Here is a 127,500-nt window from a genome sequence, read left to right on the forward strand (position 1 = left end):
TCGCTGAGCCCGAGCTCATCTAAGATGGACTGATGCAAAGTGGAAAAGTGTTCTGTGGTCTGACGAGTCCACACATTTAAATTGTTTTTGAAACTGTGGACGTCGTGTCCTCCGGACCAAAGAGGAAAAGAACCATCCGGATTGTTATAGGCGCAGAGTTGAAAAGCCAGCATGTGTGATGGTATGGGGGTGTATTAGTGCCCAAGACATGGGTAACTTACACATCTGTGAAGGCGCCATTAATGCTGAAAGGTACATACAGGTTTTGGAGCAATATATGTTGCCATCCAAGCAACGTTACCATGGACGCCCCTGCTTATTTCAGCAAGACAATGCCAAGCCACATTCTGAACGTGTTACAACAGTGTGGCTTCATAGTAAAAGAGTGCGGGTACTACACTGGCCTGCCTGTAGTCCAGACCTGTCTCCCATAGAAAATGTGTGGCGAAATATGAAGCCTAAAATACCACAACGGAGACCTGCACATCAAACAAGAAATTCTAAGTTAATGATTATTTGCAACAAAAAAAAATTACTTTTCTCAGTTCGAACATTAAATATCTTGTATTTGCAGTCTGTTCAATTGAATATAAATTGATAAGGATTTGCAAATCATTGTTTTCCGTGACTGCATGGGTTCCCTCCGGGTACTCCGGCTTCCTCCCACCTCCAAAGACATGCACCTGGGGATAGGTTGATTGGCAACACTAAATGGTCCCTAGTGTGTGAATGTGAGTGTGAATGTTGTCTGTCTATCTGTGATGAGGTGGCGACTTGTCCAGGGTGTACCCCGCCTACCGCCCGAATGCAGCTGAGATAGGCTCCAGCACCCCCCGCGACCCCAAAAGGGACAAGTGGTAGAAAATGGATGGATGGATGTATCCTTTTTTTATTTACGAATTACACAATGTGCCAACTTCACTGGTTTTGGGTTTTGTATATACTGCACTGTGTCAATTTAAATCAGAGAGGAACAAGTGATTGATGCTGTGTTGACGTCATGTGATCTACCGCTATTATTATTGTTTTCTACCAACAAAACTTTCACATATTATTTTTAGTGTCAAACTACGGCTGTTTAGAGGATTTTCTCCACCAGTCTACTAGCGTCATGCCACATATTTAAAGGCCTACTGAAAGCCACTACTACCGACCACGCAGTCTGATAGTTTATATATCAATGATGAAATCCTAACATTGCAACACATGCCAATACGGCCGGGTTAACTTATAAAGTGCAATTTTAAATTTCCCGCCAGACTTCCGGCTGAAAACGTCTATGTATGATGGCGTATGCGCGTGATGTCAATCGTTGAAACAGAAGTATTCGGACACTTTGTATCCAATACAAAAAGCTCGGTTTTCATCTCATAATTCCACAGTATTCTGGACATCTGTGTTGGTGAATCTTTTGCAATTTGTTTAATGAACAATGGAGACTGCAAAGAAGAAAGTTGTAGGTGGGTTCGGTGTATTAGCGGCTGGCTGTAGCAACACAACCAGGAGGACTTTGAGTTGGATAGCAGACGCGCTAGCCGACGCTAGCCGACGCTAGCCGCCGACCACACGGATGATCGGGTGAAGTCCTTCGTCCTTCCGTCGATCGCTGGAACGCAGGTGAGCACGGGTGTTGATGAGCAGATGAGGGCTGGCTGGCATAGGTGGAGCGCTAATGTTTGTATCATATCTCTGTGAGGTCCCGTTGCTAAGTTAGCTTCAATGGCGTCGTTAGCAACGGCATTGTTAAGCTTCGCCAAGCCGGGAAATATTAACCGTGTAGTTACATGTCCATGGTTTAATAGTATTGTTGATCTTCTGTCTATCCTTCCAGTCAGGGATTTATTTATTTTGTTTCTATCTGCATTTGAGCCAGATGCTATCACGTTAGCTCAGTAGCTAAAGAGCTTCACCAATGTATTGTCGTGGAGATAAAAGTCACTGTGAATGTCCATTTCGCATGCTCGACTCTCATTTTCAAGAGGATATAGTATCCGAGGTGGTTTAAAATACAAATCCGTGATCCACAATAGAAAAAAGGAGAAAGTGTGGAATCCAATGAACCCTTGTACCAAAGTTACGGTAAAAAGATACGTCCTGCACTGCATTGTAGTCCTTCACTCTCACTTTCCTCATCCACAAATCTTTCATCCTCGCTCAAATTAATGGGGTAATCGTCGCTTTCTCGGTCCGAATCTCTCTCGCTGCATTGTAAACAATGGGAAAATTTGAGGAGTCCTTCCTCCGGTGACGTCACGCTACTTCCGGTAGGGGCAAGGCTTTTTTTTTATCAGTGACCAAATGTTGCGAACTTTATCGTCAATGTTCTTTACTAAATCCTTTCAGCAAAAATATGGCGATATCGCGAAATGATCAAGTATGACACATAGAATGGATCTGCTATCCCCGTTTAAATTTTAAAAAAATCATTTCAGTAGGCCTTTAAAGAGTCTAGGGTAGGTTTTTATATCATATATTTAAAAATATTGACTTATTTTAGCTCCTATATCTTTACTTTTTGTGCTTCTTTGTGTGAATTGTGTGGTGGACTCCAATTAGCCTGTAGGAACATCTCAAGGAGAATTAGTTGAAACAGTAAAAAAAAGCTCCCTTTTGAGCTTCATGGAAAAAGCTGTGAATACTTACACTACCGTTCAAAAGTTTGGGGTCACATTGAAATGTCCTTATTTTTGAAGAAAAAGCACTGTACTTTTCAAAGAAGATAACTTTAAACTAGTCTTAACTTTAAAGAAATACACTCTATACATTGCTAATGTGGTAAATGACTATTCTAGCTACAAATGTCTGGTTTTTGGTGCAATATCTACATAGGTGTATAGAGGCCCATTTCCAGCAACTATCACTCCAGTGTTCTAATGGTACAATGTGTTTGCTCATTGGCTCAGAAGGCTAATTGATGATTAGAAAACCCTTGTGCAATCATGTTCACACATCTGAAAACAGTTTAGCTCGTTACAGAAGCTACAAAACTGACCTTCCTTTGAGCAGATTGAGTTTCTGGAGCATCACATTTGTGGGGTCAATTAAACGCTGAAAATGGCCAGAAAAAGAGAACTTTCATCTGAAACTCGACAGTCTATTCTTGTTCTTAGAAATGAAGGCTATTCCACAAAATTGTTTGGGTGACCCCAAACTTTTGAACGGTAGTGTATATAAATGCGATTTCTTAGTTTTTTTTATTTTCAATAAATTAGCAAACTAATCTAAAAAATATATATATACTTTTTTACATTGTCTTTATGGAGTATTGTCTGTAGAAATGAATGTCTTCCATTTTGGAATAAGGCTGTATGTAGCATAACAAAATGTGGAATAAGTGAAGCGCTGTGAATACTTTCCCAATACATTGCACATAATGTCTATTTTCATCCTCCTAATGAAGCATTTTGCTATTTTTACTCTCTGTCCATTTCAGAGCGTAATTGTCAAAAAACGGAAAAAAACCACATTAATGTTGTCTCCGGTTGCTTCAGAGCGGAACAAGTCAGTGCAACAATGTAGATTTGTTGACGTGTGGCCACCGCATATCATTTTCTCAGACACCACTTCCTTGTCCACCGGCTTAACCTAGTTGCTCAAGTGGAAACCATAGCAACAGACTTGGCGGGCAGCCCCCTTCCCCACCTATCACTTCCTGTTTGAGGAAGCGCTCACATTATTTGGTTCTTTCCTGAATGATGCTTTTCCCATAATACAGGGGTCGGCAACCCAAAATGTTGAAAGAGCCATATTGGACCAAAAATACAAAAAACAAATCTGTCTGGAGCCGCAAAAAATTAAAAGCCATATTATATACAGATAGTATGTCATGAGATATACATTGAATTAAGAGGACTTAAAGGAAACTAAATGACCTCAAATATACCTACAAATGAGGCATAATGATGCAATATGTACATATAGCTAGCCTAAATAGCATGTTAGCATCGATTGGCTTGCAGTCATGCATTGACCAAATATGCCTGATTAGCACTCCACACAAGTCAATAACATCAACAAAACTCACCTTTGTGTATTCACGCACAACGTTAAAAGTTTGGTGGACAAAATGAGACAGAAAAAGAAGTGGCATAAAACATGTCCTAGAAAGTCGGAGAAAGTTATATATGTAAACAAACTAGGGTGAGTTCAAGGACCGCCAAAATTAGTAGGACAAAACGGCGCTCGCCAAATACTTGAATCAGTGAAGCATGTTTAATACAAACAGTGTGCTTTATAACAATTAGGGAGGTTTGTGTCATGTTTGTCCTCCTACAGAAACCATATTAAAACCAAAAATATTTTTTTCCCCCTCATCTTTTTCCATTTTTCATACATTTTTGAAAAAGCTCCAGAGAGCCACTAGGGCGGCGCTAAAGAGCCGCATGCGGCTCTAGAGCCGCGGGTTGCCGACCCCCGCCATAATACAACTGCACACGTCTTTCACCTGACGCTTCAGATTACGATCTGACATATACTTTGTTATACACCCATGGCTTTTTTCTCTTGTGAGCACAGACTTTTTATAACATGATTGCACATGCAAGAACTTTTTCTGTTCAACTTTCTCCGCCTAACTGAATTCTTTTCCACCAGTCGGATATATTTCATATAGGAAAATATTTAGGTTTTCCCTCCGGACTCTTTGGTGTGTGCCTGTCAAGTGAGGAGGTGGGGTGAAGTGACGAGGGGCAGATGTTTCTCCCTCATGCTTTGAAGTTGCTCGTAAAGATGGAAGAGCGGAAAGGCTAAGGCTTCTTTCTCTGAGGAGACGTTTGGGTTTGTTTTTTTTTACGAGAAGGGGCCACATATTGGGAGCACTCTGGCTCGAGTACTGGAAATGTCGGCTTTTTTTTCCCATTTTACCGCAGAAGCCACAAACCCTAAATGGCAAGCTAACACTTCATTAAAGAAGGCCTGATTTCAATCTTTCGTAACAGCATGGCACTCCAGGGTGGAGTTTTGCAACAAATCTGCTTTAAGCCAAATGTGGATTTTACTAACACACTCAGCGAAAATGCCCCGTTTTTATTTTGATGTTAGAATAGTTGGCGATCCCTTATAAGCAGGGTTGTCGTAGTATGAAGTTGACGAAGGCATGTAAAAATGAGTTTATACAAAACAACGACATGAATGTTAACACGAAATTAATATAACCGTAAAAGTTCAATATTAAGGTTGCTTGAATCAAAATAAGAAGGTCTAAGACAGGGGTGTCCAAACTTTTTCCACTTTTTCTAAAAATCAAAGCAAACGGGGGCCATTTTGATATTTTTTATTTTAAAAACCAATACAACATACACTACCGTTCAAAAGTTTGGGGTCACCCAAACAATTTTGTGGAATAGCCTTCATTTCTAAGAACAAGAATAGACTGTCGAGTTTCAGATGAAAGTTCTCTTTTTCTGGCTATTTTGAGCGTTTAATTGACCCCACAAATGTGATGCTCCAGAAACTCAATCTGCTCAAAGGAAGGTCAGTTTTGTAGCTTCTGTAGCGAGCTAAACTGTTTTCAGATGTGTGAACATGATTGCACAAGGGTTTTCTAATCATCAATTAGCCTTCTATGCCAATGAGCAAACACATTGTACCATTAGAACACTGGAGTGATAGTTGCTGGAAATGGGCCTCTATACACCTATGTAGATATTGCACCAAAAACCAGACATTTGCAGCTAGAATAGTCATTTACCACATTAGCAATGTATAGAGTGTATTTCTTTAAAGTTAAGACTAGTTTAAAGTTATCTTCATTGAAAAGTACAGTGCTTTTCCTTTAAAAATAAGGACATTTCAATGTGACCCCAAACTTTTGAACGGTAGTGTATGTATAACAAATATACATGCAGGCCTCCACTCAGGCTTGATCCCGGGGACCCCAAAGGGTTTTGGTCAAAAAAAATATTTAAAATGTGTCATTATTCAGTATTATTATTTTTATTATTCAAGTTTTAAATCTCTAGATCAACATTAGGTCTATCTGTCGATATAATGTTTTTAACGATTTAAGTTGTATGCTCTTTTTGTCAAAGAGCATACAAAAGTTTTTTTATGGAAAAAACACAAAATATGCAATATTTTCACCCAATACATTTTTTAAGTGGAATATTTGAGATTATATAATAATTTGAGCCTTAAAAAGGTCAATAACTCCTAACACCATTGATTTTAATTCATTATTATTTTTTGAGCAATGACACTTAAAAACTAATCACACTAAAATTATTGGGGATCCAAAAGGGTCCTACTCATTAAAGTGTTAAAAAAAAATTTAACATTTTTTTTACTGTTTACTTTTAACACAATAATCTCGAGATCAACTTCAGATCTATCCGTCAATTATAAGTTTTATTGCTGTTTAAGTTTTTTGTTTGTTCGTTTTAGGCCTTTCTTTTAAAAAAAAAAAAAAACAGCTCAGTTTTTTATAATGCAGACACAAAATATGCTACATTTTCCCCAAAAAATATCTCAAAGTGGAATATTTATTGTGACGTAATTGGAGCCTTTTGAATAGGTCAATAATTCATAATGACATTGAATTTGATTCATTATTATTTTTTAAATAAATAAACAGCCTGCATGGCAACTTTGTGTTATTAAGAGTAAACATTGCAACATTTTCTTGTTACATTTCACCTGTTTGCTCTTTTATACCACTTTTTACTTTTTAAAATTTTTTAAATTGTGTTTTTAAAATGTGCCGTGGGGCCGTTAAAACATGACCTGCGGGCCGCAAATGGCCCCCGGGCCGCACTTTGGACACCCCTGGTCTACGAGTACTATACACCCCTACACCCCAATCAAAATGGACCCAGACGCCATCAAAGCTCACCTTTAAGCATTCACACACAGCACCGACATTTTACTTGTGACAGCAGAAGAGAATGTTATGTACAAGTTTCACTTTTGCATCTCATTGCACATAAATGTAGTTATGAGTTAAAAGTTAGAAACAGAGGTGTTACTGGCTTTTAAAGACAGAGAGAGACTCAACTCCCAGGAGATGCATTAATAATAGGAATGTCCGATAATGGCGTTTTGCCGATATCCGATATTGTCCAACTCTTAATTACCGATATCAACCGATACCGATACATACAGTCGTGGAATTAACACATTAATATGCCTAATTTCGACAACCAGGTATGGTGAAGATAAGGTCCTTTTTAAAAAAGTTAATAAAATAAAATAAAATAAATTAAAAACATTTTCTTGAATAAAAAATAAAGTAAAACAATATAAAAACAGTTACATAGAAACTAGTAATTAATGAAAATGAGTAAGATTAACTGTTAAAGGTTAGTACTATTAGTAGACCAGCAGCACGCACAATCATGTGTGCTTACGGACTGTATCCCTTGCAGACTGTATTGATATATAATGATATATAATGTAGGAACCAGAATATTAATAATAGAAAGAAACAACCCTTTTGTGTGAATGAGTGTAAATGGGGGAGGGATGTTTTTTGGCTTGGTGTAGTAATTGTATCTTGTTTTTTATATGTTGATTTAATTTTAAAAAAACAAAAAAAAACAACGATACCGAGAATAAAAAAACGATAGATATTTTCCGATATTACATTTTAAAGCATTTATCGGACATCTCTAATTAATAATATCATAATCATAATGATTTGTGTTATCCAATGATGATAATCCTCTACGTGTATTAAATAATCTCTACTTGACTCTCTGAAGTAAAGGAAGATTTAAAGGCCTACTGAAATGATTTTTTTTTATTTAAACGGGGATAGCAGATCTATTCTATGTGTCATACTTGATCATTTCGCGATATTGCCATATTTTTGCTGAAAGGATTTAGTATAGAACAACGACGATAAATATTGCAACTTTTGGTATCTGATAAAAAAAAAAGGCTTGCCCCTACCGGAAGTAGCGTGACGTAGTCAGTTGAACATATACGCAAAGTTCCCTATTGTTTACAATGATGGCCGCATGAAGTGAGAGAGATTCGGACCGAGAAAGCGACAATTTCCCCATTAATTTGAGCGAGGATGAAAGATTTGTGGATGAGTAAAGTGCAAGTGAAGGACTAGTGGGGAGTTGAAGCTATTCAGATAGGGAAGATGCTGTGAGAGCCGGGGGTGACCTGATATTCAGCTGGGAATGACTACAACAGTAAATAAACACAAGACATATATATACTCTATTAGCCACAACACAACCAGGCTTATATTTAATATGCCACAAATTAATCCTGCATAAAAACACCTGCGTGTTTGTTACGCTAGCTCCTAGCTCCTCTGCTAGCTCCTAGCTCCATAGAACACGCCAATACAATTCAAACACCTGATCAACACACACAATCACTCAGCCCAAAAGACCGTTCACCTAACCCAAGGTTCATAAAGCTTATATATTTTAAAAAAGTTACGTACACACGCAAAAAAAAGTTGCGCACATACGGTCAAGCGATCAAATGTTTAGAAGCCAAAGCTGCATACTCACAGTAGCACGTCTGCGTCTTTGTCATCCAAATCAAAGTAATCCTGGTAAGAGTCTGTGTTGTCCCAGTTCTCTACAGGCGTCTGTGTATCGAAGTCAAAAGTCCTCCTGGTTGGAGTCTCTGTTATCCGAGTTCTTCCATCTTGACTGCATCTTTCGGGAATGTAAACAAAGAAGCGCCGGCTGTGTACTGTTGTGGCTGACTACGTTCGAAAAATACGTCCATTTCGCACCGACAACTTTCTTCTTTGCTTGCTCAGCTTCCTTCTCCATAATGCAATGAACATGATTGCAACAGATTCACGAACACAGATGTCCAGAATACTGTGGAATTATGAAATGAAAACAGAGCTTTTTCGTATTGGCTTCAATGTGGAAGGCATACCCGTGTTCGCCGGGCTACGTCACGCGCATACGTCATCCTCAGAGGCGTTTCGAACCGGAAGTTTAGCGGCAAATTTAAAATGTCACTTTATAAGTTAACCCGGCCGTATTGGCATGTGTTATAATGTTAAGATTTCATCATTGATATATAAACTATCAGACTGCGTGGTCGGCAGTAGTGGGTTTCAGTAGGCCTTTAACATATTTATAATTATATTTAAATCCATAATGACAGGTTATTGAAACTCATATTCTGGCCACTTAATATTTAATTTGTTGTCAGTTTCTGTAAAAAAAAAAAAAAACCTAACAAAACCAAATTATTTGTAAAAGTTCATATAAATATATTCCAGGTATTTTTAATCCCAACTTTAAAAAGTCAAAAACTTAATTAAGATTTTTACATGTGTTTTAAAAAGCTGTTTTTAACCAAATTCATGCAATCATTTTTCTTTACCATGTGTGGCGATGTTGGGTTTTGGGTGAGATGGGGGGCCTTTCCTTTAGTAGTCTTAGGATGGGGGCCCCGAAATTTGATGCTACGCCCCCTGCCTATGAGGAAAAGGGTTCATTGTGTGCAATAGATGCAGTGTTGCCAAATACAAAATTATAGTATTGAGGGAAATATCATACATACCCGATTTGATACAACTTATAATGCAGTTTCACATTTAAGTAGACTGACAGCACTGTTGGAAAAACTAGCAAAACAGCTAATAACACGTATTGAAGGGTTCACATTATGGGATTTTCTGAATTATTGATGTTTGGTGCAGGGGCGTCACTAGCTTTTAAGGACAGGGGGGGCTTAGCCCCCAGGAGATGCACAGGATGCGAGCGAACGTAGCGCACAAGCACAAAACTTCACAAACGGCTAACAAAGACTTACAAATTATTCATTGTTATTATTATTATTTCAGTGGGTTTATTTTCAATCTGTGTTCAGTACAACAACAAACATGTGTTTGCACAGTGACATTTTGTTTACAGCATCAACAAGAAACAATTACTTGCATGATCCTTCAAGATACACTGAAACACAATGAAAGTCATGGTATTAGCCTCTATGTTATTCATTCACAACATAGAGGCTAATGCCACCACTTTCGCTCACAATACAATAATTGTTTGTTCCCAAATATTTTGAAGTTGCACAGATTACATTTTGGGCACATATGTGACTAAAATGGTTGCAAATTATAGCCCTGGAAATATTACTTAATTACTTGAATTAAAGTAATATCTGGATCGGGATAATTTGGCTTATATATAATATATATATATATATTATGGCAAGCCGTTAAGGAAATTAAATATATATGTAAGTCTGAATAGAAATGAGAAACGTTTATATATAATGTAAATAAGAAAGACTTAAGAGTCCGTCTGCTGATCTGAAAAAGAGCCAAAGCTGTCAAAGAGCTGAGGGACCATCTTCAAATTGCAATGCTGAAACAAATAATGCAAACAATAAAATGTAACTTCCAGGGCTTGAGATTAACGTAGTCCCGTCATCCCGGGGACGGTAAAAAAAATGCACGGGACGAAATGAAATGCTCCCCGGGACGATGGCTTTTAACCATTTTTTTTTCTCTCTCTTTTTATGTATTTATTCATTTTACATTTTATATTAAATGTATTGGTTTTTCCTCCCTCTGAAAATCCTATGAAATGTTTAACAAGCCATCCTATAACAATACAACAGCTATTAATGTAACAATACAATAAAACAAATATATTTAATGTTTTTTCCATTATTTTAACAATAGGCTAATGTATATTACTTTATATAGATTCTACAAGAAACACAAAATTTAAAAACGAAATGATTTACAATTGCAGACAAGGTTTCGAGCAGCTTCACTCATTGTAAAGGAAGACGGAAGTCCACGCAGGAGAAAAATGACTACAAAGATGGTGTATTTAGAGCGGTAATGTAACTTTTTGTCAAACACAGACCAGGTGTAAAGTGGAGCGAATACATTTTACTACAAGCAGTGATGAATACTTACTTTCTTGAAAACGTTTGTCTATTTTGCATTCGTTCACGTTCTTGTTCTGCAATGCTAATGTGCTTCGTACACCTGCAGGACCGCAACTCCGCAAGCAAGGTTGCAGAGAAAATGCGGACTGGATTTTGAGTGATGTGGGCATTTTCTATATGAACAAGTGGAATGGATTGGATACCGACGCACTAAAGGGGATCTCTACCTTACACTATGAAGTGAGGGGAAACGGAGTGAATAATGACAGGTTATATGATTATTTATTTAAACTCATATTCAGGCCACTTTATAATGAATATGTCGGCATGCATTTGTAAATTAAAAAAATAAAAAATAAAAATATATAACACCAAATTATTTAGGGGGGCTTTATTGACAGCTCAGTATGTGAGTGCAGTGTGTGATTAGCCTAAAGAGATGTAGTGTGACTATGTGTAAGTATTATCTGAGCGTGGTCACCAGAGGGCGTTGAGAACGAGGCGGAAGTCCAAAAGGGGAAAACACAGGCTCGGACGTCAGAGGGCAGGTGGATGGTCGAGGGAGGCGTCGTGGTCAGTGGGCAGGCGTGAGGTCAAAGTCCAGGAAGAAAAGAGGGAATCCAAAGGGGGTCCAGGTAGACGAGACATGAGCTCGAGGACGAGGAAGGACGACGGGAAGCTGGAGGACGACACGAGAGACGGTGAACACAACAGGAAGGGAACACAGGGAGAGAGAAGGCTGAAGACGTGTTGGCTTACTGTTGTGGGTACGAGAAGCTACGTTCTGGCACCGGATCTTAAGACACGCTGGCTTATGAAGGCTGGTCGCTCATCACGGGCAGGTGTGTTGATTGCAGATCTCTTGCGGAGGCACGCCCGCAGCGGAGAGGGAACGCCCGCAGGAGACCAAGATGACCAACTGTCAGTGGAGTTAGAAAATCCCCAAGACCCCAATGGTCCTAATCTTCTGAAGACTTGTTTTGAGGATACACACTAAATACCTATTCTTGAGGATGAAGAACCACCTACTGAAATCAGCTATAGCTTTGTGAAGGACATACTGGACGCACACGAAGAGTCAAAACACACAACCCAGCAACCAAAACTATAAATCAGAGCAACTTGTTGAAGGTTTGGAGGCCAAGGTAGAAGATGAGATGTCTGAGGAAGATGCACAAGCTCATCCAGCTGATGGAGGACCATCAGGTTTTCTGGGATGAGACCAAAAGAGAACCTACAATTGAGTTATGTGAAAGGAGCTTGTAGTGGACCAAGACCATGAGGACACAAATCAAATACATGTCGACCCTGTAGTTGACCAACCCCCACATACATGTTGACCTTGTAGTTGACCAAAACTGACACAAAAGACATATACATACATACATACATGTTGACCAAAACCATGAGGACACAAAATACATACATACTGACCTTTTAGTTGATCAAAACCATGAGGACACAAAATACATATACATGTTGACCAAAACCATGAGGACACAAAATACATACATGTTGACCTTGTAGTTGACCAAAACCATGACACAAAATACATACATGTTGACCAAAACCATGATACAAAATAAATACATACTGACCTTGTAGTTGACCAAAACCATGACAATATAAATACATGTTGACCTTGAAGTTGACCTGACCCCAATTAAAACCGTGAGGACACAAATTAAATACATATTGACCTTGTAGTTGACCTGACCCCAAATAAAACCACGAGGACACAAAATACATAATGTTGACCAAAACCATGAGGACACAAAATACATAATGTTGACCTTGTAGTTGACCAAAACCATGAGGACACAAAATGCATAATGTTGACCTTGTAGTTGACCAAAACCACGAGGACACAAAATACATACATGTTGACCAAAACCATGACACAAAATAAATACATACTGACCTTGTAGTTGACCAAAACCATGACAATATAAATACATATTGACCTTGAAGTTACCTGACCCCAAATAAAACCAAGAGGACACAAATTAAATACATATTGACCTTGTAGTTGACCTGACCCCAAATAAAACCATGAGGACACAAAATACATAATGTTGACCAAAACCATGAGGACACAAAATACATAATGTTGACCTTGTAGTTGACCAAAACCATGAGGACACAAAATGCATAATGTTGACCAAAACCACGAGGACACAAAATACATAATGTTGACCAAAACCACGAGGACACAAAATACATACATGTTGACCTTGCAGTTGACCAAAACCACGAGGACACAAAATACATAATGTTGACCAAAACCACGAGGACACAAAATACATACATGTTGACCTTGTAGGTGACCAAAACCACGAGGACACAAAATACATACATGTTGACCAAAACCATGACACAAAATAAATACATACTGACCTTGTAGTTGACCAAAACCATGACAATATAAATACATATTGACCTTGAAGTTGACCTGACCCCAAATAAAACCATGAGGACACAAATTAAATACATATTGACCTGACCTGACCCCAAATAAAACCATGAGGACACAAAATACATAATGTTGACCAAAACCATGAGGACACAAAATACATAATGTTGACCTTGTAGTTGACCAAAACCATGAGGACACAAAATGCATAATGTTGACCAAAACCACGAGGACACAAAATACATACATGTTGACCTTGTAGTTGACCAAAACCACGAGGACACAAAATACATACATGTTGACCTTGTAGGTGACCAAAACCACGAGGACACAAAATACATACATGTTGACCAAAACCACATACATGTTGACCTTGTAGGTGACCAAAACCACGAGGACACAAAATACATACATGTTGACCTTGTAGGTGACCAAAACCACGAGGACACAAAATACATACATGTTGACCAAAACCAAGAGGACACAAAATACATACATATTGACCTTGTAGGTGACCAAAACCACGAGGACACAAAATACATACATGTTGACCTTGTAGGTGACCAAAACCACGAGGACACAAAATACATACATGTTGACCAAAACCACGAGGACACAAAATACATACATATTGACCTTGTAGGTGACCAAAACCACGAGGACACAAAATACATACATGTTGACCAAAACCACGAGGACACAAAATACATACATGTTGACCTTGTAGGTGACCAAAACCATGAGGACACAAAATACATACACATTGACCAAAAAAAACCATGACACAAAATACATACATACTGACCTTGTAGTTGACCAAAACCATGAGGACAAATTAAATACATGTTGACCTGACCCCAAATAAAACCATGAGGACACAAATTAAATACATGTTGACCTTGTAGTTGACCTGACCTCAAATAAAACCATGAGGACACAAATTAAATACATATTGACCTTGTAGTTGACCTGACCCCAAATAAAACCATGAGGACACAAATTAAATACATATTGACCTTGTAGTTGATCTGACCCCAAATAAAACCACGAGGACACAAATTAAATACATATTGACCTTGTAGTTGACCTGGCCCCAAATAAAACCATGAGGACACAAATTAAATACATGTTGACCTTGTAGTTGACCTGACTCCAAATAAAACCATGAGGACACAAATTAAATACATATTGACCTTGTAGTTGACCTGACCCTAAATAAAACCATGAGGACACAAATTAAATACATATTGACCTTGTAGTTGACCTGACCCCAAATAAAACCATGAGGACACAAATTAAATACATATTGACCTTGTAGTTGACCTGACCCCAAATAAAACCATGAGGACACAAATTAAATACATATTGACCTTGTAGTTGACCTGACCCCAAATAAAACCATGAGGACACAAATTAAATACATATTGACCTTGTAGTTTACATGACCCCAAATAAAACCATGAGGACACAAATTAAATACATGTTGACCTTGTAGTTGACCTGACCAAATAAAACCATGACACAAATTAAATACATGTTTACCTGACCAGACCCCAAATAAAACCCATCCATCCATTTTATACTGCTTGTCCCTTTTGGGGTCGCAGGGGTGCTGGAACTATCTCAGCTGCATTGGGCGGAAGGCGGGGTACACCCTGGACAAGTCGCCTCCTCATCACAGGGCCAACACAGAGACAACATTCACACTCGCATTCAAATTTAAATAGGGTTGTATTAAAAATGCTTTGAGTAGTTTCTTGTAATAATTAATATTGAGTTAAGTAAAACTGCAGTTGCATTAAATATTTTCTGTCAAAATTAAAATACCTCGATTAAGTGCTTTGACACACATCGTTTCCCAGACGATGTTGAGGGCCATTCGACATGTTGTAAATGACATGTCACTATCTTACACCTGTGCTAAAGTGGGTTTATCCCAAATGTATTCATGATTATTGAATGCTATTTTGTAAAAATCCTTATGATTTTTTTTTTCACTATAGCAAAACTCAACAGCCAGAAGCAGGACAGACTAACTTCCAATTAGGGCTGCAACAACTAATCGATTAAAATAGATTATAAAAATAGTTGGCGATTAATTTAGTCATCGATTCGTTGGATCTATGCTATGCGCAGAGGCAATTATTATTATTATTATTTTTATAAAACTTTATTGATAAACTGCAACATGTACAAACAGCTGAGAAACAATAATTAAAATAAGTATGTGCCAGTATGCGTTTTTTTCCAATAAAATACTGGAAAGGATAGAAATGTAGTTTGTCTCTTTTATCCGATTATTAATCGATTAATCGAAGTAATAAGACAGATTAATCGATTATCAAATTAATAGTTAGTTTCAGCCCTACTTCCAATGGAGACAAAGTTGCTGAATGCAGTAGAAGACGACGTTCAGATAAAGAAGAGACACCAGAGAAGCGATCGCCTGACAATTTAGACAAACTAATATCAAGCAATGAGGTGGAGACAGGCCTAGTTACACTGTTCCTTACACCCACCCACCCACTTCCCCGTCCTGCCACCTGTCCCGGGAAACGCTCCCTCCCCCTATAGAGACAACACCTTAGCTAATAAACTTTCTGGGGGAACCACAGCATATTGATTTTGTAAATGACCAGACCCCAAACACATATTGACTTTGACCAAAGCCACACAACATTGACCTTGTAGATAAATGGGTTATACTTTTATAGTGCTTTAATAATAATAATAATAATAATAATAATAATAATAATAATAATACATTTGATTTAGTATAGCGCTTTTCAAAGCACTCAAAGACGCTTTACAGGAGAAAAAATGAATATGAAACAGTTTAAAGTAATAATATAAAATACAGGAAATATAAAATCAGTACATTGTAAAATACATAATACAGGACAATTACAAGACAGGACATTACAAGACACAGAACACTAATCACTGGTTAAAAGCAGATCTGAAAAGGTGTGCTTTGAGAAGGCTTTTGAAGGTGGGAAGGTCTGGGCAGTCACGGATGGGTTTGGGAAGAGTGTTCCAGGGGGTGGGAGCAGCGATGGAGAAGGCTCTGTCAGCCCAGGTCCGGAGCTTGGTTCTGAGTGGTGGGGAGAGGAGCATAGGCTGCGTGAAGGGGTATGGCGGTGAAGCAGGTTGGTGAGGTTGCAGGGGATCTGGTTGTGGAGGGCTTTATGGGTGAGGAGGAGGATTTTAAAGTGGATCCGGTGAGGAACGGGGAGCCAGTACTTTTCTACCTTCAAGGAACTCAAAGCGCTTTGACACCATTTCCACATTCACACTGATGGCGGGAGCTGCCATGCAAGGCCCTAACCGCGACCCATCAGGAGCAAGAGCAAGGGTGAAGTGTCTTGCTCAAGGACACAACAACGGGATTCGGTTGGTAGAAGGTGGGGATCGAACCAGGAATCCTCAGGTTGCTGGCACGGCCACTCACCCAACGGCGCCACGCCATCCCCAAAATGACAAAAACCAAACACTGACTTTGTAGAGGACAAAGACAAAAATATTGAAATCTATAAAAGCAGCAACACACACCCCCACAATATAAAATTAGCAACTGTCACACCCCGCCTCAGGTGAAGGTAATGTAACCATTGTAAACCGGACTTCCAAACCAAGGATGGCAAAGCACGCAGTTGTAAACACTTTGCATTTATTTAAACCCCAAAGTGTCAAAAGGTGAACAACAACAACAACAACAACAACAACAAGAAACCAAGCACCAACATCTCTGCAGATGTTTGGTGATGCATGGAGACCTGAGCTCCTGGTCAGGACAGAGATCTTTTTGTAAATACACCTTAAATAAACCATCACAAGTCTAGAAGTATTCACATAGTACTTCTAACACCCAGCTTTTGACAACCACAGTTGGGCCCAACTTGGGCCTAATCAGTGAGGGCAGGTGTGTTCACCTGCATCAAACACTCAGCCCCACCTTGACTCTCTTAGCCAGCAGTAGAGAGCCATGGTGAGTGACAGCTTGTCATTTGTTTGTTAACTGCATGTTTGAAACTGACTCAAGTGATTGAATGTGTGTTTGTTCATGTTGTGTTCATGTGCAGTGCGGGGTCAAACTGTCACAGCAAAGCAACACAAACACAATAGAAAGCAGCAAAAGCACACAATAAAACAGCAAAAGCACACAATTGAAAACAGCCAAGCACACAACAGAAAGCAGCAGAGTGGAAAAGACAAAAGTATTACTCACTGTGAACAAAAACGGTCCAGTCCGCCTCAGTGTCAAAAGAATAATGATGAAGCACTGAAGGAGGGACTCAGGTGGAACTAAATAGAACTAATTAAACCGGGAACAGGTGTGCTGATGGGACATGGAGCAGAAAGTAAAGGTGCCGCAAATGACAGAGACCAAACAGGAAACAGTGACAAAATAAGAGCACCAGGACAGGAAGTGATTTCAAACACAGGAAAACCCAAACATAACCAAACTGTCCGTAGCACTTCTGACACATGTCTACATATACATATATTAGGCCGTAAGGTGAACCCGTTTTTCATTTCATCTCATTCCCTTGTCTGGGCACTAAATAATTTTTGGTTCTTAAAAAATATATTTTGGTTTTCAATGAGAAAAAAAAAGTTATCCACTGGACATCCAGGCAATTTTTTTTAAAGTCGCTTGGTGTAACAATATTTACGTCTCAAGAGGTGACGTTTTTGTCACGTGCTTCACATTCGACCAATCAGGTAGCCGCGCAGATCCAAGATGGCGATGTCAACAACGTCTAGCGCTGAAGAGGAAAATACTCTAAAACACCTTAAAAAAGTTTGAAAAAAGAACATCAAAATATGCTACATGCATGTTACGTCTGTTAGGAATGAAGAGGTGAATGATTTCACTATCAGAAGGTGGGATACTTACAGGAATTGTTTAAAACGGTGGCTTTGCTGTGATGGTGAGTCTCATAAAGTAGTCAAGATATTCACATCCTGTATCGATGTTGAATTTAAAGATATTCCTGATGACGCTGGGCTTCACCCGACTTGTTACCGGCGGTTCATTGATAAGAAGCGTTTGGATTCTGCCCAAAAACTGGCCAATCGGCTGCATGTGGGTCAAGATGAGTTTGTGGCATCGGACATTCCAAAGAAAAAACTAAGATGGAAGACGGGCCTGCCTATCGGTTCTGCTGGCCCTGTGCTCCCTGACATTTGGATCATTTGCAAGAGAACGGACAAGAGAGTTACTGCGGGAGGTAAACGGCAGAGGGACCATCTTTTACAGGCAGAAACGCTTCCAGCAGGTAAACACACACACACACACTACACGTAGCACTTACATACATACAAACCATTTAATCATCTTTTATTCTTAGGCCAGTTGATGAACGCTGCCAGGATAAAGCATTCTCTTGCATATTGAAGACAGAGACTGTGTGGCCATGGAAGTGCGGTACCACAAGTCCTGTCAGCTTCATGACAAAGTCTGATGTAACACTTACTGGAACCGCAGATGAAGAAGTGTGAGTTATTAAATTGAATTATCAATTATATACACACTATAAATTACAATTCATATGGGCAGCACAGTGGCAGAGAGGTTAGTGCATCTGTCTCACAATACAAAGGTCCTGAGTTCAATCCCGGGCTCTGGATCTTTCTGTGTGGAGTTTGCATGTTCTCCCCGTGACTCTGTGGGTTCCCTCCGTGTACTCCGGCTTCCTCCCACCTCCAAAGACATGCACCTGGGGATAGGTTGATTGGCAACTCTAAATAGGTCCTAGTGTGTGAATGTGAGTGTGAATGTTGTTTGTCTATCTGTGTTGGCCCTGTGATGAGGTGGCGACTTGTCCAGGGTGTACCCCGCCTTCCGCCCGAATGCAGCTGAGATAGGCTCCAGCGACCCCCCGCGACCCAAAAGGGACAATTGGTAGAAAATGGATGGATGGATTATAGATGGATGATAGATAGTGTCAATAATTATGAAATGAATATAGAATAAATCACTTTTTTAATTGACTTTTCCTGTTTGTATGTAGCTACAATCTTGACTGCATACCTTTTGGCACATATTAAATGTGTGTGTGTGTGTGTGTTTCTTTTCAGAAGTGAACCAACCAGCTACAACATATTCTGCGAGAGGATCATCCGCCAAAGGATAATTGTTAATCAGGAGGTGCTGAGAATGAACCAGCTATGATGAATGTTTTTAAATACCGTGCAAAAACATGAAGATTGTGATTCTTCAAACTACAGGTAACAACAGAAGCTTTTTTTGGCAGCGATGTAAAACACTTTTATGCTGGAAAATATCAAAAGAATAATAAATAATTTAAAAAAAAGTCTTAGATAGTATATTTAAACTAACTAATACTTATGAATATATCTTTATTTACACCCTTGTGCTCCTCTTTCCCTGTGTTCTTATGTTCCAGGCAGGATAAATTAAAGATAAGTCTGACTCTGGACTTTCCCCAACTGATGTTTCAAGCGCAACATCTGCGAACTGGTTTTTGTTGCAACATTGTCTGCAGATAAGCTGATAGACAGGCTACCTCATCCGTCAGGTACAGACACAATTGAGTCAACTGGAGTAAGCCAAGGTGAAAGTGACACTAAACACATGGCAAGAACAACTGCTCGTCCGCAAACTACTGAGAACACGAGGACACTTTATAGTGCAGCGCTGATATTGAAGCAGCTACTATGTGACTCTCCCGGTATGACGTGCCCCCTGCCACCCACATCAGATGATTTAAATGTGTCCCATGCAAAATCTGTTGTGCCACTTGAACTGTACAATGTTATTGCTTGGATTGTAGGTGCAACAGAGGAACCAACATCTTCCCTGCTTGGCACTCAGCATCAAGGGTTGGAATTGGGGGTTAAATCACCAAAAATTATTCCCAGGCACGGCGCCGCTGCTGCCCACTGCTGCCCTCACCTCCCAGGGGGTGAGCAAGGGATGGGTCAAATGCAGAGGACACATTTCACCACACCTAGTGTGTGTGTGACAATCATTGGTACTTTAACTTAACTTTACACTTACAAACTGTAGCATGCACACAAAAAAGCACATTTAATAAAAAAAAAACCTTATTATGGTCTTACCTTTACTTATAAGTGCGGGAGCAGTGGTGTTCATGTTGGAAGAGTTGTGAATGAATGAAATATGAAATCCGCGCTGCCGTCTGCAGGTGTACCTAATGTTGTGTCCCTGTTCATGGCTCCTCCGGCGCGCCGCGCGAGCATTGTTGTTTTTGCACTTTTTGGCTTCTTGTTAAGTGACTTTTTTTGGGTGGATTCGGTCTTGCACGTGGAGGGTTTGGGTGTGGGCTTTGGTTGGTGTGGCCGTGGCGCTCCCGTCGGGGGTGCATTCTGCGGCGGAGGTGCTTGGCACCAGGAGGCGGGGTTATGAGACGAGCCTCCAGTTTTATGATCGCTCAGCACAATAAATACGTTACACACATACAGTTGTTGACAAAATACACTGTACATTATATACCTCAGCTAACTAAACTATGGAAATGTATAATATAATTCATATAGCAATACAGTCTCACTGCACAGCAGGCCAGCAGTTAGCCGAGTCATTGCACACAATCCATGTTGAGGCACAAATCAGTGACGTGCCTCAACTGGCTGCTGATCACCGCACCGTCTCTTCTCAGTATTTGAACGGCAAATGTGAAAATAAAAATAAAAATAATCTAAAACTGGTGAAGTTAAATGGAAAATAACTTTAGTATAATCACTGGATACATATAACAATTTAATTATTATTTTTTCTTTTTACTTGTTTTTTTCTTTCCATGATGGCAGGTGAAGCCGTGCCTCCCCTGCCTCTAGTGACGGCACGCCACTGGTATATATATATATATAATATATGTACAGGTGCGTCTGGCAACGGTGAATGGACACGTTCTCCACAGCGTTGTACCTACCGCCCCCCTGTGGTGAGTTAGCTAACTGTCAGAAGTCCAGCTGCATCACAAACCAATGGCATATTTTAGGTGTTAAGGGGGTTTCTTGACATAGCAATATATATAACTGATAAAGGTTTTTAATGCACACACTCCAATTAAAATGACAATCAAAGCATCTCCAATGTAAAAATATAGTTTATGGACTTGTTCTAATGCATTATAATTAGAATCATAAGTCTACTGCCTCATAATGAGGGATGCTTTTGAAATTAAACAAATGTGATTCCTTTCCTAATACAGGTCTACCAGTACCATAAAATAGAAACAAACATTAAGGATCTATATATTCTTTATGTTTTTTGTTGTGTTGGTTGGAAATGTCCAGGAGGATGGAGTCCAGTTAACACAGAAGTTTTCTATGACTGTTTTAGAATCAGTATTCAAGTAAAAGCTTGCCATTCTCATCCTTCCCTTACGGATTTTAGCTCATACACTTTTATAAACGTATGAGATACTTTCTGTGTGATGTCACAATCCAGCTTGCAGGGTGTGATAGGATGCCACCATGTTGGCCTAAGCTGTAAAAAGCCAAACAGAGAGGAAGTAGAGAGGTAAACTTGAAATTGATGACTAATCAATAACCATCCATGTGGCTCACCTTTCACAATGACTTTGGCCAGCGCCTCACTGGAGCCAATGTGGTTGGTGGCCACACACTTGTATGTCCCGCTGTCGGCCATTTTCACCCGCGCTATGAGGAGCTGTCCATCTTTCGTGCTCTGACTCCCAGCGGGCAGGTTGGCTCTGCCCACGCGGCTCCATTCAAAGCTGATGGGATGCGAGCCGTGAGCCAGACAGCGCAGGGAAAGAGCATCACCAGGCTGCAGCTTCACCTGCTCGGGCAGAGAGGTGGCGTACGGAGGGCCTGGGGGAGAAGGAAATAGTGCCGTCATGAAAGGAGATAACCCATGGGATGTATTATATCATAGCATTGTTTCACTCACTCTCCACCTCCATCTGTGTGTATGCCTCGCTGTAGCCATGCATGTTGGTGGCATTACAGATGTATTGGCCTGAGTCCTGGCGCCCCACACTGGTTAGTGTCAGGACACCACCAGCCACTGTGTGTTTCCATGGCAACGGTGCTCTCAGCTTTGACCAACTAATGACAGGAGCCGGAGAACCTGAAATAAAGTAAGAACTTTGAAAATGAAGGCTTATGGATCATATAATAGAGCAGGGGATTAATTTTAGCTCGGAAGGAAAATCTATTCCCACGTGGGCCGGACGGGTAAAATCATGGCATAAAAACCTAAAAATACAACTATGACTAGTTTCTTTAATTTAAAAGTGCAGCTCAATTTTACACTTAGAAAACTCATCTCGCGGGCCGGATTGAGGTCCGTCCCACTATTTGAGAAGCACTGTACTGTGTTATACTATGCTAGTTCAGTGCCATCTTGAAGTCAATGTTTTTGTTGTTTTATCTTTATGTGTCAAGATAGTTCTTTACCAACAAAAGATGCTATTGCACCATTGCCTCTCACGCCACGTTTCTTCCAACACTTATTGGTGCCCCAACCCACTATTTAAGGAGCACTGAATTAAACAGGCTGTTTGGAATTTGCTCAAAATAATATTTTTTCTGGGGACATCATTTCTTCACGCCCCCCTGAAGTGAATGATTATTTACTTATCTGTCTGTATGTTTCAAGATATACGCTACTCGATATACAATATTTCCCAAGTGGACAGAAAAACTGTGGGCAGGATTTTTTTTTTTTCTACGAAAGTTTAAAAACATAAAACATATAAGAACAGAAGGGTGCCTAGAAAGAAGGGCAACATTTTGAATAGCTTATTTTATCTCATGTTATACATCACCTTTAGCTTTGTTGATTTGACGATTTTTCTTCACATTTTAACATAGAAAAAAATTAATTGTAAGAAAGATTGTTACCATAATTACATAAAAATCCTCACTATATTGTGGTGAGAATCTGTATAAAGGCTTTACAAACCATGACATTGCATGCATAGAGAGACAAACACAAATATGACACTGCGCTCCACTCAGTGTTTTTTGTAGCGTTCCTTAAACAACAAAGCTAAGGGCCTTTAGTGCAATATTGTACAGTACTGTAAAATCAATGTTTTAAGATCTTACCAGTGGCCTGACACTCCATAGTGACAGTGTGTCCCTCCACCACTGTCATTTCTTTATGACTCACTGAGGCAGTGGGCACACCAGGTCCCCCTTCCACCATAACCTCCACTTTGATTTCGGTCACGCCCACTGTGTTCTCAGCTTGGCAAATATACACACCTGAGTCCTCTGGACGCATGAAATGCCACTATGTGAGGACATGCTGGGTGTTAGAATATCACATACAAGCACTGTTCCAGTTAACTTGTAACCTGTATGGTGTTGACGCCATCTATCTCCGCAGTCACCAGTTGCAGAGAGGAACCTTGGCGTCTCCAGTTCAGCTTGGGGCGTGGCCTGCCTGTGGCACGGCACTGCACTGACACACTGTCACCAATTTTGACCCTCACGGGCCCCGTTGGTGTCAAGCGCACTTTGGGAGGATCTGTTAGGAGAAGACTTAAATATGAGTTAAACAAGAGTGCAAAACGAAGACCATCGGACTGAAAATGGATGTAAAACGTGGGAACATTGTCCTGGCAGATAAATACGATACAGTAAACCCTTGTTTACTGCTATTAATTGGTTCCGAACACGCCAGCGATGTCTGCAAAGTAGGAATAATTTTTTTTAAATCTAATATTTTCATAGCTAGAGCACAAAAAAACTATCGGTGGCCACAATACAGCGTAATCTGATTGGTTTGGCCTCATCTAGTGGCCAAACTACTGTGGTATTGATATGTTTTTAGTTCATTTAGCCACTGTTATGCTTGAAAATGCTTAATTTTGGAGCAAAAATCGTGTGTAAAAATATGCTTAAAAAAATAAACTGCTCAAAAAAATAAAGGGAACACTTTACACAATGTCAATCACACTTCTGTGAAATCAAACTGTCCACTTAGTAACCAACATTGATTGACAATCAATTTCACATGCAAATGGAATAGAAAGCCTGTAGTGTGTTTTTCCACTGTAATTTTGAGTGTGACTCCAAATCCAAACCTCCATGGGTTAATACATTTGGTTTCCATTGATAATTTTTGTGTGATTTTGTCATCAGCACATTCAACTATGTAAAGAAGAAATTATTAATTAAGAAAATGTAATTCATTCAAATCTAGGATGTGTTATTTTAATGTTCTCTATTTTTTGGCGCAGTAAATAAAATAAAAAAATCTGCGATGAGATGTAACTGCCTTATTTTTGCACGGCAGGTTTGGTAGACATCCAGTATGTTCAGGCTACTCAGTACAATATGGCTAACTCTACCATTGGCCATCCATAATAATACAATAATAAGTACAAGTACATCCACAGCTGCCAATGTGTTGTGTAGGTTGTAAATCATCATACTGTATATGGTATGGGAGAATATAAAAACATATTGTATTAATTAATTTTTTTTTTACCATTTATCCAGTTTAGGGTCACGGGTGAGCTGGAGCCTATCCCAGCTGACTTACATTCTGGACTGGTCGACAGTCACAGCGAAGACATAAACAATCATTCATACTCACTCCACTCACACATACTGTACCCCTATGTCACATGCAGGGCACTCAAACCAAAGAGCTTTCAGCCTCAGGCCACAATCCGACACCACTTATCCATGGCCGACACTTTTTTTATGATGGTTCTAACTAGGGATCAACATTTTTGGCCTTCAATGCGATTTCAAGTCCTGATACAATACTTTGGCAATGGATTATAGCAAGGGTTCTTAACCTTTTTGACCTTGGGCTCAACTTTTACACTACAGAGGGGCCCGGGTCCCACTAAATTATTAATTCTGAATTAGTCATCTTATTCTGGATTTTAATCATATTCAATAATCATATCTAACCTACTTACAGTTTACAAGCTTGTCAAAAGATATGAAAGCATGTGTTAATCACAAACATTATAATTAATAACATAACATAAACCTTGGACTTAGGCTGATTAGAAAAATAAGTACTAACCAAATGCAAAGGAAGTGACTTATAAATAACTGACGAAAAATTATGTTGTGCAAAAATAAAAAAACAACATTAACAATATATATTTTTCTTAACTAAACTGTCAATTAAATTCAAGTACAAATGAAAACGCAGCTTACCCACATTAGTCATTATTTTTGCGCTTAAGAACCTTCCTGATGGCTGCTGGTTAGCGCCTTGCATGGCAGCTCCCGCCATCAGTGTGTGAATGTGTGTGTGAATGGGTGAATGTGGAAATACTGTCAAAGTGCTTTGAGTACCTTGAAGGTAGAAAAGCACTATACAAGTACAACCCATTTATCATTATTATTTACTTTAGCTCCAGACTTCTTCTGTTTGATATTGTCATTACTGCCACAAGTGGTGGAAAAATGTATTACAACCGAGTACCACAGCGGCCAATACGCACCACAGCTAAGAAACACATTTTTAGCCGCCCTCTAGGGGCGCTTGCGTCCGAAAAATAGGCCCTAGCCCTATGGTTAAAAACACTAGGACTGAAAATGTTTCATAGCGAGTATCAAAGGTAAACACAATAAAGTTTTTCCTATTACGTTGATAATTTGCTACTATAGTTGAAAATTGGATGATGCATTAAGTGTGTGGTATTGAATGCTCCAAATTATTTTTTAACAAAATAAAGTGGCTAGTGCACAACAAGAAAATAATAGAATGGAAAATGACACAATATGTTACTGCATATGTCAGCAGACTAAATTAGGAGCCTTTGTTTTCTTACTTACTAATAAAAGACAAGTTGTCTTGTATGTTCACTATTTTATTGAATGACAAACTTGCAATAAGAAGCATATGTTTAATGTACCTTAAGATTTTTTTTTTTTAAATAAAGCCAATAATTACATTTTTTGTGGTCCCCTTTCTTTAGAAAAGTATCGAAAAGTACAGAAAAGTATCGAAATAATTGGTATCGAGACAACACTACTTTGTTATTACTATCTACTTCATTGATTTGTTCTTATTTATAATCTGTGGTATCATACTTGTATATATCGTATTTGCTGATGTAAGTTCTGTTGTTATTGTTTTTGTTTTTTGTTGTTGTTGTCTCTCTCTGTCTTGTCCCCCTCTTGAGGGCATCTACATCAACAATGTGATCTGCCTGAGTGGCTGGACAGGACATATTAATGAAAAAAAAACAAATACAAGAGGCTTACATTTAACATTCAGCTGGGCGGAAGCATGCTTGGAACCTGTAGAGCTGGACGCCACACATTGGTACTGGCCATGGTTACTAGGTCGAGCATTAGCAACCGTTAGTACTGCACCACTGGGGCCAATCTTAACATTGTCTATCAAGGAGGGGAAAGGACATGGATGACAAACTTGGCACCCTGTAAGATAAATTAAAGAAACTATAAGCTTACAGGCAGACACTCCAAACCTGCTAAGGGTTGATCGTTGCTTCTTCTCCACTGCAGCTGACTGTGGTGTGCACCGCTTCCTACTTGGCACCTGAAGCTCACCGACTCGCCTTCTCGCACAGTAGTAGTGTGGGGCTCCACAGTGACCACTAGACCTTGACCTGTGGCTGCAGAGACACATTTGCATACACACACACACACACACACACACACCCACACACACGCACACAAACAGCAACTCTGTGAACCTTTCAATGGGCCAAAGAAACATACAGTGTGAACCAACATCAACTCTAAGCAAACAGTCTGCGTAAATACTTTTTGGGCCTCTGATGACTCAGCAAAAAAGAGAAAACATTTGAACTAAAACTGAAAGATGTTCTAAATTGTATTTTATAACCGTTTTCAGGTGCGGAAAGTATGAACAAATGTTAATTATCCAAATATTATTATTCCAAGAGGAATTGTCCTAAAGACAAGATATTGACATTTCAATACGGGTCTGTCTGAGTGATCTGTAATCCATAATTTAAATAGATCAAATGTCTGAATCAGTGTTGCCATGAAACGAAAAGCTCCTAATTACCTGAACAGAGCAGAGAGAAGAGGATCAGAACACAGCAGAGCGAGTCCATGATGAGTCGAGAAGAAAGTTCAATCACTTTGTGTGCTGCCAGACTGTCTCTTTCTGCTACAATCATGTTCGACCTTTCACCCTCACCTGCCCATTCACCTCGCTCTCCCCCGCTCAGATCTCATTCCAAGAGAATTTATAAAGTACACTTCTTATTAATACTGTCCTGCCTAGACAACAACTAAGTCATTCCTTAAAAGTATTCTGGTTTTTGTGCAATCTCTAAATACATGTATAATGGACTACTCAAAATGTGTATTGCCCTATCTCTGGCAGTAAGTAACAGGACTGAATATTTTTGCAATATTAGCAAATTGCATTTATGTTAATAGCATGTTGACACTAAGAATATATTTTAGAAATAAACAAAATAAACAAAAGATAATAAAATAATTTAATTAACAAGACAGTGCTGAAAATGTGTCCCCGGCCCCCCTTATAGTTGAAAAATCATAAAATATACAGAAAAATAAATGAGTGAACATACTTTTGACCAAACCCAAACCATGTGACCAATATGTAATATTTGAAAATCTGTGGTAACAGGACATCTGCGGTCCCCTCCGAGGTTTCTCATTGTGCCCATTGTGTTGAGTTTTTTCTTGCCCTGATGTGGGATTTGAGCAGAGGATGTTGTTGTGGCTTGTGCAGCTACACTTGTGATTAAGGGTTATATAAATAAACTTTGATTGATTGATTGAAATACAACTTTTCTTACCTATTGGTACCTGTTTATATGTATTTAGGATCTGCATAAGTGTCTAAAATTGTATGGAGGCAATGAGAATATATTTATAAAAACAATCCTGCCTTCCTTCATACTTTCTCAAAACAGTCTGTTCGGAATTAGCTCTGGCTTGTGACGTTTTCTAACCTGGGATGTCAGTGGATTATCCATATATGGTAGAAATTTACCCAAACACATCCTTGCGCGAATCAACCATTTTTAATTTATGTAGGACCCCTTGTACCACAAGATTTTCACAATAAAACCTGATGAAGAAAAATGCTCTGTTGATGGTTTGCTTTAACCTGCTCAAGTCACTACACAAACTTTCAGCCTCATCTGAAGTAAAAAGTACCTTACTTTTAACTTTTATGATTTGTGTCAATGTGCCTTCAACTGTGAAGAAGTTGCTTTGAGTGTGTGCAAAGAAGAGTTGCAAAACGATGGATTTTCCAAAAAACTACTTTTAATGGCGGGCTCTGTGAATATTTATGGCAATAAATTAGACAATGACAGTAGGTAATAACAGTATGTTAAAGGCCTACTGAAATGAAATGTTCTTATTTAAACGGGGATAGCAGATCCATTCTGTGTCATACTTGATCATTTTGCGATAATGCCATATTTTTGCAGAAAGGATTTAGTAGAGAACATCGACGATAAAGTTTTGTTCGCTGATAAAAAAGCCTTGCCTGTACCGGAAGTAGCGTGACGTCACAGGTTGAACATTTGCACATTGTTTACACCAGCAGCGAGAGCGATTCGGACCGAGAAAGTGACGATTACCCCATTAATTTGAGCCAGGATGAAAGATTCGTGGATGAGGAACGTGAGAGTGAAGGATTAGAGTGCAGTGCAGGACGTATCTTTTTTCGCTCTGACCGTAACTTAGATACAAGAGCTCATTGGATTCCACACTCTCTCCTTTTTCTATTGTGGATCACGGATTTGTATTTTAAACCACCTCGGATACTATATCCTCTTGAAAATGAGAGTCGAGAACGCGAAATGGACATTCACAGTGACTTTTATCTCCACGACAATACATCGGCGAAACACTTTAGCTACGGAGCTAACGTGATAGCATCGTGCTTAACTGCATATAGAAACAAAACAAATAAGCCCCTGACTGGAAGGATAGACAGAAGATCAACAATACTACCAAACCCTGGACCTGTAACCACACGGTTAATGCTGTGCCGCCTGGCGAAGCCTAGCAATGCTGTTGCTAACGACGCCATTGAAGCTAACTTAGCTACGGGACCTCGACAGAGCTATGCTAAAAACATTAGCTCTCCACCTACGCCAGCCCTCATCTGCTCATCACCACCCGTGCTCACCTGCGTTCCAGCGATCGACGGCGCGATGAAGGACTTCACCCGATCATCGATGCGGTCGGCGGCCCGCAGACGGAGGAAGTCAAGGTGAGGACAGTGGCGCCGCGGCGGGCGTTGTAGCTTTCGACGACACCCCGGCCGCCATCAGAGTCGGCAAGAAACATATATTTCCCCAAAGTTACGTACGTGACATACACAAAGCGCCACGCACATACGGGCAAGCGATCAAATGTTTGGAAGCCAAAGCTGTACTCACGGTAGCGCGTCTGCTATCCAACTCAAAGTCCTCCTGGTTGTGTTGCTGTAGCCAGCCGCTAATACACCGATCCCACCTACTGCTTTCTTCTTTGCAGTCTCCATTGTTAATTGAACAAATTGCAAAAGATTCACCAACTCAGATGTCCAGAATACTGTGAAATTTTGCGATTAAAACAGACGACTTAAGCTGGCTACCGTGCTATTCCAAAATGTCTGGTTCAACCAGTGACGTCACGCGCAAACGTCATCATACAGAGACGTTTTCAGCCGGAAGTTTCCCGGGAAATTTAAAATTGCACTTTATAAGTTAACCCGGCCGTATTGGCATGTGTTGCAATGTTAAGATTTCATCATTGATGTATAAACTATCAGACTGCGTGGTCGGTAGTAGTGGGTTTCAGTAGGCCTTTAAAAATGTGTGAATAGTTTGTTTGCAACGTTAGCTGGATGTGTTGTGTAGCTATTTTAGCCTTCTACTGTAAGACAATAGTGTCACTGTCCTGCGGCACAATAAAGAATCATTTTCAAATGTTGTGTTGTGGTGAAAGTTAAGTAAACAATTAGATGGCTGGTGGCGATCAACGGTGTCCATATTCCATACAGTCTTAGCAAAAAAACAACAACCAAAAAAAACCTACCAAACAAAGCTGTTTGCGCGGGGACGAATGTTTAGTCAGTGTAAGAGGACATGGTGAGGAGGGGTTCATTTGCATTTAACAACTTTTAAAAAAGTCGCCTAAAGCCAAATCTATGCAAAATTTTTACAAGAGAACCATCATTACATGTTATATAGACAAAAATTAGGTGTTTTAAAAATTGGGGGGGAAAAAATCATAGTATGACTCTTTTTTTCATATTTTATTTTCAATGTTTTTATTAAATATGCAAACAGATGAATGTAGAGGAAACTTTGCTCAAAATATTTAACAGTTAATTTAATCATGTATTTATTCCTGGGGATGCGAGCTTGCTTATTGATGAGAGCCAGCTAAGTTGGACTCTGGTTGATTGCATCAAGCTGTGCTGAGCAACAAACTTAGACCTTCGCACACATTTGAATGTTTTTTTCTACAGATTGGGTTTAAGAGAGAGAGGCTGGTTCAACTCCCTATCAGGGCTAGTGTGCCCTTGAGCAAGGTGCTTTATTCCCTACTTTTAGGGATTGTTTTTTCTCGTCTTTCAGCTTTTTAAGGGGTCGCCACAGCGAGTTTAATAGCATGTTTGATTTGACTTAGCCTTTCCGGGCTTGAGAGCAACACTAAACATCTCCAATGGTTGAGTACAATTCGAAATGTTGCCATCTGCACAAAAGGCAGCATTTACCATGATACCACCAGCCCCAACTCTCAGGAGTAAAATTAAGGAAAAAACAGCACTACTGCCATGGTAACCAATTTTCTGACTGAGTTGCTATAGCAACAGTGTGACACATGTAAACTTACATGAGACAATGAAAACTACATCAGAGCGTGTTCCTATAACCCCATATCCCCACTGTAGGTATACCGTATGCTGTATGTCACATGTGCACAGATTCAGTCAAACTCAGTACACCTGCGTTTTAAGAAACATTTACTTTCTTGCTAATCATTAGCACAAAAGATCAATACTAGATTATACAAGACTCTCCTCAACTAAGGAAACAGTACATAGTATGATTTATCATGTACCCTCACTCTGAACAGCAAGAGGCTGAGTGTTTAAAGAAGACATTGTATCATTCCAAAGTAAGGTAGTGTGTACCGTGCATGAATCTGTTAACAAAATGACACATTAAATAAAATATGACCATTAAAAAGATGATTCAACCTAAGTGACCAACACATAGAAGTGCTTGCCGATGCTGACCTTCAATTGTTCAGTTCAGTTCAGTTTCAGTTTATTTCGAACATGCATACGATGCAATGTAATGCATCACACAATTCCAGTTGTTTCATTACATCACGTCCGAAAAGGAGTAGGGAGAAGCAGAGCTTATTTAATCCTACCCCTTTTCATATCATAGCAATTTTATCCATGAATTGATTAACGTGGATCCCGACTTAAACAAGTTTAAAAACCTATTCGGGTGTTACCATTTAGTGGTCAATTGTACGGAATATGTATTGTACTGTGCAATGTACTAATAAAAGTTTCAATCAATCCAATTTCCTTGTTCTCTGTAGCAGAACAGTGAACAATTAAATAATAAATAAATAATTTACCATAGCAAGCAAACAAATATCAAATACAAAAATAATCTTTGTCTCAATAAAAAAAAGGGGTTCAAGATGTTCATCATAATTCTTGTTCTGTGTACTTTGTGAACACTTGTAGTTTGAACAGTCTCTTAAACTGAATCATATTGGTGCTTTGTTTGATTTATTTGGCTAATCCGTTCCATAATTTAATTCCACATACTGATCTACTGAAGGTTTTAAGTGTTGTACGAGCATGCAAATGTTTTAAATTAGATTGTCCTCTAAGGTTGTATTTCTCCTCTTTTGTTGAGAAGAATTGTTGTACATTCTTGGTAGCAGGTTATAGTTTTCTTTATACATAATTTTAGCTGTTTGCAAATGCACCAAATTGTTTAATTTCAATACTTGTGATTTATACAAGACTCTCCTTGCAATTGACTTAGTAATGTTGTGTAATTATTCATAATTTACCAGCCTATACCTTTTTTGCTGTTTTTATCAATCGAAAACACGACAATAATCATCTTTATATTAATAACTAATTCGTGAGAAAACGCTTCTCAAAGACTGGATTTTCACAACTAAAAGGGTTGCTGTGCTGCCATCTAGCGGCAAGATTTGACAGCTAATTTGCGACGACTATTGCGAGGGCTGCTGGGAGTTGTAGTCCCAAAGGAGGTTGTAGTCCCAGTAGAGTTACAGGACTTCCTGCTTTTACAAGGAAAAAGCACCTCCACACACAAGAGACGGCTGACTCCTGAGCTGCCACTTCGCTAGAAAACACAACTTCCAAGTCAGGGGAGGAACAACTTCCATGCAGGGTAAGTGTAGTTATTTCTTTTCTTTTATTCATATAGTGGCGACTAAACATATTTTGAGTGTATCGACGTTTTGATTTTGAACGACCGCTGCTGCTGTGAGAGGAAACCGGCTGGTCGTGTTTGTATTGAAAAGCACACAGTGTTACATATTAGTTGTGTCTTAAGTGTACAGTCAGGTAGTTCACAAACACAAGTTCAGTCAATAACGACCACGGTTAGTTTAAATAACTGACTAAAGTCTTTAAACTAGATATGTGCAAATAGTGAAGTGAATTAATTATGTTTATATAGCGCTTTTCTCTAGTGAATCAAAGCGCTTTACATAGTGAAACCCATTATCTAAGTTACATTTAAACCAGAGTGAAGTGTCTTGCCCAAGGACACAACGGCAGTGAATCGGATGGCGGAAGCGGGATCGAACCTGGAACCCTCAAGTTGCTGGCACGGCCATTCTACCAACCGCCCCAAATAGACACCAAAGTAAATAAATACATGTCGAACAAAGACCTTGTCTCAACACAGTTAAACATGTTTTTTTAATTCTAGAACATCCAGTTTTTTTTGTTTGAACCAACATTTTATAAAAGTGGAACTTGCCTTTACTTGTTAATGTGTGTGTTAAACCACAAACATTGTGGCGTGAAAGGAAATGTGTCGAATATGGCACTTAATTATGACTCAATTCCTCCAGAATGGACATAGCATCTCCTTGTCTGAGTTCATCACAGTCATAACACAACAATTCAGAGTGAATAGCAGCACTGTGTCTTGCACAAGTTACTGTGTGGCTCCTGAATAGCAGGCTTTTTTTTGCTTAAATAGAACCCTGTTTAGCTGCAGGTTTGCCCTTGGGCAGGACACTTCACACACCTTACTCCCAGTGGCACCCGCACTGGTGTATGTATGGAGGGACTCCCTTGCAAAACAGATTTTTTATCTCAATCTGACCCTTTAGTTTTTTGTTTTTTTAATGCTGAAATAATAGACACACCCTTTAAAAATCCTTAAAAATGTCCATTTCCCATATTTTAAAGTACCAGGGGTCCTCAATTAAAATTGTGTAAAGTCCGTTTATGAAGTTAAAGTACCAATGATTGTCACACACACACACTAGGTGTGGTGAAATTTGTCCTCTGCATTTGACCCATCACCTTGCTCACCCCCTGGGAGGTGAGGGGAGCAGTGGTGTTTTGTTGTTTTATCTTTATGTGTCAAGATAGTTCTTTACCAACAAAAGATGCTACTGCACCATTGCCTCTCACGCCACGTTTCTTCCAACACTTATTGGTGCCTCACCCCACTATTTAAGGAGCACTGAATTAAACAGGCTGTTTGGAATTTGCTCAAAATAATATTTTTTCTGGGGACATCATTTCTTCACACCCCCCTGAAGTGAATGATTATTTACTTATCTGTCTGTATGTTTTAAGATATACGCTATTGTCCCTAACCCCCGCCCCCCTCCATGTCCCACTTTTTGAGAAGAACTGTGTTATATTATGTTATTTTATGCTCACACCTGTCAACATTTACATTACATTTTTTTCTTTCTTTCCGGGAAACAAGGTACAAAACCCATAACCAGTGAAGTTGGCACGTTGTGTAAATCGTGAAAAAAATACAATGATTTGCAAATCCTTTTTCACCTATATTCAATTGAATAATGCTGAAAGGTATGTACAGGTTTTGGAGCAACATATGTTGCCATCCAAGCAATGTTATCATGGACGCCCCTGCTTATTTCAGCAAGACAATGCCAAGCCACGTATTACAACAGTGTGGCTTCGTGGTAAAAAAGTGCGAGCACTAGACTGGCCTGCCTGTAGTCTAGACCTGTGTCCCATTGAAAATGTATGGCGCAATATGAAGCGTAAAATACTACAGCGGAGTGTTGAACAACTTAAGCTGTACATCAAGCAAGAATGGGAAAGAATTCCACCTGAAAAGCTTCAAAAATTGGTCTCCTCATTTCCCACACGTCTACTGAGTGTTGTTAAAAGGAAAGGCCATGTAACACAGTGGTAAAAATGCCCCTGTGCCAACTTTTTTGCAATGTGTTGTTGCCATCAAATTCTAAGTTAATGATATTTGCAAAAAAAAAAAAATGAGTTTCTCAGTTTGAACAGGTGTTAGTGCATGTGCCTCACAATACGAAGGTCCTGAGTTCAATCCCAGGCTCGGGATCTTTCTGTGTGGAGGTTGCATGTTCTCCCTGTGACTGCGTGAGTTCCGTTCGGGTACTCCGGCTTCCTCCCACCTCCAAAGACATGCACCTGGGGATAGTTTGATTGGCAACACTAAATTCGCCCTAGTGTGTGAATGTGGTTTGTTTATCTGTGTTGGCCTTGCGATGAGGTGGCGACTTGTCCAGGGTGTACCCCGCCTTCCGCCCGAATGCAGCTGAGATATGCTACAGCACCCCCCGCGACCCCGAAAGGGACAAGCGGTAGAAAATGGATGGATGGATGTATTTATTCTGTTATAATTTAAAAATTACACAATGTGACAACTTCACTGGTTTTGATAACTCGATATACAATATTTCCCAAGTGGACAGAAAAACTGTGGGCAGGATTTAATGTTAAATTAAACCATGGAGGCAGATATATTTATAAAGAAATATTGCCTTCCTTCATATGAAGGGTTGATTCTTGTTGTTGTTGTGGGGCAGACTGGCTCGTACATGCACTTTCTACTACAAAGTACTGTATAGTTCTAACTTATATCTGTCAGTAAACTCAAAGCGCTAAAAAACGACAACATGGCTGATGGGGAGAAGATGCAGTCAAAGTTAAGGCCCGTAAATAAGACCGCACACAAAACTGCACATCCTGAAGAAACAGTCAGAAAGCAGCTTGAAGATGGTCTGTAAAACATAATCTATGCACAATTTTGACCAAAGAACCAGAATTACATGTTATGTAAACCACAATGAAGTGTTTTAAATGTAAAAAAAAAAGTCATAATTTGACCCCTTTTAAATTACATCAAAATAGCCCATGGGTGTGTAAACCAAAGAATGTGAGGGTCATTTGACATTTTTCATTTTCAAAACTGATACGAAATGTCGATTTAAAAAAAACAGTGTTAGTACCGTCAACATTTCAACTTTTTCACCATCACATTACAGATGTTTGCTCTTTTATTTGTTTTTTTTTATAATAGTATTTTTAGAATGTGCCACAATGTGTGTTAAAAATTATCAATGGGCCACAAATGGCCCCCAGACCACACTTTGGACACCACTGGACTAGCCCATAAGCATAAGATAATCAAAATGTAATAACTGCACTGCTTTCCATTGTTTCAATAATATTTATTTTGAGTTAATATCCGGATCCTAAATGAACACTCATTCGCACGTTGCGGTGCTGTAAATGAATGTTATGAGTACATGTGGGGTAAATAATCGATTTTTGGATGCATCGCAATTCGGAGATGGAGGATTATAAAATCGATTAGTAAACGTCAATAATCGATTTATTTATTTTAAATAAAGTAATGCAGACAGTTGTAAAATTTGGCTGACTGCAGCAAGCCACCTCCCTGGGAGATCAGACCAGCTCCTTTTATTCTAGAGCACTTACGATCCAGTTTCCACACATTTCCACTAATTTAATCAATGTGGATACTTCTCGAAAGATTTGTGTTTGATCAGCGCTACAGTTTAAGACACAACGGTTTAGAACTAGATTCAGGAAGAATGAACATACTGTTGTTCTGTCCATTCACTTTTACATTTGCTGTTTTCTACATCATATTTTGTTAGTTTTGAGCGATGGCCCTCTTATTCACTTCCTATTCACTTCTCCGCGGGTAAACAAACAATTTTATTGGTTTATTTTGAGTATCATCACTGCACTTTGCCCAACGTAACCTGTCTCTGCGATGACCATTTATTACAGTCTGCGAGCTTCATGATATTTTAGTATTCCATCCATCCATTTTCTACCGCTTGTCCCTTTCGGGGCTGCGGGGGGTGCTGGAGCCTATCTCAGCTGCATTTATTATGTCATATTTTCCATTGACATTAATTGGTCATGGGTCTGGAAAGGGCAGTTAAATGGTCCGGATGTAGACCAAGGTCGCTATTTGTTGATGGCCTTTCCCAAACCTTATAATATGCCTCTCACAGTTATTAAGTGCAGTTTTACACATTAAGAAGTTACACAATACCACATCTTGTCAAAGCCTCTTCCTGTTGGAAAATATCAAGTGAGTTGACTTGTGAGACAGTGCCTTCAGCTGGATTTACATATTTGTAGCAACCTTTTTTCCCTGCAGAAAGCGCCATCAAACCAATTTGTATTGAATTTACCATAAGATAAAAATATTTTAAATCTAAAATACAAAAAAATAATCTGTACCTGTGTGCAAATGGTGAACTGCAAATAGGTTGGAATTTACTCTATTGTAGTGAGTAGCAAAGCAGTTTCTACTCAAGGTTTAAAGTGAGCATTGGTTTGCTGTCTGTTCCATGAGGGCAGGCCTAACTAGTCAGGTGAGGTTGTGTTTCATAATTGATATGATGAGCCCTCAACTGCGAAATTGTGAGTAAACATGCAAAGCATACAATTGAAATAATTCTTGCAAAAAAATGCTGCCTCATTATTTGTTTTTAGCGTGTCTCTCTGTGGCTGATGCAACAAGTCTTATGTCACCACTAGTTTTATGGTTTTAATGACATTTCCTGATATCAATCATAACAGCCAAACAAATCTAATGGCGGCCTAAGACTTTTGCACATTATAGCAGTACCTTGGTTTTCTATGGTAATCCTTTCCAAGAGGTCAAATAATAATCAAATTGTACGAAAACTTAATACCGGTAATTTTTTTTATATAAGAGATTATGTAAATCCAAATAAACCGTTCCAGACCATGAAAAATATGAACATAAGCACATTTAATAAATAATTATAGTTTTACATGCAGAAAAAAGTGCAAAACATATACGACTACGCACATATATAAATGAGGAATGAATGTTCTAACTATTACCACTATTAATGATAAACCGCGATTCAACTACCAAGAGTGTCAGTGTTACAGATTTAAATTAAAATCAACCCTAAACCGTGATTGATAACCGCATTAAAATAAACTTACTGAACATTGATATTTATTAACACGCTAGTACGCTTCCTGCTAACTTAAATACCAACATGAATACAAGACACAATTTCCCTATTAAAAAAGCCATACCCCAATTTAAACTTGTATAAACACATTGCTGTCTGAGTAACTCAATGAATTAGTAATTGAGTAATTCAATTGTGTACATTGGACCTACAGACTGTGCTGAGTACTCTAACCCCAGGTTTCCACTCGATGAAAATGGTGGCAGACTCTTTTCTTTTCTATTCTAGTCAATGTGTCATTTCCACTGTCGGCCTGTGCCCTACCGCATCCCTGCGCTAAATATACGCAGAGCTTCTATTTTTGATGGTTCCTGCAACACAGCGGATCATCCATCCATCCATTTTCTACCGCTTATTCCCTTTGGGGTCGCGGGGGCGCTGGAGCCTATCTCAGCTACAATCGAGTGGAAGGCGGGGTACACCCTGGACAAGTCACCACCTCATTGCAGGGCCAACACAGATAGACAGACAACATTCACACTCACATTCAAACACTAGGGCCAATTTAGTGTCAATTTAGCTCAAATCTGCTCATGTGGGACAGGAAGTCATACACAAACACAAAATAAGTTATCCGGTTTACTTTAAAAAAAATAAATGTTTCAATGTATTCAGGGCGGATCATATTTTATTTCAATCAGGTTTTACAAATAGACATATCACCTTAACTGCTGCTATCAAAGTTGTAAATGACATTATTGAAGCATTGGATTGCAAAAAATATTGTGCAGCTCTAATTATCGACCTGACAAAAGCATTTGATAGGGTCGACCGAATCATTTTGGTGGACAGACTGCACAGGATTGGTCTACCTCAGCAGGCTGTAAAGTGGTTTTCTAATTACCTGTCCGATAGAATCCAATGCGTCCAGTTTGCTGGATCCTCTTCGTCTTTATTCACTGTGTTAGATAGTGTACCACAGGGTTCCATATTAGGTCCGCTGTTGTTCTCCATTTATGTAAAAAAAATTCTGTGATAATGATGCTGCTTTCCATTTTTATGCAGATCATGTGGTCATATATTGTTCATCCCCTGCTGTTTTGTAAATCTTTGAGCTCCTGCTGTCAGCTTTTGATGTTGTTCAATCCCAGCTGACTCAGCTGAGACTAGTGGTAAATGTACAAAAATCTAAGGTGGTGTTATTTTCAAATGGCAAGCGATTGCCATTGAACACTCCAAAAATATTAACTGCTCATAAGGTTGAACTTGAAAAAAGTACTTGGGGATTGTTATTGATGAGAACTTGACTTTTAAATTTTACATTGAAAAACATGTGGCTAAACTTTAAAGGTATGTACCTTTTTCTTTAGAAACAAGTCCGGTTTTTCCCTACAAGTTAGGAAACGCTTGATTGTGACCACTTTAGATTATGGAGACTTGCTTTTTATGAATGCACCCGACACCTACTTGGAAAAACTGGATACAGTATATCACAGTGCCCTATGTTTTATGACTTGTTGTGGCAACCTTGTCCACCATTGCACTTTATATGCAAAGGCAAACTGTTCATCTTTATCAGTATGCAGATTTTCTCGATAGTTGTGTTTTATATATAAATCACTTCTTGGTCTGGTTTCCCCTTACTAATGTTCTTTTATGTGAAGAGATTCTAGTTGCTACAGCTTAAGGTTGCAAGACATACTTAGAATGTTTGTTCTTAGAGCCAACACAAATCTTGGAAAAACAGCTTTCAGATATGCTGTTCCAAGGTCATGTAATAACTCACAGATCTGAGGTTACCTGAGCTGATCACTCTGGGGGAATTTCAGGCCGTTTTAAAGGATAGAGAAAATGTTTCTATTGGGCATTGTACTTGTTTTAAGTTGTTTTTAATGAAACATTGTATACATTGTTTTGACCTACCACATTTTTATTGTCATTAATTTGTTTTTTTAAATTAATTTTTAATTAATTCTTAATACTGTCAAAGCGCTTTGAGTACCTTGAAGGTAGAAAAGCGCTATACAAGTATAACCCATTTATCATTTATTTATTATTTAATTGTGGTGTGTGACTGCTACTGTTTTTGTTGTTCTTATATTTATTTCTGTAACTTTGTGTTGCTGCCCTCTTGGCCAGGTCACTCCTGAATTAGTTTTTACCTGAATAAATAAAGGATTGATTGATTTTACACTTTGAAACGTGCTAATGGGTGGGGATGAACATAAAGTCAACTTGTCAAAGGTTTTTAGATGTAATTTCTAGGCCTGGGGCGATATTGGATTATTCAATTAACCGGACAGTGAATGACAACAAAGTCGACAAATTGGCTAGGGCTGCAACTAACGATTAATTTGATAATCGATTAATCTGTCGATTATTACTTCGATTAATCGATAGACAAACTACATTTCTATCCTATCCAGTATTCTATTGAAAAAAAACAGCATACTGGCACCATACTTATTTTTGATTGTTTATCAGCTGTTTGTAAATGTTGCAGTTCATAAATAAAGGTTTATTAAAAAACAAAACAAAACAAACAACAACAAAAACTCTGCGCATGCGCATAGCATAGATCCAACGAATCGATGACTAAATTAATCGGCAACTATTTTAATAATCGATTTTAATCGATTTAATCGATTAGTTGTTGCAGCCCTAAAATTGGCCAGCATCGATAATCGGCATGTCTACGCGTTGTTACGGATTACAAGAGCTGTCACTCTTTTGCATTGGTTTCAGCGGCTGTGGACGTTTTCACTACAAATAAACTGTAATAATGATAACCGATATAAAACTCCAAATGGTTAGTATTACCGTATTAAATTAAAATGTTTGAAAAACCGTGATTGATAACCACACGTTGATAAAATACTGGAAACCAACTAGCGTTAGCTTGCTAGCTAACATGTAAACAAGAGACATTAACGTATTTCCCCATTAAGAACCGTCATTCCCCAATCTAAACTTGTAAAATAAACACATTACTGTATAAACAACTGTGCTACAGTATTCACATTGAACAGAAAGGCTGTACTGTCTCCGCACAAAGTGATCGATATTAACTTCACAGTGTCAAGTTGAAACAGGCGGACACTTGGAATATAAGAAAATCCAGAAGATGCTGGATGGTATTTGTTATTGTGGTTTATATAAAAATGTGTTCGTAGTTTTGATAGCAAAGGCAGATTTTTGTGGATATACATTTTGTATTAGATGTCATTGCCTATTTAAATAGCCAGTCTGTGTACCGGCATCCAAAATTAAAAGTATATTCAAATTGTTTTACCTTTCTGTTCTTCTTTCTCTTCTCCTCAGATGTCCGCCATGGATCATGTGCAAGTCCGGCCAGTGACAGCAGTGGCGTGGACTTCCAACTCCACCACATGCCCCAAAGACTTCACCTTGGTACGGACAGAAATTACACATCAAAAATTCTGAATATTAAAAAATGATTTCTTTATTCATTATTTACAGCAAATAGCTCCTTTATGGTATCTTTTCATTTAGCTTTGTAGGCATTCTTAATCAACACAATACATTAAAAATATTGCAAGTAGTATTCCAACATTGTAAAAAATAACTCTTAAATAAATGCATGGAAAATCAATAAAAATTAGACATAAGGGTGCAATTTGCGATACAAATTATTGTAATCTTTGTTTTTCTGTGGTCCATGTTCAACTAATAAATAACTTAAAAAGTAGGAACACCTACAAAAACATCAAATGCCCTTTATGTACGATTTAAATTATATCAATTTGGCAAATTTGACAGCGACAAGCCAACAAACTTGTCTTCAACACAATGTTGCGTCCTCACTAGCAGCTAGTGTCTCTCCATAGCGCAAAGTCACTCAAAGTCAGTAATCCTTGCCTCTGTGGCGGCAAATAAACTAATACTGTTATAACAGGAAGATGGGGAATAGCTAAAAATGTTACACTACACACCGTCGAAGGATATGCTTACCGCTAAGAGAGAGCTAAACAAAGGTGGGCGGATCAATACAAAAAGGCAGTAATGATACCAAGTATAGTATCAGTAGAGGGCCGATATTGAAGGGATTAGGTCAATATTTTTAGTATCAAAAATCTGAAATCCCTAGGCGCAGAGGGCAAAAAACAAAGGATTTAAATCCAAGCCAGTAGTAGCATTAGTATGACCAATTCTGCCTTTGTATCAACTTGCTAAAAAGATTGATACCCAAATTTGTAGTATCCCCCAAAACTAAATCATCCAAACAGAAGAATAAGTGTTTATTAAATTTTAAAAGAAGTGTAACAAGTAAATAATGAATAGTTTAGACAGAATAATAGAACTGGAAATTATGCAATATGTTACCACATATATCAGCAGCCAAACTAGGCGCCTTTGTAACCAGTTTCAAAATAGTTCTGTTATAATTAATATCATATAATGTGATATATCATTATCGCAGTAGGCCGCAATTTACATCCAATATGGATTTTAGGCAGTATAACTATTCCGTAGCTCACTATGACCCCTGACCTTAGCATATGGCATTTTTAACAGACCTTATTGTAGTGCCACTCTTTAAATCAGTCCAAAGATAACCTTGGCCTATTGAGTCACAAGCACTATGGTATGTGGATGTGATAACGAGGCAGCAGAGTGACTTCGGTGATTCGCCCTATGGCCACACATCAAGAAAGTCTCAGTCTTCATCCGTTTTGGTTGGAGTGTCCTCTGTGTGTTTTCTTGAGGTACTCCAGTTTCACCCCACAGTTCAAAAACATACATGTTAATTTCACTAAGACTCTAAATTTACCATCAGTTTAAATGTGTCTGTTTGTCATTAAATGTATGAACGTGCTCTCTTTCTGTCTGCCTCTCCTGCAGATTAATGTCACTGAAGATGGAGCAAATGCAAACTTCACGCGCAGCTTTGGAATGAAATCTGGATATTACATCTGTTACAGTAAGGTAACCTGGAGGGATTTTATTAATCATATTCACTTCTTGTCTTTGTATCACCATGTTTTCTCCATTATTGTCAGCCATATTTTGTGTGTGTGGAGTGTAACAGTACTGTATCTCTATAGGCCACGTCAGGAGGTATGGTCGTGTCAGACATTCAGCTCATCTCAGACAAGGATGCCATTCCTCATGGCTACACTTTCATAGCAGAGCACCTGGAACCAAGTGAGAGCACACACACACGTTCACACTATTGTTGTGTGTGTTTTAGGATTTTACTATCGTCAGACCTCAGAAAGGTAATTGTGTCCCCAGGAATGTATAAATCAATGATACATTTTTTTTTATTTTTTTTTCAAGCAATGCGTCCTGCTCATTTGATTCTATATTTGACTAATACAATTTAAACACGGGAAATAATTACATTTGTTGCCTATACCCCGCTTCCTAAACTTAGACTTCCCCTGTCCCTGGGTTTTCATTCAGTCGTGTTACCCCAACACATGGCCCCCTCTGAAAAATGTGGAATATTCCACAAGTGGGCACATATGTGGGCTCTGTACCGAGGATGTCGTTGTGGCTTGTACAGCCCTTTGAGACACTTGTGATTTAGGGCTATATAAATAAACATTGATTGATTGATTGATTGAAGTCACTGGTACACAGGAAGTTACATCATTCAGATCCTCTACAGGTCATGTGAAGGCCAAATACAATTTATTTTTCTATATATTTAATTATATATCAAATGGGACTTTTAATTGATTTTGACCCCTTAAAATCTCTGCAAAATGATAATGAAAGTGGGGAAAACATTGTGGTGTGTCATAGCGGTCTGTGTGTGTGTCCATCCTCATGTTTGCAGATCAGTTACAAGTTGATGAAGGATGGCAAAATGATGGGGCCACATTATTTCTTTTATTCTGGTTATGTACAAGTTTCACTTTTGCATCTCATTGCCTATAACTGTGGTACATTCAAAGACCCTTGTTTAAAGTTAGAAACAGAGGTTCCCAGTTTTTAAAGACAGGGGACTTGACTCCCAGGATATGCACTAACAATAATTTCATCATGATTAAGGACGTACACAGACTACCGGTATTTTTTGGTGCTTGTTCCTAATTAGGTCAGTCCATAAGGACCGTAAAGACTTTGGAATAACGATACTGTTATCAGTATTTTTTTGTTTACACACTGTCACATTCAGTTCAGCTGCCACTGCTACACATTAAAATCAGCCTTGAATAATGACAAATAAAGAAGCAACACCACACAAAAGTTTGTCACACAATATTTCCTCCTCAAAAGTTCCTCAAAATCACGCATGCCCTGTCAGTTTGAAGTGAACGCACTGAACTCACGAGTCACGTTTTATCAACCGTCCTCCGAGCAAACCATTAATCCACAGGCCAGAAAACTGAAAAATTGAGGTAATATAATAATCCATAAAGTTGCTTTGAAGCAAGATAGTATCCGCTGTGATTGACAGGTTTCTAGTAGCCGTCTGACGTCACTCCAATGTGCTGTGTTTGCGTGGCATTGACACCCATCTGGCTTAAATGTGTGTCTCTTGACCACAAACTGGACGATCGAGCATTACATTTGCTGACTGAGTCTTTTTATTTGTATAATACACACACACACACCTACATCGGTAGCGCAACACTCAATATGGCTTCCGGTCCGTCACTCAGATACGTCTGTGTGCAAAAATGCAAATAATTCCTCCTGTTACAAAATGCACACCCGCATAACATACTAATTGATTGTATTGATTTATATTTGATATAATATATCATGTAAAAGGTATGTGCTCTGCATGTGCATGCCATATATAAATATTATTTCCAGCTGAGTGTAATTGTAATGAAAAGAATCAGAGTGATGGATCTGTGTGGTCTTTACAAGAAGATGACATAGCATTTCACCTTACACTGCACACATAATTGACTTCTTTAAGACTTAAAGAAACAGCTGAGATGTTGCAGTACATCATGTTGTAGGTGTTATAGGTACGGTTTAATATGTGCTAATATAATTGCTAATTAAAATGCATTTTTTGCACATAAATGATAAATGATAAATGGGTTATACTTGTATAGCGCTTTTCTACCTTCAAGGTACTCAAAGCGCTTTGACAGTATTTCCACATTCACCCATTCACACACACATTCACACACTGATGGCGGGAGCTGCCATGCAAGGCGCTAACCAGCAGCCATCAGGAGCAAGGGTGAAGTGTCTTGCCCAAGGACACAACGGACGTGACTAGGATGGTAGAAGGTGGGGATTGAACCCCAGTAACCAGCAACCCTCCGATTGCTGGCACGGCCACTCTACCAACTTCGCCACGCCGTCCCCCACATCTTTATTTCCATACATTACATATGGTACCCAGGGGTACGCGTACCCCTTGGGGTACTTGAAGGTATGCCAAGGGGTACGTGAGATTTTTTTTAAATGTCTGTCAAAAAGAACTGTGAAAAGAAATGCAACAATGCAATATTCAGTGTTGACAGCCAGATTTGTTGTGGACATCTTCCATAAATATTGATGTTAAAGATTTCTTTTTTTGTGAAGAAATGTTTAGAATTAAGTTCATGAATCCAGATGGATCTCTATTACAATCCCCAAAGAGGGCACTTTAAGTTGATGATCACTTCTATGTGTAGAAATCTTTATTTATAATTGAATCACTTGTTTATTTTTCAACAAGTTTTTAGTTATTTTTATATCTTTTTTTCCAAATAGTTCAAGAAAGACCACAACAAATGAGCAATATTTTGCCCTGTTATACAATTTAATAAATCAGAAACTGATAACATAGTGCTGTATTTTACTTTTTTATCTCTTTTTTTTCAACCAAAAATGCTTTGCTCTGATTAGGGGGTACTTGAATTAAAAAAATGTTCACAGGGGGTACATCACTGAAAAAAGGTTGAGAACCACTGTATTAGAGTACCGATGAATACCTGTATCGTACCGATAAAATCTTAACGAAATACATCCTTAATAATAATAATGATGTATTATTAATATCATTTGTATTACCCACTGATGATAATCTTACGTGTATCAGGAAAATCTATCTCTACTTTACACTCTGAAGTAAACGGAAATTTGACAGATTTATAATTTTATATGGGTCAGTCATGACAGGTTATATGATTATTTAGATTCCTATTTTGGCCACTTTGTATTGAATTTGTTTTTGTAAAAAAAATGTCTTTTTTTTTTTAACAAAACTAAATTATTTTTTGGGGTTTCTCCAGATGTTACTCCCATTTCTGAAAAGTCAAACACCTAATTAAGGTTTTTACATGTGTTTTAAAAAGCTTGGATGGGAATTTTGTTACACTTCTGGCCCTTACTAAAACATATTAGATACTAAAGAAATTAGCTAAATGTTAAATTTGGTGCACTTATTGAGTATATGAAAAATGTAAAATACACACTGCCCATTAATCCAATTTTAACAAATAAAATAAAAACTTGGTTGGACTTGGTCTTAGATATCCCAGTTTTAGATTAGATTACGGTAAGTAATGTTTTGTGTGTTTGGATGTCCAGGGGCCACCGTTTCAAAGAAGAAACGTGTATGTGTGCGAGTTGTCCCAGAGGGTAGTGTGGACACAGCCGTGTTGGACATCAAACTGACGGCCAAAAGCAAGATGATGTTACAGCACTACACATATGTTGGGTAAGAAGCGTTCCTACACTCATTTCATCTGCACTCAATGTGTTCTGTGACCTCCAGCTCCTTGTCACACCACTGCAATATCAAACATGCAATTCACAGAGACGTCCATGGCTACGTATTGTGGTGTAGAAAGGGTCATTTTACCAGCGCCACACCCAAAGCCAAGCCCCGCCGCAAAAGTCTGGATATGCGCAGACTCTCAATCGAAGGTCCGTCTGCTCCTCAGCCTCTAAAACCAAGGTACAGTTCTGGTTTAAAATAATTTAGCTTGCACACGGAAAGGAAATCACCATTTCTTTTGTTACTTGACAGACTGTCACTTGGGTACATTCTTGTTAAGGCCAAGTCTACATGAACACGGATACTTAATAAACACATACTGTACTTATCTCTGTGTTTGTCCACACGCAAGCGCATACTTTTGTCCTTGAAAACGCAGACTTTTGCAAATGCTAGCTAAGGTGAAGAGTTCCACAACTCTCCGCTCAGCGTATGCGTGTACACTGCTCAAACGGAGGCTTGAAGTCCTGATGACGTCACGGTTGTGCATTGTCATTTCCAATGCTCAACTACACTGCCTTGCTGACTATATGCTGCTATTTTCACTCTACATTGACGAAAAGACACATAAAAATGGGCTTTTAAAGACACTGTGACAGTCCCGCCAGCACCAATGACAGTCAGCTGTTCTGAATACGATCGCTGTCAGACCTCCAGCTGGCAAGCAAGATTTTTTACTTTGTGTCATAAAAAAGGTGCAACAATATCTCATGTTTTAATCCTTATTTAACAACAGATCATGAAGTTAACTTACGTGTGTTGGTTTTATTTATGTAGATGAGCCGGGCGTGATCGTGTGCGCGCATAAAACACGTCCGAGCGACTAAAAAAACATGATGTAGCTTCCTCCTTGTTAGTGAGTACTGATGTTAAAGACAATATACACTTCATTGCACATGTATCACTATATTGATAATTAAATGCACATCCGTGGGTTTTAGGCACTTTAACATTCAAGAGGTTGCCATGGCTCTTTGTTAGGGAGCGCTAATTTTTAGGATAGTGTACACTTTATTGCACATGTAAAATACCACCATGCTGCTGATTAAACATGTTAGAACTCTACGAGTGTTGGGTTTTAGCAGCACAGGTGCATATGTGCGCTTTAAACACTAAAAAAAAGATTAATAATGTTCCCTGGGCTCTGTGTAAGTGCAGGCTGGTTTCAAAGATGATGTACATGTCATTGTATGTTTAGTATTTAAAAATAATCATAATAACAGAGTTGTAATGCCACTAACTCAGCTTTTGCTCCTCTTCGATTGTGTATGTGTTTGCTTGTTGACAGAGACAGTTTTAAAGCTACACTTGTGTAGTAAATGGAGATTGTTTAAACCACAGGTATGCATTTTTGAAACGATCCGTGTTTGTGTGCACATGGCCTATGTACGAAGTGTGTACTCATAGGTGCTACAGACTTTAACTTGCTTACTTATTAGTCTAAACCGAGCTGGAGCACATCTGTACTAGTCATTAGGGCTGCGAATCTTTGGGTGTCCAACGATTCGATTCAATATTGATTCTCGGGGTCACGATTCGATACAAAATCGATTTTTTTTTTCCATTCAACGCGATTCTCGATTCAGAAACAATATTTTTCCGATTCAAAATGATTCTCTATTTATTCAATACATAGGATTTCAGCAGGATCTACCCCAGTCTGCTGACATGCAAGCAGAGTAGTAGATTTTTGTAGAAAGATTTTATAATTGTAAAGGACAATGTTTTATCAACTGATTGCAATAATGTAAATTTGTTTTAACTATTAAATGAACCAAAAATATGACTTATTTTATCTTTTTGAAAATATTGGACACCGTTGTCAAGCTTATGAGATGCGATGCAAGTGTAAGCCACTGTGACACTATTGTTCTTTTTTTTTTATTTTAATAAATGTCTAATGATAAGGTCAATGAGGGATTTTTAATCACTGCTATGTTGAAATTGTAACTAATATTGATACTGTTGTTGATAATATTCATTTTTGTTTCACTACTTTTGGTTTGTTCTGTGTCGTGTTTGTTTGTGTCTCCTCTCAATTGCTCAGTTTATTGCAGTTCTGAGTGTTGCTGGGTCGGGTTTGGTTTTGGAATTGGATTGCATTGTTATGGTATTGCTGTGTATTGTTTTGTTGGATTGATTAATTTAAAAAAAGACACACAAAAAAAAGAAAATAAATAAATCGATTTTTAAAAAATGAGAATCGATTCTGAATCGCACAACGTGAGAATCGCGATTCGAATTTGAATCGATATTTTCCCACACCCCTACTAGTTACATTGTTGGTTCTCCACTAACATTCCATTGTCACTCTTGCAGTATGTCCTACTGTCTGAATGAAACGTTACATGACACATGACTTCATTTTTAATAGGGATCCGACCTATTATCGGCGCCATTTATTTGTAATTTTGACGTATATCAGTATCTGCCTTTTCTTTATCGGTACAATATAACAGAACTACATCAGTAGATACAATATGTACACATATGATACCAGTACATAAAAATATTAGAAGTAGATAGTATTAACTACCACTCAAGCACCAGCCCTTTTGCACTGCTTGAATCATGTTTGCAATGTTTCAGGGTTCTTTACGAGGAGACCTCAAACTCATAAACTGCTATTAAAATTGTATAAAACTACTGAGTTAATGGAAAGTTATTTTGATGTAGAGAAGTTCCATATTTTTATAAACTTTCCCATGTAATTTTCTATATTTTTAAATGTTAATATTGATGCTTCTCTGACCCACACCATTAGACACATGTAATGAAGGTGTTTGTGAAATTCCCTGATGTAGTTGCTCTAGCTCCAAACGACAACATTATGTCGCTACTGATCTGGGGCCGTACTTATCAAGCTTCTTAGAATTACTCCTAAGAAGTCTGCTAAGAGTTGACTTAAGAGTAAATAAATTATTCGCTGAAAGCTGCACTTAAAAGTTAGTTATCAAGCGTCTTACTCACACTTTCAGCGAAGTGTAGGACTGAATCTTAAGTGTCACACTCAGAGCTGAATTACGACATTACTATGTGCCGTAAACGGAATTTTAGGTGACGTCATTTCTGTGTCCATAGAAATGACCAATCACGGAAGGGAATCCATTGTATAAGAATAAAGAAATATCTTGGAAATATTTAAGTGGACAATGGGAGTGTATATTTTGACAATAAACTACAAAATAATACAAAACAAACTAGTCCCCGCCGGCACTCACGCTACCGCTCCCTCTCTTCTATCGCCCACACACTCACTGACGTCACTCACCTCACGGCCACACACATACGCTACTGTCATAACATTTTCTTTCCAATTCATTAATTAGGCAACTCATTTGAAACTGGTGTGGGTGGCTCTATATATACTATCCCACTGCAGACACATGCAGAAATCAACAAGGAATCGAAAAGTATTAAATCTGTGACAAAAATAATATCCGCTCTGTCTAAACGATACCGTTTGATCAGCTGCTCGTCATCAAAAAAAACAAAAACATTGTTCCGTTCCCTGAACGTTCGCGCACGTCTCTCTCGCCTCAGTGCCATCCCCTGCTGGCAACTCCTAACCACTTAAGACACCTCTGAAGGTCTCTTAAATATCGTGGAGAGTAGGAGTGATTCTTAGACTTAAGAACGTTGATAAAAAGCTTTTATTCTTAAGTTTGAGAGTAGGACTAAATTTCGCAAATTCTCAGGACTTAAGTGTAAAATGGCACTCTAAGAAGCTTGATAAGTACGGCCCCTGATGTTTTCTAAAAAAAAAGAATACAAAAAAACTTTAAAAGAACTTAAAGCCTTGCCCAGTTGTTTACTGACATATACTATTCATGTTTAAATAACTTTTACTGCAAATGAATATCGGCTCCAAATATCAGTTATCGGCCCGCCTTGACTACCAATAATCGGTATCCATATCGGTCGATCTCTAAGTTTTAATCTATATTAATGGTATTTCTTTTTGCATCAGCAAAAAGTGTCAGTGCACTAAACATGTTTATTAAACATATTTATTTATGTTAACAAAAAGCTGTCTGTTTTTCAAAGAAGACATTTATCTACTTTAATGTGGACTTGTTACTCCTTTTGTAAAATGAATGTGCTTTTTTTAAGAAGTAAAAGAAAAATCTTTCTCGCATAGTGTGTATAATACTGTTGCGCCATGTTTTTTTTGTACCATGGAGGGAACCAACTGTCTTCCATGTTGACTTGTTAGCTACTGCAGCCTGTCACTTGCGCATCAACTGCACATTTGTGCATGCGTGACAGTAACACTACTTGGACAAACTGCCTGAAATGCGTTGCCAGAGACGTTTCAGGGATTTTGAGTTATTCTGCGCTATAATGATAATGACGGTACTTGTGACAGCCCCAATTTTCAAATCTAAGTAAAATATATTTTGCCTCTGCCAAACAAGAAAGCGCAATTAAGAAAAAACAATAAAGCGTGTAATTTTTCTTTGTGTGTATCATAGCACAATAACCAATTTCAATGAAAGTGTTCGTAGGGATGTTAAGTAAGAACCTACAAAATGTCCACTCATTAAAATGAATAAAATTAATATTACATCCATGCCCATGATGAGTGCATGTGAACAACAAATGAGTATTAGCTTCACAGTAATTTTAATATGGCCAGCTTAGCCGATGCTGATGGAAATACTCTTTTTCTTGTTAATGTTTCTGCAGCAACCATCTTCTAGGGCCACAAGGTAAAATCAGCACCAGGCGCCACTCCCTCCATGTAACAGACACTGTGGACAAACCAGCTGACAGCAGCATCCAAGGCATCACAGGTAACTACACTATATTGCCAAAAGTATTTGGCCACCTACCCAAATGATCAGAATCAGGTGTCCTAATCACTTGGCCACAGGTGTATAAAATCAAGCACTTGTGAAAGAATGGGCCGCTCTCAGGAGTTTAGTGATTTCCAGCGTGGAACTGTCATAGGATGCCACCTGTGCAACAAATCCAGTCGTGAAATTTCCTCGCTCCTAAATATTCCAAAGTCAACTGTCGGCTTTAGTATAAGAAAATGGAAGGGTTTGGGAACAACAGCAACTCAGCCACGAAAACTGACAGAGAGGCGTTAGTGGATGCTGAAGCGCATAGTGCAAAGACTTACTGCACAGTCAGTTGCTACAGATCTCCAAACTTCACGTGACCTTCCAATTAGCCCACGTACAGTACGCAGAGAGCTTTATGGAATGGGTTTCCATGGCCGAGCAGATGCATCTAAGCCATACATCACCAAGTCCAATGTAAAGCGTGGGATGCAGTGGTGTAAAGCACGTCGCCACTGGACTCTAGAGCAGTGGAGACGTCTTCTCTGGAGTGATGAATCACGCTTTTCCATCTGGCAATCTGATGGACGAGTCTGGGTTTGGAGGTTGCCAGAAGAACGCTACATTCCAGACTGCATTGTGCACAGTGTGAAATTTGGTGGAGGAGGAATTATGTTGTGGGGTTGTTTTTCAGGAGTTGGGCAAGCTTGGCCCCTTAGTTCCAGTGAAAGGAACTTTGAATGCTCCGGGATACCAAAACATTTTGGACAATTCCATGTTCCCAACCTTGTGAGAACAGTTTGGAGCGGGCCCTTTCCTCTTCCAACATGACTGTGCACCAGTACACAAAGCAATGTCCATAAAGACGTGGATGAACTTGACTGACCTGAACCCAATAGAACACCTTTGGGATGAATTAGAACGGAGACTGAGAGCCAGGCCTTCTCGACCAACATCAGTGTGTGACCTCACCAATGCGCTTTTGGAAGAATGGTTGAAAATTCCTATAAACACACTCTGCAACCTTGTGGACAGCCTTCCCAGAAGAGTTGAAGCTGTAATAGCTGCAAAAGGTGGACCGACATCCTATTGAACGCTACGAGTTAGGAATGGGATGGCACTTCAAGTTCATAAGTGAGTCAAGGCTGTTGGCCAAATACTTTTGGCAATATAGTGTACATTATAATGGAATAGTTGCTCCTTTTAGTGCCATGGATCCAGGGCTGGGCAAACCCGCGATATATCGATATACTCGATATATCGCGGGTTTGTCTCTGTGCGATATAGAAAATGACTATGTCGTGATATTTGAGTATACGTTCTCACACAGTTGCTTTTAGCTGCAGGCATTACACTACAGGTGTTTCTCACTCTTTCTTGTCTCTCATTCTCACAGAGACTTAAAGAAGCGCACCTTCTTACATACGTCACATACGTATACGCCCTCGCTGAGCAGAGAGGTAGCAGCATGGCTAAAGTTAGCTGTGGTGCGAGTGGTAATACGAGAGAAAGAAGGTGCGAATCTGGTAACAAATGAAGGAAGAATTAATTCCTAAGAAAAACAGCAGGGGGTCCATCGTCTGGGGGTGGTTTGGCTTCAAGTGGGAATATGTCGAACAGACAACCGTCATTTGTCAAGTGTGGGGCGAAAGCGTTGCTACAAAAAGTAGCATTACTGCTAATATGTAACATCATTTGAAAAGTCACCCGCTAGAGAATGAAGAGTGTTTGAAACTCTGCATGTCAACATCTCCGTTCGGTGCCACACCAACAAAATGCAGAGCAACCATTTCCAGATCAACACCGTATGAAAAAAATAGTCCACGACATAAGGAGATAACGTCCGCCGGAACTTACCACATAGCGAAGGACATACACTATTTGATTTCCTATTATGCAGCTCATTTTTATTTGACAGTTTTTGAAATATCTTGTGTGACATCATGCACAAAAGTGCACTTTATTTGTTTTAAACTATTGTAGTGGCGTTCTGTACAAAAAGTGCACTTCAATTTAGTGTTGTTTTGATTTGTCATATTAGTGACATCATTCACAAAAGTGCACTAATAGCTTGTTGTAAAATGTCTCTGACAATCTTGCACTTTCTGTTTGGAAATGACATGAATGTCTGTGCCACTGCTTAATAACTGTTTAATTAATACACTTTTGGTAAGTTGACTTAGTTGTGATTTCCCTCTTTGCATGAAAGTTTAAAATGAGCATATATTAATGAAGTATGAAGAAGAATGTTTTAATGTAGACACATAGAATCATCATACTGCTGTGATTATATGCATCAAGTGTTAATTCAAGGCTAAGGCAAATTATTGAGATATATATTGTGTATTGCGATATGGCGTAAAAATATTGAGATATTAAAAAAAGGCCATATCGCCCAGCCCTACATGGATCTGTGGATCCTTACAACTTGTTTCATGTGATGTTCGCTGTAATATTGGCACAGATGATAAATATTACATCTCTAATAGCTATGCTGATGTTAAAAAGCGGACAGTATGCAGGTCCCAAGCAAAGAAAGATCGATGGAAGAGTTTTTTGAAAAACCTTTCAGACGGAGATCATGGAAACAAAACTTTTGAATGTCATGGAGTTCATTCAAAAGGCAGGAAAGGCTCTGTGGAATGATAAAAGGAGTTTTAAATGCGAAGGAAAAGCCCGTTCCTCCCCCGACTGATACTCTTCCAGATGAAGCTTGCTATTACCAGTTGTGTGGAATACAGAGGTTTTGTAATCAGTTTGGAGTGCACAAATGCAGCATGAGGAAGTTGGTGTACGCTTTATTATTCGCCTTTAATATACCTGCTTCATGATCTTTCATCTCATTCGTATTTTGTTCCGGAGTCCAAACTAAGCCGGCATTTAACATCTCCTTAGCTACCTTCTTAAATAAACCTGTTTCTTTTTTTCTACTATCAATGCACTTTAAAATGTTGTGTTTTTTTAATTTGTGAAGCAAATAAACAGTCTCCTCTTTATTCCAAATGTTTCTGTTTTTATTGAATGGTATCTGCTTCCGGGTTGTATCCCGCGTGTTGAGACTGGCTCATGCGCGATACGAAGGGTCCCCTTAGGTCGCACACACCCCCTCAAGAGATCTGCTTTTCAATTGCATAATCCAGGTGCGTTAGTCCGACTTTTCAAAAACTGAACACAATCGGATTAAGGTGTTTCCGTGGGTTGTAGGAGGCTTATTTAAAGCCGAACTATTTGAGAAATCGGTCTAATTTAGTGCATAGACACATACTGATTGTCATACAATATGTTCTTTACCTTTTCATTTTTTGCAGCTCTCGATGGAGTTCCCTTCAGCCTTCACCCAAAGTTTGATACCCAGCCAAAAAATACGGTACGTCTGACATTCCCCTTCATTCTAAATGTCTTTCCAGGCAAACATTTTTACGTCCAGAAGTCTATGAAATTTTGTTTTTTATAGTTTTTCTTTTGCGTCACTCTTAGAATCCTCAGCTGACCTCGCAACTCAACAACATTCGCATAAAGTCTCTCCAGGACATAGAAAACGAGGTAAGACCCCAAGACTGCACCACTTTTATTACCGAGTACATTAACTTTGTGCGCTTGCAAAAAAGGAATTGTTTTTTGTTTTGTTTTTCCAGTATAGCTACACATTTGCAGTGGAAGAATATGCTGCTAAGACCAAACCTGTAGTGTCCACACCCTCAGCAGGTCAGTGATCTGCGCACAACCTCAGCTGGTACAAATGAAGGACCATTGCATCTGTGTGAAGCTCCTAAAGGAAATATGTTATTTTATAGACCACCTTTTTAAAAGGTTTTATTAATGATAGCATCTTGAAACATTCCAGTTTGCTATTCCAGTTGAAGGCATATGAGGATTAATGACTCAATGAATATCTGCTGTTTAGGACAAATCATGTGCTGCCAATACGTTTGCTCTCAGTGCTTCATTTACATTGGAAACTAAAAAGAAACGATGCCATGTAATCTATGAAGATGCACTTTTCACTGTCTGTCTGGAGTGCTAATATGTCAGAACGCAGCAACAATCTTAAAACTGCATATGCATCCCTGAATGTATTGTTTCTTATAACACAGTTTATTCAGCTTTAGTCTCTGTGACTGTAGGAAAGACTTGTACAGTAGTGTGGGCCAGTGCTAAAATGATACATATATATATATATATATACATATCATAAATAAGGATTTTTTTTATAAGGTTGTGTTTGTTATTTCTTTCTGGTGGCATTGGGCTCAAATATTTATGTATAAATGCCCTATAAATCAGACATATACTGAATTGGAAAATAAAATTAACAAGATTATTTTGTGTTGTGTGTTGATTTTACAAAGGCAGCGTGATGGAGTAGTGTTAGCTCACCTGCATCACTGAGTCACTGCTGGAACATCTCTGTGTGATGTTTGCATGTTCCTTGTGCCTGTGTATTCACAATTACATTATGACACTTAGGGATTATGTAGAATCTCCATTTAACCTAACTTGCATGTATTTGGGATGTGCTAGGAAGTGTGACAACACACAAAGCACAGGGAGACCATGCAAACTTTACACAGAGATGTTCCAGTGGAAATTCTAACCCTCGGTCTCTTGTCTGTGAGGCTGACATGCTAACCACAAGTCCACTGTGTGGTACGCAGACTTACAATATTTTAAGGGAGCCGAACCCACTCAAAGATCTTGGGGGACTTTTCGACATGATCAACATTCATTATTTTAATGCAAAATATGTAAAAATCTACTACGCATGTGCCCAATCACCAAATGATTCCCGAGTGCGGCGCACGCTGCTGCTCACTGCTCCCCTCACCTCTCAGGGGGTAAACATGGGAATGGGTCAAATGCAGAGGACATATTTCACCACACCTAGTGTGTGTGTGACAATCGTTGGGACTTTAACTTGAACTTAACTTAAAGACCCTGTAAGGCAGTGGTTCTCAACCTTTTTTCAGTGTAGTAACCTCATTGTTTTTTTTTCTTCAGGCAAATATACTGCCTTACCAGAGAAAAGCATAGTTGTTTAAAAAAGAAAGTAAACACAAAGCTATATGATGCTATAACCATCTACCATGAATTGATTTACTTAGACCCTGACTTAAACAAGTTGAAAAACATATTCGGGTGTTACCATTTAGTGGTCAATTGTACGAAATATGTACTATACTGTGCAATCTACTAATAAAAGTTTAAATCAATCAATAACATCAGGATTGTTTACTTGTATTACCCACTATAATGTATACATCTATTTTCTATCGCTTGTCCCTCTCAGGGTCGCTGGAGCTTTTCCTAGTTGCACTCGGAACAACACATCACAGGGCCAGAACAGATAGGCAGACAAACATTCACACACTTAGGCCAATTTAGTGTTGCCAATCAGCCTATCCACAGGTGCATGTTTTTGGAGGTGGGAGGAAGCCAGAGACCCCTCGCAGTGAACATGCAGACTCCACACAGAAAGACCCCAAGCCCTGGAATCAAACCCAGAACATTCCTGCTCTGAGGCACACGTCCTAATCACTGCACTGTGCTGCTCTATACTGTATACATCTTTTTTTTTAACTCAAATACACACTGGAGGTCCTTTATTTACACACACGGTGACAGGTGTATCCCATTTTAGAACAGACGCTTTAGAGCTCAGGTTGTAAATGGCACCTGTACGGTTAATAAAGTTTTTATGATGGTGACAATTTGGAACAAAATAAACATCCATCCATCCATCCATTTTCTACCGCTTATTCCCTTTGGGGTCGCAGGGGGCGCTAGAGCCTATCTCAGCTACAAACATACATAAATGCAATACTCATCTTTTCAGAGCAACTCTAAAATGCATTATAACCTTACAATTGGACTTAATCTGATCTAAATTATTTTCTTATAGCACAACTTCATGTTCCCTAACAAGGATCTCAATAGCAAAATTATTGTGTGTTCCATAAATGGATCAAAAAAATGTTGTGGATTTAATTAAAATTAAACGCTCTTCTTTATTGCGCCGTTCACATGTTGACATAATGAAACGCGAGGCTTCAAACTGGACATTTTAAGAGGGAAGTGACCATTGACCGTGTATTACTGCATAGCACATACTGTAAGCAGGTTGCAACAGAGAGAATAGAGCAATTTACATATTGATATTGATGCAAGCTACATAAATACAACACCAGAGATGGGACAACACAAATTGTAGAGTTACATACAACATACCAATAAATAACATAGCTAAATAACAACAATGTATTAATCAGGGCTAGTTTGAATTAAATTATATTATTAGTCAAATAAATATTAGGAATCTCATTCTATACTTTCCATCTATCATCCCATTCACCAGGTGTCATATTTCACTCTCCCACAATAAAATTATTTGTCACGTGTGCAATTTGATTTATATTAACTAGTGCTGTCAAAATGAATGTGTTAATGCATATTATCATTATTATTCAGATGAAATATTTTAACCCATCCGCAGCACAGAAGGACTCATAATCCTGTATATATATTCCCATCATTCTTGACTCTCTTTGCTCATGCAAAATAACTCTCCATTACGATAGATTAAAAATGAATGACATTTAATTGTGATTATTCGAAATCAATTCATGTAATTTTGTAAATGACTGTATTTATTTTTATGTTGATGCAGTTCATAGATCAGGGCTATTCAACTGGCGGGCCGGGGAACGAATCCGGCTCGGGAATGACACCAGACCCCGCTGAGTTCAGTTCAAAGACGGAGACTTAAATATTTTTGCAGCAAATTAAATATAATACAATCTAGGTCTGTCAAAATAACAAGTTAACTTATGTGATTAATCACAATAAATGATCACATTAATCATGTATATAAGCATATTAATTTCACAGTGTATTGCCTGAAAGGCGGCGCAGGTTGCTATACTGTCTGAGATCAGGTCAATGCATACGTCAGTGTAAAGATGAGTGGCTGATGTACTTGCTGGTAAATGTTACTTCAAATTTAGATAAAACTGTTTACAAGTTTTGCACAAATGAATGACATGCATTAAAGTAACACATTTTAAAAATGTTGCTATGTGACATTCTGAGAACAAAATTGCATTTGTGTCAAAATATTGGGGTCTTTTTTAAGTTAATTTAAATTATGAAAGTGACTAATAACCTTCTATTAAATTAAAAGTGTGATTAATCTGATTTTTTTTTTAAACATTATAGCGCTCCTGTTATAAAGAGGAACTTGAGCCATAATGAACAAGAGGTACAACGATTAGTTGACATTACTGATAAAAATCGATATTTATTGCCGACAAATGTAATTGTTGATAATTGTCTGTGATCAGTGTTAATTGTCTTAATAGATAATAGACAAAAAATCCACTGATTTTTTAAAAACCCTAAACTGCCAAACGTAGCATAAGGGATAATTAGGTTTTTGAGACCTCTACATCATCAGTGTCGTCATTTTTTTCCGAAAACGCCTGACGTCTTAGATTAGATGCATGTATTAAATGTATAATCCACATGAGGACAATGATTAGAGGGCTGTCCAGTGATCCTGCAATATTGTCACAAAGGAAAAACGAGAAACACCTGACTTTTTAAGAGAAAGCGGTAGAAAACGGATTAGAAAGGACAGATTTTTAAAAAATTATTAAAAACAAAAAACTTTTTTTTTTTTTAACTTGGGACTTTCCACAGGCCGGACTTAGGACGCTGGCGGGCCGGATCCGGCCCACGGGCCGGAGTTTGGGGTCCCCTGACTTAGTGGTTCGGGCTTTAAAGTGTTAACTAAAAAAGACGTCCTCTTATATTTGGCCTATCACAATTGCTCAAGTATCATATGAAAGCTTTTTCCAAGGTCTTTAAAATTGAGTCAATTGCTTTGAGGTATTTTGCAGTCACGTACCTAAACACTTCCATTTGGTAAAACCGGGCTATTTTTCCCGAAATGTGTAACTGTCAAAAGGCCCAAAACAAATATCCACAACAAAGAATGCGAAGCCTCAAAATACGATAGATATGTTTGTGTGTTGCATTATGTGTTGGTATGTTATAAATGATAAATAGGTTATACTTGTATAGCGCTTTTCTACCTTCAAGGTACTCAAAGCGCTTTGACAGTATTTCCACATTCACCCATTCACACACACATTCACACACTGATGGCGGGAGCTGCCATGCAAGGCGTTAACCAGCAGCCATCAGGAGCAAGGGTGAACTGTCTTGCCCAAGGACACAACGGACGTGACTAGGATGGTAGAAGATGGGGATTGAACCCCAGTAACCAGCAACCCTCCGATTGCTGGCACGGCCACTCTACCAACTTTGCCACGCTGTCCCTGTTAAAAATAATTTTGTATCAAATATGATACAAATTGAAAATCATACATAAATTGATTTTTGTAGGGAAAAAAATCGCTTTGCTCAGAAGGACCAATAAAACTCTAGTTTCAAATCATTTTAATTGTATGTCAATTATTTAGTGCAGGGGTCCCCAATTTTTTTGTCAACTTGGGACTTCCCACGCGCCACACTTTAGATGCTGGTGGGCCGGATCCGGCCCGCGGGCCGTAGTTTGTGGACCCCTGATTTTCCTGAGCGGCTAGGAGACGAGAGTAAAGCGGTATAAGGTTGATTAGAATGGACAGGATTTTTAAGAAAAATAATAAAAAAAATATATACATATTTTACTTGGGACTTCCCATGCGCCGGACTTTGGACGGTGGTGGGCCGGATGAAAATCATACATAAATTGATTTTCGTAGGGGAAAAAATTGCTTTGTTCAGAAGGACCAATAAAACTCCAGTTTCAAATCATTTGAATTTTCTGTCAATTATGTAGTGCAGGGGTCCCCAAACTTTGTGACTCGGGAGCCGCTGAAAGAGTCCGCACTTGATAGAGACTTAGACAAACTTTAATGATCCACAAGGGAAATTGTTTGTGTTGATGTCACGTTATTGATGTAAAAATGCATTTTTAGACAATATGAGGTGGCGACTTGTCCAGGGTGTACTCCGCCTTCTGCCCGATTGCAGCTGAGATAGACTCCTGCGCCCCCCGTGACCCCAAAAGGGACAAGCGGTAGAAAATGGATGGATGGATGATTTTCCTGAGCGGCGAGAAGACACAGAGTAACAAGCGGTAGAAAATGGATTAGAAAGGACAGTTTTTTTTTTAAATAAGCAGACTTTGGACGCTGGTGGGCCGCAGTTTGGGGACCCCTGACTTAGTGGTTCGGGCTTTAAAGTGTTAACTTAAAAAAGACGTCCCCTTATATTTGGCATATCACAGTTGCTCAAGTATCATATGAAAGCTTTTTACAAGGTCTTTAAAATTGAGTCAATTGCTTTGAGACATTTTGCAGTCACGTACCTAAACACTTCTATTTGCTAAAACCGGGCTATTTTTCCCGAAATGTTTAACTGTCAAAAGGCCCGAAACAAATATCCACAACAGAGAATGCGAAGCCTCAAAATACGAATAATAATAGCGAACGTCGAACAATTCGGTGTTAAACGCCGTCAGTGAACTTACACAACGACTCCCTCTCTGCTCGCCTCACTTTGTTTGTTCGCCATACCGGAAATACATTCATGCAATCTGGAGCAGATTGGGGAAGACGATGATGGCAAATGTCCTTTTTATGTTTGGAAATAACATTCTAGATACGTCTGTGTGTTGCATTATGTGTTGGTATGTTATAAAAATAATTTTGTATCAAAGATACAAATTGAAAATTATACATAAACTGATTTTTGTAGGGAAAAAAATTGCTTTGCTCAGAAGGACCAATAAAACTCTAGTTTCAAATCATTTTAATTTTATGTCAACTATTTAGTGCAGGGGTCCCCAATTTTTTTTTCAACTTGGGACTTCCTACGCGCCGCCCTTTGGACGCTGGTGGGCCGGATCCGGCCCGCGGGCCATAGTTTGTGGACCCCTGATTTTCCTGAGCGGCTAGGAGACAACGAGAGTAAAGCGGTAGAAGGTTGATTAGAATGGACAGATTTTTTAAAAATAATAATAAAAAATATATATATATATTTTACTTGGAACTTCCCATGCGCCGGACTTTGGACGGTGGTGGGCCGGATGAAAATCATACATAAATTGATTTTTGTAGGGGAAAAAATTGCTTTGTTCAGAAGGACCAATAAAACTCCAGTTTCAAATCATTTGAATTTTCTGTCATTTATTTAGTGCAGGGGTCCCCAAACTTTTTGACTCGGGAGCCGCATTGTGTTAAAACAATTTGGCCGGGCGCCGGGCTGTGATTATATATATATATATATATATATATATATATATATATATATATATATATATATATATATATATATATATATATATATATATATATATATTTCTTGCGCACTAATTGACTGAAAGAGTCCGCACTTGATAGAGACTTAGACAAACTTTAATGATCCACAAGGGAAATTGTTTGTGTTGTCACGTTATCGATGTAAAAATGCATTTTTAGACAATATGAGGTGGCGACTTGTCCAGGGTATACTCCGCCTTCTGCCCGATTGCAGCTGAGATAGACTCCTGCGCCCCCCGTGACCCCGAAAGGGACAAGCGGTAGAAAATGGATGGATGGTTGATTTTCCTGAGCGGCGAGGAGACACAGAGTAACAAGCGGTAGAAAATGGATTAGAAAGGACAGATTTTTTTTTAAATAAGCGGACTTTGGACGCTGGTGGGCCGCAGTTTGGGGACACCTGACTTAGTGGTTCGGGCTTTAAAGTGTTAACTTAAAAAAGACGTCCCCTTATATTTGGCATATCACAGTTGCTCAAGTATCATATGAAAGCTTTTTACAAGGTCTTTAAAATTGAGTCAATTGCTTTGAGACATTTTGCAGTCACGTACCTAAACACTTCTATTTGCTAAAGCCAGGCTATTTTTCCCCGAAATGTTTAACTGTCAAAAGGCCCGAAACAAATATCCACAACAGAGAATGCGAAGCCTCAAAATACGAATAATAATAGCGAACGTCGAACAATTCGGTGTTAAACGCCGTCAGTGAACTTACACAACGACTCCCTCTCTGCTCGCCTCACTTTGTTTGTTCGCCATACCGGAAGTAGGGCTGATTCCAACCAGCTGTTTCCCGCCTCGCACAGATCAGCTGCGCGCACGCACACACGCGCACGCACGCACACATCCACGGAGTAGGCGGAGGCAACAGACATACACACAAACACGTAGTAGGCGGAGGCGAGAAGACACACACACACACACACACACACACACAACAGCAAACACGCATTGGAGGGAACCCCATCAGCTGTGGACAACTTTTGTTTTCCCCAACTCCTTTCTTCACGTCCCCGCATGTGAAGTTGCTTTTTGGAGGAGGTCGCCGCCACTCTGCGTTTGAGCGGAACATATTCGGGGGATACGACGCGCACGTTTTCCAGGAGGTTGGCTTTGAAAGCATGGAATATTTCATGATGCCGACAGAGAAGATCCCCAACCTGCAGCAGTTCAAGAAGACGGAGAAGGACGTGATCGGCGGGCTGTGCAGGTATGTTGCCGCGCAAATGCATCAACAAAGTCGGGATGCGGCTGCGCTTCCCCTCGGCGACGCTATGCTAGCTGTTAGCATGCGATACTTTGGCAGGTTGTGCAAAGTGGCGGATTATTGCCTGAGCCGCCGCGCCTCCTCGCAGGCGTGCGCCGAGTCCCGTCGGCGGTGCCACCAAGACGGTCCGCGATGTGTCCCGCGATGCGGCGTTTACGCCTCTCTAAAATGTGTCAACATGAAATCGAAACATCGAGCACGTGGTAGTTAACGTGTTCACCGCCATGTCGCCATTTGGGGGCAAACCGCCATGATGAATGTTTGTTTTTAGCAGGCTATTGCGGTTTCCGACACGTCGTGTTCGTGCGTGGCTTTTGCGGGACGTTACAGCTCAGGATTGCGGTAAGGTGGTGAAAGGGGCGCTCCGGGGTTGTGTTGCTAACTCGTGTTGCTAACTGGTTAGCGTCCACCACAACGTGCCCGTTTTTGTAACCGCGCTCACGCCTCCGCTCGGCGTCCGCGGGAACTGGTTTCGAGCCGCCGACACGGACGCTACGTCGGACTGCGTGTGCGTCCGTTTCACGGGGGGGGGTTTCCAGCCAACGTGGGCGGTTAGCTCGGCGCTAAAGCTCAAAAGCATTGTTCTCCGCGGTGCCAGGGGGCCTGCTGCTGCTGCTACGCGGGGAGTCACATTTCACTGCTGCTACCAGCTGGTCGACGCGCCCTCCGGCGGCCATGTTGGAGGTCTGCAGCTCCTGACAGCCACAACAACACCATGTGAACAATGACTTTCCACTTCGTATGATAATGAGATTTGATTTAAAAAGCTGCAATAAAAACTTTAAAGTAAATTAAAAAAAAAAACAAGCGGAAATGTTGATACTAATAATAGAACACTTCGTCATCTATTAACACAAAGCTGCCTCAAAGTTGCGCTGTGTCTTTGAATATATATGTCGGTTTTTAGCATTGTTTTTTCAAAATACATGTAAAAAACATAGCAACATGGCCCAGCATGCTGAGTTTTTTTCCCAATGTGGGAACAGTTTGGACATCACTAAAGATTTATATATATATATATATATATATATATATATATATATATATATATATATATATATATATATATATATATATATATATATATATATTAGGGGTGTTGGGAAAAATCGATTCAAATCGCGATTCAGAATCGATTCTCATTTTTTTTAAATTGATATTTTTTTTGTTGTGATTTTTTATTTTTTTTTAATGGATTTTTTATTTATCAATCCAACAAAACAATACACAGCAATACCATAACAATGCAATCCAATTCCAAAACCAAACTCGACCCAGCAACACTCAGAACTGCAATAAACAGAGCAATTGAGAGGAGACACAAACGTGACACAGAACAAACCAAAAGTAGTGAAACAAAAATGAATATTATCAACAACAGTATCAATATTAGTTACAATTTCAACATAGCAGTCATTGACATTACCATTACATTTATTTAAAAAAAAAAAAGAACAATAGTGTCATAGTGGCTTACACTTGCATCGCATCTCATAAGCTTGACAACACACTGTGTCCAATATTTTCACAAAGATGAAATAAGTCATATTTTTGGTTCATTTAATAGTTAAAATGTACATTATTGCAATCAGTTCATAAAACATTGTCCTTTACAATTATAAAAGCTTTTTACAAAAATCTACTACTCTGCTTGCATGTCAGCAGACTGGGGTAGATCCTGCTGAAATCCTATGTATTGAATGAATGGAGAATCCTTTTGAATCGGGGGAAAAAAATCGTTTTTGAATCGAGAATCGCGTTGAATCGAAAAGAATCGAATCTTGACCCCAAGAATCGATATTGAATCGAATCGTGGGACACCCAAAGATTCACAGCCCTAGTGGGAACAGTTTGGACATCACGTAAAGCTTTTTATATATATATATACGTGTATGTCTGTGTGTGTGTATATATATATATATATATATGTATATGTGTGTATATATATATATATATATATGTATATATGTATATATGTCGGTTTTTAGCATTATTTTAATCCAAAAAAAATTAAGAAAATACCAACATGGCCCCCACATGTTGAGTTTTCAGTATGTGGCCCTTAATGGGAAAAGTTTGGACATCACTGTAAAGCTTTTTTTAATATACATGTCTGTTTTTAGCGTCATTTTTTCAAAACACATTTAAGAAAATACCAACATGGCCCCCGCATGTTGAGTTTTCAGTATGCTGCCCTTAGTGGGAAAAGTTTGGCCATCACTGTAAAGCTTTTTTGCACAAAATTGTTTTGTTTGAATTTTGTAAAATTATATATAATTATGCTGACAAATTAATTCAATAAAAAAAATATGAACACAATTTGTTTAAAAATGCAGTTTGTTTAAATTTATTGTATAACAATTCAGTGTAAAAAAAAATCTGTGCAGAAATATCCGTTGCTTTAAAACTCAAGAACCCACTTTCAGTAAATTAAGACTGATGGTGCGTTCCATTTGTACTTATAAGTCGTAATATCAGAGTTCTTAGTCGGAATTTCAACAATAACGACACTCTGGGTCAGATTTACGACTCGGAAAATCAGCGCCTTCTCACCAACCCAGAGTAGGCTTTAAAGATGGCTGCTTTGGATGTAAACAGTGATATACGCTTGTAAAATATCCGTTATTAGCACGTCTGTTTTTTTTCTTCACTAAATCAGCCATATTCAATGTATTGTTGGATGTTTATGTATTGCATTGTTAGTCACTATAGTGTAAACAAACAAAAATTAATGCGGTGTGTATACGTTCTACGTCGCTAGCAATAGCATCCGTGTTTCTTCATCCACCATGTTTGAAATTTGCAGATAGAGTGCATATTATCCTCTAATTGTGTAAAATAGCTTACGTGTACGTGGCCATCTTGATTTCCGACTTCGTAAGTGAACGCTCACAATTTGGCATCACTCCCAGCTCCGACTTCCAAGGTCAATGGAACGCACCATGAAGCAATCGATCCTGTCTCAGAACCAACCAATAAGGTGTCAAGTTTGCAGTCATGTGACACAAATATCACAATTTTTTATTCAATGAAATTGTCAGCATAATTTGATGTAAAAAAATCTGTTCATATAATTAAAACGCAAAAGAAATTAGTCATATAAATTGTGTCTAAAAAGCTTTTCTAAGAAAAACACAAAATGATCTCCATACTGCTGGTTTACATACAATATTCCTACAAAATTGTATTAAACAACAAAACATGGTTACACGTTTACACAATTCAACAAGGAGGAAGAAGTGGCGCTCATTTAAGCCTTCCCCGTGTTACAGCTGATACAGATGGTTTGTTCACTCTCTATGTTCAATGTGTACCAGTTTAACTTGCTTGATAGTAAAACAAAGATATATTATAGTAAATGTAATCATTTGTAGATATCTTACTAAGTAGCAGGGGCATAGCATCAAATTCAGGGACCCCATACACAAGACTCTATCCCGCCCCAAACCCAAAGTCACCGCCACATACACACACACTTGATATGTTTACTAAAAAACTAAATATTGCATGAATTTGGTTGAAAAACAGCTTCTCAAAACACATGTAAAAACTTTTTTTTTTTTTTTTAAAGATGGGATTATCATATTTAAACTGCAGCATATCTAGATAACAGCCCCAAAATTGTTTATTTTATTTTTTTTAAGCTTGTTTGTTTTTTTAAATAATCAGAACCTGACATTTTCATTTAAATATGATCATAAATATGTCAAGTTTTTCATTACTTTAGTGTAAAGTACAGATTAACTGGATCGTGTATAATTATCATGAACGGGTAATACAGATCATATTAAAACATTATAATTATGATTATATTATTATTAGTGCTTCTCCTGGGGGTTAAGCCTTCCTGTTTTGAAAACCTTACCTCTGTTTCTAACTTCAAACCAGGGTCCTTGAACGCATCACAGTAATAGGCCATGAGATGCAAAAGTGGAACTTGTACATAACTTTTCCCGATGCTGCCACATATAGATTTATAATGTATTTTTACTTTCTTTTATTACCATATCTTTGTACCAAAATGTTGGTACTTTGTGTGAATGCTTAACGGTGAGCTTTGATGATGTCTGTGTTGTGTGAAGTGTTCCAAGCTAGGTCTGTAGCCATCAAAGTGGATTAAACCATTTTGCATTTTGATAAGAGTGTGTGGGTAGTTAGATGTTATACATTTCCCCATTGGACCCCATGGGCTTGGGACCCCGGTTCATATATTGTTTTGAGTTGTTTTATGAGTCTTTTTATAATTCGATTCCACATACACAAATGTCAAACTTAAGGCCAGGGCCCACCTCATTTTATGTGAACTGCGAAATCTTGAAAATAAGACACTTCATATTGCTTGTATTTCAATTCTGACAGGAAAAAAATGGTAATACATGCAGTTAAGGTTCTTTTTAACTGAGTATTGTTTCATTATTTGATGTAATAAGCAATTTTTCTTTTGTTGGTCATCGTAATCCTTTTTGAAATCAATTCTAACATAGCTTAGGTTTATACCTATGTGATGCCAAAGCAGGCTTTCCATCAGTTTGTTGATAAAAAAAAAAGATAATAATCCAACAAAGGGGCAATTGTTTAATATCATGAGACAGTTATACTCTACTTTTATATGGTAACTTACATATGATTTGCAGTTATAAACGGCCGTCTGACTGTGATGAGGCCCACGATTAAAATGTGTTTGACACCCATGTGCTGAAGGTTTTTAGTGTTGTGCATACGGTTATATTTCTCCTGATTGTTGTATTTTTTTATTTTGCACTACCATGATATTTTAATATTGTGACCAAACAGCTCAATTTTTGTTTCATCTTTCCTCCAGAAGGTCTTATCTTTGTCCATGTGATGTCAGAGGAAACAAAAATTAAGCTGTTTGGCCACAATGGTCTAGTGGTTAGGATGTCCGCCCTGAGATCGGTAGGTTGTGAGTTAAAACCCCGGCCGAGTCATACCAAAGACTACAAAAATGGGACCCATTACCTCCCTGCTTGGCACTCAGCATCAAGGGTTGGAATTGGGGGGTTAAATCACCAAAAAATTCTTCCCGGGCGTGGACACTGCTGCTGCTCACTGCTCCCCTCACATCCCAGAGGGTGATCAAGGGTGATGGGTCAAATGCAGAGAATAATTTCACCACACCTAGTGTGTGTGTGACAATCATTGGTACTTTAACTTGAACAACAGGACAATGACCCCAAACACACGTCAAAAGTGGAAAAGGAATGGCTAAATCAGGCTAGAATTAAGGTTTTAAAATGGCCTTCCCAAAGTCCTGACTTAAACGTGTGGACAATGCTGAAGAAACAAGTCCATGTCAGAAAACTGAACTGCATCAATTTTGTCAAGAGGAGTGGTCAAAAATTCAACCAGAAGCTTGCCAGAAGCTTGTGGATGGCTACCAAAAGTGCCTTATTGCAGTGAAACTTGCCAAGGGACATGTAACCAAATATTAACATGGCTGTATGTATACTTTTGACCCAGCAGATTTGCTCACATTTTCAGTAGACCCATAATAAATTCATAAAAGAACCAAACTTCATGAATGTTTTTTGTGACAAACAAGTATGTGCTCCAATCACTCTGTCACAAAAAAATAAGAGTTGTAGAAATGATTGGAAACTCAAGACAGCCATGACAGTATGTCCTTCACAAGTGTATATAAACTTTTGACCACGACTGTATCAATATATATAAATGTGGTCAAATCTTGTAAAATGAAAGTGATTTTTACGCTTTAGTTTTTCCAGACAACGCAGTCGTAACCACAAAGTCACACATTCTCTTTAGCAATCTATGAATGAGTGTAGTTTCACACCCACAATGAACGTGTCCTAATTTAACTCACTCAAGCTGGTTTCTGTCTAATGTTGTACATTTTATAAACAGTCGGATCAAGTTCTACTGGTTTGTTCATTAGGCTTGCAGTCCTCTTTAGCGCCACTTTATTTGGGTTAAATGGTGTACGACAGCAGGCTTGCTTTAGGTGGTTTACGGCGTACAAAGTTCATTTATACTTAGTGACCTCTTGGCAGTAAAGGCTGAAGAATGTGAGGTCAAGACTTAACCGTGGTAAAGTTAGGCTGGAATGCTTTTGCTATTTTTAGTGCCTGACTCGGCCAGTATATTGTTTTATTGTTGCTGTTTTGTCAACCAGGATGGATGCTTTGTCTGTGGTGATACATCTGTCACTTGTAATACAAATAAACTCCTCACCCCTGTCATCATGTGATGTTCTTTCAGCCTGGCTAACATCCCCTTCAGTCCAGAGACCGCACAAGACCAGGAGAGACGAATCCGCCGTGAAATCGCCAACAGCAACGAGCGGCGACGCATGCAGAGCATCAATGCTGGCTTCCAGTCCCTCAAAACCCTCCTGCCTCACACAGATGGGGAGAAACTCAGCAAGGTGACAATTTTGGGCTTTTCATGAATATCGTGATTTGGTTCCCTGTTCATTCATCTTTTGGGTTCATCTGGGGACGGCGTGGCGAAGTTGGTAGAGTGGCTGTGCCAGCAATCGGAGGGTTGCTGGTTACTGGGGTTCAATCCCCACCTTCTACCATCCTAGCCACATCCGTTGTGTCCTTGGGCAAGACACTTCACCCTTGCTCCTGATGGGTGCTGGTAGCGCCTTGCATGGCAGCTCCCTCCATCAGTGTGTGAATGTGTGGGTGGATGTGGAAATACTGTCAAAGCGCTTTGAGTACCTTGAAGGTAGAAAAGCGCTATACAAGTATAACCCATTTATCATTTATCTCTGCAGGCTGCCATCTTGCAACAGACGGCAGACTACATCTTTGCTTTGGAGCAGGAAAAGACACAGCTCTTGTCACAGAACAACCAACTCAAACGCTTCATCCAGGTATTGATAACTTTAAGTATGTGGACCGTGCCCGTCAAGTTTGGAGACACCTTATTTAATAACATAAGAATCTCTAAACTTTTGATTGGCACGGTATTGATCTTACTAAGTTTGAACAGTCTATGACTGTTGTTACCACGGTCCCAACTCCAGGAGTTCAACGGTTCCTCACCAAAGAGGCGGCGAGCAGAGGAGAAAGATGAAGGCATCGGTTCCCCCGACATCTTGGATGAGGAGAAGGTGGAGGAGCTGAGGAGAGAAATGCTGGAGTTGCGTCAGCAGCTGGACCGAGAACGTTCTGCTCGCATGCAGCTGGAGGAGCAGGTAAACGGATCCACCACTCAGCGGTTTTGGTGTCAAATTCACCAGCACATCAGCTAATCTTCCAGAAAAGCAGGTTAGACTTAAATCAGGAAGTGAGAAAAGAAAACTAGAGGCTGCCATTGTTCGTTTGCTAACTGAACAAGTCTGGTATTGAATTGAAAATATTTAGTGTGGCATTGCAGGATTGCATTGTCTGCATTTAATAAGCAGTATCTTTTACACGTCAAACTAAAAAAGTAATATTTATTATTTGCACGGGCACAAGTAATAGTTGCTTACATGGTGTGGTTGCAGGTGCGCTCATTGGACACACAGCTGCACCCGGAGCGTCTCAAGGTGATCACCCAGCAGGTGGAGGAAGAGCAGGCACACCTTCAGAGTCAGACGCTGTTAAGGCTGCAGCAGATCCAGGCCGCAGACAGACAACCTCAAAGTCCAAAGGTTGGTCTTGCGCACTCGCACCCATACCTGAACAAACCATCTGTAGTACAGCAACTCAAGCAATGCAAAATACAAATGAGTTTATTGTAAATGCAATGTAAATGTAAATTGACCTGACATAGAGAACACTCAGCCTTTACATTAACTTCTGCATGTCCAGGTGTTGACTCCTCCCACTGCCCTCGCCTCAACTCACCACCCAACTGTCATCGTCCCGGCACCAGCACTAACCCAGCAACCCCATCACCATGTCAACGTGGTAACCATGAGCTCAGCTGTCCACACCGGCACCGTGTCCACGTCCAGACAAAACCTGGACACCATCGTGCAGGTGAGCATTTTTTATTAATTTTTTTTTAGCTCAGGCAGAAATTTATGTATACCTGCACAATCTAACTATTTAACGTAAACACTGTATGAAAAAAAAAATCCCTTTACAAAAACAGTTTTGATTCACGCTGTTGAGAGGCATTCATTTAGTGTGTTGCTGTAAAACTATTGCCATGTACCTTAATAATACAACTAAAATATTGGAAACAGCTTTTATAAAACAATCATATTAACATTCACAACCCAACCTTTTACCTTTTTACTCAATAGATGTACCTAATATTTTGGTCAGTGCGTTTAAGTTGCAAGGTTTTTTGAATATTTGCCATGACGCGCCATGTCGTCCTCTCAGGCCATCCATCACATCGAGCGCACTCAGGAGAGACGAGCGAGCGCAGAGGAGGAGCAGAGACGAGCCGTCATTGTTAGCCCCGCCCACGTCGCCATGGACACCGCCTGCTCGGACACAGACACAGATACAGAGGGAGAGGACTGTTCAATGAACTGATCGTGGCGTGAACTTACAAACACTTAAAACACCATCTCACTGTAAGATTCCATCCAGAAGCTTGACTACTTAAAAAAAAAGGCTCTCCAAACTCTTGACTTCCAGTAGTGAAGCTCTTCTCTGTCATCTAGTGTAAATTGTCTGATTGAAAACTAGGAGTGGTCAGCGTGCAGAGGAGGCCGTGCGGGGCTTCTTAAGGCTGCTGCTTATCGTCCGTCCTCCATATTGTTTATATTGTGTCAGTCGGCCGTCGCGCTGACTTTATTTTTTCTGTGCCGCAAATTCATGCTTTCTTTTATAACAGAACTGAATGTAACAACACAACAAGCAGCAGCTTGTGACTTGTTTGATTTGAAATAAGGGAGCTGCAATTATTCCTATCTTAAGTCTTGGTCATGTTTCTGCTGATTTTTTTTTTTAGTTCCAAATTCAAAACACAGCTAAAAGTAAAAGTGAAGGCATGTCAGGCAGGCTTGATTACAGGAGTGATACTAAATGAAATGATGTCAAAGTCTGTTTAAGCCCTTAGAAATAAGCTATTGGAACACTGACGGTCTCTTAAGTGTTTTTGGATACGTACTTCCTGTCAGGGTTACTGAACGTTTCTCATGAGATTAACTTAAAATTGGATGTTTGTTAGGTAAACAAGGAGCAGGACACCTTGATGGGTTTTTGTGGTCTGTCAGCTGGAGTCCACAGCTGCTGGCTTGAAGCAAGTGTTCACCAGTGTTCTGGTAATGACTGGTGGGCTTTTTTCAATCTCAGACAACCTGACTGATTCAATTATAGTCCTTTTTTATAAGCTATGAAATGAGGATTCAATCTTAAAAAAGAAATTTGCATGACTATTTCCTGTTGTCCACCAAAGACTTCCAGTTGCAACTTCTAATCTTGATTTGTTGTTTTTAGTGACTATGCACTTGAGTGTTTGCTATTTATGCAATTGCATCTTCAGTCCATGTATACACGAGGTGAAGGATTCTATGCACCGCTAATAGGTGTGTGTGTGTGTTACACCTACAGTATATATGTGACGCGCTTATATCAAAGAATGTAATTATTCTTATAAGGTGCTGTTTGCCAGTGTGCTGCTCGGCCGACTAGCGGTGAGCTGATTACTTTTTTAACATGGCAGAAATCATTTCCACTTAATGCAATTTGTTTGGTTGTGCTGGAACAGAATAATCACTGATGTACAACACGTCTTGATCGGTTACATATCAAGATTGGAATTAAACGCAACAATAACCCCATGTGAGCACTGCCCATCTCCAAAACAAGTCACCTCACGTTGTGACACTCATCCTGTTCTTTTTTCATTTGAACTGGAAATGCTTGCTTCTATTCACAAACACAAGTTGATGCTGTAAACATTCCATTCCATATTTGGATTTGTGTCTTTTCATCTCTTGTTTTGTTTCAGACTGAGTGCATGTTACTAATGTGTAGTCTGTGATGTACTGCAGGCATTTTCTTTGTTTTAACAAACATGTGGAGTGTGAAAAAGTGAGTGTGGACACTGATCACTACCTGACATCAGTGTTCCATCCGGTTAGACTAGTTTTTTTCCATACAATGCGAGGTAAAGAGGGTTGTTAATCGTGTCAAAGGATGGAGAGATTTTTGTCAAATGTGAAGCTGCAGCCTAAAGTCAAATCACATCACTTTGAACTTAAGGTGGATGGCTTTTTATTTCAGAAAAACACTTTCCAACCATTAAGTTTGTACTTGTATCGCAGCACTGAAGACCTTCAGTGAGCTTTTTGGTTTAAAGCACTTCCTTTCCTCTACTGCCTGGAACCACGACGAGGAAGTTCCATTATTTTTAAGTACGCTCTTTGCTTTGACACAATTTAACATTGTTTCTTGTGATCTGCTTTTCAATCTTTCCATTTCTTTTTTTGTACTTTCTTTGGTGACAAGCATTTTTTTTTTACATTGTTGTGTCATTTTTCAAGTCTACGTCAATGAGAAGCTGTTATATTTTTGTTTAAAAAAAACTTGGGTAAACAGTCCTTTGTAAAGAATAAAAAATAAAATTTGTACTTTTCTATGACAACTTGCTTGATTATTCATCTGTTCACGAATGTCATTTTCTGTTCGACAGATGATGAAAATAATAGTGACTGTGGTGTCCAACATGTGTCCTGCAAGCTATTTACAGAATGCAGTCTTATTTTTTACTACACTGCATATTGTAGAAATACAATGGAGCAAAAAGGTGCAATGTAAAGTTAAAAAGCTAAAATGATTATACTAATAACACAAATCCATGTTTTTTTGCCTTTTTTAAAATAATGTCAAAGTGGCCCGACTTCACCCTTTTAGTTTTTTGGTGGAATAAGTTTGCACATCTCTAATTGAAAAAAATGCACCTAGCTTTGGCACATTGAACTAAACAGTGTATTGTTATGCCAAAAGCATGCATTCAAACTAGAATTTGACATTAGTGCTGTGAAGTGATTATTCTTTAAATCAGATTAATCACACTTTTCAATTTGGATTAATCACAGGTTATTATTGGCTTGCATAATTCAAATTCACAAAGATCCCAATATTTGGACACAAATGCAATTGTATTGTCATAACATCAAGGAACCTTTTTTTTTTTTAAATATTTTTCTTGAATGCACATCATTTTTTGCTCAAAACTTGGTAACAGGTTTTTATTTAGTCCAGTCTGAGTGTATTTTGAAGTGAAATTTCTTTGCTCATCTTTGCACTGATGTATGCATTGACCTGGGGCCTCATGTACAGAGAATTGTGTGGCTTTCATACTAAATATGGACGTACGATGAAATCCAGAAAATGGCGTACATAAGTAAAAATTCTGATGTTTTAAAAGTGTTTGCACGCACAAATCTAAGCACATTTCTTGTTACATCTCAATCTACTTGGAATCCTCCGCAGACGTGTGCATGGCTTGGCAGCCGAAGAACGTCTCGATGCACGGAGAACGTAATTTCCGTTCTTTCCTTTTCACTTTTCAGCAGCACGACGGCGAATAATAGCTCGGTAGCAGTCTCCTTTGTTTTTTAACTCGATGTTGATGTCTTTCATGGTGACATGAACCCCATGGCATTTGCAGATGGTACAAAGTACTGGGATAGACTGCTCCCGGGGTGTTACCCGCCGCGCTGAAATGACACCGTGCTGTTGTTGCTGTAAACCTAGCAATAAAAGATCAATCAAATACAAATATATGTGGTGTTTATCGAGTGAGGCAACGCAAATACGATGCAAATACAAAATAATGACCCGTAAATAACAGTGTAACCCTGTAATTAATCCGGGTTGTCGGGGACTGTTATTGCCGACAGACACGAATCGCCTTCCTGCCCGTCCCTTCAGCCCGCCTGTTTGCCTGCTCATCGTGTTTTGTGATTTTGTGCCTGAGCCTTTTGTTGCAGTGCCTTTTTTTCTATTTGCACCGTAGTTTTTGTTTTTTGCATCATTGACAGTGTGGATAATAAAGGACTTCACACACTCGCCACTCTATGGAACTTGGATTTAAGCAATTTCGACATAAATGGATTGCTTACCCAAAATTACCGTATTTTTCGGACTATAAGTCGCTCCGGAGTATAAGTCGCACCGGTCGAAAATGCATAATAAAAAGGGAAAAAAACATATATAAGTCGCATTTTTTGGGGAAATTTATTTGATAAAACCCAACACCAAGAATAGACATTTGAAAGGCAATTTAAAATAAACAAAGAATAGTGAACAACAGGCTGAATAAGTGTACGTTATATGACGCATAAATAACCAACTGAGAACGTGCCTGGTATGTTAATGTAACATATTATGGTAAGAGTCATTCAAATAACTATAACATATAGAACATGCTATACGTTTACCAAACAATCTGTCACTCCTAATTGCTAAATCCGATAAAATCTTATACGTCTAGTCTCTTACGTGAATGAGCTAAATAATAGTATTTGATATTTTACGGTAATGTGTTAATAATTTCACACATAAGTCGCTTCTGAGCATAAGTCGCACCCCCGGCCAAACTATGAAAAAAACTGCGACTTATAGTCCGAAAAACAACTGTCCATTGAGTGAGTCACTTTAATATCGATCATGATACACGCAGCACGCCATGCGTGTTAGTACAACTACAGTACATACGCTGTCTGGCTAGCGCAGCTGTGTACAAACAAATCATGAAATGTGGGCTAATACTTTACAGATACTGTAATATGATTGTTCATGTTTTTCAATCAGTAAAAATTGGTGTCGTATCGTGATTGATTGATTGTTGTGCATTACAAACTAAAACGCATTTTGTGCTGACGTAGAAGCTAACTTATCTCTTAACTTAGCTTTTACGGCTAATACCGTACCATGGCGATGTGTTACTACGCTAGAAAAATAGTTCCTCAGTGTTCGCTCTTACAATAACAACGTCGCTACAGTTTGGTTTTTATACATGTTACGGAACGTCCATTCAAGCGGAAGAAGATGGATGGATGGATGGAACGTCCATTCATTTTCTACCAATTGACCCTTATGGGGTAGTGGCGGGTGCTGGATCCTATCCCAGCTGCACACAGGCGGAACATAAATGAAGTATTGCTGACGGTTTTTGAATGCATTTTTAAAGGGATTTAGAGGTACAATTGATTGCTCCCATTAGCTGCATTGCTAGCCACCTAGAACAAGACGATTTTTACATGGTAGACTGCCAAAAAAAAACCACCTTTTGTCTTTTAGTCTCTCGTGATGATTGTGAACAATTCCCCCTAAAAAGTGCAGTTCCCCTTTAAATACATATGTTTTTTAACCTTTTACCAGTGGTGTGCCGTCAGGGCCAGCAAGGCCTTCTCTGCTGGCCTAACATAACCAGAAATCATCATCATAATTAAAGATAAAATACTTTTTTTATTTACTTTCCCAAAAAATCTAAAAGTATTCATATTCTCTTCATGTCATATTATGCTCCTTCCAGTGCTTTTGTTTTTAGTTTTAGTTTGTTTCCAATCAGAATTCAGCTAGCTTATGTTGCCATGCTGTACCAAATCTGCCAGATGCCTTCAGAATCAACAATGCGGGCGTCCGTGCACTGTAAGTGAACCGGCACATACAGTTGATAGACAGTTGCGACAGCCAATCAGATCACGAGTTGTTGTCAGTAAGGCCTTCTAGCTGGCCTCACATTGAACGTGACATTTACGCGTCCTGTGATTGGATACTCATCAGGACCGTTAGCGGATGAATTTGAGAACACATACAGTTGAGAGACAGTTGCGATAGCCAGTCAGATCACAAGTTGTTGACAGTAGCTGTTCTGTTACAACTAGAAGTTGTAAACTCTTGTTAAAGTGTGTCATGCTTGTCATTTAATTAACATTGTTACATGTGTATTTGTCGCCATCATGTGGTCAGGGCAGTTAATATATCTTTGAGAAGTGTGTACTCTGAATCAAACTTGATTGACCGGAAGTTGCATAAGCCAAGCAGAGAAATTTACGGTATATGTTTTGATTACTCATTCGTTTTAATTGATTTTTAAATGCGCCAGAAAATTACCCGTTTTGTATACTGTTGATGTGAGTCAATGCCCAGTAGGGTTTAAATGTGTTCCTGTATAGTATTTCTCCAGCAATGGTCATGTGGTGACATCAATTATGGTATTTTGAGAGGTAATCATTGAAGTCGGATATCACTGGAGGCCTGGGTGGGAAACACACGGCCCGCCACTGCCTTTTACAAATTAAAAATATCAGAGGCCCAACTACACCCTTTGAATCTTTAGTAGAAAAAGATTGCACATCTCTGTCCTAATTGGAAAAAAAAATGCACCTAGCTTTAGCACACAGAACAGTGTATTCTTATACCACAAGCCTGCTGGACACTAAACACTGCAGGAATTTAGCAGCAGAGTGCGTCAAATACGGCCGCAAAATTCTACTTTCACAAAATAAAAGCACATATTATTGTAAGTTTATGAGCTGTAGTATGTTTATCTCGTCAGAAAAACTAACATCACATCCTTGGTAACAGTCATCGCGCCTGTTTTTTATTTGGCCATACTCTCTTTATATGCGACTCTGCAGCAAAAAAATTAAAGGCGTCCTCCAGTGGTAGGAATTTTATTGGAATGTTATTGACAGACTCTCAATTCCATGCAAACTCTGCTGGATGACAAGAACAAAGTCTATGTACATGTGTACAACTCTAAGTCACCTTCACTGATCCAGTTCTTCAGTTTGCAGGTATTTGGAACAATCTGTGATCTTCTTCACCTGCTGGGCAGTCAGGGTCTCCGAGCACATGGGACACACTGTCTCACTCTCTAGCAACCTAAAATCAAGAAGACCTTTTTGAAATACTGTAGATTTTTGGTATTCACTGTCACACAGCATAGTGAAATCTTGTCAAATGTTCTCAAACTCTACGTAGTTCCACAACAACAGCGTGTGTGCCACCTACAAGATGAACTGTGAGTAGAGTGCTGGGAATTCACAATGAGGACACACGGACCAGTCTTCTTTCAGCATGTGACGACCCTGACAATGTGAAGATAAAGCAGACATAAAACACGGAGAGGGGATTTTCCTACAGTTAAGTGAACTTACTGTGGCAATGCAGTAAGGCAGGTTGTTCTTGCAGGAGATACACAGCAGTTCATTCTGTGGTAGTTGGAAGCCACAGTATGGACACGGCGTAGTTTCCTCTTCCTGCTCTGACATATCGGGACGCCTGAGGAAATAACAGTCATGTATGTATGAAACGGGACATGCATTGTTGGAAAGTATCCCATTGGATATCTGGATTTTCTTGTCAATTCTAATATATACACAGATTAAATCTCATTTAAATGGAGTAGTGCATTAATCTTTTTTATATAATCAAACATATATAGATTATTATAATGAATGAAAACCTTTTTTTTTAGCTTTTCCAACCATGTGAAAAAACTTCAACACCGTTTTGCCCTATTTAAGATTTAAAAGGGACCTATGATGATTTTATTCAACATATAAAACACTTCCTTAGTTAAATAAATGGGTTATACTTGTATAGCACTTTTCTACCTGCAAGGTACTCAAAGCGCTTTGACAGTATTTCCACATTCACCCATTCACACACACATTCACACACTGATGGCGGGAGCTGCCATGCAAGGCGCTAACCAGCAGCCATCAGGAGCAAGGGTGAAGTGTCTTGCCCAAGGACACAACGGACGTAACTAGGATGGTAGAAGGTGGGGATTGAACCCCAGTAACCAGCAACCCTCCGATTGCTGACACGGCCACTCTACCAACTTCGCCACGCCATCCCTAGTTGTGGTCTATATCAGGGACCCAACTTTTTCACCCACTCAAATAATAACACTGAATTAGTCATCTTGTTCTTAATTTTAATCATATTCAATAATTATACCTAACCTACTTAGAGTTTACCAGGATAACAACCTTGTCATATGATATGAAACCATGGGTAATCACAAAGAGTATTATTTATTCAATCAATCATTTACATTTTATTTGTATAGCCCTTAATCACAAGTGCCTCAAATGGCTTCACAACTCACGAGGACATTCCCTGATGTAAACCAACATAACACATTAACCTTACACTTGGGTCAGGCTGATTAGAAAAATAAGTACTAACTAAATGCATAAGAAGCGACTCATAGATAACTGATTAAAAATAAATGTACTAACAAATGATGCAGTGCTAAAAGAAATTAAATAAATAAATAATTTAAAAAATATGTTTCTCAACTAAACTGTCGCTAAAATAAAATTGCAACTGAAAAGTGTGGGGAGGCGTGGCTCAGTTGCTAGAGTGGCCATGCCAGCAACTTGAGGATTCCAGGTTTGATCTGCGCTTCAGCCATCCTAGTCACTGCCGTTGTGTCCTTGGGCAAGATACTTCACCCACCTGCTCGCAGTGCCACCCACACTGGTTTAAATGTAACTAAGATAATGGCTTTCACTATGTAATGCGTTTTGAGCCACTAGAGAAAAGCGCTACATAAATATAATTCACTTCACTTCACAAAATACAGCTTCATTATTTTTGTGCTTACAAAACTTTTCTATGACTTTAGATCCAGACTTCTTTTGTTTGTTTGGTATTGTCATGACTGCCTGTGATGAGGTGGCGACTTGTCCAGGGTGTACCCCGCCTTCCGCCCGAATGCAGCTGAGATAGGCTCTAGCATCCCCCGCGACCCCAAAAGGGACAAGTGGTAGAATATGGATGGATGGATGCTTTTACTGCCGTAAGTGGTGAGAAGGTGTAATACAACGGAGTCCTAAGAAATATATATTTTTAGTGGGCCTCTAGAGGGTGCTCGCAGACAAACAATGGGCCCCGGTCCTATAGTTAACAAACACAGGTCTAAGTAAAATGTATTAGATATGCTTTGGCGTAAATTTTGCGGTCTGTCTGTTGAGGCATTCCCAGATTACAAATGAAACCACGCTCCAACCTCTGCAAAAGTATCAGAATGTATTTTATTTAAAAAATGTAAACTGTTTAAATATATATCTTGAAAACAAACATCAGCGCTATTTTTTTCCAGACACAGTCAAAATTAAACTTCGTAAACATTTCATAGATTCACGCCTTCGATCGATACGGAGCTGCATAAAAAAGCTCATTGTAGCAGCATTTATTTCACTGCATGTTGCATATCAGTGTTATTATGCGCATGCCAAGATTATATTCAAATAATAATTTATCTTACTTTATCTTGTGTTGGCCTCATACAGAGCTGTTCTCCATCTGGCTGATAGCTTTACCTAATGTCCGAATAAGTACATCTACCTCACTGTGTTGTCATAACGTAGCAAGACTGCAAACCCCACGAACAAAGGAATCCAAAACTGTGTCCAAGCTCACGCCAAAATGCATGAACCTTATGATTTGATGCCTTGGCATTGTTTAACATTACTATCCAACATTGCAACAACATTTATAAGTCAGCAATGACACATTTTATTATAGGTCCCCTTAAAAACACAGTTAAAAAGACACAATGATAGATCAGTATCTGGTATAGTGTGAGAGTATGTTAGTCTATATCAGGAACTCACGCTGGTCACTCACCGAACCATAGCCTCAATCTTCTTCCTGTAATTCTGGTGGATTTCGTTTCGGTACTCGGGACGCATCAGCATGGCCGCAAAGCCAAAAGCTGAGTTCTTTAACCCAGCCCGGTGGCATTCAATGACCGCCGATGTCAGAATGGGTACCACATCTGGACAAATACAACACATGTGTAAGACCTCTGGAATTACCAATAGAAGCTATTGTCTACTTTGTGCATGTGTACTCACGTGCAGGAAACTTGCTGATATTTTTGCTGACACGAATGAGCATGTGTGCCCCTTTAAGGTGGTCTTTTCGTTTGATATGGATCTGTGAAGAAAACATTTTATAACATTTAGGCGTAAAATGGAAAGGATTGACAAAATATTACAATGACAAACTGTACATTCACAGGCATGACTTTTGTGCATTGGGAAACATCTTATTCCTTTGCTTTCAATATAAGAATATGATGTTTGAATGACTCCATTGTCCACCCATATCCACTGCTTATCCTGTTCAGAGTTATGAACAGGATAAACTGACTACAGCTGACATTGTGTACATGGGGTACAGGACACATATATATACACACACAACAACCATTCATAGTCACCAAGCGGGAAAAACTGTAAATGTTCAGACTTATGACGAGTCACATACCAGTGCCTACAGGATTTGTATTGTAATTATTGTGGTTTAAAATGCTTGATCAGTGTTTTAAGTGTTTGTTGTTGTAACTGTGACACACTGTAATGTGTGGTCACATTAAGTTCTCTATTGTATTTACGTTGGGAATTGTGTGTCCCTTTTACCACCAGGGGGCATTGCCATCTCAGGGAGTCAGTTGGGAAAGCAGGCGTTCTGTTCTCAACTGACTGTTTTAAACTCAATCACAATCTGCAGTCCATTTAGAGCAAGTGATCTATTACTTTTTGCAGAGTAATCACTTGGCTCTTCAGAAATATTGGACCATTTCTACAAAGGAGTGATCATGGACTTTATTCTGTGTTCTGTTATGAGTTGGATTTCTATAATCGGCATTGATATGACATTTTGCAGCCATGATGCCATCCCGCTCTTAATTGGTTCCGGACATGACCAAGATAAATACATTCACGTAAAGTAGAAATCATTAATCATACATAAAATATTTAGCTAGCCAGAGAATAAAAAAATTGTTCAAGACCTTCTGAATATGTTTTTCAACATTACAGGAGCCTTCCAGACATGAAATAACACCCATTAGTTACCTTTACACTCTTTTCATCCATTATATAGTCATCCCTAGCCACTTAGTGCTTCAAATATTGCTGATTTACCACATTGCAAAGGACACCAAACCAAATAAGAGCACACTGTTCAGTATTGTGACCACTGATTGGCTCAGCCTCAACCAGCATTACTATATTGGATTAAAAAGGTGTAAAGGTAATTAAACACTGTTATTTCATGTCACAAGGGACATATTAAGACATATTCAGAAGGTTGTAAACAGTTTTTATGCGGTTGCTATAAAAAATTTGGTTTATAATGAATAATTCCTAATTTGCGGTAATTAATTTATCACGATCATGTCCAGAACCAATTAACAGCAATACATAGGGCACAAATGCAATAATGCTGCCTTGATACTAAACAGAGCGCTCTGATTGGTTTAGTCTCATCTAGTGACCAATAAAACTGTAGTGTTCAGGGTCTCTGCAGGTTTAAACAAGTCAAATGTAGGGCTTTTTAAGACCATAATAAATACAATAGTTTAAGACCATTTCACATTCATATGGACAAAAAAGTACAAAGACATAAAATAAAATCAGAGGGCCAGAATTAATTGTAAGTATATTAATTAATTCACTGCTCTTTCATATTGGAAAACAAAATTGTAAAACTAAGTAAATACACCAGAAGCCTCACTATTGTAAACTAATTAAAAAATATTAGCAAACATCATTAAAGCCATTTTTCAGATTTGCCATAAAACTGTTTTCTTGCAAAAGAGGCAGTGTGCTTCATATCAATTGTTTTCATGTAACAACAACCAGAACGTTAGCAATGGTAGAGAAAAGCACAACAATATATTGTCTGTAAAAGGGACTGTTAGCATCTCTGCTAAAGCTTAATAGTAAACTTTTGCAGTGTTTTTGTGGGTGTCAGACTTGTGGATCCTGTTCCGAATGTTTGTGGCATTTCAGCATCTTTTGACACGGACTTATCCTGGATTTTTGACTTTTACATTATCATTCCATTCGCTTTCACCGCAATGTTTACAAAGGCTTCCCTCCTCAACGGCTCCACATCCGGGTCCTGAACATTTTATACGTTTCCATCCACCGGCTTCAAGCATGCAACTGATCGTTCTGGAAACATAAATCATTGAACTTGCACTTACATATCTAATGCACGATAAATTTTAACCGGGCAGCACAGGTAGCCTACTTTAGTTCCGTTTTTGTAGTTACGTTATAGCGTCCTCAAAAATCGAAACATTTAAAAGCAAGACTGAAGTTTATGCATGTTTTTAATAAAAGTAAGGTTAAATAATAGTTTTTAAGACCTTTCAAAATCATATTTAAGACCTTTTATTAGATTTTAGAAGCATTTTAGACATTTTAAGGCCTTAAATTCAAATTGTTAGATTAAAGACTTTTTAAGACCCAGCGGATACACCGAGTATTAATATTTTTGAATGTTTTCAAAATGTTATATTACCGGTAAGTCCTTTTTATGCTTGAAAATGCTTAATTCAGGACAAAAATTTTAGAATATGTTTTAAAAATATCCCCAAAAATCTGGTGAATAGTGAATGTAGTGAAGCTGCAATATTTAAAGCGTGATGTGGTGAGAGACGACTGTACAGACATTTCGGCTCAGCAACAGCAATTGTCAACATTCGAACATAACTTTTGAGGGAATTGCAATTCATAATTTAAAAAAATATTATCTACATATTACACATTTATAAAGCTTTCCCTCATGTACTGTATTTATGCCTTCTTTTACCAGAGATTTATTTCTAACCTATTACTTGTATTATACTTTTTAAAACCCTTATGGGGAAATCCACTTTCAATTGTTTTTTTTTAATCCAAAATCAAATTGGTTTACTATTGTTAAATTGGAGTTTAAAGTTGAAGTTATCAGGCAAAAAAAAAAGTTTACAATAACGGCAAATATCTTTTTACGTTTTTGATGGCCGACATTTACATTCATTTGCATAAATTCATGCATCTAGAAGGTATTTGCTCTATATGTACTAACCTTTCCAAGCAGGTATGAGTGCAGGATCATTAGGTTTGTGGCCATTTCTGCAGGAATCTTTATGTTGTGGGCCTGAAGCTGTGTGTACATGCTGAACAGCACATTGTGGGAGCTACGGTAGTTGCCTGGATAAGATGTAGCAGACAATCACTACTTGTGTCACATTTTTTACCCTGTTGGAGTCAGTTTTGGGAAAGTGTTTATACCGGCATTCTGCTCTTCTCTGGCAATGATGATGGCTGTGCGGCCAGCTTCTCTATACTGCTGCAGTGCCATGTAGAGACGGAAAAGGTACTTTGCATCCTGTAATAAAAGTCAAGAACCTTGCGAAGTCAGATCACCATTAAAACCGTATTTTCAAAAAAAACAAAAACAACTCTGTTTTCAGTCAAATGTGGAGAAATGACTGATTAACCCCAGGAAGAGCAGATAGGGGGTTTAAATATTGGACAACAAAGGGTCTGTCGACAATTGGCGATCTCTATGACAGACAATAGGGAATATGTGTTGTTTGAAGAAATACAAAAAATATATAATATACTCCAAAATCACTTTTTAAAATATATTCAACTAAGATATGTTATTAGAATACAACAAAACCAAACAATATGCATCCCTTCTACGTCTACCATTGAGAACGTAATCAGAATGTTTCAGCAAAGGGCTAAATTTCCAAATTATACAAATGTCTGGTGGATGGAAGTACATAAACGTATCTGGAAAGGCTGGAAGAGTAGAGAAAAGAAGACTAAGAAAATAGACGAGTAACCATACCTTTTTGAGAATTATCTACTGCAAAAGGCTCCCCAGTGGATTTCAACACATTTGTCAAGACTTTTTCAACACATTTGTCAAGACTTTTTCAGACACATACAAAATAAAAAGGTCCCTGATTTGGTGAAAAAGATGTTGATATTGTATCATGTATGTATTTTTCTCTAAAGTAAGGGTTGTAGATATTTTGGACAATGATCTGCTGATTGCTGGTCTTTTAATGTTTTTCCATACTTTGTTGGTCAATATTATGTACTGGTACTTAAGCCCACAAAAATGTTGTTGATTCTTTTTGAGTTTTATATTTTATGGGTACAAATCTAACATAAATAACTGTGAGACCAATGGCAGTTGAATTTGTAAAAATATATTTGATGCATTGGTGTACTTCTTGCAAACATTTTTGTATTTCTTCACACAGCCAAATGCAATGGAACAATGTACCATTTTCTTCCTCAAACTTTATACAAGTATCAGGTATATATTGATCATATTTCTGGAGCTTTTCTGGAGTAATGTATGTTCTCATTAGCCAGTAATATTGTAATAACTTCAAGTGGGTATTAATAGTTGTTGATTTTACTTTAGTCCATGCCTTCTCCCTTTTTGTGTGTAATCTCGTTTATATGTAAAATGGACAATGACTGAGTGGGATTCCAACAGACCTGACCCCTCACCATTATTTGTGTTTGTTGTTGATGTGTGAGTTTTAATTTTTTTTTTCTCTCTTACTCGACACAGGTTGGTACGAGTTGTATTTGCTGTTAAAGAAGATAATAAATAGAATGTTGGTTAAAAAAAATCGACCAACACTTTTAAACGTAACAAAAAAATGGAGAAAGTCGGCAACCTGTGGACGAGAGAGCAGACAGCTCCCTCGTCTTCCTTATGTCCACAAGACATAACTATGACGTTGGTGGTGTTTTTTTCTGTAATTATAATTATCATTATTAATTATAATTAATAAAATCTGTACATAAATTTGATATTAATATTTTACTTCCATCTAGTGTCTATTTTTAACTCTGTGCAGTATAAAATGAAAAATATCATTACAGTATTTGTTTTCCAATTTTTGTTGCAATCCTGTGCTTTATGAGGTAAAAGTTACAAGGAAGACTTAAACATTGATAACAAATTCATAAAATCACAAGTTGATTTCATGTTATTGAAAAAAAAGTCTCACACCATTGCAACTTTTGCCGCAATTTTCTGAAAAAGCTGCCACAAATTTAAATATTCAAGGCCGCAACAGTCTGAAAAAAAGCCTGCGGAATATCTTGGAGGGATTTGTGCAAAAAGGGTTTGTGCAAAAACTGTCACAATAAAATGTACAAAGGAAACGTGAATAGTTTTAATCACCTTTGGGATGCCATCACTCTCCCCCATCAGGTATTCTATCAGTAGATTGGTCAGGGAGGTCTCTTTAGCTAGGCCCACCGTCTCAATGGCCATGTCCAAAGCCAGGCTGTCCTCTGTATTGGGGCACTTTAGGAAGTGCTTCAGGGCCTGAGGCAGAAACCAAATGGTTTAAACTAGTGTGGATGTACATAATTAACATGTAATGAAGAGATAATGCAGGATTGTCATTTTTCAGAGTCAGTGATGTCCAAACTGTGTCTCAAATATTATAAGTGTACCGAAATGTGAATCTTACAACGACTCACGATTGAGTTCTATTCCGATCCTTGCAAGGCCCTAACCACGACCCATCAGGAGCAAGGGTGAAGTGTCCTGCTCAAGGACACAACGGTCGTGACTATGGTAGAAGCCGGGATCCAACCAGGAACCCTCAGGTTGCTGGCCGCTCTACCAAGCGCTTTACCAACCGATCCACGGCATCGGCTGATATTAAACCTTCCTTTTCCACTTCTGTGGGAGGGAGGCGAGTTAATACCTGCTAAAGCCCCCGCATACCTAAGATGTGTTGGAGGGATACATTCTTTGCATTCATAATGTATTTTTCAATTATTAATTTTTTTTTTCTTGTGTACAGACGAATAGTTTTTAGTGAATGAGAAATAAATCCGAGTTTCAGCTGTCATATCAGCCTTTCTCTGAGAAAATGCTGCTTTCTGGTGTGACGTCACGTCTCTAAAATCCGCTGGCGTGTTTTGGCCTCTTACATCTCCTATTACATAAAAAATATTTGTCTATACACAAGAATATTTAAAAAATAGTGCTGGGATTATGTTTCTACATGGTGGATAGGATTGAGGCTTGTCAGGACGCTACGCAGTCAGACACGAAGCTCGACGTGCCATCGCGTACCTCTGGCCGGCCGAATCATACCGTTGATGCCAAAAAACTCGCTGGAAATTGGACGCCACACCCCAGAGGTATAGCTCTCTTCTGAAAAAGGTAATGGTTCTTCCGCAGGTTCCAAACAGAAACTTTGTTACGACTTACTTCCTCTATTTAGTCACGTTCAATGTCCTCTTGGTCCTGCATCAAAACCAGCGACCTCACAAACTCTAGTTTTCCCTTTTTTTGGGAGGTGGAAAAAGTTGCAAATGAGATTTCACTTTAATGAAAGACTCTCATAAGCACCTTTAATTAACTTTGAAATATTCACATATACAACTAAGTGCTAGAGCACATCTGGGTTACGTTACTGACACTTAGTGACCAGTCTACATACAGTATCACCATCTGTTTGTTTCTCCTAAAAATACCATAGATTTGACTGATCGTCTATGATTGATCTAATGAAGTGTTTCTAAACTATAGGGCCATGGCCTATTGTTGGGCCGTCAAAAAATATCTGTTTCTCAGCTATGGTTTGTATTCCTGATGGGTCGTGGTTAGCGCCTTGCATGGCAGCTCCCGCCATCAGTGTGTGAATGTGTGTGTGAATGGGTGAATGTGGAAATAGTGTCAAAGCACTTTGAGTACCTTGAAGGTAGAAAAGCGCTATATACCGGTAAGTATAACCCATTTACCATTTACCATTTGTATGGGCGGTACTCAGTAATACACTTTTTCACCACTTGGGAGTAGTAATGACAATATTAAAGAAACAGAAGAAGTCTGGGGCTAAAGCCATTGATAAATTTCTTAAGCACAAAAAATCTGACTAAAATGGTGGAGCTGTATTTTGATTTGCACTTTAATTTTATTGACAGTTTACTTTAGAAACATATTTATTATTCCTATTATTAATTTAGTGTATTTATTTTATGTACATTTATTTTTCATCAGTAATCTACTGTATATCTTTGACAATGTTGGAAACTGTAAGTATGTTAGATATATTTATTGAAAACCAATAAAATGAAGAGTAAGATTATTAATTCAGTGTTAATATTTAATTGGGTCCCGTGCCACTATGTAGTGGTAGTGGAAAAGTTGGGCCCTGAGGTCAAAAAGGCTAAGAAACCCTGAACTAATGAACCAGATTCAACTATAAAAATCTTTAGTCGAAGACAGCCCTAATAAAACATGTTTTAAGCAAGTTACAGGTTACGAAAGCTTTGCTTTTGGCTGCTGTGTGATGTATACGTGCAGCAAGTAAGGACGGAGATGGATAAGATGAGTAAGATGTGAATCATTTTTTCTGCAACCCCATTGGCATACATTGCTACGACTTCTCCGAATTATTCACAGCAAAGTTGGATGTACACATGTTGTAAAATGAAGACTCAAGGAAAATTGTTCCAGCTCAATTCTAAATACCGTATTTTTCGAACTATAGGTCGCAGTTTTTTTCATAGTTTGGCCGGGGGTGCGACTTATACTCAGGAGCGACTTATCTGTGAAATTATTAACACATTACCGTAAAATATCAAATAATATTATTTAGCTCATTCACGTAAGAAACTAGACATATAAGATTTCATCGGATTTAGCGATTAAGAGTGACAGATCGATATATAGAACGTATAGCATGTTCTATATGTTATAGTTATTTGAATGACTCTTACCATAATATGTTACGTTAACATACCAGGCACGTTCTCAGTTGGTTATTTATGCCTCATATAACGTACACTTATTCACCCTGTTGTTCACTATTCTTAATTTATTTTAAATTGCCTTTCAAATGTCTATTCTTGGTGTTGGGTTTTATCAAATACATTTCTCCAAAAAATGCGACTTATACTCCAGTGCGACTTATATATGTTTTTTTCCTTCTTTATTATGCATTTTCGACCGGTGCGAGTTATACTCCGGAGCGACTTATAGTCCGAAAAATACGGTAATTATACGTGTTTCTTCCTTTGTGTTTTAAACCCTGTTGCAGGCTTTGCAGTATGCACATTAACCTACTTGCTTTACTGGAAATCAAAGGATGGTCACATGATCTTACTCTGCTGTACTGCCCACACTTCTGAAAGAATTTGCCAGCCTGCAGGTGTTTTTTTTCCGCCTCAAAGTAGAGTGCGATGCTCTGATAGTCTTGTAGCGTTGCATCAGAACCTGACAAAACACACACCGCAGCAGTCATGTTTCATTGCTCAGCTACAGTCCGACTCAGTCACAGTGTGCTGACGTTCACAGACCGATGATGTCAGCATAGACTTCCATCTGTCTGTGCTGCTGGGCTAGCTGGAAGGCTTCATCGTTGCACTGAGAGAGAACCAGGAAGTGGATGGCAGAGCCGTAATCACTAAGTGACAGGAAGAACCTGCAAACAAATCAGAAGGGCCTTTGCGTAAAAAAAGAGCCGAGGGAAAGATTGAAAATCATTATGTTCAAAGTATTTTGGGTGAAAATACATTTGGAGACTTGATGTTCAACACAAGTTTTTTTTTCTATTTCCTGCATCTTCAAAATAATTTGAACATTTCTATTACAATAAATAGCACAGTTTTATAAAAATAAGATACGAGTTAGGCTGTCATGTACAGACCCTTTCCAAAAAAATTTTGTATCAAGGAAAGGCGTATTTATTTCCATAATTCCATTCAAAACGTTACAATTTCATAGATTATAGATTCACGGCCCACAACTTAAACGATTTCAAGTATTTAGTTGTTTATTTGTACATAATTTGGGCTTCCAGCTGATAAAACACACAAAAACAGGATTTCAAAAAATGAGAATAATGTAAAGAAATCACTATTCTCAGTTTTTGCAGAAAAAAAAATTGGGATCACATCAAATCAATCAATATATGGTCTGAATGTGGTGGTTTTTGAAGCTGTGATTCCCGCCTCATTCCACTCTTTCTGGATCTCTGCCAGATTCATGAATCTTCTCTGTTTGAAAGTCCGCAGAAACCCACTGTCAGCTCTTCTGCTGGTGCATCTTCTCCTGACACATTTTGCCCTTCCACTAGACTTTCCATTGATATGCTTGGACACAGCGCTCTGTGAACAGTCAGCCTCCTTAGCTATGAACTTTTGTGGCTTACATTTTATGGAGGGTATCAATGATGGTCTTCCCCACATTGATCCTAACTGAGACAATTGAACCAAAGTGAAGGTAATTTAATAACACCTGGGAAACCCTGTGCAGGTGCTTTGAGTTTAGTAGATGAGTAGTGTGTGACACTCGGTTTAAAACATTTATGTCCTGTAAAATTTGGGCTGATTTCTTCACAGTATTAATATACTTTGAAATCCTGTTTTCATGGGTTTTGTGAGCTTGAGGCCCAAATTATCTACAAATAAACAACTGAATACTTAAAATTGTTTAGGTTGTGGGCCCTGAATCTATAATCTATGGAAGTTTAACGTTTTGAATGGAATTATGGAAATAAATACACTTTTCCATGATATTCAATTTTTTTGGAAAGAGGCTGTAGAGCAGTGTTTTTTAACTAAAGGGCCGGCGGGCCCATTGTTGGGCCGCGGTTTCCCCCTGGAGGACTGCCAAAAAATATCTGTTTCTCAGGTGTAGTTTGTGTGCGCCGCAGCCGTACTCAGTTGTAATACACTTTTCCACCACATGTGGCAGTAATGACAATATCAAACAAACAGAAGAAGTCTGTAGCCTAAGTCATAGAGAAGTTTATTAAGCGCAAAAATTATTACTAAAGTGGTGAAGCTGTATTTTCATTTGCACTTCAATATTATTGACAGTTAAGTTAAGAATTATTATTTTAGTTTTTTATTTTAGCACAACATAATTGTATGTAAATTATTTTTTGTCAGTTATTTATGAGTCTCTTGTTTTGTGGTATTTAGTTAGTACTTGTTTTTCGAATGAGCCTGACCCAAGTCTAATGTTTATGTGTCAAACAAATAAAAACACACATGATTTCATATAATTTGACACGGTTATAAACTGTAAGTTGGTTAGATATAACTGTTGAATATGATTAAAATCAAGAGTAAGATTACTACCGGTAATTCAGTGTTGATATTTGAGAGGGCCCCTTGCCCCTTTCTAGTGAAAAAGTTGGGCCCCAAGGTCAAAAAGGTTAAGAACCCCTGACACACAGTAAGTTTCAAAAAGGTTTTTGTGTGTTAGTTTGACCACACTTTTACAATATAATGGGGGCGGTATAGCTCGGTTGGTAGAGCGGCCGTGCCAGCAACTTGAGGGTTGCAGGTTCGATCCCCGCTTCCGCCATCCTAGTCACTGCCGTCGTGTCCTTGGGCAAGACACTTTACCCACCTGCTCCCAGTGCCACCCACACTGGTTTAAATGTAACTTAGATATTGGGTTTCACAATGTAAAGCGCTTTGAGTCACTTGAGAAAAAGCGCTATATAAATGTAATTCACTTCACTTCACTTCACATCTAAAAAATAAGAATAACCTGTTGTATTCATTACCTCAAAGTTATGGGCGGATTTTCATGAAACTTTTAGGAACAAGTGATTACATTTTATTGATGATCTAGATAATTTCCACTATTTTACCTTGCATTTACGTTAGGAGGCTCAACATCTCTGTGTGAGCATGCTAGCGGCCCCGGGGCCGCTTCCACCCACAGAGACAAAGAGAGTGGATGACTGACTCATTTCATCTTAGTCTTAATATTTTATCTCATTTTAACAGACTCTTTTTTTCACTTTATTTCAGCAACATAGCTCAAAGAAGTATGAGTATCATCAAACTTTCAGAAAATATCCAAAATTGAATAAGGAACAAGTGATTAGATTTTGGGGGTTATTTGGATCACTGTCTGGATTAAGGAGTTTAACACGTCAATGCTAATACAGTGCGCCCTCGGTTTTTATCAACAATCCGTTCCAAAAGGTCAATGTGAAGCTATGTTTTCCTAAATAAATCATGTAAATCTAATTAATCTATTTTAGACACTCAAAAATAAGAACACAATATCATGTTTTATTGAAAATAATAATACTTTTATATGCAGAAAACATTGTGAAATACACAATAATGCTTTGCTATGATTTATTTCTTGAATATAATAGTGTTTTTCAGCTACTTTAATTAAGTGTTGGCAGTTGCAACTTTTTTTGGTCCGATGATTGGGTTTTTTGCGGTCGTACTCCATAAAAACAAGCATTGAGACTGAGTCTTAAAAGCGTGGGATTCTTAAGCACTCAATTCTGTGAAATGATTCGCAGTTTGTTATGCGCAATGTTTGGTCATACGATAACTGACAGGAAATATGAAAACCGAGGTACCACTGTACTGGGTTTCTAATATTTAGCAAAATTGGTTAGCTAAAATATTGGAAACATGTCTGTATCATGCAGTACTACTGTATGCCCCTGCAAGCTATATCCACAAAAATAAATATATTTTAAAACTCATACCAGTTTTTGTGTCAGTTAAGGTGAAGATTATAATATTTGATAGAGCTTTTTCATTGGATCTCTATACTGTATTGGAGTAGAAAAGCTCACACTACCGGTACTTGGTCCTACCTGGCCACCATCTTTGCTCCTTCAACACTCTGCGTCTCTCTTACAATGCGAACAGCACCTTCTGGGTTCTTCAGGTGATCCAGCAGCACCCTGGTTACATTGTCCCAGTCTTTAGCACTCCCATAGGCTTGTGCTGCTTCCTTATACCTGATGCACAGAGAAACCATTATGCTGTTTTTTATTGCTTTTCTATCATGGCCTTCAGTGGACACCCTTAAACTAAGAACCTACTTGCCATCTGCCTCCTTGGCTTTAGCGTACTGCAGATGGATCTTAGAAGATGTGACATTAGGGAGCAACTCTCCCACCTTTGCCCTAAAGAGAGGAACAGTTAAATTCTCAAGTTTTAGTGTTGGTGTTTTTTCAGTTTGTCTCACCAGTTTTTGCAGCGAATATAAACCGATGCCGCCTTGTCGTAACACTGTCCTTTTTCATAGAGCTGAGCAGCTTCAGAAAATTGCTATGAATCAAAACACAAGAATCTAAGCAACAAATTAATTGATGTTGAGATATAGCAGTAACTCATACCTTCATGCTTTCCAGTATAGCTGCACATTCTTTCTTCAGAACTCTACTTGGATGCTGACCAGCCTGGGCCACTCCCCTCCTTATGTCTCCCATCCGAATGGACATCCTGGCCACACCAGCCTGGCACACCTCATCATGCTCCTGGAACTGCACCCCCAGGAGAAGATGACAGCACAGAAAACAGTCACAAAAATAGATAGTACTCCCTTCATTCAGACTTAAATATATATTAATATAAACTGAATTATATATAATCACCATTTATTTTATATTGATGGAAAAAAGAGCAGCGGTAACACATTTATTCAGGCATGACTATATTATGCTCCTGCGCAGTCACTACGCCATCGCCTCCAACAGCCCGGAAAAGACACGAGACAGGCCCCCAAGTTCAGTTCAAAACTAGGGAGAAAAACATTTTATGCAGAAAATTCCTAAAGACACTAGGGCGCGCCTGCTGTATAGAAGAACTTGGACCAGTGTAAACACATTGGCGGATCTTTGCATTGACATTGTAAGGCCAGCGTTCAAAGTGGCACCTGTATTTTGCATAACAGGGCAATTTTTTCTCAAAGTTGTAACTCTGACAAAGGTTATGAACCAAAAATAAAATGTCTACTCCAGAGGATGCTTATTTTTTTTAAAGAAATAATATTAAAGGGATAAAGTCCAATTCTTAGTTTTTTTGGAAATGTCCCACCGAGAACAATTCAGTTATAAAGCTTTTTGTCTCGTTTGAACGTGTGACTTACAATTGTCAGGGAAAAAGGCAGGGGGCTGTGTTTTTCTTAGAGTGAGAAACCACTCTCACTCCGGTTGACGAGTTAGTTGTTGGAATCAAGCATTTAAAAAAAAATTCACTTTTATTGTGTTTTTGTCACGGCTCGGGCTCGAACCCGCGTTTCCCCGGCAGCTAGTGCTTCCGGCACCTCCGCTGGCAGCGCGCTCAGACATGCCCCTGCTCACGCTGAGCGCAGCACGCCCACGCAGCATGCCCACGCAGCACGCCCACGCAGCGACAAGCCTACAGACAATCACAGATCAACGCACCTGGACCTGATGAGAGGAAGCGGCATAAAGACCAGCGGACCCGAGGAACCTTTGCCAGAACGTCGCTCATCTTCCCGTAAGCATCACGTCTGGCATTCCCTCCCTTGTGCTTTGCTCGCCTTCTCTGCTCTCTCTCTCCGTGTCTCCCTTGTTCATGTCCCTCGTGTCTCCCCCGTCATCCGTGATCGTCTTTTGCCTCTTGACATCCATCCGGATTCCTGACTGCCTTCCTCGATCCTCGACCCCTGCTCGGAAACGGACTACGCTGCCTCGCTCCTACCCTCGACCCCTTGCCTGTTTACGGACTGCCTTTTCGCCTTGCCCCCTTGATTCGACAAAGGATACATCCAACACTCACAGACAACAACCTCTGGTAACACTTACAAAATTAATTCTACACATAGTCTACACCCATTCACTTAGAGTAGCATACACATGCCACATACTCATCAAAGGTTTAAATAAACCTTGTAACCCGCAGTTCTGCCTTGGTTGTCGCCTCCTTCCCTCCTCAGTACACAACAGTTTTGCTTTGTTATGGTGGACATTTTGGCTCTTTAGCAGAAGGGAAAGACCTGCAAATGATCTACGAAGAATAGTCGACCAATCACAACTGCGCTGTCTTCAGTGTCGTTGATGCAAATTTTTTGGAAGCATCGCTCAAGGGTATGGAGGGGTAGGCGCCAGCCGGCTCGACGCTGATTCATAATTGAGGTTTGATTGTCCCTTCATTAGAATTGTTGCTGCATCCCACAAAACAACTTTGGTGGACATAGCAAAACATGCTGGTAATTTTCCCTTTTGAGAGTTTTAAGTTGTTTTAAGTTGTTGTTGTTGTAGTACACTGCGTGCCAAAAAAGGATACATTTGGATAACCTACCAAATGTGTTTTGGCCATATGTGCTAGTTTTGTCATCATGAAGATCAAATGCATTGCACTTACTTTATTATTATGGGTCATGCCTTTCTCGTAGTGAGAAAGAGCATTCATGTAGTCTCCACTGCAGCGAGAGACAAAAAAAAGTGCATCAGTCTAACATCTCAGATGTTTAGTGCATGATGTGTGCATGCTTACATAAACTCCAGATGAACAGCATATTCTTTGGAGAGAAAAGGAATCTGGTCTTCTGCTAACCCCTTGGCTAACTTTAAAGCACTGTCCCAATGAAGCAGGTCTCTCCTCATCTATAACACATGAACACAGTAACCTCCATCAACTGGTTGGTTTAGAATGCAAAGACTAAAAACTGAGTATGTGTATTTGACCTCCAGGGCAGCTATTGGGCAACTAGAGGCCAGATAGAGATCCTGAGCAAGACAGTAGTCCTCCAGAAACATGGCCAAATGACCTGCAAGTAAGTTATTATCCTCGATGCCCTATGAACAACAATTTAGATGAGTGTTTCATCTAAATGATACGTACAGATTTATTTCACAATAACTAGCTGTACCTGTGTAGCCTGCAGTGACAGCACCATGCCCACATTGCCAGTCATGCGGTAGAAGTGGATGGCCAGCTCCACCTCCATGTGGACCAGACAGGCTTTGCCAACCTCGGCTTTGTCTGCGTCACTGCCCGCCCTCAAACACAGATCCCAAGCTTCATGGAACCTGAAGACCGACACACACAAAAAAATACATAACTGTCACATCAGCATCCTAACCTTGACAAATGACACCTCCCACCAGTGTTGTCTTTGTAGGAAACAGAGGCAACACTCACACTGACACCTAGTGGGAAAATACATATTGTGCTTCCTTATTCGTCTTGGATTATGGTGTGCGTGTTGGGTCACGTAAGAGGACATTGCTGCCGGGTGTGTGGCACTGTGGGAGTGGTGTATACTTTCTAGTGAGTGCATATACCTGTAAGATTTGTGATCGAGAGCAGTGGTTTTGAAACTTTTCTCACCATGTACAATCTAAAAAAAACCTTGGCTTTCCATGTACCACCCTAATGACCGACAATGAACTACAGTGGCGTAGTAGGCCTAAATATTCATGAAAAACAAGGCACAGGTTTTATTTAATATTTTTGGCCACTGTAACATTACACACAGTTTGAACAGTAACACTGAGTTCAAATATAGAAAAATAAAACACTTTACTTCAAGTGATTCTTTGGCGTATTACTAAAGAGAGCCTGCGTACCACTAGTGGTACACGTACCACAGTTTGAGAATCACTGACCTAGAGTATGATGGCTGGGTCAAATTTGGACTTCTGAAGTGGGGGCGACAATAATTGGCTTGAGTACAGGGGGCGTGGCTTGACGGGAGCATGGTTTGAAGGATTAGATGCATGTTTTGAATTATCGAGAATACATGATACTGGTAGTTAATTTTATTATTTTGCACACAAAAAAAAGTAACAACAAAAAAAAAAATTGTGGCCTCTCCACTACTTAAATTTCTGTCCATCCTGGGTGGGGATGGAACTCGCTTTTTCAGCTTTTCTAATCATTATCATGTGGTCTAACCACTCAACCACTAAGACAATGAAAATTACTGGCATTATAAGTATATCCGTGATAGGTGTTTCCGCCCAGGCGACTAGGTTTGCTGTAAAACTTTATAAAAAGCACCCTCCATCCATCCATCTTCTTCCGCTTAAGCTCTGACACTGATCATACAGGGAGCGGACCGGCACAATCAGACAGTCCCATACCCCATACTCTCTGAGCACTCCCCACAGGACTTCCCGAGGGACATGGTCGAATGCCTTCTCCAAGTCCACAAAGCACATGTAGACTGGTTGGGCAAACTCCCATGCACCCTCAAGGACCCTGCCGAGAGTATAGAGCTGGTCCACAGTTCTACGACCAGGACGAAAACCACAGTTCCTCCTGAATCCGAGGTTCGACTATCCGGCGTAGTCTCCTCTCCAGTACACCTGAATAGACCTTACCGGGAAGGCTGAGGAGTGTGATCCCACAATAGTTGGAACACACCCTCCGGTTCCCCTTCTTAAAGAGAGGAACCACCACCCCGGTCTGCCAATCCAGAGGTACCGCCCCCGATGTCCACGCGATGCTGCAGAGTCTTGTCAACCAAGACAGCCCCACAGCATCCAGAGCCTTAAGGAACTCCGGGCGGATCTCATCTACACCCGGGGCCTTGCCACCGAGGAGCTTTTTAACTACCTCAGCAACCTCAGCCCCAGAAATAGGAGAGCCCACCACAGATTCCCCAGGCACTACGTTCTCATAGGAAGACGTGTTGGTGGGATTGAGGAGGTCTTCGAAGTATTCCCTTCACCGATCCACAACATCCGCAGTCGATGTCAGCAGAACACCATTCTCACCATACACGGTGTTGACAGTGCACTGCTTCCCCTTCCTGAGGCGGTGGTCCAGAATCGCTTCGAAGCCATCCGGAAGTCGTTTTCCATGGCTTCCCCGAACTCCTCCCATGTCCGAGTTTTTGCCTCCCCGACCGCTGAAGCCGCACACCGCTTGGCCTGTCGGTGCTGTCCGCTGCCTCAGGAGTCCTATGAGCCAAAAGAACCCGATAGGACTCCTTCTTCAGCTTAACGGCATCCCTCACCGCCGGTGTCCACCAATAGGTTCTAGGATTACCGCCACAACAGGCACCATTTACCTTGCGGCCACAGGTCCAATCAGCCGCCTCGGACTCAATGTCCAGCACCCACCTTGTGACATGTTCAAAGTTCTTCCACAGGTGGGAATTGAAACTCTCTCTGACAGGAGACTCTGCCAGACGTTCCCAGCAAACCCTCACAATTACTGACATTATAAGTATATCCGTGATAGGTGTGTCCGCCCAGGCGACTAGGTTTGCTGTAAAATTTTATAAAAAGCACCCTGTGATCTATTAATTGACATTTTACAAACTATTTTTGTTTCTCAATGGTGTCTCACGTTTCAGGTCGGCAAAATTTAAGTTGAAAAACACCTCCCGATGGCCAGTCCACCCCTGTAACCTGCTCTCTTCCTGGTCCGATATAATACGCTGTAAAATATATGCGTAATATTACAAAAGCACTGTTTGAAAAAGTTAATGATCTCACTCACCAGTTCGAAAGCAACACAGCAAACGTTGATAAATAATTTATATCACTAATATTTCTCTCCTGTGAATGATTGCGACTCGCTCTTATCTCGTATCTGACCACTGATTGGTCAGGCTGTCAATCAGTGTCAAGAAGGCAAGAAGGAAAAACAATCTATGAGCTTGTGGGCGGTTGAAAGGGACAAGTTTCAGTCTGAGCAGAGATTTTCAGCCTGGCACTAATGTTTGACTTCTCCATTTTAATAGCGTTACATTATTTTCGGACGGTAAAAAGTACAGGGGATAAAAACTGCCTTTTACATCACCATTGAGACACATGTTTCTCTCCACATTCATGTTATCATGCTCTAACCTGTGCACCAGACAACTATAACTTAAACCCCTCCTGCAGTGCAATCTACAACAGAACCCACTTTTTCAGCACGCTGGAAGTACAGTTCACTCTGGGGGACGCTGGCACTAACTGTGAGCCTGCACTGGAATGATCCAGACGCAAGAAATTGGATATTGCCAAAAAAATTTAATATAGGAGATATGTTGATTAATTGTTAACATAAACAAAACAACATCATTAAAAAAAACGGCAAGGACAAAATTAAAACACATCAATTTGTTTCAATCAACCCTTTAAGTCATCTATTAGCGAGAAAATTAGAAAATTATATTTCTGAATAGACGATATGTCTATTTTTTTTGTATATAACAGTCCAAATATGTTGAAACACACAATCAATTGCCTGTCTTTGCAGCACGATCGCCTTTTTCATAGCCGTACGTGTGAAACTGTGCCAGTTTGCACACAGATTTTTAAAAGTCCTAAATATAGAAGCATAACAGGGGCCGCAAAACAGTTTTAGTCTTAAAAATTACATTGTGTGAGCTAAATGATTATATTTGCGTCTCCTGCCATTATTGTGGGCGTTCTGTTAATCACCATAAATTCTACATATTCATGAAGACAGACACGCTTAGTAGATCAGCTTTGCGTTTGCAAGCATGTTTGCACAAAACACGCAAACCTTTAGTAGATCAGGTCCAAAAGTACAGACATTTTGCAGATTAAACAGTATGGACATACACAGTATTAGTACTTTTTAATGACTGACCTTTTGAGCTGCAGGGTCTGCATGAGCTGCTTGCTGAGTTCTGGCTGCGGCAGAGACGATGCACTGGTTGAGCGCTCCAGGAACGAGTGTGTGCTCAGTGCCACTTCTCTAATCTTGCCGCTGGTCGTCTGGCACGTCAACACCCCGTTGTACAACAGCAAAGGCTTCGGGGAAGAGACAAGGGCCGTGCTCCCGACTAGTATCACTCGCGGGCCTGAGCACCCAATAGGAAGGAAAGATTGAAAGTTAAGTTAAATTACCCATGATTGTCACACACACATTAGGTGTGGCGAAATTATTCTCTGCATTTGAACCATCACAAAGGAAAGATAAAAACAAATCTTAATAATTTTAGTTGACAAGCTGTAAAAAATATCCCAGCTGAGGTGGCGACTTGTAAAGGGTGTACCCTGCCGCCCAGGTGCAGCTGGGATAGGCTTCAATCAATCAATCAATCAATCAATCAATGTCCTTTATTTAACCAGGTAAAAACTAATTGAGATTAAAATCTCTTTTCCAAGAGTGACCTGGCCAAAACAGCAGCAAGACAAAGTTACAGAAATATATATAAAAACAACAAAAACATCAGCAGTTACACACAACAATTAAAAAATATAAATTTCTTACATATGTTAACCTAAAAACATGTAATAGGTCAAAAAATTGATAAAATGTTACAGTAAAAACAACTTAAAAACAAGTTCAATGTCCAATAGAAACAGTTTCTCGATCCTTTAAAATGGCTTGAAATTCCCCCAAAGTGATCAATCAGCTCAAGTAACCTCAGATCCTTCTGTAAATTATTCCAGCCCCCCTGCAACCCTGAGAGGAACAAGTGGTAGAAAATGGATGGATGTCTAGAGCCTGCATTGGTTGATATCTAAATGGATTATAAATAGGGCAGTTGCCTGGGAATGAAGTATGAAAGCCAGCTAAATGAACCACTACACTGCCCAAGTAAACAATACAAATTTTTGGACTCAATGAAAGCAAAAGGGATGCAGTCGCCTACCATGGATGGTTGTTTTATGCACGGCATAAGTGTAGGCCTTGTCGTCATCGTAGGCTGCAAAAACTCCTCTGTCCCCGAGCCAGTTGTCCCATAGCACCCCCGTGATGGTAGGGGAGAAATTTGGAAGCTCAAGGCAGGAATCTGCTGTCTGGACAGGAACAAACAAACTGTGAATAAACTGGATATGTAAGAATAAATTATTTGAATTGGCTGTGATTTCAGCCTTATGATAAGAAAACACACTGCGTGTACTCACGCTTGAGAGGGTAAGTAGGAAACCGCCCTTCTTGTCATCAATGAAAACCAAGCGCGTACCATTTACATCAGGAAACACTTTCTTCACAGACACCGCATGGCTGTAAGTGCTCACAGTCTCCCAATCCTCCACCAAGACACACGCCACGTTACCTAACTGAGACGTAACAGAGGGAGGTGTTTTCCTAAAGTAATGAATTAACATAATGATTAAAGAACAAATCTTGCACATGTGAGCCTTACATCAGTTCCATAGTAGAGGAAGTCCGCGGTGAGGGCGTGGCAAAGAATACGCCCTTTTCTGTCATCGTCTGGAAACAACTTCATCTGCTTCCTCTCCTCCTGCTCACTGCCATCGATCTAGAACACACACAAGGTAACATGCATGGACAAAGCTATTCCCACACGCACGCAGCAAACTTACCATGTGCAGCTGCACTTTGCCATCAAACAGCGCTGCAGCGTATTTTGCATTAAGGCACATGCTGGCAACTGTCCCGAAGTACTCAATCTCCTTCAGTTTGGTAAAAACTGAACAAATACAGTCCTGTTTAATGAACATGCATTAATGTGACTGAAAAAATGTATCAGACAGACACACACCAGATTCTTGTTTAAGAGGGGCGTAGAACCAGGCTTTGTTGTTCATTCCAACAGCCACATGGAAAGGTCCCACAGCAATAAACGTTGGTTCTATTTCCACTTGTATGACCACAGGAGTTGTCTGAAAAACACATTCAATTACTGAGGTGCATTATGAGTCCAGCGAGCAGTCATCTAATGCTTTTTTTCCCTGATGATTCTGTTAGAAGACAGCATATCTTCTTTTTAACATACTAATGGCATACAATGTATATACACAAACCCTGTTTTAGCTGCAGTGACTTCCTGATTTATAGTTTCACAAATCATTCTTCACTCGACATACTATTTTGTCTATTTAATAACAGACATAAATATATGCACATATGCCAAAATATTCGGAACAAACAAGTTTTATCAAGTATTGCCTTTACAGTGATAATAATGCTAAAATGTTGTATGCCTGATTAATTGTGCGCTGCAGGTGTTTGCTTGTTCTACTTTGATGGATTTGCCTCTTGGATATAATTATACTTTGTTTGCTAAACTTCTATTCAGCGATAAGTCAACATGTCCTTTGTATTAGTTTTAGTTTGGGTTTAGCCGTATTTCTAAAACGACCGTACTATTTAAATTTATACTGTAGCCAACCTTTTCCCCTAAAAAATAATGTCTAAAGGCATAGTCTTTGACCTTTTATTGTGTTTTGTTTACTTTTTCAATTAATGTCAAAGTGGTCTAGCACTTTTAAACTGGCTTCACTGCGGTAGAAAGTATCTTTTCTCTACCATTTGACCTATGAACCTATTTTTTTTTCTATTTATATAAACTTTGGACATAGTCTGGAATATAAACACATAACTTTTGAGCATATTAGATTTAATTGAATTGTAGTTTTCAATGTAGTTTTTTGTTTATTGTTCATTTGTGATTATTTACAGTAAATACAAATATTTACATAACTTGTCAAATATTAATTATACATTATTTGTTAATATCTATCTATTTTTTGTTGGTTGTGTCTTTTATGCAAACACTTAGGCCCCCTCAGCCAAATCTACTTCCGGTCAACAAAAGTAATAAAACAATCCCTTGTTTATCGCTGTTAATTGGTTACAGGCCTGACCATAGTAAATTAATTTCTGCAAGGTAGGAATTATTAAATTAATCAATCCAACTTTGTTTGTATATCCCTTCCTAATCACAAGTGCCTCAGAGTGCTTCAGAAACTACAACATCATTCCCTGATCTGAACCCACAAAGAAAAACTCTAAAAGCCCAAAATGGGAAAAGAGGAAACTTTGGAAAGGGCCGCAGATAATATATAAATCTTATTTATAAATGGAATATTTTCATAGCTAGCACATACAAAGACCTGTTCACGACTTTTTAAATACGAAAGTCCTGTAGACATCAAATAACACCCATATAGTCACCATTACAAGAAACACATTTTGAGGTAGAGGGATGACTCAGCATTCTGGTTACTGTGGTCTGATGACCTCCTGGTACAGATGGCTCCAGTGATAGTGTTTACTCACCTGGCTACTCTGTAGTCAGCCATACATTCATGTGTTATTGTGTGTGCGTATGCATGTGTTTGGTATTTGACTGTGTGTGTGTGTGCAATGATGTGGGGTGTGGGTCATCGGGGTATTGCTTTTGAGTCTGAAAGCACTTTGTGCTGCACTTCTTTTACTGTATGTATGAAAATAGCTTTATAAATACGGTTTGATTGATTGATTGACTGTATTACAATACTCACTATGCTGCAGTCAGTCCCTAGTGTGTTACATGGGTAATATTAAAGACTGAAATGGAGGCACAAACAAAATCTTATTTAGGGCCACAAAAAGTATGTTATAAGTAAACATTTCTTAGCCATTGTTAAAACATGCATACAAGCAATAGGGAGATATCTTGCTGCTGTATTTGTTTAGAGTGTATAAAGGACATATCAATAATATGGTTCAAATAATGTAGGTCCCCTCACCCCATAGTTTGCCACTGTGACCTCCAGCAAAGATGTAAGGTAGGCCAGTCTGGTTCCATAGCTGTCACCCAAGATAGGCAGCTTTGTGAGGAAGACATGGAGAGTCCCTTTCTGTGTGGAAACTGCTAGGAGCTGGCCGTCATCTGTCCAGCTCAGCTGGTCCAGACCTGAAAGAACAGAGTAGAAGGCAGGTAGGTGGTTGGTAGATTTGCAAAGTATAGTCCACTATCTCACCTTTCGTCTCATCCTCTAGCTGGATGACATTGCTGATGTACTTGAGGTCCCAGAGGTCGTGGATCTTTATGCTACAACAGTGAACAGTTTTGATGGTTTCAACTGCAAAGATGAAGTGTTACCTCCTTTGAGCAGTTTGTGCATACCAGTTATCCCCACAGGTAGCTGCCTTGTTTAATGCTGATGAGATGGCTACACTGCTTAGGCTGTCTTTATGGTTGCGAACCTCACAGATCTCCTCTCCGGTCTCTGTGTCATGCGTGGAAATGACAAGGAAGTATCCATTGGAGAAGCCAATGAGTATATACCCATCACCAAACCTAATAATAGGGCGGGAAATATCATTTCAAATATGAATTACATGAGTTTTGGAATAATTGAAATTTATATTTTATTTCAGGATGATTTGTGATACTTGGTATGTTTATGCTGTACCAGCGATAAGAGACAATGGATCCGTAATCCGCCAAAAACTCCAGGTCATGACAGTCATCAGTGTTGTGGACGTTAAATAGAATCAAAACCTTCTTGTCCACACAGACACTCACCTGGAGAACAAGTAATTGTGTAGAATAAGTGTAATTCATCAAATGATACACTCACTAGACACTTTGAGATGTGCAATCAATAGACACACATAAACAAATCACAATCAAATGAGACAGCTGTGTCTTGGATGTGCGTGTGTGTGTGTGTGTTTGTGCACAAGTCAGAGAATGACAGCTGAGAGTTTGACATTATCTGTCAAAAAAAAAATCAAATCTATTGATTAAATTTTTCTATTATTCTTTTTGCTGCATGTTTGCTGATCATTGTGGTAAATAAAGCCATTATTGATGATCACATCCTCATTCTTTTTACAGCGCCTGATAGACGATACAATACCCTAAATATGTATTTTCTATCAAATAGCCGCATAGTTCAAAGATGACCTCCCGGTTCAGTCGAAATATTTGTAGGCTATGCATTAAACATCCCAAGATATCCAAATGCAGCATATAATTGCGCAATCAGTCGCCTTGAGTTTTATGCCTTCTTTTCTACTCACACAGAGACACAGCAGGTAAATGATGGGCATTTAACATTTTGATAGGTTATTCAAAGTGGCATTATGGTACCTTTGTACTTACAGTATCTCAATGGATGTTTTGCAGGTGTCTCCAGAATATGTTTGTGTAGTTTTTCTCTTTTATCGTTTTATTACATGTGGTGTACACTGTCTCCAAACCTCAAGTGTAATGCAATGTTTCGGAGCATGGACTTATTCAAGGTTTAGAGGCGCATAAAATCGAAAGCACTTAAGTTGATGAGAGAATACACAGAAGGCCAAATTTGACACGTAACGCCCACATTTCAGGGTTGCTCCACCCAGAGTATGCATCGTGAATGAAGGAACGCAGTGATAGACTTAAGTCAAGAGGGAGAATGCTGCATGGCCACAATCTGTACAATTGTGCAGTTTATTCAACTTAAGGATATTGGACAATAGGGCTGTAACTGCAATGAAGCATTTAAGGCAGTTATTCTCCAACTGTGGTATGCTAACAACTAGTGGAACGCAGGCTCCACCTAGTGGTACGCCAAAGAATCATTTGATTAAATTAAAGTGTTTTATCTTCCTATATTTCAACACAGTGTTAGTGGTCAAACCATGTGTAATGTTACAGTGACCAAAAATATTATATATACACTTGTTAAATAAAACCTCTGCCTTATTTTTAATGAATACTTAGGCCTACTACGCTGCTGTATTTTAATGTTGGTCAATATGGTGGTACTTGGACAGCCAAGTTTTTTCTGAGGTGGTACTTGGTGAAAAATGTTTCAGAACCATTGCTGTATATATAGCTGCCGTCCCTCGTTTATCGCTGGTTCCAGGCATGACCACGATTAATACATTTACCTGTAGTAGGAATCATAAATTATAAATTAAATATTTTTATAGTTAGATCATACAAAGGGGTTATGATCTTCAGAAAACGTTATTCTACAATATGGAAGTTTTCGAGACATGAAATAACGCATTTTGGTTACCTTTATACTCTTTTCATCCAATATAGTAATGGTGCCTGAGGCTGAGCCCCAATAATGAACGGTGTGCACTGATTGGTTTGGTCTACTCTAGTGGCCAATACAGTGCTACTGTAATATTTATATTTTTAGTTTATCCAGATATTTTATGGTTGAAAATGCTTAATTTAGGACCAAAAAGTTTGAGAAAATGCTTTGAAAAACATTTTTGAATCCCTAAAATATCTGCAATGTGGTGAAGCCGCAATATTGATCTGGGGAGGGACGACTGTGTCAAGATGAAAGACGTTTTTATTGTGAACGTGGCGCCACTATTGTGAAACTCACAGTGTTCTCTCCTTGGGATGTCCTTTCGTTTGTCTTCATCACTGAGAAGTTAATATCGCCAGGTGACCCACCTATGTTGTACTAGCACACAGAATGGACAAATGAGGTGTATTTATTGTATTCATAGTCATAAAAAAAAGCAGCTACTCTTCCATGGTGACAGAAACATCCTTGGCTGTCTGTTAACATGTGATTACCGTTTTGATATAGCCCCCATCTTGATTGCTGATGCTCAGAAAGTGGTCTTCGCATCCAAGGACCAGCAGATTCTGATCACTCCAACAGCCACAAGTGATCTTCTTGGTGTGTTTTCCTAACATGCCACAGAGGAAAAGACCATTTCTAAATAATGCACAGGAACAGTACTAAATCATACATGAATGTTGGTGAAGTGTCCGTGTTACCCAGTATTGGGATCTTGTGTGAAGTCTGTTGATTGTAGATCACCAGATTTCCGTTCACGGTCCCAGCTGCCAACAGAGGCGCTGTTTTGGACCACACAATGAAGGACATGTGATCCCTGTGAGGAGGAAAGGTGCTTTTTAGTTACTTGGCTTCCTAAACCCGGTCTGTCTTTAAGTTCAAGCATCACAGGAAAGGCTTTAATTTGATTTTCAAGCTAATTAGTAATCAACCACTCAGTAAAAATGTTGCTTCCCTGGTAAAAAAAAGTAAATAAGACAGATCGTTAACTAGGTTGTGCAACTATCTTTTTAAATACACAGTGGTACCTCAACTTAAGAGTGCCCCACCTTAAGAGTATTTTGAGATAAGAGCTGTCTCTCGGCTAATTGTTATTTTAAGTTACGAGCAAAAATTTGAGTTACAAGCATCTCCGCCATTAGTTGGTGTAGCAAATGTCACAGGGAACCATCTGGTCTTGTTTGCTAGCATTAGCTTATTGCGAGAGATTGGAAGGAAGAAAGTAAGTATGAAGGACAGTGCTGAGAAGAAGTGGATGACATTCATTTAATTAAAAAAAGAAATCATCAAAAACATGACTGAGCGTGCCGCCAACTTGGCAATGCAATTTGAAGCGTTGCAATGCTAGTCTGAACCGTACTAAAGCAGAGCAATGTTAAGATAATATCAAAACGGTGACCATGCATCCATGAAAATATTGAAAAGCTGCTAATGGTGTGTTTGACGGAGAAGCAGTTGGAAGGAGATACCGTAGAATCCACTCTCCCAGGTAAATCCATCCATTTTCTACCGCTTGTCCCTTTTGGGGTCGCGGGAGGTCGCTGGAGTCTATCTCAGCTGCATTCGGGCGGAAGGCGTGGTACACCATGGACAAGTCGCCACCTCATCACAGGGCCAACACAGATAGACAGCCAACATTCACACTCACATTCACACACTAGGGACCATTTAGTGTTGCCAATCAACCTATCCCCAGGTGCATGTCTTTGGAGGTGGGAGGAAGCCGGAGTACCCACAGGGAACCCACGCAGTCACGGGGAGAACATGCAGACTCCACACAGAAAGATACCGAGCCCGATTGAACTCAGAACTACTCAGGACCTTCGTATTGTGAGGCAGATGCACTAACCCCTCTTCCACCGTGCTGCCTTCCCAGCTAAATGCTTTTCATAAAATTACAGTAGTTGTTTATACAACGTTTTTTTACAATATATATTATCTAAAATTATGTCTTTTTTTAAAATGGCATGTTACATGTTAAAAGTGTGCTATTTTGAGGGGAGGGCAAGCACCTATTAATTGATTTGAATTCATTTCAATTCATTGCGACCATGATTTGAGGTACAAGTGTTTCGAGTTAAAAGCAGAACAACTTAAGCTCATAAATTGAGGTACTACTGTATGGTCATTGTATCAATATCTAATGGTGTGTTCAGAGCATTTCACAGTGCCATACCTCATGCCACTGTCAATCTTAGATGTTTTATTCACGCTGGCATCCCAAAGGTAGATGGCGCTGGAATTGGCTGCTATCACTGCCAAAATGTCCCCATCCTTATCCCAGTCCATGCCCACACAACGCCTAGGAGAGCAGGCCAATGCAAAGCATCGTGTTACCAGAATCATTGTCTCTCGTCTGAATTTGATTTTTTTCTTCCTTCACACATACCCGGGAAGGCTGATTTCAGTCCACTTGTGTCCATGGCGATCGAATATTTTTACTGAGCTGTCTTGTCTGTTGGACATAGGTTTAATAAGGTTAAACATGTATAAAAGTAGACATTTTTACTCACCCTGCAACAGCTATATAATTCCCAAGGGATTTCTGCCACTTATACAGTAACTTAGAGCCTGTCCAGGCATCATCCACAAGGGTGAAGACACTCTGTGGACACAGTGTTGACATGAATCAGTAACAATTTTGACATGTATGTAAATTAAAGACATTTAAACATTGAGAACAAATGTGAAATATCTCAGAGACTCATGTAAGAAAGGCTAATTATAATTATGATGCTGATTTCTTTTTACTGTGTGTGCAACAAGTAGATGCGTTATTATAGTTACCACAAACTAAATTTGCAGTAAATTAGTGATGTGCGGAACAATACTTAAATAACGATACCGGCAAATACCATATCATTCTGCGCTAATATCGATTCTCAAATGAAAAACTATCGATACTTTTTAAACTTTAGTTATTTGAGACAATGTGTATCATTAATAGGGACACATTGTAAAAAAAATAGCTACACATGTGAATGAGGCAATGTGTCAATTTTCAATGCTCTTGTTTACAACATGTTCAGTATTTTCACGTTACCTTGTTAATGTAACTGAATTTACTTATTCTAATAGTAGTCCCTATTAATTAAATTATTGTATTGCTTTTATTATGTTACTTATTTACATTTTGTTAAGGTTTGAAACACCATTTTCATGCACTTTATATAATTCTGTCCTAGTTTTTTTCGGTTGTATTAGCTTGGCAATATTGTTATTCACGCCACTACCTCATCATACTTCAGAGTATGAAATTTAAAAAAAATATGGCAAATAAATGATAACAATACATAATAATAATAAATATAATAATACATATAATAGAATAAATAATAAAAATAAACAAATAACTATTCTTTATGCAATGTCATTATTTGAAATACCGGTACACAACTCTTTCAATTTTAGCAGACATATAAGGTACATTTGCACAAAGTATTGGTATTGAATCAGTATTGCCAAAACAAAAGTCTGAATTTTACTCTGTATCGGATGGGAAAGAAAATTAGTGGTATTGCACATCACAACAGTAAATACAAAGACTGTGAATAACTCAAAGAATAATTCATGTTGGAGCAAAAATTGTTTTAAATTTCTAACTTTAGGGCTGTCAAACTAAAATCGCCTCATGATTGTATTACACAATTGCCAATGCATTTGATTATTAGATTTTTTATGTAAAAATTAATGGACAACTTGGTCTGAAATCATAAGACACAGATGTCAAACTCAAGGCCTGGGGGCCAGATCTGGCCCTCCACATTATTTCATGTGGCCTCAAAAGCTTGGAACAATGTGTGTCAATGAAGCAATTCGTCTTTCTTAATAAATGTATTTGTTCTTTAAATTTTGACAGAAAACATGCATGTACGGCAAGCATTTGCATGTCTTTTGGCTTTAACATTATTTAAACACGCATCAAACATTATATTAACATATATTTTCTTGAAATAAAAATAGATACTTAAATATCTGCTTGTCACACTGACTTACGATGTTAAGCAAGTTATCCATCAATTTGTATATATATATATATATATATATATATATATATATATATATATATATATATATATATATATATATATATATATATATATATATATATATATATATATATATACATCCATCCACTTTCTACCGCTTGTCCCTTACGGGTCGCGGGGGGTGCTAGAGCCTATCCCAGCTGCACACGGGCAAAAGGCGGGGTACACATATATATATATATATATATATATATATATATATATATATATATATATATATATATATATATATATATATATATATATATATATATATATATATACAGTACAGGCCAAAAGTTTCATTCAATGCATTTTCTTTATTTCATGACTATTTACATTGTAGATTTTCTACTGAAGGCCAGGTCAGGAAAAAACACAGAGGCTATATCATCCCTACAAGCCTGTTTCGCAGTCTATCACTATATATATATATATATATATATATATATATATATATATATATATATATATATATATATATATATATATATATATATATATATATATATATATATATATATATATATATATATATATATATATATACTGTATATATGTATATTTATATATATATACACATATATATATATATATACTGTATATATGTATATTTATATATATATACATATATATATATATATATATATATATATATATATATATATATATATATATATATATATATATATATATATATATATATATATATATATATATAAACTGCAAGTAAATGCATATGCAATTGTGTAACAATAACATTATAGATTAATATTCATATATATTCACTGTTGCAATCTGCATTCTGTGGGCACCCATAACTGCGATGTGGCCCTCAATAAAAATCGAGTTTGACACCCCTGTCATATGGTGACAAACAGATATATAAGTATTTTCTTTCATCTGAAAGTATAATACAGTATATAATTACATACAGTAACATTTGTTGCAGATAATATTAGAGTTTAAAATGTATGCTTTTTAATTAAGTACATACATTTTTTCTGTCAAAATGGAAAAAATTAATACTGTAAATTTAGTAAGAAAGATCAAGTACTCTATTGACACACTTTATTTGACACACATCAGCCCCGGAGCCTTAAGTTTAAAACATATTCTATAGATGACTGAGCTGCAGTAACAAATGCAAAAAAGTAAGTGATTTGTCAATTGGATGAAGAAAAATGCATTTGTAATAACTTGCTTTTAGATTTTGCTCTTTGCAGTAGTTTTGCAAAATTTGCGTTAGCAGGTTAGTTATTAAGGCTGCCAGTTAACAAGTGATGAAAACATTTTCCAACTAAACTTTATCACAAGCAACAAAAAAACAATTAGATGTGATTTACCAACCTTCATATTGGTCTGATTTAACACCTTTTGGTCCACAGTCGAAATGTCCAAACCGTTCAGTCCATGTAGCCGTTCGATTAGCCACAATGCTCCGCCCTTTTCAAGTTATTTGTAGTATAAACGTGAACATAGGCACGTTAAAATAAGATTGACATGGAATTTAGAATGTAGACTAATGTTTTGGATAATAGCTTCCGACTTAATAGACGCAGAGGCGTCTGAGGCAGAAGTCATAGCAACAGTCCTGAGCCAATCAGCCTCTTCTAAACTCCATTTCCGGCGTTTGCCACCGGATATCCGCGTCATATTTTCTTTTCCGACAAGAAACATGTGTGTATCTCTTCAAAAGTTCTGATCAACTTAGCCACTCATATATACTTTATGTTTACGTGTAATATATATATATATATATATATATATATATATATATATATATATATATATATATATATATATATATATATATATATATATATATATATATATATATATATATATATATATATATATATATATATATATATATATATATATATATATATATATATATATATATATTATTTTTTATTTTTTTTTATTGAACAACAAACATACATTTATAATTCACACAATTGATTGATAGATTGAAACTGTTATTAGTATATTGCACAGTACAGTACATATTCCACTAAATGGTAACACCCGTTACACCCGTATAAGTTTTTCAACTTGTTTAAGTCGGGGTCCGCGTTAATCAATACATGGTACAAATATATACTATCAGCATAATACAGTCATCACACAAGTTAATCATCAGAGTATATACATTGAATTATTTACATTATTTACAATCTTTATTTACAAATAGCCAAGGCACTTTCAACATCAAGGGGAAAAAAACAAAAAAACAAATACAGATAGAGTAATAATACAAAAAAATATGAAAACAAATTAACAAAAAAGAAAAAAGACAAAAAGGGCTACCTAAATCACTTTAAATGTTTTTTTAACAAGGATATCAATTTAAGGGCTTTTGTACTTTTAATAATTTTCCTAGATTTGATTGATAATTGTAACCCATTAAGCCGTACAATATATTAGTTACATTCAATGGTGTCGAAGTGGCGGAATAAGCGGGGCTGTTGTACTGAGACCCCAAGCACAAGGGGGCCCCTGGGATTTTGTAAAGTTTGAATGTGTTATTCTGTCATTTAAATATAGATAGATAGATAGATAGATAGATAGATAGATAGATAGATAGATAGATAGATAGATAGATAGATAGATAGATAGATAGATAGATAGATAGATAGATAGATAGATAGATAGATAGATAGATAGATAGATAGATAGATAGATAGATAGATAGATAGTACTTTATTGATTCCTTCAGGAGAGTTCCCTCACGAAAATTAAAATTCCAGCAGCACAGTACAGATTTGAGATAGAATTTAAAAAAAGTAAATAATGGCGGTATAAATGGAAATAAAATAGAAAATATAACAATGAAAATTAAAATTAAAAGTAACAATAAGAATACAAATATAACAGTAAAAATAAGAATATAACAAGAGAAACTAGGCAGTAGTGACCATGTTATAAAAATAAACAAAACAAATGTAGAAAAACGGTAATACTGTCGATTATATGAAAGATGTGATGTGTATATTGCACCTTTAAAATGTATTGCACTGTTATTGCTGTTCATTGCACTGTTTTTTGTGCAGTTTATTGTATGTAATATGTAAGTTATACATATAAAAAAAGAGGATAATATAAAATAAATATAGCTGTGAATTTTCAATTTTAAGGTTGTTTGAATCGAATTAAGGACGTCTAAATACCTTCACACCCTTTAAAGAATGAGACATTTTGGAACAAAATTGGAGTGATAGAGGTAAGGTGAAATATAATATATCTATATGTGGCAGCATAGGAGAAATTATGTACAAAATGTACTTTTGCATTTAATTACACAAAACGGTGGTGCATTTAAGGACCCTCGATTAAAGTTAGAAAGAGAAATGTCACTTGCTTTTAAAGACAAGGGCAGGCTGACTACAGGAGATGCACTGTATATATATAACTCTATATAACTATATAACTATATAATCATAATAAAAATGATGTGTATCAGATCATCGCTACTTTACCTTACGAAATAAAGGAAAATATGACATACTTAAAACCATATTTAAGCTTAGCTTGACCTACTTTTACCATAACACTATATACATTATGGCAGCACGGTGATACAGTGGTTAGTGCTCATGCCTCACAGTAAGAAGGTCCTGAGTTCGATTTTCAAGTCCAAGGTCTTTCTGAGTGGAGTTTGCATGTTCTCCCCATGACTGGGTACTCCGGCTTCCTCCCGCCTCCAAAGACATGCACCTGGGGATAGGATTGAAAATCATATTTCATAATAATATCTAATTTACTTACTTATGACACCATGTGTACAACGAAAAGTGTTTTCAGTACAGCCCGTCCAAAAACAGACATACAGTATACAGGGGTAGACAGAACAGGAAGCCTGATGGGTCGCCACCAAGTGGCGCCCCTACAGGTAGGAAGGAAAAGTCAACATGGGGGTAGGATTCAATGGGGGAAAAGCAACTCCCCAACTGAGGTTCTATTGGTAGGCTCAGTTTGAGACAAGAAAAAAATCTCACGCAACATAAGCACATATTACAAAACTAATAATAAATAATTTCACCTTGCATAGCAGGCAGATTCTCCAAGATGTTATCCAGTTTGCGATTTAGTTCAGAAATCGCATCTTCCAAATTTGTTGATACACCAAGGAAACCCTTACTCCAATCAGCATATTTCCTGTTATCGGCATGCTAAATAGGTATATGTCTTTAGTATCTTTGATTGACAGACAACCAAAGATTCTAATAGTGAGGTAAAGTCTTTAACCAGCTAATCAGAGGTGCATTTGACATGGATGTTAAAATCACCACAGATCAAAACTTTATAAATTTTGGCATTGCTTCTGTCCAAAAAGACACAAAAAAATCCCCTTAAAAATATTTGTTATGTTTTGGTGGGCGGTAAACTACATCACATAAAACGGGACTGGTCAGTCTGAGTACAAAAAGTTGTAGTTTAAAGCTGGCAGAGGCTTTGGTGGAGGGTAAACAGCACTTAAAAGTTTTCTTGGCATTGTGGAATGATCCGCCCACTCCTACTGGACTATGCTGGACAGTGTAGACTAGAGAACTGTATGTACTTTAGCAGCATATAGTGTTTAAACGGTGCGACCAGTTAAAGGGGAACTGCACATTTTTTGGAATTTTGCCTATCGTTCACAATTATTATGAAAGACATGACGACGGATGCATTTGTTTTTTTAATGCACTCTAAATATTAAATAAACGTAAATAAAAGTATGCTTACAGCGGAGCCAACGGTACGTCCTCTATTCCGCCCATAAAATCAAATAAATAAACAATCGAAAAGCATCAACAATACTCCATTTACATTTTGTGATTTTAATATTAATACATATTATTTATTATTAAGTATTAGTGATATTGTTATTATAAGCGCTAACGCAGACAAACTATTTATAGCGGCGCCATCATATGTTTACATCATCGAGATGTCTGCTGTTTCCTTGCTTCCTTACTCCCTGTAAGTTTATTGTAGCTCATAAATCATGCATCTCACCTGGAAAGCAGATGGGGATATAATCCGACAAGTTGGGACACTTTGACAGCCATTTAGGACCCGGAACTAGCGAGAACGACGCGAAAAGACGTGATACCCACCCCGTTTCTTCGCCAGGATTATGATTCCTTCTTCATCTAAATGGAAATGTATTAACATCTTAGCAGTCGGTATCCTAATGACAGCAGACCTTGCACAGTAGGGGATATTTTATAATTGCTGTATCTGCAAAAAACTTTTGTCAGTGACGTTGTGCTCAATTGCCCTCTGCTTGTCCACCATACTACAGACTGTGTGGTCCGCTTGTTTTTTCATGAAGTCTGCAGTGAGCAGAAATTAGTGATGAAAAAAAAAAAAAAGAAGCAAACAATGTGATGCGTTTTTTAAATTAATGCGCCACGTATGCTTAATATGATCAAAATATGTAAATTAGAGATGTCCAATAATATCGGACTGCCGATATTATCGGCCGATAAATGCTTTAAAATGTAATATCAGAAATTATCAGTATCGGTTTCAAAAAGTTAAATTTATGACTTTTTAAAACGCCACTGTACGGAGTGGTACACGGACGTAGGGAGAAGTACAGAGCAGTTGCGTCTCCCAGTCATACTTGCCAACCCTCCCGATTTTCCCGGGATACTCCCGAATTTCAATGCCCCTCCCGAAAATCTCCCGGGGCAACAATTCTCCCGAATTTCTCCTGATTTCCACCCAGACAACGATATTGGGGGCGTGCCTTAAAGGCACTGCATTTGCGTGCCGGCCCAATCACATAATATCTACGGCTTTTCACACACACAAGTGAATGCAAGGCATACTTGGTCAACAGCCATACAGGTCACACTGAGGGTTGCCGTATAAACAACTTTAACACTGTTACAAATATGCGCCACACTGTGAACCCACACCAAACAAGAATGACAAACAAATTTCGGGAGAACATCCGCACCGTAACACAACATAAACACAACAGAACAAATACCCAGAACCCCTTGCAGCACTAACTCTTCCGGGACGCTACAATATACACCCCCGCTACCCCCCCTCCCCAACTCAACCCCATCCCCCCAACCCAGCCCACCTCAACCCCCTCATGCTCTCTCAGGGAGAGCATGTCCCAAATTCCAAGCTGCTGTTTTGAGGCATGTTTAAAAAATATATGCACTTTGTGACTTCAATAATAAATATGGCAGTGCCATGTACATAAAACCCTAATGGAAGTGTTTGGATGTTTTTTAAGGGCTTTATAGGCAGAATAGAACGGCTCCCATAGGCTCCATTGTAAGCTGACTTTTGATTGCATTTGTTTAATATTTAGGGTGCATTAAAAAAAACAACTTCCGTAATGATTGTGAACGGTAGGAAAAATTCAGCCCAAAAGTGGAGTTCCGCTTTAAGAGTTGCCAATGCTTTGCGAAAATCAATATATACAAGAATCAAATAATACAAGTTGATTATTTTCACAATAGCGTTGGAATCCCTGAGGAGCCTATATCAAGCTAAAAGGGTTTCTATGCCCCACCTCCACGGGAACATGCCCCGTGACCTTTAGCCAGACGAGTATATATATCCTGGGGAGAGGAGTGGAAGGCCCCTGGCAGCCAAAATGAAGTCTTGGGTGCGCTTGTGCTGCGTTCTGGTTCTGCTGGCTCTGTCTGCTGCAGGTATGGACGAGGCGGTTTATTGCATGGTGCATGTTACTTCTAATAGTACCAAGGAGTGTGTCTGTATTGCACACTTGTGAGGGCTTTTGGACACTATCGTGATCTTTATTTGGATCTGGTACAATAGCGTCACTCTTTCCATGCTCCACTGACTTTCATTCAATGCACAATAGGACTGATCCTGTATGTTGTGTGGCAAAGGTGGAGATTTAAGGTTGTAAATGGACATGTCAGAAGATGTGTGTGTGAGGGGCCTTGGGGGGGGGGGGGGGGGGGGGGGGGTCACACCAGCTGATGGAAAGTGTCCTGCCTGCTGCTCATTCTCGTTGCTCTAAAGCAGGAGTGTCCAAACTTTTTGACCCAGGGGCCGCATTGGACTAAAAACATTTGGCCGGGGGCCGAAAGCTGATTGCACGTAAAATAACAATATATACACTACCGTTCAAAAGTTTAGGGTCACATTGAAATGTCCTTATTTTTGAAGGAAAAGCACTGTACTTTTCAATGAAGATAACTTTAAACTAGTCTTAACTTTAAAGAAATACACTCTATACATTGCTAATGTGGTAAATGACTATTCTAGCTGCAAATGTCTGGTTTTTGGTGCAATATCTACATAGGTGTATAGAGGCCCATTTCCAGCAACTATCACTCCAGTGTTCTAATGATACAATGGTTTGCTCATTGGCTCAGAAGGCTAATTGATGATTAGAAAACCCTTGTGCAATCATGTTCACACATCTGAAAACAGTTTAGCTCGTTACAGAAGCTACAAAACTGACCTTCCTTTGAGCAGATTGAGTTTCTGGAGCATCACATTTGTGGGGTCAATTAAACGCTCAAAATGGCCAGAAAAAGAGAACTTTCATCTGAAACTCGACAGTCTATTCTTGTTCTTAGAACTGAAGGCTATTCCACAAAATTGTTTGGGTGACCCCAAACTTTTGAACGGTAGTGTATATACACATATAGCCTATACATATAAATGTGTATGTATATACACATATCTTAATATATATCATACTTGCCAACCTTGAGACCTCCAATATCGGGAGGTGTGTTACCGCTAGAATTCACCAACTCGAGTATTTCATATATATTTCATATATATATATATATATATATATATATATATATATATATATATATATATATATATATATATATATATATATATATATATGTGTATATATATACATGTATGAAATACTTGACTTTCAGTGAATTCTAGCTATATATATATATATTTATTTTATTTACATAAAAGAAATACTTGAATTATCTATCCATTAGATGGCAGTATTGTCCTGTTTAACTTCTCTGTTCATGACTGAGAAATCATTTCGGCCACCGTGTTCAATGGAGAAGTCTGTTCTACATATTTACAGGCAACATACACCTTCCCCTTCGAACTGTCCTGGATGAACTGAAATTCTTGTTTCCATTCGTTTTGGAACTTGCAAGCGTATTTATATTGTGGGAAAGTGGACGTGAGAATATTGTCCCCACTCAGTCTCAGGTCCGCATTGAGCTGGAGGGGCGTGGCCTCCAGCTCCGGCTGAATACCGGGAGTTTGTCGGTAGAAGGGAGGTTGTCGGGAGAGGCGCTGAATAACGGATTCTCCCGCTAAAAACGGGAGGGTTGGCAAGTATGATATATATAAACAATAATTTGTACAAAAATAACACTTTAGTTTGCATTGATTAAATCAAGCTATAACAGACTGAACAACAAAAGCTTCAACGACTTCAACTTTAACAACCCCGGCCCACATCAGACCTTGACGACAGGGGGGGTCCCCACATCTGTGATCCCCTCCAAGGTTTCTCATTGTCCCATTGGGTTGAATTTTTCCTTGCCCTGATGTGAGATCTGAGCCGAGGATGTCGTTGTGGCTTGTGCAGCCCTTTGAGACACTCGTGATTTAGGGCTATATAAGTAAACATTGATTGATTGATTGATTGATGTAGAAACATAACCCGTTGAATATTAAAAGAATATGAAAGTTCTGGACTTCTACATGGTTTACTACCCTGACGTCCTCCTTAAAGTTTTGTAATCAATCAGAAATATCAAGCAGCTAAAATATGCCAAACACCAAAGACTATCAAAAATGGGACCCATTACTTACCTGCTTGGCACTCAGCATCAAGGGTTGGAATTGGGGGTTAAATAACCAAAAATGATTCCCGGGCGCGGCCACCGCTGTTGCTCACTGCTCCCCTCACCTCCCAGGGGAGTGATCAAGGGTGATGGGTCAAATGCAGAGAATAATTTCGCCACACCTCGTGTGTGTGTGACAATCATTGGTACTTTAACTTTAATGCACTGTAATGGATTTATAAATGTGTAATTTTCAATTATTGATAGTGTGTGAACGTGTCATGTGCGACCGTGTGGTGACTTTAATTGTTGGTTACAGTTAATTTGGGGGAAGATGCTCCGCTCAAGTCTCTACCAAATGAAACTCATGGTTGTTGACCATCAATTCTGTCTCTGCCCACAGAAGGGTGGCAAGTTTGTGCTGAATCAACACAGGGGGGTACAAAGTTTAGGCATAAATACTCCGTGGACCAATCCTCTTGTTAAACTTGTGATGTCTCGTGGGCGGCACGGAAGACACCGGCGGGCCGCACTTGGCCCGCGGGCCGTAGTTTGGACACTGCTGCTCTAAAGAGACGGCGCTGACAGAGTGACTTGATTCTCACTCAGAACAACTAAGTAGCTTTGTCAGAGTAATTTTATGAATGTTATCACAAAAGTTTCCATTTTCGGAAACTTCCGGCGAGCAGACAGAGGCTGTCTTTGTTGTACCAAGCCAAAGGCTTGTAAAATTCCATTGTGTACGATGGGAGGAGACGGGAGAGGTTATCTATTGTGATCCAAGACCTGCCCAAGCTCGATCCAGGACCAGCCCAAGCCCGAGGCATCTTTTTCTTTTGTGTTAATGTGACCGAAAACAATGGCTGTTACCATACCCCCCATTCCTTTAGAAACAGCTGTTGTTATGTAAACAGGGAAAGTCCAAATAAAAGAGGTGGCGTAGAATTCTCTAGCCAGAGCGTGGTGGAAGACTGTTCAGAGAGTGCAGTCGACGCGTCTCTCCTTAAAGGCCTACTGAAACCCACTACTACCGACCACACAGTCTGATAGTTTATATATCAATGATGAAATCTTAACATTGCAACACATGCCAATACGGCCGGGTTAACTTATAAAGTGCAATTTTAAATTTCCTGCGAAACTTCCGGTTGAAAACATCTATATATGATGACCAGTGGCGTGCAGTCACTAGAGGCAGGGGAGGCGGGGCCTCACCTGTCATCATGGAAAGAAAAAAAATATAACAAGAAAAAAAAATTAATTAAATTGTTATATGTATCCAGTGATTATACTAAAGTTATTTTCCATTTAACTTCACCAGTTTTAGATTATTTTTATTTTTATTTCCACATTTGCCCTTCAAATACTGAGAAGAGACGGTGCGGTGATCAGCAGCCAGATGAGGCACGTCACTGATTTGTGCCTCAACATGGATTGTGCACAATGACTCGGCTAACTGCTGAGCTGCTGTGCAGTGAGACTGTATTGCTATATGAATTATATCAGCTAACTAAACTATGGCATAGTTTAGTTAGCTGAGGTATATAATGTACAGTGTATTTTGTCAACAACTGTATGTGTGTAACGTATTTCTTGTGCTGAGCATTCATAAATCTGCTGCAAAAGACGTACTGGTTGAGGCTCGCAGTAATCCGGCCTCCTGGTGGTAGAGGGCGGTAGTGATCCCAGAGATCATTCCTCGGCCGCAGGAGAAAAGAAAAAAAGAAAAAAAAAAGTTTGCAGCGATTGTTTATTTCCTCTCGCCTGGACTTTTATTAAAACATGGAGGATTACATATGTAAAATAAAACAGTTTTCCAAACTGGACTTTCAATCGAAGCAGGAGGTAATAATTAAAGGTAGACCAACGCCGGAGCTAAAAGGTTTGCTTTTGACTTCGGGACAGAAGACCCGTTCTTTTCAAACGGCGTGGTACACACGCAAAGGCTGGCTGTGTGGATGTCCAGCAAGAAAGGTAAGACCATAATAATGTTTTTTTTTATTAAATGTGCTTTTTTGTGTGCTACAGTTGTGTAAATAATGCTGGTATGAGCTTTTAAACATAACCCGTTAACTGCTGCCAATCACATGGTGAATAAGATACTATTTAGGGTTCATATGTTTGTAAATCTGACTGTGATGATGTAGTGCCTCACCAGACATTAACCTCACCGCCAGTGTTGGGACTAACGCGTTACTTTGTAACGCGTTACTGTAACGGCGTTAGTTTCGGCGGTAACTAGTAATCTAACGCGTTATTTTTTATATTCAGTAACTCAGTTACCGTTACTACATGATGCGTTACTGCGTTATTTTACGTTATTTTTTATGTAGTATCGGCTAGAAACAGAAGATCTGAGTGTGTTTTATTGCAGCGCTGCGGTGTCGTTCTTCTGAATCTCTTGTGTCACACGGAGGCGCGCTGTGTGTGTGTCTGGGTGTGGGGAGGGAGGGAGGGGAGGGGTGCGTGCAGCAGCATTGGTGAGGGAGGGGCGGAGACAGAGAGAGCGAGAGAGTTGTTAACAGGCATGCGTCGCCAGGCTCAGCTTTTTATCGATAGATTTATCAGATTAAATTTTTTTTATTATCTAAAGCAGGGGTGTCAAAAGTGTGCCCTGGAGGCCATTTGCGGCCCACAGCTAATGTTTTAAAGGCCCACAGCACATTCTAAAAATACTATTAAAATAAACAAAAACATAACAAAAGTGAAATAAAAAAGCTTAAAGGTGAAATGTAATTTAGAAAAAGTTGCAATGTTGACTAATAAAACAAAGCTGTTTTTTTTTCTTTCAAACTGTCATTGCTCAAAACATAATATTGAATCAAAATCAATGTTATTATGAATTATAGTACACACACTCCATCAATTCTCTTATATACGCTTTATTTCTAGACTTCTAGAGTGTTTGATTATCGCATCACTCTAAACGTATAGAATATAAAGTTCACAAACATAAAGAGGGATCCTAGTGGGCCAGGCCAATATTTCCTTATCTCTAAACTAAAAATGGGGAAATGTGTAGAGTGTTCTGGGCTTCAGACATGATTTTATTTCAGAATTCCTTGAGAGAAAAAACGCCTGGTTAGGCTTTGGTATGTAAAAATAAAGTTAAAGTACTTATTTGGTTTACAGCTATGTTGTTATTATGCTGTTTGTTACTTATGTATGTTATGTTGCAGCTATTTAAAATAGTTTTGTCAATTTGTTCTGGCCTGAAATAAGTTGGCCCTTTGAAACATATCTTTGTCTTTGTGTGTTATATGTAGACCACATTGTTTGTGTGTTGTATGTAGACCTTATTGCTTAGCAGAGTTCAGTGATGCAAATGCATGTCAAGTTGATCAACACATTGTATTATTCTCCAGTGTAATAACAGTACTGAAATGAAGGCTAAAAGGGCATTAATGGGAGCTTTAAAAAAAAAAAGAAGAAAGAAAGAAGTAACTAAATAGTTACTTTTCACAGTAATGCATTACTCTTTGGTGTAAGTAACTGAGTTAGTAACTGAGTTACTTTTGAAATAAAGTAACTAGTAACTGTAACTAGATTCTGGTTTTCAGTAACTAACCCAACACTGCTCACCGCACACCACTGATGATGACGTATGCGCGTGATGTCAATCGTTGAAACGGAAGTATTCGGACACATTGAATCCAATACAAAAAGCTTGGTTTTCATCGCAAAATTCCACAGTATTCTGGACATCTGTGTTGGTGAATCTTTTGCAATTTGTTTAATGAACAATGAAGACTGCAAAGAAAAAAGCTGTAGGTGGGATCGATGTATTAGCGGCTGGCTGCAGCAACACAACCAGGAAGACTTTGACTTGGATAGCAGACGCGCTAGCCGACGCTAGCCGACGCTAGCCGACGCTAGCCGACGCTAGCCGACGACCGCATTGATGATCGGGTGAAGTCCTTCGTCGCTCCGTCGATCGCTGGAACGCAGGTGAGCACGGGTGTTGATGAGCAGATGAGGGCTGGCTGGCGCAGGTGGATAGCTAATGTTTTTAGCATAGCTCTGTGAGGTCCCGTTGCTAAGTTAGCTTCAATGGTGTCGTTAGCAACAGCATTGTTAAGCTTCGCCAGGCTGGAAAGCATTAACCGTGTAGTTACAGGTCCATGGTTTAATAGTATTGTTGATCTTCTGTCTATCCTTCCAGTCAGGGGTTTATTTATTTTGTTTCTATCTGCAGTTAAGCCCGATGCTATCACGTTAGCTCCGTAGCTAAAGTGCTTCGCCGATGTATTGTCGTGGAGATAAAAGTCACTGTGAATGTCCATTTCGCGTTCTCAACTCTCATTTTCAAGAGGATATAGTATCCGAGGTGGTTTAAAATACAAATCCGTGATCCACAATAGAAAAAGGAGAGAGTGTGGAATCCAATGAGCCAGCTTGTACCTAAGTTACGGTCAGAGCGAAAAAAGATGCGTCCTGCACTGCACTCTAGTCCTTCACTCTCACGTTCCTCATCCACAAATCTTTCATTCTGGCTCAAATTAATGGGGTAATCGTCGCTTTCTCGGTCCGAATCGCTCTTGCTGCTGGTGTAAACAATGGGGAAATATGAGGAGCCTTTCAACTTGTGACGTCACGCTACTTACGGTACAGGCGACCAAAAGTTGCGAACTTTATCGTCGATGTTCTCTACTAAATCCTTTCAGCAAAAATATGGCAATATCGCGAAATGATCAAGTATGACACATAGAATGGATCTGCTATCCCCGTTTAAATACAAAAAATTCATTTCAGTAGGCCTTTAAATTGAGCAAAATTGAATCCTGTCTCTGTTTATTTCCTTGCTTCTTGTCTGTTTTAATAGATGTCATCGATGTTTAAACCTGACAAACTTTAAAATGGTGTTTTCACAATCAATCCAACAGGGTCTATTTGTTTTTGACACACACATGGCAGTTATTATGACATCTGAGTTCATTTGAAGTTGATGACCAATGCAGCAAAGGGGATGAATGCATAATATGTTGATTTAATAGCCTTTTTTGTTGTTGTTTTTCTGGAAAGGGTGGGTAACCCTTCTGTGTCCTTGAACAGGTTGATTTTGGACTGGGCAAGCAGCTGTAGTCACATGTCAGCCATTTGTCAGGCTAAATCGTCACCAGATACTCTTCCCAGAATGCATGACCGGGATGGTCTCCTGCTGGCCCCACTATGGACTGGACTCTCACTATTATGTTAGATCCACTATGGACTGGACTCTCACTATTATGTTAGATCCACTATGGACTGGACTCTCACAATATTATGCTAGATCCACTCAACGTCCATTGCACCGGTCGCCCAGGTTGGGGGTCCCCACATCTGCGGTCCCCTCCAAGGTTTCTCATTGTCCCATTGGGTTGAGTTTTTTCTTGCCCTAATGTGGGATCTGAGCCGAGGATGTCGTTGTGGCTTGTGCAGCCCTTTGAGACACTCGTGATTTAGGGCTATATAAGTAAACATTGATTGATTGATTGATTGATTGATTGATTGATGCATGTCTTTATTGCACGAATATACTCACACACGCTTAGATTAATTCACTTGTTTTGAATGAATCTGCTGCAAAGCGCATAACAAGGTCGTCCATTTGCCAGCGTATTATCGAGCCCTGGCTAAATTGGGGCCCCCCACTCCTCATTACAAAATAATTTTACACTTTTTTTTATTCATCTGAAACATTTTTCTACTTTTTTTAATCAAACTTGAATTTAATTTGATGCAGGTTGGGTACGCTGGTAAACCTCACTTCCTGACAACTGTAAGAGTATAGGGCCGGCTACCGGGGTTGATAGCTCAGGCTTTTAGCTCGGTAACTAGCACTTTCGTCTCTCATGCTGGACGACCTAGGTTCGATTCCTATAGGCGGAACTAAAAAGCAGGGACTGAACCAGGTGGGTTACAGTGGTGCCGTGACCCGGATGAGAATGAGGTTTAGGAGGGTGAGTGTAAAGGAGTCTTGGCCATGTGTACGTTGGTAAACCTCACTTCCTGACAACTTTTAGAGCAGTGCCAGCAATCAGGTTGATAGTTTGTGTTTTTACCTCATAGCACACTTATCTCTCATGCCGGACGACCCATATTCGAGTTCCGGGTTAAAAAGTAAAAGCAGGGGCTTAAAGGCCTACTGAAACCCACTACTACCGACCACGCAGTCTGATAGTTTATATATCAATGATGAAATGTTAACATTGAAACACATGCCAATACGGCCGGGTTAACTTATAAAGTGCAATTTTAAAATTCCTGCCACACTTCCGGTTGAAAAACTCCTTTGGATATGATTTATGCGCGTGACGTCACAAAATCCACGGAAGTGGTTGGACCCCATCGAACCCGATACAGAAACCTCTTGTTTTCTTCGACAAAATTCCACAGTATTCTGGACATCTGTGTTGGTGAATCTTTTGCAATTTGTTTAATGAACAATGGAGGCTGCAAAGAAGACCGTTGTAGGTGGGATCGATCGGTGTATTAGCGGCTAAGTACAATACTTACAGCAACACAACAAGGACTACTTACTACGCCTAGCCGATGCTTGCCGCCAAACCCACGGATGAAGTCCTTCGTCGCGCCGCCAATCGCTGGAACGCAGGTGAGCACGGCTGTTGATGGGAAGATGAGGGCTGGCTGGCGTAGGTGGAGCGCTAATGTTTTTATCATAGTTCTGTGAGGTCCGGTTGCTAAGTTGCTAAATTAGCCCCAGGGTCGTTAGCAACAGCATAGTTAAGCCTTACCAGGCTGAGAATTTTTAACCGTGTAGTTACATGTACATGGTTTAATAGTATTGTTGATCTTCTGTCTATCTTTCCAGTCAGGGGTTTATTTATTTTGTTTCTATCTGCATTTGAGAACGATGCTATCACGTTAGCTCAGTAGCTAAGTGTGTCACCGATGTATTGTCGTGGAGATAAAAGTCACTTTAAATGTCCATTTCGCGTTCTCGACTCTCATTTTCAAGAGGATATAGTATCCGAGGTGGTTTAAAATACTAATCCGTGATCCACAATAGAAAAATGAGAGAGTGTGGAATCCAATGAGCCAGCTTGTACCTAAGTTACGGTCAGAGCGAAAAAAGATACGTCCATCACTGCCTCTCCAGTCCTTCACTGTAACGTTCCTCATCTACGAATCTTTCATCCTCGCTCAAATTAATGGGGTAATCGTCGCTTTGTCGCTCCGAATATCTCGCTCCATTGTAAACAACGGGGAATTGTGAGGAATACTAGCTCCTGTGACGTCACGCTACTTCCGGTACAGGCAAGGCTTTTTTTTATCAGCGAGCAAAAGTTGCGAACTTTATCGTCGATTTTCTCTACTAAATCCTTTCAGCAAAAATATGGCAATATCGCGAAATGATCAAGTATGACACATAGAATGGATCTGCTATTCCCGTTTAAATTTAAAAAATTCATTTCAGTAGGCCTTTAACTACGATGGTTACACACTGTACTAGGGTTGTACAATATACCGGTATTAGTATAGTACCACAATACTAATGAATCATATTCGGTACTATACCGCCTCTAAAAGACCTCCAATATCGGGAGGTGGGGGGGGGCGTGGTTGGGGGCGTGGTTATTTACCGCTAGAATTCACCAACTCGAGTATTTCATATATATATATATATATATATATATATATATATATATATATATATATATATATATATATATATATATATATATATATATATATATATATATATATATATATATATATATGTATGTATGTATGTATGTATGTATGTATGTACGAAATACTTGACTTTCAGTTAATTCTAGCTATATATATATATTTATTTTATTTACATAAAAGAAATACTTGAATTATCTATCCATTAGATGGCAGTATTGTCCTGTTTAACTTCTCTGTTCATGACTGAGAAATCATTTTGGCCACTGTGTTCAATGGAGAAGTCTGTTCTACATATTCACAGGCAACATACACCTTCCCCTTCGAACTGTCCTGGATGAACTGAAATTCTTGTTTCCATTCGTTTTGGAACTTGCAAGCGTATTTATATTGTGGGAAAGCGGACGTGAGAACAGGCTGTCCCCACTCAGTCTCAGGTCCGCTTTGAGCTGGAGGGGGCGTGGCCTCCAGCTCCGGCTGAATACCGGGAGTTTGTCGGGAGAAAATCTCTGCCGGGAGGTTGTCGGGAGAGGCGCTGAATAACGGGATTCTCCCGCTAAAAACGGGAGGGTTGGCAAGTATGGTCATTGCTGGTTTACGAGCAGACGAGCATGTTCGTCTGCGCACAATCACTGAGTACTTACAAGCAGACACAGTGTGTAGACAGAAAAGGGAGAACGGACACACTTTGGCTTAAAAACTAACGATAACACATAATAACACTGAAACACCCTGCGGTAGAGGTGCTTTAGCCGCTATCTAGCAACTAAAACTCAGCCGCAGTCTGCAGCTACTTCTAAATCACTAATCCTCGCCTCCATGGCGACAAATAAAGTATGTTTCTTACAAGTATCATCCCTGCAGGACGAGGAATAGCTAAACATGCTTCACTACACACCGTAGCTCACCGGCGTCAAAATGTAAACAAACGCCATTGGTGGATCTACACCTAACATCCGCTGTAATGATACCAAGTACAGTAGCGTATCTAGTCAATACTACTATGATTATGTCGATATTTTTTGGCATCACAACATCTTTCGTTTTTTTTTAATGTATATTATGTTTATAAACTCAGGAAATATGTCCCTGGACACATGGAGACTTTGAATATGACCAATGTATGATCCTGTAACTACTTGGTATCTGATTGATAACCAAATTTGTGGTATCATCCTCAACTAATGTAAAGCATCCAAACAACAGAAGAATAAGTGATTATTACATTTTAACAGAAGTGTAGATAGAACCTGTCAAAAGAGAAAGTAAGCAGATAATAACAGTAAATGAACAAGTAGATTAATAATTCGTTTTCTACCACTTTCCCTTAATAATGTTGACAAAATAATAGAATGATAAATGACACAATATGTTACTGCTTATGTCAGCAGCTAAATTAGGAGCCTTTGTTTGCTTGCTTACTATTACAAGACAAGTTGTCTTTTATGTGCGACTTATACTCAGGAGCAACTTATGTGTGAAATTATTAACACATTACCGTAAAATATCAAATAATATTATTTAGCTCATTCACGTAAGAGACTAGACCTATAAGATTTTATCTGATTTAACGATTAGGAGTGACCGATTGTTTGGTAAACGTATAGCATGTTCTATATGTTATAGTTATTTGAATGATTCTTACCATAATATGTTGGGTTAACATACCAGGCACGTTCTCAGTTGGTTATTTATGCGTCATATAACGTACACTTATTCAGCCTGTTGTTCACTATTCTTTATTTATTTTAAATTGCCTTTCAAATGTCTATTCTTGGTGTTGGGTTTTATCAAATAAATTTCCCCAAAAAATGCGACTTATACTCCAGTGCGACTTATATGTTTTTTTCCTTCTTTGTTATGCATTTTAGGCCGGTGCGACTTATACTCCGGAGCGACTTATATTCCGAAAAATACGGTAAATAATTTTGGTACCGGTACCAAAATATTGGTATTGTGTGTATATATATATATATATATATATATATATATATATATATATATATATATATATATATATATATATATATATATATATATATATATATATATATATATATATATATATATATATATATATAGATAGATAGATAGATAGATAG

At 38.8% G+C, this 127,500-nt stretch overlaps 6 protein-coding genes and 1 long non-coding RNA gene across 8 annotated transcripts in view; 4 read left to right on the forward strand and 3 right to left on the reverse strand.

Moving 5' to 3' along the window:
- Positions 1-11,370: 11,370 nt before the first annotated feature.
- Positions 11,371-14,274, reverse strand: LOC133639899 (uncharacterized). Its single transcript, XM_062033585.1, has 4 exons — positions 13,631-14,274; positions 13,040-13,549; positions 11,835-11,893; positions 11,371-11,512 (listed from the first exon to the last, which is right to left on the reverse strand). Exons 1-4 carry the CDS (start codon positions 14,039-14,041, stop codon positions 11,371-11,373), a joined length of 1,122 nt encoding a protein of 373 aa, XP_061889569.1. The 5' UTR covers positions 14,042-14,274.
- Positions 14,275-17,923: 3,649 nt separating this feature from the next.
- LOC133639358 (uncharacterized) lies at positions 17,924-20,040 on the forward strand. 2 transcript variants are annotated; one of them, XR_009823776.1, is made up of 5 exons: positions 17,924-18,133; positions 18,238-18,528; positions 18,601-18,747; positions 19,331-19,480; positions 19,660-20,040. It is a non-coding gene; the product is annotated as an uncharacterized LOC133639358 (long non-coding RNA). The 2 variants fall into 2 exon arrangements; XR_009823775.1 differs by having other exon boundaries at positions 17,924-18,528.
- Positions 20,041-21,327: 1,287 nt separating this feature from the next.
- On the reverse strand, positions 21,328-27,404 carry LOC133639355 (basement membrane-specific heparan sulfate proteoglycan core protein-like). The gene is made up of 8 exons (XM_062032606.1): positions 27,246-27,404; positions 26,680-26,826; positions 26,453-26,587; positions 23,569-23,741; positions 23,318-23,504; positions 22,155-22,334; positions 21,809-22,075; positions 21,328-21,728 (listed from the first exon to the last, which is right to left on the reverse strand). The coding sequence occupies exons 1-8, from the start codon at positions 27,358-27,360 to the stop codon at positions 21,724-21,726; spliced, it is 1,209 nt and encodes a 402-aa protein (XP_061888590.1). The 5' UTR covers positions 27,361-27,404; the 3' UTR covers positions 21,328-21,723.
- A 5,067-nt stretch (positions 27,405-32,471) lies between these two features.
- On the forward strand, positions 32,472-55,495 carry mvb12a (multivesicular body subunit 12A). The gene is made up of 10 exons (XM_062032608.1): positions 32,472-32,616; positions 41,018-41,107; positions 42,560-42,643; positions 42,763-42,862; positions 46,208-46,337; positions 46,437-46,577; positions 51,087-51,193; positions 54,493-54,551; positions 54,662-54,727; positions 54,820-55,495. Exons 2-10 carry the CDS (start codon positions 41,018-41,020, stop codon positions 54,895-54,897), a joined length of 855 nt encoding a protein of 284 aa, XP_061888592.1. The 5' UTR covers positions 32,472-32,616; the 3' UTR covers positions 54,898-55,495.
- Positions 55,496-62,339: 6,844 nt separating this feature from the next.
- On the forward strand, positions 62,340-73,279 carry LOC133639356 (transcription factor AP-4-like). The gene is made up of 7 exons (XM_062032607.1): positions 62,340-62,715; positions 69,013-69,178; positions 69,536-69,634; positions 69,788-69,958; positions 70,253-70,399; positions 70,560-70,730; positions 71,082-73,279. Exons 1-7 carry the CDS (start codon positions 62,627-62,629, stop codon positions 71,235-71,237), a joined length of 999 nt encoding a protein of 332 aa, XP_061888591.1. The 5' UTR covers positions 62,340-62,626; the 3' UTR covers positions 71,238-73,279.
- Positions 70,491-110,621, reverse strand: wdr19 (WD repeat domain 19). Its single transcript, XM_062032605.1, has 36 exons — positions 110,343-110,621; positions 107,478-107,569; positions 107,354-107,419; positions 107,141-107,266; positions 105,666-105,781; positions 105,459-105,574; positions 105,262-105,342; positions 103,339-103,451; positions 103,050-103,223; positions 102,904-102,974; positions 102,670-102,836; positions 100,698-100,818; positions 100,519-100,625; positions 100,338-100,454; positions 100,096-100,251; positions 99,840-99,987; positions 98,828-99,041; positions 95,142-95,301; positions 94,957-95,067; positions 94,766-94,875; positions 94,634-94,691; positions 92,641-92,787; positions 92,490-92,572; positions 92,344-92,427; positions 92,113-92,259; positions 88,826-88,950; positions 88,633-88,742; positions 85,686-85,832; positions 83,756-83,852; positions 83,550-83,674; positions 80,540-80,621; positions 80,310-80,460; positions 77,825-77,948; positions 77,679-77,755; positions 77,433-77,549; positions 70,491-71,185 (listed from the first exon to the last, which is right to left on the reverse strand). Exons 1-35 carry the CDS (start codon positions 110,346-110,348, stop codon positions 77,435-77,437), a joined length of 4,044 nt encoding a protein of 1,347 aa, XP_061888589.1. The 5' UTR covers positions 110,349-110,621; the 3' UTR covers positions 70,491-71,185; positions 77,433-77,434.
- Positions 110,622-115,605: 4,984 nt separating this feature from the next.
- LOC133639838 (retinitis pigmentosa 1-like 1 protein) overlaps positions 115,606-127,500 on the forward strand; it is a 41,062-nt gene continuing 29,167 nt past the window's right edge. Inside the window, exon 1 of the mRNA XM_062033483.1 lies at positions 115,606-115,663. Coding sequence (XP_061889467.1) covers positions 115,606-115,663 — 58 coding nt within the window. The remainder of the gene's footprint in view (positions 115,664-127,500) is intronic.

Source organism: Entelurus aequoreus, linkage group LG22 (genome assembly GCF_033978785.1).
Source record: "Entelurus aequoreus isolate RoL-2023_Sb linkage group LG22, RoL_Eaeq_v1.1, whole genome shotgun sequence".
NCBI classification, from domain to species: Eukaryota; Metazoa; Chordata; class Actinopteri; order Syngnathiformes; family Syngnathidae; genus Entelurus; species Entelurus aequoreus.

What these genes read in the sequence shown, in the direction of transcription:
- wdr19 (XM_062032605.1), bottom strand. An exon ending in GCAAAGTGCAGCTGCACATG is followed by an intron (nt 100,455 to 100,518) that starts GTAAGTTTGCTG and finishes TGTGTGTTCTAG; the next exon opens with ATCGATGGCAGTGAGCAGGA. An exon ending in GCATAAAACAACCATCCATG is followed by an intron (nt 99,042 to 99,839) that starts GTAGGCGACTGC and finishes TTGGGTGCTCAG; the next exon opens with GCCCGCGAGTGATACTAGTC.
- mvb12a (XM_062032608.1), top strand. Translation starts at nt 41,018, where the DNA reads ATGTCCGCCATGGATCATGTGCAAGTCCGGCCAGTGACAGCAGTGGCG. An exon ending in ATTACATCTGTTACAGTAAG is followed by an intron (nt 42,644 to 42,762) that starts GTAACCTGGAGG and finishes GTATCTCTATAG; the next exon opens with GCCACGTCAGGAGGTATGGT. An exon ending in CAGCATCCAAGGCATCACAG is followed by an intron (nt 51,194 to 54,492) that starts GTAACTACACTA and finishes CATTTTTTGCAG; the next exon opens with CTCTCGATGGAGTTCCCTTC.
- LOC133639899 (XM_062033585.1), bottom strand. Translation starts at nt 14,041, where the DNA reads ATGTATTTTGTGTCATGGTTTTTTTTGGTCAATGTGTATGTATTTTGT. An exon ending in TGTATGTATTTTGTGTCCTC is followed by an intron (nt 11,894 to 13,039) that starts GTGGTTTTGGTC and finishes GTGTGCGTCCAG; the next exon opens with TATGTCCTTCACAAAGCTAT. An exon ending in TTCTTCATCCTCAAGAATAG is followed by an intron (nt 11,513 to 11,834) that starts GTATTTAGTGTG and finishes GTCGTCCTCCAG; the next exon opens with CTTCCCGTCGTCCTTCCTCG.
- LOC133639356 (XM_062032607.1), top strand. Translation starts at nt 62,627, where the DNA reads ATGGAATATTTCATGATGCCGACAGAGAAGATCCCCAACCTGCAGCAG. An exon ending in GCATGCAGCTGGAGGAGCAG is followed by an intron (nt 69,959 to 70,252) that starts GTAAACGGATCC and finishes GTGTGGTTGCAG; the next exon opens with GTGCGCTCATTGGACACACA. An exon ending in ACCTGGACACCATCGTGCAG is followed by an intron (nt 70,731 to 71,081) that starts GTGAGCATTTTT and finishes TCGTCCTCTCAG; the next exon opens with GCCATCCATCACATCGAGCG.
- LOC133639355 (XM_062032606.1), bottom strand. Translation starts at nt 27,360, where the DNA reads ATGATTGTAGCAGAAAGAGACAGTCTGGCAGCACACAAAGTGATTGAA. An exon ending in CGCCCAGCTGAATGTTAAAT is followed by an intron (nt 23,742 to 26,452) that starts GTAAGCCTCTTG and finishes TTCTCCTAACAG; the next exon opens with ATCCTCCCAAAGTGCGCTTG. An exon ending in TATGGAGTGTCAGGCCACTG is followed by an intron (nt 22,335 to 23,317) that starts GTAAGATCTTAA and finishes ACTTTATTTCAG; the next exon opens with GTTCTCCGGCTCCTGTCATT.